The 142139-nt window shown below is 45.4% G+C and overlaps 5 protein-coding genes across 16 annotated transcripts in view; 4 read left to right on the forward strand and 1 right to left on the reverse strand.

Annotated features, from left to right (window-relative positions):
- Positions 1 to 2154: 2154 nt before the first annotated feature.
- Positions 2155 to 39418, reverse strand: SETDB1 (SET domain bifurcated histone lysine methyltransferase 1). Of its 5 annotated transcripts, none has more exons than XM_033923808.1 (22): positions 39342 to 39418; positions 35873 to 36095; positions 33484 to 33647; positions 31408 to 31445; positions 26999 to 27077; positions 24658 to 24852; positions 23794 to 23995; positions 23251 to 23324; positions 21674 to 21864; positions 19774 to 19903; positions 19466 to 19625; positions 18329 to 18484; positions 16865 to 17467; positions 13963 to 14079; positions 12835 to 13004; positions 10614 to 11239; positions 10042 to 10067; positions 6086 to 6218; positions 4642 to 4810; positions 3540 to 3739; positions 3349 to 3437; positions 2155 to 2939 (listed from the first exon to the last, which is right to left on the reverse strand). In XM_033923808.1, exons 2-22 carry the CDS (start codon positions 36082 to 36084, stop codon positions 2822 to 2824), a joined length of 3852 nt encoding a protein of 1283 aa, XP_033779699.1. In that variant the 5' UTR covers positions 36085 to 36095; positions 39342 to 39418; the 3' UTR covers positions 2155 to 2821. The 5 variants fall into 5 exon arrangements, with proteins under 5 accessions (XP_033779699.1, XP_033779697.1, XP_033779698.1 ...); XM_033923806.1 differs by having other exon boundaries at positions 39172 to 39416; XM_033923807.1 differs by lacking the exon at positions 39342 to 39418 and adding an exon at positions 36678 to 39106 and having other exon boundaries at positions 3349 to 3460.
- Positions 39419 to 39593: 175 nt separating this feature from the next.
- ARNT (aryl hydrocarbon receptor nuclear translocator) lies at positions 39594 to 85700 on the forward strand. Of its 5 annotated transcripts, none has more exons than XM_033923810.1 (22): positions 39594 to 39754; positions 50164 to 50275; positions 50477 to 50524; positions 52161 to 52205; positions 60013 to 60057; positions 61522 to 61735; positions 66066 to 66279; positions 66965 to 67067; positions 67946 to 68011; positions 68709 to 68794; positions 70958 to 71034; positions 71355 to 71489; positions 72513 to 72587; positions 72769 to 72923; positions 76313 to 76423; positions 77819 to 77888; positions 78601 to 78718; positions 79155 to 79257; positions 80695 to 80842; positions 81593 to 81749; positions 81839 to 81987; positions 83428 to 83517. In XM_033923810.1, exons 1-22 carry the CDS (start codon positions 39733 to 39735, stop codon positions 83515 to 83517), a joined length of 2343 nt encoding a protein of 780 aa, XP_033779701.1. In that variant the 5' UTR covers positions 39594 to 39732. The 5 variants fall into 5 exon arrangements, 4 of the variants coding, with proteins under 4 accessions (XP_033779701.1, XP_033779703.1, XP_033779700.1 ...); XM_033923809.1 differs by having other exon boundaries at positions 39608 to 39763; positions 83428 to 85700; XM_033923811.1 differs by having other exon boundaries at positions 39709 to 39868.
- A 764-nt stretch (positions 85701 to 86464) lies between these two features.
- On the forward strand, positions 86465 to 97063 carry LOC117350800 (cathepsin K-like). The gene is made up of 8 exons (XM_033925423.1): positions 86465 to 86879; positions 89840 to 89961; positions 90078 to 90200; positions 91640 to 91789; positions 93627 to 93845; positions 94131 to 94296; positions 96353 to 96458; positions 96560 to 97063. Exons 1-8 carry the CDS (start codon positions 86729 to 86731, stop codon positions 96657 to 96659), a joined length of 1137 nt encoding a protein of 378 aa, XP_033781314.1. The 5' UTR covers positions 86465 to 86728; the 3' UTR covers positions 96660 to 97063.
- Positions 97064 to 98913: 1850 nt separating this feature from the next.
- Positions 98914 to 119708, forward strand: LOC117350538 (cathepsin K-like). Of its 4 annotated transcripts, none has more exons than XM_033924846.1 (8): positions 98914 to 99064; positions 106826 to 106952; positions 107315 to 107437; positions 107519 to 107671; positions 111251 to 111469; positions 112532 to 112697; positions 115267 to 115372; positions 118217 to 119708. In XM_033924846.1, the coding sequence occupies exons 1-8, from the start codon at positions 98949 to 98951 to the stop codon at positions 118314 to 118316; spliced, it is 1110 nt and encodes a 369-aa protein (XP_033780737.1). In that variant the 5' UTR covers positions 98914 to 98948; the 3' UTR covers positions 118317 to 119708. The 4 variants fall into 4 exon arrangements, with proteins under 4 accessions (XP_033780737.1, XP_033780740.1, XP_033780738.1 ...); XM_033924849.1 differs by lacking the exon at positions 98914 to 99064 and adding an exon at positions 101441 to 101538; XM_033924847.1 differs by lacking the exon at positions 98914 to 99064 and adding an exon at positions 103486 to 103673.
- Positions 119709 to 125603: 5895 nt separating this feature from the next.
- Positions 125604 to 142139, forward strand: part of CTSS (cathepsin S) — a 22264-nt gene continuing 5728 nt past the window's right edge. The window contains exons 1-7 of the mRNA XM_033924494.1: positions 125604 to 125799; positions 132812 to 132932; positions 133291 to 133413; positions 134665 to 134817; positions 140293 to 140517; positions 140743 to 140905; positions 141944 to 142046. Coding sequence (XP_033780385.1) covers positions 132813 to 132932; positions 133291 to 133413; positions 134665 to 134817; positions 140293 to 140517; positions 140743 to 140905; positions 141944 to 142046 — 887 coding nt within the window. The 5' untranslated portion in view covers positions 125604 to 125799; position 132812. The remainder of the gene's footprint in view (positions 125800 to 132811; positions 132933 to 133290; positions 133414 to 134664; positions 134818 to 140292; positions 140518 to 140742; positions 140906 to 141943; positions 142047 to 142139) is intronic.

The following is a 142139-nucleotide window of genomic DNA, read 5'->3' on the forward strand; positions in this document are numbered from 1 at the left end:
ATTGTTCATCATTTTCTCATGTACCTTCTCTGATCGCACTGTTGGCTCTTGAGGATCTCCCACTCTATAGCTGGGAAGAGATTTTGTATATTGTGATTTCACCACTAACCCTCCCACCCATTGGTTTTTAGTCCAGTTCTTTTTTTGATAACATGATCCTACTCGTTACCTGATACTGTGTCAGTACTTGCATTCCCTCCAAATTTCTTTCATTCCAATCTCGTCCAAAAGAACTTTTTTTCCCCCCATTAAACACAAGGCCTGTCATTGGTGTTCATTCTGATTTGAAAGCCAATGCTGTTGGTGAAGAATGTTTTTCTCCTCGGTTCCTCAGGGTGGCGACATGGAGGAGTATGAACCTCCTTCCTGTGCGAGGTCCACCGAAGGAGGAGGATTTCGGAGGAGACAGCAGGCCCTGCATCACTAGAAATTAGATTGAGGAAACTCACACGTGGCGGACAGTCACACTCAACTCAGGACTAGTCATTCTGTAACCCTAATTCTTTGAGTTGGTTCCTTGCCAGGGTGCAGAGAGCACCCATCTCAGTGTATGGCTGTGATTAGCAGAAATGTTTTTCAACTGGACACATAAACTGTTACAGAATCTAGCTACAGCTGTGGTCTGGTGTATTATTTTTTTTAGTAATTCTTGTATCTAAACTGTAAGTCACCCACTCTCTCTGTATACGCTGCAAGAAATTACAATTTAACTAAACTAAACCTTAAGTTTATATACCGCATCATCTCCACGGGAGTGGAGCTCGACACGGTTTACAAAGCTCAAAAATATAGGCAGAGAGAGGCGAAAGATTTACAAGGGCATATATAAAGAGGGGATGTAACGGGAGAAGAGAAGTTATATGTTAGAGAAAAGCCAGGTTTTCCGTTGTTTTCGGAATAGTTGGAGGGAGCCCGGGATAGTGAGATCGTTCCAAAGGCCCGTGATTTTGGAGAGGAGGGATCTTCCCAGTTTTCCTGCGTGGAGGATGCCGTGTAGAGAGGGGAAGGATAGTTTATGTCTGTGGGCTGAGCTGGTGGTAGCAGGCGTCAGGGCGAGGAAGGATAGAGGGATTAGGGGCGGAATTTAACTCGCATTCGATGCACCCAGCTTTGTTTTCTGCGGCTCTTTATTTTTTATACCGTTCTCCCAGAAGAGCTCAGAACGGTTTACATGAATTTATTCAGGTAATCAAGCATTGTTCCGTGTCTGTCCCGGCGGGCTCACAATCGGTCTAATGTACCTGGGGCAATGGGGGGGGGGGGGGAGAGATTAAGTGACTTGCCCAGGGTCACAAGGAGCAGCGGGGGTTTGAACCCACAACCTCTTTAAAAGTCCAAGTTATAATAACAGCAAATGAAACACAAAAGGTCAGGCATTAAGCATCACATTCTTTTAAAGTTTTAGCTTCTTTGAAAATTCAGTTAAATCTGGTGTTACCGGTAATTGTAATCCTGCTGGAAGAGCTCTCCAGGCTTCACCATGTACCAGCTTGGTAAAGAATAGGCCACTCTCTGCTCAAAAATTGCCATACCGCCATCAAGCCCGGGATCCTGTTTCCAACAGTGGCCGTCCCAGGTCCCCGGAGAGATCCCAAAGAGTAAAACAGATTTTAGGCTGCTCATGCAGTGGACTTCCCCAAGCCATCTCAATAATGACCTGTGGTCTTCTCTTTTAGTAAATTATCCAAACCTTTTTTTAAACCCCGCTAAGCTGACTTCACCACATTCTCTGGCAGCGAATTCCAGAATTTAATTGCACATTGTGTGAAGAAATATTTTCTCCAGTCCGTTGAAATCTATGACTTAGCAGCTTCTCTGCATGCCTCCAAGCTGAAGAGCCCTAACTGCATTAGCCTTTCCTCCTAGGGAAGTTGTCCCATCTCTTTTATCATTTTTGTCACCCTTCTCTAATTCTGTTATATCTTTTTTGAGACACAGTATTTGACATAAGGTGCCCAACCAGCAAAGGCTCCTGTTAACTATCTGAAAGGTAGCAGCCAGGCCCTACCCAGAAAAAAATCATACTGTCACCTTCTTCAGATTAGAAGACAGGGCAGAGCAGTGCATGGAACTCAGTACCCTGTTTCTAAAGCTCCTGGTGAGAGACGCGTGTTTAGCCACATTTAATAACACACAGGCTCTGCTAGCAAAGAGTGAGATGCAGGCACAAAATTATGATAAGCTTTATTTTGTTTAAAACAGTGCCAAAAGTGTCCATAGAAGGGGAAATCCACCCCTTAGACCAAAGTCCTCCTTTCTTGCAAATTCAGAGGCCGAGTGGATGCTGAAATCATGGGAAATCACATGGCTAGTCAGTAGCTCCTCCCAACCCCTTCAACAACAAAAAAAAGAGAGCTGAGACACTACTGACCCCCCTGGGAGTTGAGAGTTGGTCATACCATACCACTCAGCTACTGTATATTTTTATAGAAGAACCTGGAGTAAGATCAGCAAAAAAGACAGGGGGGAGGGATCAGCGATGTGTTATAAGGCATTCAATAGCACTCCAGAAATATCCTGCAAGCTTTGGAAGGTGGCTAAACTCCCCCCCCTTACAGTATCACAGTCCCCACTACTGGCCAGGTGCATTCTCCAAAGACTTTAGCTCCTCTTTTACAAAAATAAAATTAAGGAAAACAAAAAAAAAAAGAACAAAAACCCTACACCTATGAAAAAATAAAAGATATCCTTTCTTATTGTCCTTTACAATGGGGCCGTGGAGGCTGCTGCTAGTGTCTGTACAAGCTGCATCTTGCTCTCTCGTTCCTGGCGCTGCCTTCTCGTGAGCTCCACCCTTCTTGGCTCCAAGCCACCACTGGGGTTATAGAAGACGGCCCCGGCACTCTGTCGAACCGCAGCAGCAAAGCAATTCCTTGCCCTCCACGCTGCCCACCTCGTAGTTATAATCCCAGGTGAGCTCCGTGCCTGCTCGGATTCTCCTAAGGGGGAGAAAAAAAAAAAGAGGAACATTTAAATGCAGAAAAAGCACATCTGGAATACAAGTGATGGCTCAAGGATGCTGCAGAGGCGGTGAGACACCCTGTGGTCAGGTTTAGGCTTCACAATTGCAGTGTAGGCTCGTTCCAGCCCCAGAACAGCAGGGCAATGAGGGGAGCAGGTATACAAAAATCATCACAATTTGACGGCTCAAGGGGCCAGATCCCAGCCCTTAAACCCCGCATCCTACAGAGCTAGAAGCATTTGCCAACCTTGCGACGACAAGACGCCATCGCCTGAATACGAAAGGAGGATGAAATTGGCTGTGGTTAGCTTTCATACTTCAGGCATGCTGTACCAGGGAGGGTTTCTCCAAGACCTCTGCCCTCTTTTTCTCCACTAAGCACTTACTTGCTGGCGAAGAAGGCTACCCAAGGGAAGCGAAGGTCATGAGTGTCCACAAACACATTCTGCACAAACAGATTGGGACTGCAGCTGTGCTGTAATTGAAGAGGGAAAAAGCCTTGAGAGCCACATACGAGGGCTGGAAAAGATGCTAGCTAAACAGGAGTGGACAGGTCACAGGGGGAAAAAAAACTTACATTCAGGTAGCGGCCAAGGTTCCCTTCTAGCTTGGCGTCGATAATGTAACAGGACTCCTCGCCGTCATAGAACTGCCGTGTGTTCCTCCGCATCCCACCTTCTCCCGAAGCCATGGCGTTAGACTTGATGGCGATTCCGTGAGTGGATTTCAGAGCAAATCCTCTGGTTGATTTGACGGCCACCTGTCTCTTCACAGGACCTGCCAAAGAACAGCGGCAGTCTGTCTTTCCAAACCAAGACTGAAAATGGAGCACGTGCCCGTTTATCTTCAGATACTGAGAAATTTGTCTTCCTCCTTCCTCCCGTGCTGCCCTGTACTAGGGGGCAGCTGGTGTATTATTACCCTTCCAAGTTTATTCTATGCGTTGTGCAATAAAAAGTAATGGGGGAAACAATCAAGTGTCTAGGTAAAAACTAGAGAAAAATAGGGAGAACTAAAATCTATAATAATAAAATGCTAAGCACGCACTCTTATCCCGTGTTCCCTGAGTCCTGATCTGTCGGGATGTGGCCACAAGAGTGTGCATGCGCGCTTACAAGGATCTTTAGTCCTTCCCGGCAAAAAGTGGAGCGAGCGAGGAAGGGGGAGCGGCGAATGGAGGGTTAAAATCCGCCCCTTCTACCGACTGGACAAGTCGCCACGCTGCGTCTCTTCCCAGGGCTCGGAGGACGCCTCTGAGGGTGGTCGGGGCCCGCGCTGCTCAGTCCATGCGTCTGGCTGGCTCTCCCACCAAAGCCCCCCATGGTGGCTGCTCCTCCCGCATCCGGCTCCGCATCCAAAGCCTCCCCGAAGGCTGGCTCCCATGAAAATGCTACCCTTCCGTTCAAAGCCACAGTGGCAGCCCCCCCAAGAGCCGCGTCGGAAACCCCTCTGACGTCACAACGTCACAGACAAGGCTTCCGACGCCGGTGCGCCTCCGGAGAGAAGCCGCCGCCCCGAACAGCAACACAACATTTTCATGGGAGCCAGCCCTCGGAGAAGCCCAAGAGGGGACAACACCGCGAAAAGCTCCAGCAAGAGAGCCAACCAGACCGCCCAGAGCCAACCAGAGGAACATCCACCAGCTAAATCTGCTTCTTCCTCTATTGAATTGTACCTACCGATGGCACCTGAATTTTTCTTGTCTTCCTCCGCCTCGTCTTCCGACCCTGAGGAGATGGTCTGAATGTCATCGCTGTCGTTGGTTGCGGCCTGGGCTTGGGCCTGGGCGGCTGGCTTGCGGCCGGACTCTGCTTCGCTGTCCGAATTGCTGGACAGTGTCAAGACATCCTGTGAGAAAAGTGGGCAAATGAAAAGGACAAGGCTTCAGCCCACGGTTAAGTTGGATAAACTCAAGAGGTATTAACGTAGAACAAAATCTTTGCCAGAGAAAGGAAAATGCTAAAACCAGAGGACATAATTTGAGGCTGAGAGGTGGGAGACTCAAGAGCAATGTAAGGAAATTCTTCTTTACGGAGAGGGTGGTGGATGCCTGGAATGCGCTCCCGAGAGATGTGGTGGAGAGGAAAACGGTGACGGAGTTCGAAAAAGCGTGGGATGAACAGAGGATCTAGAATCAGAAAATAATAGTAACTATTGAAGAACTAAGGCCAGTACTGGGCAGACTTGCACAGTCTGGGTCTGTATATGGCCATTTGGTGGAGGATGGGCTGGGGAGGGCAGGGATGGTTTATATGGGCTGGAGTGAGCTTTGATGGAGAATTCAGTAGATGGAATCTAAGCACAGTACCGGGGCAGAGCTTTGGGTTCTGGCCCAGAAATAGCCAAGAAGGAAAATTTAAATTAAATCAGTAATTTAAAGAGAAAGTAAGGTTGGGCAGACTGGATGGACCATTCGGGTCTTTATCTGCCGTCATCTACTATGTTATTATGATGTGCCACATTTTTTTCTCTCTCCCTGCTCTCCACTCTATGTCCAACATTTCTCCCTCTCCACCATATGCAGGACTTCCCCCTCTCACCCCTTTCTACCTCTTCTCTCCCCCCCCCCATGTGCAGCATCTTTCTTCCCCTCTCACCCATTCCCATGTGTAGCAACACCCCACCGACTCTCCCACTATGAGACCTGACATACCTCCGAGGTCTCCTAACGCAGCAGAAGTGGCATCGCTCTGAATGGGCTACTCGCGGCCTGCCCCACCAGGGCTTTTCTTTGCTGCGTCACTGACATGGCAGAAGGAAGGCCCTGGCGAGGCAGGGCCGCATAGCAGCCCATTCAGAGCAATGCCACTGCTGACTGTCCAATGCCACCGCTTTAGGGGGCCTTGGTCACTGAATTGGCGAGTCCAATTTACTCGGACAACGAATTGATTTGAATCGATTCTCCAAAGTGAATCGGTGAATTGGGCAGCACTAGTCTGTACCAGTCTAGAGGGACACTATGGCAAAGATGTTCAGAGGTCGCACTAGGCCCATGACATGCCGACCTCTAGTTCTGTGAACAAGGCTCTACCAATCTTGCAGATTAAAACTTCTTCCCTCGCTTTTGAGAGGAAAACCAGACCTCCTGTGAGAGTACAGCACTTAGGGGAAAGTAATACTCACATCAGTGGTGGTCTGTGCAGGTGCCGAGTGTCTCCTCGTCTGGTGCATGCTGGTCTTGCTGGGTGGCCTTCGGATGCCCTCAGGTTTGGACGGGCTTGGGTTATAGCCGTACAGTCGGCCGCTTTCTCCTAAACTGCAAACACAACAAAACTTTTCAGCACAGCTCTCTGGTATCAGAACACACATACAAACAAATAAAAATCCAGGCACCCGGTTTCATTCATCTGCTTTCTAATTGTACTTTTCTTGTTCTGATGCATAAAAGTGCAACAGTAGGAATTTTGCCTACATCTCTGCTGCCGTACTGCGTCTCAGCAGGCCTGAAAAGAAGTTAACCACCTCAAAAATACAGGAATCATCAATATGAAAAGGAATAAGGACATTTTTTAAGTACCTTCTTACTTCTCATTTATAATCTTAATGTATATTTTCTTCAAACCGCTTAGAACCTAACGGATGTAGCGGTATATAAGAAATAAATTACATTACATTACATTTAATTTCCCCCGAATCCCAAATCCGCAACGGCTTTGCTCAAGAGGGGAGAAGAAACATGAAAAAAAGGAGAAATTAGGTTCTTACCTGCTAATTTTCCCTCCAGAATGGCACAAACGAATGGGTTTCTCTCCTCTGCCAGCAGGTGGAGACTGAGAACACACAGAATTCTTAACAGTACAAGTGGGCTGTGCAGTCCCTTAGAGAATCAGTCTGACAAATAGCCAAGCAGAAACTCAAAACTATAGGTTTTGTCCAAATTTATTTCATTTAATTGTATTCCAATGAACAGTGCAAAACAAAGCACAACTGTTGGAGAAGGATCAGATCAGGCAACCAGAACTAACCCCCCCCCCCCCCCACTGACCCCCAAGACCTGAAGAAACTCCTGCGCCTGGGGACGACGAGAACCAATTAGGGAGCAAATCTGCAACTGCAGCTTCTGTACTCAGGCCTCAGGAAGGAACATCCTCCCCACAGCGGTGTCGAACAGAACTCCGAAATACTCCAATCGTTGAGACAGAATCAAATGACTCTTGGAAAGGTTGACCACCCAACTCAACACCACGACATAGGCGCTCTCCTGAAAGGACTTTGCACAAATCAACCAGTCACCTAGAATGAACCAAGATGCTCTCCTTAAACAAGACCTTCACCAGCACCAATACCTTGGTGAAGGTATGCGGGGCTGCGGCCAGACCAAACGGAAGTGCATAGAATGGATAGTGCTTTCCCACCATCACAAAGCGAAGGAATCGCTAATGGGAGTCCTGAATAAGAATATGAAGGTAGGCCTCTGTCATGTTGAGAGATGTCAGAAATTCCCTGGGCTCTACAGCTAAGATCACAGATTCCATGCAAAAATAAGGGACCCGGAGCACTCTGTTCACACATTTCAGATCCAGAATAGGACGAAAAGACCCCTCTTTCGTGGGCGCTGCAAAGTAAATTGAGTACCAACTGGTGCGAATCTCTGAAGGAGGCACAGGAACCACTGTCTTAAGATCTACCAACCACTGAAAAGTCTAACGAAACACCCATTTCTTCCAAGAGGCTTGACAAGAGGAAGAGAGAAAAAGATCTGGCAAGGGATGGTCGAACTCGAGAGCATACCAGTCTCTAATTACCTCCAGGACCCACTGATCTGTGGTGATCCTGGTCCACCCACGGTAAAAAAACACCCATAAGTGGATGTCCACCTGAACCAGGGGAAGGACCCAAGCACCGTCATTGGGCAGGTCGAGCGGAGGAAAGGGAGAAGGGGTCCTGGCCTCCATGGTGAGCACCCAGAAAGGACTGCATCCGCTGGAAGAAATGACCGCGGGAGGAAGCCCCCAGACCCTTGACCAGGTCTATACCGGCTAAACTCCTGAAGACGACCTCAACCCAGACCCCCTCTAGCAGTCTCATTCTGCTGGCAAAGGAGAATAAACCCATCAGTCTGTGCCGGTCTGGAGGGACAATAAAGAAAAGTGATTTATCATACGACAAGAGTTTTAAGGATGCTTTTTAGACTGGCATTAACGTCGGCTCTTAAACTTCCCCTATCTAATGTCCTTCCCGAACTATTCCCCTCTTTCCCTTTTGTCTCTGTTTTGTAGTTCTGTTCGCTTGATTATTTATATACTTTTATGTATTTCCCCTTCGCTTTAATTATGTAAACCACCTAATTAGGTGCTAGATAAAACTTTTTTTAAAAATTCTTTATTCATTTTTAAATCTTACATCAAGTGTACAAATTATAAAACATATGAATTAAATACATCACTTGTATTTCTTACTAGAATAACATCAAAAATATAAATTTATACCCATCCCCTCCACCCTTTCCTTTAACATTTAATCAAAAATATACAAATATAAGTATTATTTTCTATTAAATAAACCTACAGTAACTTTTAAAACACCCCCCTCCACCCATTTGCAAATAAACTTTCAACAGAAAATGGTATCTATTCATTAGAGTGAGATGTCAATGGCCCCCAGATCTTTTTAAATTTATTATAATTCCCATTTTGAATAGCAATTATGCTTTCTATTTTATAAACATATAACTGGAAAGATTGTACAAGGTTGAATTATTGTTTCTGGTGGAATTCAGTATGTCATGTGTTTAAAATGGAAAGAGCGTTGGCAGTTCAAAAAGGTTACTATAATAAATTTAAGGATGTGAGGGGGCCATTTTTAAATTATTATAATGAATAATTTACACTTTTCCCAATTTTTAATTCTTACATGTGGATCGGGGGTGGGGGTGGATTTCTATTAATAATATATATGAATGATAAGATATTACATTCATGTGGTATATTTTTTGTTGTATATGGAAGTGGGAGGGGGTGGGGGTTATATCTTTTTGTTGTATGATATGGTAGATTTTCAAGTGATATTGTATTCTAATTGTTTGATATTTACTGTACACTTGTGAATTATAAAATGAATAAAGAATTAAAAAAAAATAAAATAAATGTGACAACGAATTCCACCAAAAGTTATAATTTAATCTACTGCAGTTTTTCCAATTACTAGTAATATGCTGAATGGCGACTCCTGTCATAATCAATAAGAGTTTATTGTTGTTTGACGAAATCTGACTCTTTGTTCTCATTGACATTCCGAATAAAATCGTGTCGTATGATAGTGCTACCTGATTCCCTAATAAACAATTAGATAAAACTTTTAATAAACTTTAAACTTTGCACCTCCAGCCCACAGTGGGTCAAAGGAAGCACATTAATCTGGTGGATTTTTGGGATTCTTTTAAAATCTGATAAACTATTCACTGCACACATCTTGAAAACAGGGCTGTGGAGTCGGAGTTCTGGGTACCAGAAACTGAGGAATCAAAGTTGAAGGATTTATCTGCCGACTCCACAGTCAGGGCTGTGGAGTCGGAGACAATTTTGGGTACCTGGAGTCGTGGGTACCAGAAACTGAGGAGTCAGAGTCAAAGGATTTATCTGCCGATTCCATAGCCAGGGCTGTGGAGTCGGAGACAATTTTGGGTACTTGGAGTCGGAGTCGTGGGTACCAGAAACTGAGGAGTCGGAGTCAAAGGATTTATCTGCCGATTCCATAGCCAGGGCTGTGGAGTCGGAGACAATTTTGGGTACTTGGAGTCGGAGTCGTGGGTACCAGAAACTGAGGAGTTGGAGTCAAAGGATTTATCTACCGACTCCACAGCCCTGCTTGAAAAGCAGATGCATTTGCTGCCCTCGAAGAGAAAAGAAGCACATCCTCATCCATCCTACTCACTATGGGATGCACCCATGGCCACCGTTTTGTCTTGTAGCAGAAGCAACCTGCAGCAGACTCTCAAGCTAAAAGCCTTTGCCCAAAGAGACATTTCGATGTAGCCTAAGTCCTGCTTTTAAAAAAAGGAGTGCTGGCTCATCGAAAAGCATCCCTGGGCACTTATTTCACTATTGCACACATGGCATATTAAGAAACCCACAACTTACACTGGAAACCTGTTCTCTTCAGAGTCCTGCAAAAGAAAACAGAAAAACTGGTTTCTTTCTTTGCAATTGCTTGACTGGCAGCTTCTGCTCATAGTATAACAAAGAGTGAGTAATGCAGGTAGGGGTTAAGGAGTTACAAGAAAGTAGTGGAGAAGCAGATACACCAAGATCTACACAAAATACGAAGGCTTATTCTAGTTCACAAATGGGCACAAATTAGTGGCACAGAGACTAGATTAAACCTCTTACCCCTAGAGACCCCGGCACTGCTGCTGCCCGTGCTACACCCGGCTTTCATTGCACCTTTCATGAATACCAAATTCTTGAAAAAAGGTTTTATTGAAAATGTGCACACATACACGAGAACTTACGATGGAAAGGCTGTGTATGTAGTTCTTAGAGCAACGTTCTATGAGCCAGAAAAGCTAGGGTTAAATCCCGTTACTTCACCCTCCATTGTTTCAGACACAAGAACTTACTGTAAACCTTTCAGGTTAACAAGGAAACATCTCCTGCTGCTGAATTTAATATGCCTTGAGCTGCTACGAAATCCAAATCCCTTTCCCCGTTACCTTTGCCGAGTCTTCTCTTTTCAGGATCCTAGATTCTGTATCCAAGCCAGCAGTCTCTTTATGTACTAGGCCAGAGGTTACGGGCTTATCAGCCTCTGAGGACTCCCCTCTGCTCAGTCTGATATCGGAGTCTCCCAGTCTTAAGGATGATCTGCTGTCTGAATCGTGTAATGTGTCCGACATGTTGGAGCTCAGCCAGGATGCCACCTTGTTCTTGGAGGTCTCTTCAGAGACAGGTAGCTTACAAGAACCAGTGTCCTCGTGGCTGACCTGTCGGATGATCCCAGAGTCCTTGGAGGTGGTCTCTGACAAGCCGTTCTCTCTCTGACCCCTGGTCTGCCGCCGGGTGGCATAGCTACGCCATACAGAGCTGGTGCTGAAATCCTCATCCTTGCAGAAGTTGTCATCTGAGCTGTCATCGTTGGACTCGTCCTGCTCCTCGCTGCCACTGTTCTCCCTCTCTTCTTCCTTGAGATCTACACCACTGCTGTCTGATGAGCACTTAGCGTCGCTCTCGTAGCCTTCCTTGAAGTTCTCAACACTCTCGATGTGGTCCAGGTTAGCAAAGTACTCATCACCCATCTCCAGACCCTCCTTGTCAGCAAAGTCATCTGTAAGGATTTTCCCTGGAGAAAGAGAAGTACAAGAGAGGAGTGACAGGCTGTGTTCCTGGAAGCTGTGTGGTAGTCTACCACCCTGAACTGTATAGGATTGCTACAAGACACCCCCCCTCCCTGCAGCTTTTAAATCAGGAGACAACTGCCACACACCCAACAGTTAGAACATCTCCCAAGCAATACGAAGTGTTACATATTCAGGACCCACCCTGGAGCAGTGCACAGATAAGCTCTGGAAATTGGTGCCAGAGGATTTGGTAAAAGTGGACAAGTTCCTGGAGGAAAAGTCCATAAACTGCTATTAAGAGAGGCTTGGGGAAAGCCACTAATTATCTCTGGTATCTGCAAGATTCTCAGGACCTGGATTGGTCCCCGCTGCAAACAGAATACCGGGTTTGATGCACCTTGGTCAGTTCTTAAGATTCTTAAGGGGCCCAGAGAAAATTTTATTCACTAGAATGAGAGCCCCTTTGGTTAAGACAGAGAAAAAAAAAAAAAAGGAATCAAGCATCCATCTGCAGAGCCCAATTAATTTATTCCCTTCCTGTCCCAAAGCCATAAATCTACCCACATATGTTCTCTAGATTTCCTTCACCTCTTCATAAACCAAAATCTTCTATGCTTATCGTCTGCTTTCCTGAAATGCTACTCTTTTCGACCCCCTCCTCTCCAAGAAGTTGTTTCATGCCTCCATCAACCTATCTGGGAAGAAACAGCACTTGAATCTATCCCACACGTCAGGACATCTCTAGAACCTGCTGCAAAACACCCTTGGACCATCGCCACTATCTTGCGGCAGTCACCGAGACGACCCCATCATGTCCCTGCAGAGAATCTGTGCAGTTCCTTGCTCTTTTTCATCTCCATGAAGAGTTTATTACTACAAGTCATGATAAAAATCCCTGAAAATCGTGAGGGGTAGAGGAAAACGAGTAATAAGAGCTCTCGCAGAATAAATCTCTTTAATTACCCATCCCTGAAATGAGATGTTTACAACAAGAAGTAAGAGATGTTTACAACGAAATACATACAATGAGTGTCTGAGATGTAAAAAAGTACTTTCTGGGATACAAATTGCAAATGGAAGAGAACCAAGATGGTTTGAATCAAAAGGAAGTATCTAGTCAGAGATTGGAGTGCAGGGGAAACAATTTGGGTGGAATACCTTTACGAATGGGAAGAAGGATGAGTTAATCTAAAATCAAGAGAATTGGGGATTGGGCAAGAATTGGGAATTAGAATTTGTTAAGGAGACGGGTCGTCAGTGATTTTCTGAAGTCGGCGTAAGAAGTGGCCTCGAGAATGGGTTTTACGAGCCATGTGTTCACTTGGGCTGCCTGGAATGATAACATTCTGCCTAGGAACTTCTTGTAAAGACATGTTACTCTCATTGTATGTAACTTGTTGTAAACCACTTTGAACTTATGGTATAGCGGTATATAAGAAATAAAATTATTATTATTATTATTATTATTATTAATTCTAGCGATGTTTATGTCTACAAAGAGACTGCCTAGTGCCACTGCTCTGTAGGACTATCAGGTTAAGAATTTCTTATTAATTCACATTAAAGGGCAAGTCTGGGGGAGGGGAGGGTTTTGTACCTGCATAGATGCAAACAAAGGAGCCTTTGGCGATATCATCCAGACAGCGGATGCCCCAGCCCTTGTTCTGCGTTTTGAAGAGCTGCAGCCGCACTTGCAAGCCGTGCTGGACCAGGCGGTTGGTGCACATGACCTGGTTGCATTTGCACCTCTTGTTACACTCGTAGACTCTAAGAGGGAAGGAGCAGTTCTGGTGTTAATTGAAAAGCATGCTGGCCTTTGAGGGACGCTCATTGCAGGGCTTCATTTGCAGAAACGAGTAGGGGCTGAAAAGCTGGGCCATATGCAAATGGCACTGGGGGAGACATTGTTTATTATGTATATTTTATCTAGAATTTCCCTACAATACTAAGATAGAGCAGATTATAAGTTAAAAAAAAACCAAACCCTTGAAAGTGCCCAACACCAGGAAATCCCACCTTTGCCTAACTGTGCCAAATAATGGGAAACACTGTCCAACCAGTGTGAAGACATTGGCCACTACGCCAGCTCCCCAGCCTTAAGCTTTGAAGGTCCAGCTCTGATTTTTTTTTTTCCCTTTGTTTTTGGAAGGGATGGGGGGATTGGATTTTTTCCCCCCAATATTCTTTATTCATCTTACAAGTACAAGAGAAAATAACAATAATACTTATACAATATCACTTGAATATCTAATCTTATTAATATCACCATTAAAAATAGATATAAATCCCTTTTTCCCAACCCTGTTATTACACATGTGATTACATATAGATATTATTCTCTATTAATCCAACGCATCAATATATAAATAGACTTCCTCCCACCCCCCCAACCCCTGAACAATTATATTAGCTGAGGAAAAATGATAATTTATGATAATTTATTCATTACAATATTCTATTAATGGTCTCCAAACCTCCTGAAAATTATTAAAATTTACTTTCTGCAACGCTAACGTTCTTTCCACCTTATACATGACACAGTGAATTCCACCAAAAACTGTAATTTAATCTATTCCAGTTTTTCCAATTGACTGTAATCTGCTGAATGGCAACTCCTGTCATAATAAGTAATAATTTATTATTATTTGCAGAAATTTGACTTTTTTTTCCTCAGGATTTTCTACGGGTGGGGGGATTGTTCCGCTCCTTTCTCTCCTCCGCTTACCCTGTGGGCAGACATTCGTCCAATCTCTTGTGTTGGAAGCCGGCTGTGTTGCTCATTTGCCCTCCTGGAGTGCAAGCTGTCGCTTGGATTGTCAGCTGGTGGCACGCACATCTGGATCTGCATCAAACCAGAACAAAAGCGCTAATTAATTATTTTACAGGAGGCCAATGAAGTGGAGCAGCGATTACAGCGCAGGTTCTCTACTAGCAGGTCCATGGAAGGGAACTGGAGGAAGGGGGGTGGGGAGGAGTCCTCTCTTCCAAAGAAACGTATTTTGATCTAAAGCTGTTCTCTACTAGGTATCAATCTATGCAGATTAGAGAATGACATGGTGACAAAATTCATCACCGTCCCCGTCCCCGTGGATAACCGTGGGAAATAATCCCATGTCATTTTTTAGTGTCTATTTCAACTAGAGAATGACACGGTGACAAAATTCATCACTGTTCCCGTCCCCGCGGATAACCGCGGGAAACCATCTTCATGTCATTCTTTAAGGAGAGAGGGAAGAATCAGAGTATGAGTGGGTCAGTGGCCACAACCACTGACCCACAAGCTTTGCTTTGAAGAATGCTGGTGTAGAAGGACTGAGGTTGAAACAGACACTACAGAATGACAGTCTCTGGTATCCAGAGCAGATATTGTGATGTCATAATGCCTCATTCCACCAGTGCCTAAGAGCCATTCACATCAGTGATGTCACAATGGCTTCATTATCCTTGGCTCCCATAAGAATCAGAGTATGAATGGCCACAACCACTGACCCACAAGCTTTGCTTTGAAGAATGCTGGTGTAGAAGGACTGAGGTTGAAACAGACACTACAGAATGACAGTCTCTGGTATCCAGAGCAGATATTGTGATGTCATAATGCCTCATTCCACCAGTGATGTCACAATGGCTTCATTATCCTTGGCTCCCATAAGAATCAGAGTATGAATGGCCACAACCACTGACCCGCAAGCTTTGCTTTGAAGAATGCAGGTGTAGAAGGACCGAGGTTGAAATAGGCACTAGAAAATGACATGGGATTATTTCCCGCGGTTATCCACGGGGACGGGAACGGTGATGAATTTGGTCACCATGTCATTCTCTAATTTCAACCTCAGGCTGTTCTACTCCAGCATTCTTCAAAGCAAAGCTTGTGGGTCAGTGGTTGTGGCCATTCATACTCTGATTCTTCCCTCTCTCCTTAAAGAATAACATGAAGATGGTTTCCCGCGGTTATCCGCGGGAACGGGAACGGTGATGAATTTTGACGCTGTGTCATTCTCTAATACAGATCTGCAGGACAGCACATGCATGCAATATTTTCTGAAGGGCACTTGACATTTTCCAGCTCATTCAGAATCAGAGCTGGGATCTGGTGCCATTTTTCCCTTATAGGACCTCCCCTAAATTTTAGTCCCGTCCTTACAGCAGCAGTCTTTGTACAGGGGCCACGTGCAGCAAGGTTCCTTCTGGAATGTGCGGATCCAGTTGTTTGTCCACTCAATGTCGTCGTTGCACAGAAACAGACTCCCTCCATTCTCCTCTCGCTGCTCCCTTGGCAAGGGCTCTGAACATGGCTTCTCCAATATCCAAATCCATTACTGTCACCCTTACCCATGAAAACCAGCCCTACACTATCTTTCCCTTCCTTTGAGGCAGGGGTAGGGAACTCCGGTCCCCGAGAGCCGTATTCCAGTTGGGTTTTCAGGATTTCCCCAATGAATATGCATGAGATCTATTTGCATGCATTGCTTTCAATGCATATTCGTTGGGGAAATCCTGAAAACCCGACTGGAATACGGCTCTCGAGGACCGCAGTTCCCTACCCCTGCTTTAAGGGAATTAAATCTGCTGGGAAGCTCAGTCAATCTTTTGTTTTCAAGTTGATAGAGATCTGAAATGGACTCCCTGACTCTATTCCAGTGGTTCCCAAACCTGTCCTGGGGGACCCCCCAGCCAGTCAGGTTTTCAAGATATCCCTAATGAATATGCAGGAGAGAGATTTGCATATAATGGAAGTGATAGGTATGCAAATCTCTCTCATGCATATTCATTAGGGATATCTTGATAACCTGACTGGCTGGGGGTTCCCCAGGACAGGTTTGGGAACCACTGCTCTATTCGATTGATAAGCCAGTTGCAACTATTTCGCAAAACCCTGAAGACTTTGCTGTTCTTGCAATATTTAAACGGTTTAACGCAGGGATCTCAAAGTCCCTCCTTGAGGGCTGCAATCCAGTCGGGGGTTTCAGGATTTCCCCAATGAATTTGCATTGAAAGCAGTGCATGCACATAAATCTCATTCATATTCATTGGGGAAATCCTGAAAACCCGACTAGATTGCGGCCCTCAAGGAGGGACTTTGAGACCCCTGGTTTAACTACAGGATCAACGAAATTATAATATTATAGCCCTTCTCTCATATTCCGCTTTCTCTGTATGCTAGTCTTAATTATATGTGAACCGAGTCGAGCTCTGTTGGGAAATGACTCGGTATATAAATCGAAGATTAGATTAGATAAGTCCATGAAGCACTGGCTACAGTAACCAATCGTAAGGCACTTATATGCTGTGTTAATAATGGTCTTCACCTTCCAAGGGAGGTTCCTCTTGCTCAGAACATAACTTTTAATTAAGAGTTCATCAAAGTTGGACAACCTGCTCCTAATAGTTTTGCTTCTGTGTGTCAAATGCAGATAGGAAGGTGAAAGAATAATTTATTGAATTTGATATACCGCCTTTGTTGCAGCCCAAATCAAGGTGGCTCATGATAATTCAAATTAAATTAAAATAGAAAACCATTAAAAATAGGACAATAACACACTCACGTCCTGGGACTCCACTCGGCCAGTGAACTGGTGCTTAATATAAAAATACAACCACACCTACCAGCACAGAGGACCCTAACTCACCTGTCCCGGCAGCCATCAGTGCAGTCACAGCCCACCAGGAACTCCCAGCTGGTGTTAATGAAGACTCCCTTGCCGGGGATCCGCTCCTTGCTGTAGGCTACCTGTGGAGGCGGGGTGGTGTCGATCTCATTGACGCAGGACAGAGGCACGTCCTCCCTGTTGAAGGTGATGTCGGGGATGTAATAGAAAGGCTTCTGGGGCTGGAATTTGCGGTCCACCAGCACGTAGGGGTCCAGGCAGAACATCTCCAGGTACAGAAAGTTACATTCTGTCTCAAAGAGGTAACGTTCAATCTCAGGCATGGTGCGTACGCACAGCCCACATGGCGTCTTGTAGATAACATGGAAGCCCATCTTCCGGTTGACACGGCGGCGGGCGGTCATGCGGCGGAAGTCAAACAGGAGTGGGATCAGCAGGGGATTTTTGCCACGGAGCTGGTCGTTCCTCGTGTGTCGTACCCGAGAAAGGCAGGCGTAGTTACACACGTGAGGCAGGTAGAAGAGTTTTTCCGTGGGAGCTCGGTAGGAGGGCTCCACAGGCACCCGGTCTGTCATGCCGTGGTACTGATGGATAGCGCCAGTGACTGCCTGACCCGAGAGGTACCTACAACGCAAAGTCACAAGAAACATGGAAAAAGATGTCTCTTTGGTTCTTGCAGTCTCACAGTAAAGGAAGAATTACGAAGGCAGTGCAGAAAATAGTGGATGATCTGTTCTATTAGATATGGTTATATCAGGGGTGTCCAACCTGTGGCCCGAGGGCCCTGTGCAGCCCCAGTTGAGGGCGATGCAGTGTTTTCCTCTGCTGCCCCCGGGTGTTCACCATCTTACTGGCTCCCTCCTCTGTCTTGCTGCAGCGTTTGTGTGTTTGTGCAGCCCCAGAAAAAGTTTTTTCAGCCAGTGCGGCCCAGGGAAGCCAAAAGGTTGGACACCCCTGATTTATACCAGGGGTGGGCAACCTGCAGCCTGCCACTGAATTTTAAGCAGCCAGCAAGACTATGGGACGTATTCATAGAAAACGCAATTGACCAGAGTTCTGATGTTTTTAAATACTGTACTTAGCTAGCAAATCTTTTCAGAACAGCCAATCGAGCAGTTTGTTTCCATTGGTTTTAGTTATTTAAACACAGGTCTAAGGAACTCCATGCATTTCTGATATTACATAATATTGCAGCTTGCTTGGAACAGTGCTGACATTCACTTGGCCCTCTGTATATAAGCTGCCCACATCTCAGAACTAAATTGTATGTTCCAAATTCGGCTGCAGTTATACCCTGAGGATTGCCCTAAGCAGCTGACAATCTTTTAAAATCACATTTCCTAACAAAGGGCTAGATTCACTAAAGATAGCGACTCTCTGGCCGATTTTCCAACAGTGATTGATTCACTATCAAGTCTGTATGCAAACCCACCGTCTCAATCGCTTAAAAATACCAAAGGAGGAGCCTGCAGTCTCTCGACTTACCTGGGCTGCTGAGCTCCACTGGGTCTTGTGCTGGAAGGAGGCTCGCTGAGCACAGGCGAGACAGGCGACGACTGGCCGGACCCCACTGAGCCTGGACGGAAGGAGGTGCTTTTCTTGGCCACCTGCTTTCTGTACAGAGCCAGCTGATTTTCTGGGCTATTGGAGAGAGAAAAGCGTAGACAGACAAGAGAAGGTTCTGGGTCTCCGTCTCACAGGCAGTACAACATCATGGTTGAGCAGGTGTACTGAAATTCACTCTGCATCCCACTGACTTTGCCTCTAAGTCAGTAAAATCAACGACACTGGATTTCCCCCCTTGCTCTCAAAATGGTGACAGGTTAAGAGAAAGAATCAGGCTGGACTGTAGGAAAATAAATTGATGCAGCAGATAAGGATGGCCTGAGGGTGTTGGAGTGGAGTGTTGGGATGTACCTCACCTGCAAAGCGCAAACTGCTGCATTTTTCCTCCTGTTGGCCAAGGAACCTAAACACCTTTTTTTTTTTTTTTGTAACTTGGGAAGTTTCCTTCAAATGGTTTACACTTTCAGCCCAATCAGAATCAGGGTTGGGGTCTGGCCCCATAAATCTCCATTCACCACTTCCATGCAATCCTTCCCCCCATCTCCAAAACAACTAGGCCAGCCACTTGCAGCAATGCTCTAGGCCAGAAGCCATTCTAGGATTTAAGGGTAAGTTAGATGTACATCTCCTTATGAGTGACATGGGTAAGGGTAAGCTAGATGCACGAGAAGCTTAGAGCGATATGGGGACTAAAACTATGCCAGGGTACACCTGGCGGGGCCAACGCATGTGCAGATCGCCGGACTTGATGGACCTAGGGTCTGTTCCGGAGATGGCGCTTCTTACGTTCTTAAGCCATGTACCGGGTCACCTTTCAAAGCCCTGAAATTATAATTCTTGACACTCTGGACATTAGGGGGGTCACCTGAACAGCCAAGCTGACCCCAAAGCCCTTTTTTTTTTAAATCAGAGAGAGAGAGAGACAAACTGTTTCTCCCTACTCCCTTCCCTTTTAAAGAGAAAAGGTCCATTGTGGCCTGACCAGCCCGTCAATGAATGTCTTAATGGCAGAGAGAAAGCAAAGGCTGATCAATGGGGTAACAAGAAGGCACTTACTCCATATCAATAAGCTGATGAGGAGACAGAGGTGGAGGCGGAGGAAGCGGAGGCGGCGGTGGTGGTGGAGGAATTATTGAATCTGTATTTTTAAACTGGGTACCGGAACTGCTTAAGTCTTGCGTATACTGCACAACGGGTCCTTTGCTCCTCACTGCACCTAAAGGGAAGAGGAGGAGGAGGAGAAAGAAGACACATCATGGAGATGGAGCACCAGGAGTGAAAAGAAGCACGGAAAAAGGCGGCCGCCACTCTTTTCTGAAATGCTGCTGCACCGCACAGCCAGCGGGGCTCCAAGTGGCGCTTACCAACATTGGGGCGGGTTCGTTGTGGCCCCCCTTGTTTCTTCTCCTGGCTGGAGGCGTTGGAGGTCTTCATGCTGAACATCGGCTCCAGCCGCGTGGAGCCGCGGTAAATCCACTCGCACCGCTTGTCATCCTATGATGATTGCCAGGAAAAATCACAAGATACCCGTGTTGGTTACATCCTTATACTCTCTTTGCTCTTTCGCTGGATAGATCACATATGAGAATGTAAACATCCACTTCCCTAACAGACATACACAAAAATCCTGCACTCAGCTCTCCTGGAACCCTCATGCTTTGGTATTTTTAACTCCCCCCCCCACCAGTGACAGTTATCAGCCAAGAGTCATGCTCAAGGGTTCCTTCTGGAACTCTACAATCACAGGCCCTGAAACCAGACAACTTTTCTCATTCCTGCCCATGTATTGTAAATGCTATCCCCACTGCGTGCCTCAAAAATGCCTTACAGTTATCTGTTTGGGTTGGGATGGCAGGGAAGGAGCCCCACATTATTCATCCTTCTAACAAAGCTCGACTGAGTGACCACTTTTCCAACTGGGCCAAGGAGCTACCTCAGTAGCCAAATCCTCAGCTGTAAAGAATGCCTATCATTGTCTGCTGGAAACAGAGAATACTGAAGAGCTAAGTGGCTGCTCATAATTCTTTAGTCTCTGTCTCCATCTGCTGGCTGATGAGCATAATCCATGTGTTCTGGTTAGGATGAAAAGGAAGGAAAGAACTTCTTTACACTAGGGCTGCCACCACCAGTGTATGCCCTCTGACCTCATTTACCCTCTACCATGAACTGGCCATTAAAACAAACAAACCCCAATCACCTTACTTCCTCCTTAACCAACTCTGCCTCTTCCTTCTAATCCACTGGTTCCCTCATACAGTTTACAAACTAGTATAGATCCAAATGGCCTGCAAAAACATAAGTGAATGCAGCTCTCTTTCACTCTGATGGTGGCCAGTACGATACCAATGGCTCTGAAGAGAACAGATATGAAGGCATGCAAAATTACTCCCAGGCCACTGATGGGGTTAGAGGTGAGGGAGGGCAAACTTAGAATTTGAAACTGTTGGATAAAGAAGTAAATGGGGCTGGCTGTCCAAGTAAACCCAAGTTTAGGGCAAATTTGCTTTAGTGCTTTAATGCAATGTGAATGTGTTTGCAACTATTTTGGACAATAAATTCTTGTTTTTCTAGGCTGTGGCAGTTTGCAGTGGTCTTTTGGTCTGCCCTGAGCTCTGCTGTCAGAAGAGCTCAGAGGCAAGATCCAGTCTGACACAGAAATTGTGTGAAAGCATTTTTGAACCAGTTGAATATAGGACTGGGAGTTGTAAACAGTCCCTGGTGTCAGACGTTTGAGTGGACCAGGAGGGACATGGGCCAAAGGAGGCCATTTTGAAATCTATTTTTGAAAGCCCAGTTTTCCCTTTGAACCATGAATGTTACTTTGGGGCTTTTCTGAAAATTGAAGTTCCTGAAGGAATAAAGTACTTTAAGTTGGAACCAATCCAGGTGTGTTTCCACCACCGCTCGGTCAGTGCCGTGTGCTCTGGGCTCTCTCGGCACGGCCTGGTGACACAATGCATGCAGGCAATTCTGTTTTACTTCAGATATGTGCACAAAAAAAAACCCTTTCTGCACACAAATTTGGTTGCTCCCTTCCCCTCCCTACCCTGCCCCTTATTAGCTGTAAATTTTCTACACATAAAATTTGAATACATTTAGTTTTCTGCATGGCACATTATTACACTCATGGTAGAAACCACACAGTCGGACTTCTGTGAGCGGTTCTACTTTTTAGCCTTTTCGTATTGGCCCCCTCCGCACTTTACATGCCACAGCTCATTAAAAACACACACACACACAGACAGATGAATAAAGTTCACATACCAGAAAGAGGATTTTGACGAGGCTGCCATCCACTTCCTCCACCTTGGATTTCCACCAGGTCCCCTCCCACTCGGTTTTAATCAGCTGCCCACTCTTGAGCAAGACCATGGGGCGGTTCGGGTAGGCGGTGATGTACTCCTCAATAAAATCCCGACAGGAAACATCCTCTATGTCCTCCCAAGACTTCCTCACTGCTCAGAACACACACAAACCCACCCCACCGATACACAAAACGTAAGATTTCACAACACAGACAAATTGAAATTGCGTGTTAAATATGTCCCTCCGCTCAGCTAACTAGTGACTTCTATGAAATGAGGCAGGCCCTTTGCAAGCTGACATCATTGTTTCCATGGAGAGGTGACCATGGAAGAATCCCAGAAAAATTAGTGACACAAAGGAAAGGCAGGTAGGGCATAAAAATGTAAGAATAGCCTTACTGGGTCAGACCAATGGTCCATCAAGCCCAGTAGCTCGTTCTCACGGTGGTCAATCCATTAGAACTTGGCCAAAACCCAAGGAGAGGCAATATTCTTAGCTACCGATCCCGGGCACGCAGTGGCTTCCCCCATGTCTGTCTCAATAACAGACTCTCAAAGCAAGAGGGTGCACACTTCATGCTACCTAACACGTCTGTTAGTTTTCAGCACCTTTTTACTGTGTGATTTTTCTGCAGGACAATGACACAGTCCAAGCCCCCCAACTGACCTGTGTTCCAAAAAAGGAGACTAAAAACCCGAGATGAACCACTGTGTCATCCCACTGCTCACAGAGAACAGAATAATTTCCAAGGTGATTCATAGGGGCTAAAAGAACAACCCACGCTCGCTCATTCAGGCTCAAATTACGCCAGCTTCCACAGCACACGTACATTTAGCTGGACAGCAGCGTTCTTGGGGGTTTCAGGTGGGATCGGAAAACACGTATGCATTGTCTTTTCCGATCTATAGGTAACCACGCCATATTAACTGTGCCCATGCAGACATGTAACTTTTTTTAAAATTTAATTTAAAATTTGGCTTATAGTTATTTAGTGGCAGCTCCATGACAGGGATTTGCCTGGAAAGGGTGTGGGTATTCTGTCCTGATGGCATTTTCAAAGGGAAAACAAAAACCTATACAGGTATTGTACTTGCGCTTTGAAAATCAGGTAAAAAATGTACCCTGAAAAATAAATCACACTCTATATACAGCTGTTTTGGGGTTGGGTTTCCGTTTACTGCAGGATCTGGGGGTGCTAATAATGACCACTTATGCGGTACTTTTTCTTCTGCTATTGAACACTTGGGGCCCATGGTCTGACAGCATCCCACTCCCCCCCCCCCCTTTCCGGTACCTAGACTGCACAGAGAGGGGAGAGGAAAAGGGGTCAGCAGTCTTGGTCTCGGGAATCTGAACAGCTACTTCGTGTCTCCCGTGGCCAACGAGGCTCATGCTCTGGGTATAAATAACTTATTTCATTTTAGGCAGCGATGAGAAGGTCAACATGACTTATTTTGTGCTCTCGGAACTCTTCCTGATCCTGAAATTACTTAGCCCTCCCCCCCGGGAAAAGGACAGAAACACAAACCACTCACAGGGCCTGCAGACTGGGTACAGCTCCGACTGAACGACATAGGATGCGTAGCCATCGTCAAAGAAGATCAGGAACCTAAAAAGACAAGCAGGACCTGAAGAGGGTACTCTCAAAGTTACCATCGAGACTAGATTGGTGGGAATACTGTTTACAGAGTATTATAACTTTTTTTTTTTATTTTCTTTAGTCAAGTTTTTGCTATGAGTATGTTTACATATGGAAGTTTTTTTTGTAAACTGCTTAGGTGTTAAGCAGGTGATAAAAAAATAAACAAACCAAGAGCCATCATCGCTAGGAAAAAAAAAGTACAAAAACAGAGCTAAAAAGTACAAGTCTCCCTTCATATTTGTGGGTTTGGCATTCATGAATTTGGTTATTCACAAGAATCCTGCCTCCCAGACTCCTCCATGCCTTACTTGGCCCTTAGAGGGAACATTGCCTAGAAGTCGCACGATTATGGCGGTATAGAAGAATAAAGTTGTTATTATTATTAAATATCAGCCATGAGACACAGCCCAAACAAACAGGATGATAGGTCAGGTACCTCATCTTGTTTTTAACGTTTGGAGGCTCAGCCACAATCCCAGCATAAAGCCACACTTGGTTTCCGTCCTTGTACTTCGCAACCACCCGGCTCCCCACAAACAGCTTCTCTGGAAAGGGGTGATAGTCGTAAGCAATATGATTGCCTGAAAGGAGGCTCTTCCCTTTGTTGTCAAACTTTACTTTGTACTTCTTGCCGGTACCTGGAAAGGGAAATATGCAGCATTAGCAGAAAGCAATTATGTGCAGAGCTGTAGGATGCTTCGTAATCAAGATCCCACAGCTGAAAAGCCAGCATGTAGACCCCTCCCCCACCCCGGTACTGCATGCCGCAAGTACAAGGAGCCAAGTGGAGAGGATTTCCACAAAGCGCTCAACCACAAAAGTGCTTTTCGTGAAACTTCTGTCTCAAAAGAGGTAAAGCAACAGCTTCTGAACTAAATATTGTGTGGGTGGTTTTGTTTTTTTTTACTGTGCATGTGTTTTTGGAACCCACTTTGTATAAAGTGGAATATAAATAAAAACCATAAATATAAAATATCATCACAATAAGGTGATAAACCCAAACATACCTGATAAATTTTAAAACCATTAAGATGGGTGGGAAGGGTGGTAATTTTATGTATTGTAAGACAAATTAGAAAGAATATCAAGTGACGTGTTTAATTGTAGTTTTATTGTTTGTACACTTGATGTAAGATTGAAAATGAATAAAGAATTAAAAAAATAAATAAATAAAACCATTATCTTGCAGATTTAAATGAAACTCAAAGATCAATTACTCTAACTTGTTATACTTTTTTTTTTGGAAGTTAACAGACTGCAGCTGGAAATATAACAAGGCCTTCTCCTAAACCCGACGTACCCATGGACTGAATTGCGATCAGAGTTCCCTTATGCCAAGTCTTGGTCCTTTTCTTTCCCAGAATCCGCATGCCAACCATCAGGTCACCGTCCTTGCTGAGGTCGCCCCCTACAGTCCCAGAGCTCATTTGCTGAGACCCTCCCAAGGAGCTGGTGGGTGAGGAAGGGAGGGAGGAGGCTCGGCCCGGGGGGCCATCTGGTAAAGAACAGCGTACAAGCATAGTCTGTTACAGGGCTTAATATGACACAACTCCCTCTAAAAATCTGTAAAGCACACAAGCTAGCTGAAACAGGATGGTAACTGGAGACAGGCAATTTCTGTTCCTATAAGAAAATGCTTTGTGTGTTCAGTCAGCCTAGCAGAATCGGAGCAATGTTAGAATACGAGGTCTGACAATTAAGTTCTTGAACTCATCCTAGAAAAAGTGCTACATACCTCATTGCTGGATATTACTATGATCACCTTCGAAGTACTCCCCTTGGGAAGCTATGCACCAACACCAGTGCCTACTCCACCCTTCAAAGCAATTCTGGAACTCTTATTCTAGAATGGCCATCAGAGTTGTCGTCGTATTACCCTGATGTCTTCCTTTCAAAATTTTCTTTATCTTTGGGTAAAGCAAAAAGTCATTGGCAGGCCGGATCAGGTGAGTATGGAGGGTGTCCCAATAGTTATTTGTTTTCTGGCTAATAACTCCCTCACAGACAGTGCCGTGTGAGCTGGTGCATTGTCGTGATGGAAGAGCCATGAGTTGGCGAAAAGTTCAGCAGATTGTTTTTGTCTAACTTTTTCACGCAGCCTTTTCAGCACTTCCAAATAGTAAATTTAGTTAACTGTTTGTTCAGTTGGTACAAATTCATAATGAACAATCCCTCGGATATCAAAAAAAAGGTCAGCAACAACGTTTTGGCTCTCAATTTGGACGGGCAGAACTTTTTAGGTCGTGGAGAATTGGCTGACTTCCATTGAGCACTTTTAACGCTTTGTTTCGGGGTGCACCCATGTTTCATCATCAGTGATAACATGGCCCAAAACATCGTCGTCTAGCCTCTCCAAAAGGTCTCGGCAAATTTCGATTCTCCTTTGCTTTTGATCATCGGTGAGCTCCTTCAGGACCATTTTTGCACACACCTTTCTCATGACGAGATTTTCAGTTAAGATTTTCCAGTTTCTCTATCGATGTTTACTTGGTCTTCTAAGCTTCTCACGGTCAGCTGACAACTTTTGACGCACAATTCGACAAATGTTTGAAATGTTTTCATCAGTTCTCCGACACTGGCCTCCCTGAACTTTCTTCATCAGCTTTCTCTCCCCTCAGAAAATTGTTTCAATACATTTGTACACTGCCGTTTTCGTCATGGCATTATCTCCATATACTTGGACTACCATGTCCCTGATTTCACTTCCACTCTTGCCAAGTTTAACAAGAAATCTTATGTATGTTCGTCGATCTGATTCAAGCTCTGACATTCTTGCGACGGCACCCAATACTAAATGCCACTCGGCAAAACACCGTCACATGTCGACACGAACACAGCTGTGAGACACTGATATAGCAAGGGCATGAAACCTTACCGAATTGTTTGTACAGCGCTGCCAATGTAAGCGCACGGAGGCAAGTTCGCAAACTTAAATTGTCAGACCTTGTGTAAATCGGTTCATAGTCAGTGGCGCGCAAGACGCCAGCGTGCTGACAATTCGGCGCAAGACAGAAGCGCGCGGGGGAAAATAATTTTTAAAGAGCTCCGACGGGGGGTTTGGGGTGGCAACCCTCCCACACTTTATTGGTTAGTGTTTGCGCTGCTGTTGGAGGGGGGTTCGGGAGGTTGGAAATCTCCATTATAGTGAAAACGGAACTTTTTCTGATTTTTTTTTTCCGGAAAAAATTCCGTTTTCTCTAATGTGGGGGGTTTCACCCCCCCCCCCAACGGCAGCGCGAACACTAACCAATAAAGTGGGGGGGTTGCCATCCCAAACCCCCAGTCGGAGCTTTTTAAAAATTATTTTTTCCCCCGCACGCTTCTGTCTTGCGCCGAATTGTCGGCGCGCTGGCATCTGGCGCGTGATTATCCTGTCACCATGTAAATCAGCACAGATTCTACTCTGCTCACAAAACAGCTTTTAACATTTAAAACAAACTTAAGTATTTGTTTGGTCTGTTTTTACACACATTATGTCCAGAACCATTAAACACAGAAAACCAAAATAATATTTTCCCTGAATTTATGGACCTAGCCTGAAATAGTTGTGTGTGTTTTCTTATTTGGTTTTTACATTTTTCTGAATTGTCACTGCAGACAAATTCTCTCTTCCAGTTCTGGCTTAGCTCTCTCCTGGGTACCTGATTTTTTTGTGACCGCATCCATAAACTTCTGAACGTCTTGGGCAGATTTCCTCATGGCAGCCATGGCTTCCCGCAGCTGCAAAGAACAAGATAAGAACAGCCGTACCGCGTTAGACCAATGTTTCCAACAGCAGCCAATGCAGGACACAAGTACCTGGCAAAAACCCAAATACTAGCAACATTCCATGCTACGGGTGTCGGGGCAAGCAGTAGCTTCCCCCATGTCTGTTTCAATAGCAGACTATGGACATTCCTCCAGGAATTTGTCCAAACCAGCTATGCTAACCGATGTTACAACATCCTTTGGCAATGAGTTCTAGAGATTAATTAGTGAATATCCCCTGATTTTTGTACTCTTTTTAAAGGGTGAAAACTGTTTCACTCTTACCTGTTCTACACCACTCAGGATTCTGTAGGCACGTGAGATCTCTCAGAGAGATAAAGAGATAATGGTTACTGCGGATGGGCAGACTAGATGGGCCGTTTGGCCTTTATCTGCCATCATGTTTCTCTGTTACTAACTACAACCCCCCCCCCCCAGCTGTCTTTTTTTTTTTTCCCCCCCCTAAGAGGAAGAGCCCTAACCTCTTTAGTCTTTTCTCATAGGAGAGGAGTTCTATCCCCTTTATCAAGTTTTATTTTAGTTCGATGAATTGCTTATTTAGTTTTAGTTAAGCGAGGTACAAAATTGATAAATATAAACATATTTAGACATACAATTTAAAATTTAAAATAATAGGTTAGACAAATAGACTTACAGACCGACTACACAAGGTAAGAGGGAACGGAGAACTACAATTCAGTGTTTTAAAGTACAGAGAACCATGTATGGAGAAAACAATAGGGAGGGAAAGTGCAATCAAAGAAGAAAACTAACAAAGTTTAAACATAAGTTAAAGATTAAAAGCATCTTTAACCCTTTCAGGACCATAAGGATCGTAGGCCAATTTTTGTGGTTTTGACGACATTTTTATGGTAAAAAGGGCTTGCAGATGCCAAAAAATTGATTTTTTTTGTGAAATATCATTATTTTAAAAAAAAAAAAAAAAAAAAATCAAACTTCTGGCTTATGGACAGTGTGGCAAGTGAATCTTCTCGTCAATCTGGCAACGACGCTAATGAATGAATGTCGGAACCAGTTTGTTTACATAAAGGCAGTATCCTATGGAATCCGTACATATCAAATTTAGAACTGTAGACTATCCCAATCAAAATTTATAGGATTTTAAAGTTATGGGACAAATATGTCCCTTGCAGTGTTCCCTCTAAGCGGGCGGGTGTTGTGAGCAAACTTTTTTCACTGTGAGCTAAAAATATCGGGCGCCAGCAAGTTATGAGCCAAATAAATATGTTGCTTTCTACCACAGAACTTCCTTACGTTTGTATGGAATCTATCCCCTTTCAACTTTAGAGAGTGCCCTCTCGTTCTCCCTGCCTTAGCTACTAAGTCTATTCCCTTCAGTACCTTGAATGTTTCTATCATGTCCCCTCTCAATCTCCTCTGCTCAAGGGAGAAGAGGCCCAGTTTCTCTAATCTTTCGCTGTACGGCAACTCCTCCAGCCCCTTAACCATTTTAGTTGCTCTTCTCTGGATCCTTTCGAGTAGTACCGTGTCCTTCTTAAAGTACCAGTGCTGGACGCAGTACTCCAGGTGAGGGCGTACCATGGCCCGGTACAGCAGCATGATAACCTTCTCTGTCTCTTCAGTCCAGCATCTGCCCCTTCCATTCACTGTCTGTCTTTCCCTGCCATCTCTCCTCCTGCCCCCCCCCCACCCTCCAATTTGGTCTAGCATCCATCATCTTCCTTCTGTTCCCCTCATGGTCTGGCATCTCTATCCTTCCCTCCCCCCTGTGGTTTTTAGCATATCTCTCTTCTCATTTCCTCCACTCAGATCTGATCATTCTCTGCTCTCTTCCCTTTTCTTCTCTGGTCTTCCTTCTCTATTTTCTGCCTCCATCTAAATTAAATTCTTTCTTACTATTTAGTCCCGTTTCCCTCTTTTCACTGTGTCTACACACAGCTTGTCACCCCTTTCCCTCACCCCTCCATTATCTTACTATTTTCTTCCCCCTTTATTTATCTCCTCCTTCCATCCAGTATGTGTTCTTTCCCCACTTCCATTCAGCATCTGCTCTCCCCTCTCAACTGACATCCATCTGCCTTCTGCTCTCTCTCCCTTCTTCTCACTTCCATCATCTGTCCCCTTCTCTCTCTCTCTCATCTCCTCCATTCCATCATCTGCCCCTTCTCTCTCTCCCCCCCCCAACTTCCATCATCTGCCCCCCTTCCCCTCACCTTTGTGGGTCACTTTCTTTCCCCTGAGGGTGGCTCATGTCACAGGGGAAGCTTTGGCCGAGCAGAACCGCTTGATTGACAGTGGAACTTACTTGATTGATGTCGATGCTGGGGCCCGTTGCCGTTTGAAGGAAAAAAAAAAAGGTGGAAAAAAGGAACCTGTAAGGCGAGAGGAAGGGAAACCTCCAGGATAGCTGCTTTTTGCCCTCCTTCAGCGGCCCAAGAGTTCAGACCAGCAGCGGCAGCTCTGTATGCTTTTAACTTCGGCACAGAGCTGCCCCTAATCAATAGTTTAGCGCGGTTTCATGAGGCAGCCTCGGGGCCTTTGATAGCCGGCCCGCTTCGATGATGCGATGTGGGCCGGCCTAGCAAAGGCCCCGAGGCTGCCTTATGAAACCGCGCTAAACTATTGATTAGGGGCAGCTCTGTGCCGAAGTTAAAAACATACAGAGCTGCCGCTGCTGGTCTGGAGGTGCGGAGACAAGGCAGGAGGCAAACGCGGTGGAAGGCAGGAGTCCCGGCGAAGGCAGGAGTCCCGGCACAGCGACTGCAACAGGAAGTTGCAAGTCAGCTGACGCCGGCCTTTCGTTGCGGCGGGGACCGAATCCTTCGCGGACCGGCAAGATTTTGTTTGCGGACCGGCGGTTGAAGAACTGTGCTCTACAATGTGTGCGCTGTGACGAGAAACTTGTGCGCTGCCAGGTAATATTTTGTGCGCAAGCGCACACCAGCGCACCTTAGCGGGAACACTGGTCCCTTGGTCCTGAAAGGGTTAAAAAGAAAACTCTTTAAGTTACTCTAAAACGACTCAAGCCATTTTCCTCTCAAATGCTGAGGCATGGCGTTCCAAAGCTGCGGAGCCATCACCGAAAACATATCATGTCGTCAGTGGACCGGAGAGAACGTGAAGTGCTATAAGGGACAAGTAATTTATCAATTAATTGAGGTTCATTAGTGGAAAGTGTTTTGAATGCTAAAAGTAAAATTTTAAAGGTAATACGATGGTTAATTGGGAGCCAGTGAGATTTAATCAGAAAAGGTGTTATACGATCACATTTTTTACCGTTATGGATGAGTTTAACGGCAGTATTCTGAATTACTTGAAGGCGCTTTTTTCTTTTTGTGTAATACTTAGTAATAAAGACTTACAGTAGTCGAGTTTTGCAATAAAAGAATGGATTCATATATTTTGCAATTTTTAGCTCCAGAAACTTAGAAATTGAGCGAATCATTCGCAGTCTAAAAAAGCAGGATTGGGTTGCGCTTCTTTGAGCCTTAATTCCACTATATCTTTTTGGAGATTCGGCATCCTGAACTGTGCACAATATTCAAGGCCAGGATGCACCATAGAGCGATACAGAGGCTTAATATGCTGCTTCTTATATAAACAACCCTTTCCTAATCATTCCTAGCATCCTGGTTTGCTTTTTTTTTGCCACAGCCACACACTGGGAAGATTTCAGCATAGCATCTACAATGACACCCAGATCTTTTCCTTGGGTGCTAACTCCTAAGGTGGATCCTAGCATAAGGGAACTATGATTTGGATTATTCTTCCCAATGTGCATTACTTATATTTATAAAAGTACACTTCCCCCTCCGTATTTGCGGGTTCCGTATCTACGGTTTCAATTATTTGCGATTTTCTGCCAAAAAATCATTCATTTTTTGGGCTATTAAGCCTTGTGAGCCCCCCCTTAAGCCTTACCTGGTGGTCTAGCAGGTTTTTGAGCAGGAGCGATCTTCCCACACTCCTGCCCGAAAACCCGCTAGACCACCAGGTAAGGCTTAAGGGGGGGGGCTCGCAGGGCTTAAAATAGCCAGGGGGAAGCAGGGGTTAGGGGCAGAACCGGCCCGAATATTATTCACGGTTTTTTAATATTCACGGGCCGGCTCTGCCCCTAACCACCATGGATACAGAGGGAGAAGTGTACTCTAAAGGTTTTTGTTATACAACATTGCTTAGGCTGGGGGGGGGGGGGCGGTTGGGAACTATATTGAATATCATTTTACATAAAGAAGAAAATCCCTTTATAAACAGATAAAAACTCGATCAAATTCCACCAGGGTGGGAAAAAGGGTAGGATAGGGAGAGCTTTTGAACTCACCAAAGCCTGGTCCTTTGGTGTCTTATTAACACCATCACCTGTGAGAAAATAAAAATATAAAACGCTTAACAGAACTTATTCATCCTATGACACATAGAATTAATTTTGTATTAGAAGCACAGTAACTGCCCCTTCCATGCCTCACACAAGTACAGTGAGTTCACCAGCTCTCCTCCAAGGCCTGTTTCTCCAGGGATTAGGGTTAAGCAGGCCAGAAATATTCATTCTACAGTTCCCCCTCCATATTTGCGGTGATTGGGAATGACCAGACCAGCGAATACGGAAAAACCGCAAATCATTTTCTCATGTTTGTGGTTTTTATCATATTCTCAATGGTTTTAACAGAAAACCACGAATAACATGAGAAAGTTTAAAAGGTTGGGGGAGGAGGCCAGAAACGCTGACTATCTGAAGCTGCCAGAGGACAGATTGCGTTTGCAAAATGCCTACTGTATTTTGGGGGGGGGGGAGGAGCCAGCACACTAAAAATCGCGAATAATCGAAGTCATGATTGCTGAAACCGCGAATAGGGAGAGGGAACTGTATTTATTTTCCTATGTTGGAAATGGGATTTTCTTTCTGCTTCAAACAAGAGTTTTTACAGTTATTTATAATCCGTCTATCCATAAATCTAAGCGGGATATAATAAGCACGTACAAATTCTAAAAACAAAACAGACAAGTACAAAGCAACAGAAAACAGACAATTTTAACTCACAGTTACATGACTAGCACCAAGAGCGCGCTCAAATAAAACCATTTTCACACCCTTTCTAAACTGAGTAGTGTCAACAATGTGAACCCCCCTATTTGAGCTGTAACATATGCAATTAACAAAGGGGAAAAAGACCAGCAAAATTTCAGATTTATCAGTCATTAAGGGTTTAAAACGGTGTCTTTCAAACTGTGTGCCAAGGTATAGTGGTGTGCCCTGAGAAACTCCAGATTTTTACTTTAATTTTATAAATTCCCTTCATAAGTGTGCACTGGAGTAGTTGACATGGTCGTAGTGTACGCAGCAGTCTGTCAATGATATGAGCGTCTGTGTGCGTAAGAATAAAACTGCCCAGATAAGCATCGTTCTTTGACATGATTGGTCCTTGAAAACTAATGGCAAGTAATTTTAGTTTGATTTTTTTATGCAGTAGCTATCCTAACATGCGCAACAAAGCAATCGAGGCTTTGTTACCGTTTGGATCTTATCTACGAACTTGCTTTCTTTTTTTTTTAATTTTAATTTCTGCAAGAGCTGAAAATACGACGGCATATGGTAGATGATGAAATGCATGTTGGCTTGTCAACTATCGAGCCACGTTTTAATTTGCCCTCAAAAAACAAGCACATCATCGCACTGATTAGCAATTCTATTCGATCTACTTTAGTTTCGCCGTTGTTACAATTACCCATACATAGCTTAAAGAACTTCAAATAAATAACTGTCAGATTAAATTTTTGGTTGGTTTTGCAGTTTTATAATTTCAATTATAATGTGCCACGAAAAACATTTGCTCCGTTTAGGGCTCCTTTTACTAAGCTGCGCTAGCGTTTTTTAACACGCACTGCATTACCGCACGGCGAGACACTAACGCCAGCATTGAGCTGGCATTAGTTCTTGGCATGTAGCATGCGCTAAAAAAGCTAGCACAACTTAGTAAAAGGAGCCCTTAGTGTGCCAGAGTTAAAAATGTTTGAGAGACACTGGTTTAAAACATCATAGGATCTTTAACTTGCAAAAAAGGCACAGATAGCCCCGCAATCCAGGAAAGACCTAAGAACATAAGAATTTGCCGCTGCTGGGTCCGACCTGTGGTCCGTCGTGCCCAGCAGACCGCTCCCGCGGTGGCCCCCAGGTCAAAGACCAGTGCCCTGAAACCAGCCCTACCTGCTTATGTTCCGGTTCAACAGGAACCCATCCAACTTTGTCTTAAATCCCTGGAGGATGTTTTCCCCTATAACAAGCTTGAAATCCAAAGAAGCAGGAGAAGCTACTGCCTCTCCCACCCAAAATACATTTACAAAAAAAAAATTAGCTTGTGATCTAAATGAATACACAAAACACAACTCAAGTGCATCCAACCTGAACCAACACTGAGAATGTCATCGTCTTCCTCTTCATCAAAGATTTCTATCACCTCTGTGGTCTTGTGAGCAGGGTCTTCATCCTCCGAACTACTCTCTTTATATTTCAGGCCCAGCTTGTTGTACAGATCTTTCACAAGCATCTCACAGTCATCGACAGCACTGCAAAGAGAGGAGCATTTAGAGGTGTGGCTCTTTATTCTTTTTCCTGTTCAGACTCTGGTTCCCCCCCCCCTTCCTCATTCTCTCCCTGATCATCTCGGGGAATATTTAACCACTGAGAGGGCCATGGTCTCAGAAACCAGGGCTGCAGACTGTGACCCTGACCTAAGGCAAATTCTCACTCAAAGAAACACTTCCAAGTGGCAACAAATGCTACACGCGAGGAACTGCTGCCACCAACACAGGCGAGTACCACATTCACTACATTAGTCATCGGTGTTTCTCAAAAGGAAAAAAAAGTCTTCAGACTGTTCAAAATGCAGCCATCAAACTTATAACAAATGCAAAGTATGATCACAATTTCCTTTTTACAAAAAGCACATTGGCTCCCGATCGCCCATAGAATCTCCTTCAAGATCATATTAACAACATTCAAAACCCAATTATCTAAAGAGCCCCAATTTATACATAAATCTTCTAATTCCTTACACCCTAGCACGTACAGTGTGTTCAATTGACCAACATCTATTGACGGTCCCATCATTATAATATAGGTACACAGACAAAATATTTTTCAGACCTGGAATGCCAAGGGAAAATAAACATAGATCATTTCAAAAGTAACCTAAAATGCTTTCTTTTTAAGGATACCTACAACTGCTAAAATTTCCTTACCTCCTTTTTAACTGACTTTTTTTTCCTTCTTTTTCTCTTCTCATTCCTGTTGTATTTACCTTATTTGTTTCTTTCCTTTTATAAAGATTGTATTTCTCCCTTGTGACCAGTCAGGCTCTGGGCCTGCCATGGTCCCTGTTAAATCAAGGAGAAAGGGTGGCAAGAAGCCCCAAAAGGGGATTTCCAAGGCCAGCTCCCAGTCAGACCAGCTTGATGATGGCACAGACCCAGAAAGGGGGGGGGGAGGGGGACAGGGAAACCCTACCCAGGCACATACAGCAGGCCTAGAAACTGATTTATTGTTGATAATGCAGTGGTGAGAACGAGTAACCCTACCAATAGACAAGTGTAACGCTCATATTTGGAACTCTGGGAATACTTCAGACTGTTTTCTTTTTTTTTTCCTGGAAAATTAATTAAGTGGTAGTAATATCCGACTATTTGTAACTCCTTCTCTATTAATAGTGGACTAACCTACAATAGAAACATATAAATTTTCTTTGTATCTTAAGAAATTATTTCTTGTAATACTGTTATTTTCTTATTTTTTTTAATATATATATCTTTATTCATTTTTAATCATTCCACAAGTGTACAATTTAATATCATACATATTCTTGAAAACATCACTTGTAAGTCTATCAAGAAAAACGACAATTGTATATATATAAACCCATAACCCACCCCCTTCCCATTATTATTAATAGTATACACAATAAAATAAGAACCCTTCTCCCTCCCTATTATTCATGGTGTGTATTTCAATAAAATAACTGGTGTTATTTTCAATATGATTTGTGATCATAAAAAACTGAAATTCAATAAAGAATAAATGACAAAAATTTTTTTATTCAACTTTAACAAATCTGAAAGGAGCTCCAAGGGACACGATGGCTTCGCCGATCCCCTTTCCTGACCTCAAGAAGTTTTAGCCACACTTATTGCTTCTGCCTATAGCCAACTAAAAAGCAAAACCAGCAGTTTAAATGGTCCAATTTAAAAAATTTCCTGTCTTAAAGCAGATGAAAGGTAAACTCTGCGCATTAATACAGCTTTAGATTTTCTAAGAAATTCTGCAAACTACAAAATGTTTACATAACCCTGTATTTGGGTAATAATCTTCCTAACAAGCTGTTTACTAATAAAACAAAACAGATGTCAATTATCATATAAGGAAAAATAATAATAAATTAACATTAATCATTATGATAATTGACAGAATGGGGGGATGGGTGGGTTATGATAATTTAATATATATGTGCATAATTTAATTGATTAATATACATAGGAATTATATTATTCATGTATAGATATGAGATGGGGGTGGGATATAAATCTTTTAGGTATATATTGTTATGGAATTATCAAGTGATAATGTAATATGTTGTGTTCATATTTTAATGTACACTTGATGTATATGTTAAAGTGAATAAAGATTTGGAAAAAAAAAAAAACCCCAAAACAAAACAGATGACCATCCACGGTAGAGTGCATATTCAGATTAAAAGTGCACAGCAGTCCGTTTTGGCAAATGTTTCCGGCCAACCCACCTGGAAGCACTGTCAAATAACTTATCAACGTGGGCCACTTCAGCTTCCTTCTCCTGCACCCAGCTTTCAAGCTTCACCAGCTGGGCTTTCCGCTGCTTGACACACTCGATCTTATCGACTTCCTCATCGATGAATTGCCGCAGCTCCTCCAGGGAAATCCCCAGCTCTTGGACAACTGCTTCTTGAAGCTCCATAAGTTCTTGGGAATCCATTCCTGCCAGGCCTGAAAGAAACCATAAGAAAGTAATAGCTAGGCCACTCTAAAATAAATACTTGATTCGATATGCATATCCCCATTTATTTTCAAGCTCTGAATTCCACTTCTCCATTTTTCCTATTATTTCAGTTATGATGCTCCAAATAACAGCAATAGAAGAAATGTTATTTTTAACCCATGCTTCAAGAGCATCATAATTGGAGTATTTCTAGGAAATCATAAGGAATGCAAATTTTAGTTGCATGCACGAGCCTGCTTCCTGAAATATGCAAACTTCGCTCGTGCATATCTATTGCTGAAAGTATAACCAGAGGGTCTGAATGAGGTTGAGATCACTCATACTCCCTTAAATGCTGTTGGTGATATACATTTATTAACTACTTTTTCATGAAGAGATTCACCAAAGCAGTTTACTGAATAATAATCAAGTATAGTAAAACCTTGGTTTGCGAGCATAATTTTTTCCGAAAACATGTTGGGTGATCCAAAACACGCGTATATGAAAGCGAATTCCCCCACAGGAAATAATGGAAACTCAAAGTTTTGGGGTTGTGGCACAAATCGTCTAATACAAAATACTTTACGTACTTGTAATTGCAAGACTTTGCTTGATTAGAAGAGTCACTACACGCCTGCAGCGTCGGAGACAGAAGAACGTGTATACTGTATGTAGTGGTATTGCATGACTTTGCTGGGTGAGAACAGTCATTACACTCCCGCAGTGTCAGAAGAACGTGTATACTGTATGATGTGACGCGTGTATACTGTATGAAGTGGTATTGCAGGCCTTTGCTGGGTGAGAAGTCACTACACGCCCGCAGTGTCTGAAGAACATTTATACTGCATGATGTGACGCATGTATACTTATGTAGTGGTATTGCACGACTTTGCTTTGTGAGAAGTCACTACACGCCCGCAGGGTCGGAGAAGAACGTGCATATTGTATGATGTGATGCGTGTATACTGTATGTAGTGGTATTGCATGACTTTGCTGGGTGAGAAGTCACTACATGCCCGCAGGGTTGGAGACAGAACGTGTATATTGTATGATTTGACATGTGTATGCTGTATGTAGTGGTATTGCACGACTTTGCTGGGTGACAAGTCATTACATGCCCTCAGCGTCAGAGAAGAACGTGTATATTGTATGTAGTGGTATCGCATGACTTTGCTGGGGGAGAGCAGTCACTACACGCCTGCAGTGTCAGAAGAATGTGTATACTGTATGATTTGACTCATGTATACTGTATATAGTGGTATTGCACGACTTTGCTGCATGAGAACAGTCACTACACGCCCGCAGTGTCGGAGAAGAACGTGTATACTGTATGATGTGACGCGTGTATACTGTATGTAGTGGTATGGCATGACTTTGCTGGGGGAGAACAGTCACTACACGCCTGCAGTGTCGGAGAAGAACGTGTATACTGTATGATGTGACGCGTGTATACTATATGTAGTGGTATGGCATGACTTTGCTGGGGGAGAGCAGTCACTACACCCGCAGGGTCGGAGACACAAAAACGTGTATACTGTATGATTTGACGCATGTATACTGTATGTAGTGGTATTGCACGACTTTGCTGTGTGAGAACAGTCACTACACGCCTGCAGTGTCAGAGAAGAACGTGTATACTGTATGATGTGACGCGTGTATACTGTATGTAGTGGTATGGCATGACTTTGCTGGGGGAGAACAGTCACTACACGCCTGCAGTGTCGGAGAAGAACGTGTATACTGTATGATGTGACGCGTGTATACTATATGTAGTGGTATGGCATGACTTTGCTTGGGGAGAGCAGTCACTACACCCGCAGGGTCGGAGACACAAAAACGTGTATACTGTATGATTTGACGCATGTATACTGTATGTAGTGGTATTGCACAACTTTGCTGCGTGAGAACAGTCACTACACGCCCGCAGTGTCGGAGAAGAACGTGTATACTGTATGATGTGGCGCGTGTATACTGTATGTAGTGGTATGTCATGACTTTGCTGGGGGAGAGCAGTCACTACACCTGCAGGGTTGGAGACACAAAAACATGTATACTGTATGATGTGACGCGTGTATAATGTATGATTTGACATGTGTATGCTGTATGTAGTGGTATTGCACGACTTTGCTGGTGAAGAGCAGTCACTACACGCCCGCAGTGTCGGAGAAGAATGTGTATACTGTATGATGTGACGCGTGTATACTGTATGTAGTGGTATGGCATGACTTTGCTGGGGGAGAACAGTCACTACACGCCTGCAGTGTCGGAGAAGAACGTGTATACTGTATGATGTGATGCGTGTATACTGTATGTAGTGGTATGGCATGACTTTGCTGGGGGAGAACAGTCACTACACGCCTGCAGTGTCGGAGGAGAACGTGTATACTGTATGATGTGATGCGTGTATACTGTATGTAGTGGTATGGCATGACTTTGCTGGGGGAGAGCAGTCACTACACCCGCAGGGTCTGAGACACAAAAACATGTATAATGTATGATGTGACGTGTGTATACTGTATGTAGTGGTATGGCATGACTTTGCTGGGTGAGAAGTCACTACATGCCCGCAGGGTTGGAGACAGAACGTGTATATTGTATGATTTGACGCGTGTATTGCTGTATGTAGTGGTATTGCACGACTTTGCTGGGTGACAAGTCATTACATGCCCTCAGCGTCAGAGAAGAATGTGTATATTGTATGTAGTGGTATGGCACGACTTTGCTGGTGGAGAGCAGTCACTACCCTCTTGCAGCGTGAAAGACGGGACCCATCGGCTGGGTGGTGATGTGTGGACATCTTGTATGCACTCGTAGTGCAAGAGCAAAACGGAATGCAAGGTCTTCCTCTACTCTCGGTGTGTTTCTCGCCCTCCTCCCCCGTCCTAAGAACGCCCGAGCAGCCCCTTCTTCAACGGTGGGGGTGGGGGAGCTGGGCGGGGCGACGGCCCCGCGAGACCTTTCGGGAGCACTAGGCGGCCTTAGGCGAAGCCGAGCGTGGGGGGGGGGGGAGGGGAGGGGGAACGGGCGCTCGCGGGCTTCGACAGCGCAGAGCGGCCTAAACACGCCCCCACGCCCCCTCCTCACCAAGGTGGGCCGTGGCGGCCATGAAGCCGGGGGGAGGAGGACGCGGCCCGGTCCCTCGGCGGCCAAGATGGCAGCTGGCAGGAAACTCCTCCCCCCCAAACAGAGCGCGCGCCAAAGCCCCCTGCCGAGGGGGGGTGGGGGCGAGGCGCCGCGCGCGCGCCGCTAAGCACCTCCGACGGCCACCGCTCTCGCTCCGCCGCCTATATCGTCGCGCCAGGCGCGGCGTGCTCCGGTAGGATATGACGTCAGGGCGGCCGCTTACATCCGGGGGAGAGGAGGGGGGGGGGTCAGGCTTCGGGCGCGCTGCCTGCCGGGGCTTGTAGTTCCTAGCCTTCGCCGAGACGGAACCTCCCCTCTCGCGCACGACGCGGCCTTGGACGGGCAGCCAATGGGTGGCGGGCGGAAGTAGCTCAGCAGCAGGTTGCGTTGCTCGCTCGCGCGCGCGCGCGCGCTAGGCGGGGAGGGGAGGAGTTTGCGCGAGCTGCCATCTTGGCCGCAGGGAAGACCGGGATCGGGCCCGGGGCCTGGCCTCCTCCTGCCGCTGCTGGAGCGCTCGGGGGAATGGCGGCCACGGCGAATGCCGGTGAGGAAGGTCAGGGCGGGGCGCCGGGCCTCTTGTTTCCCTCGTGGGCGACGGTTCCTGCCCTCTAGAGCTTACCGTCCGCGGCGCTTTCTGGGGATAAGGACGGAACGAGGGGTGAGACACTGACCCGACCAGATGGCCTCTGGCATTGCTTCAGAGTATCAGACGATAAAAAGGGGGAACCAGGACTCAGCTGTCAAACAAATTTCGGTTAAAATCGCACAAATATAAAAAGAAATAAAATGGGGCAGGCTTAGCATGTCCTTTGTAACAAAGCCTTAGGTGTTTTATTACAAAGGACGTGATATGCCAGCCACATTGGGGCGTATCATGTCCTTTGTAACAAAGCCTTAGGTGTTTTATTACAAAGGACGTGATATGCCAGCCACATTGGGGCGTATCATGTCCTTTGTAACAAAGCCTTAGGTGTTTTATTACAAAGGACGTGATATGCCAGCCACATTGGGGCGTATCATGTCCTTTGTAACAAAGCCTTAGGTGTTTTATCGCAAAGGACGCGATAGGCCGGCCGCATTGGGGCGTATCGTGTCCTTTGTAACAAAGCCTTAGGTGTTTTATTACAAAGGACGTGATATGCCAGCCACATTGGGGCGTATCATGTCCTTTGTAACAAAGCCTTAGGTGTTTTATCGCAAAGGACGCGATATGCCGGCCGCATTGGGGCGTATCGTGTCCTTTGTAACAAAGCCTTAGGTATTTTATTACAAAGGACGTGATATGCCAGCCACATTGGGGCATATCGTGTCCTTTGTAACAAAGCCTTAGGTGTTTTATTGCAAAGGACGCCATATGCCGGCAGCATTGGGGCGTATGGTGTCCTTTGTAACAAAGCCTTAGGTATTTTATTACAAAGGACGTGATATGCCAGCCACATTGGGGCATATCGTGTCCTTTGTAACAAAGCCTTAGGTGTTTTATTACAAAGGACGTGATATGCCAGCCACATTGGGGCGTATCATGTCCTTTGTAACAAAGCCTTAGGTGTTTTATCGCAAAGGACGCGATAGGCCGGCCGCATTGGGGCGTATCGTGTCCTTTGTAACAAAGCCTTAGGTATTTTATTACAAAGGACGTGATATGCCAGCCACATTGGGGCATATCGTGTCCTTTGTAACAAAGCCTTAGGTGTTTTATCGCAAAGGACGCGATAGGCCGGCCGCATTGGGGCGTATCGTGTCCTTTGTAACAAAGCCTTAGGTATTTTATTACAAAGGACGTGATATGCCAGCCACATTGGGGCATATCGTGTCCTTTGTAACAAAGCCTTAGGTGTTTTATTACAAAGGACGTGATATGCCAGCCACATTGGGGCGTATCATGTCCTTTGTAACAAAGCCTTAGGTGTTTTATCGCAAAGGACGCGATATGCCGGCCGCATTGGGGCGTATCGTGTCCTTTGTAACAAAGCCTTAGGTATTTTATTACAAAGGACGTGATATGCCAGCCACATTGGGGCATATCGTGTCCTTTGTAACAAAGCCTTAGGTGTTTTATTACAAAGGACGTGATATGCCAGCCACATTGGGGCGTATCATGTCCTTTGTAACAAAGCCTTAGGTGTTTTATCGCAAAGGACGCGATAGGCCGGCCGCATTGGGGCGTATCGTGTCCTTTGTAACAAAGCCTTAGGTATTTTATTACAAAGGACGTGATATGCCAGCCACATTGGGGCATATCGTGTCCTTTGTAACAAAGCCTTAGGTGTTTTATCGCAAAGGACGCGATAGGCCGGCCGCATTGGGGCGTATCGTGTCCTTTGTAACAAAGCCTTAGGTATTTTATTACAAAGGACGTGATATGCCAGCCACATTGGGGCATATCGTGTCCTTTGTAACAAAGCCTTAGGTGTTTTATTACAAAGGACGTGATATGCCAGCCACATTGGGGCGTATCATGTCCTTTGTAACAAAGCCTTAGGTGTTTTATCGCAAAGGACGCGATAGGCCGGCCGCATTGGGGCGTATCGTGTCCTTTGTAACAAAGCCTTAGGTATTTTATTACAAAGGACGTGATATGCCAGCCACATTGGGGCATATCGTGTCCTTTGTAACAAAGCCTTAGGTGTTTTATCGCAAAGGACGCGATAGGCCGGCCGCATTGGGGCGTATCGTGTCCTTTGTAACAAAGCCTTAGGTATTTTATTACAAAGGACGTGATATGCCAGCCACATTGGGGCATATCGTGTCCTTTGTAACAAAGCCTTAGGTGTTTTATTACAAAGGACGTGATATGCCAGCCACATTGGGGCGTATCATGTCCTTTGTAACAAAGCCTTAGGTGTTTTATCGCAAAGGACGCGATATGCCGGCCGCATTGGGGCGTATCGTGTCCTTTGTAACAAAGCCTTAGGTATTTTATTACAAAGGACGTGATATGCCAGCCACATTGGGGCATATCGTGTCCTTTGTAACAAAGCCTTAGGTGTTTTATTACAAAGGACGTGATATGCCAGCCACATTGGGGCATATCGTGTCCTTTGTAACAAAGCCTTAGGTGTTTTATTACAAAGGACGTGATATGCCAGCCACATTGGGGCATATCGTGTCCTTTGTAACAAAGCCTTAGGTGTTTTATCGCAAAGGACGCGATAGGCCGGCCGCATTGGGGCGTATCGTGTCCTTTGTAACAAAGCCTTAGGTATTTTATTACAAAGGACGTGATATGCCAGCCACATTGGGGCATATCGTGTCCTTTGTAACAAAGCCTTAGGTGTTTTATTACAAAGGACGTGATATGCCAGCCACATTGGGGCGTATCATGTCCTTTGTAACAAAGCCTTAGGTGTTTTATCGCAAAGGACGCGATATGCCGGCCGCATTGGGGCGTATCGTGTCCTTTGTAACAAAGCCTTAGGTATTTTATTACAAAGGACGTGATATGCCAGCCACATTGGGGCATATCGTGTCCTTTGTAACAAAGCCTTAGGTGTTTTATTACAAAGGACGTGATATGCCAGCCACATTGGGGCATATCGTGTCCTTTGTAACAAAGCCTTAGGTGTTTTATTACAAAGGACGTGATATGCCAGCCACATTGGGGCATATCGTGTCCTTTGTAACAAAGCCTTAGGTATTTTATTACAAAGGACGTGATATGCCAGCCACATTGGGGCATATCGTGTCCTTTGTAACAAAGCCTTAGGTGTTTTATTACAAAGGACGTGATATGCCAGCCACATTGGGGCATATCGTGTCCTTTGTAACAAAGCCTTAGGTGTTTTATTGCAAAGGACGCTATATGCTGGCCACATTGGGGCGTATCGTGTCCTTTGTAACAAAGCCTTAGGTATTTTATTACAAAGGACGTGATATGCCAGCCACATTGGGGCATATCGTGTCCTTTGTAACAAAGCCTTTGGTGTTTTATTACAAAGGACGTGGAATGCCGGCCGCATTGGGGCGTATCATGTCCTTTGTAACAAAGCCTTAGGTGTTTTATTACAAAGGACGTGATATGCCAGCCACATTGGGGCATATCGTGTCCTTTGTAACAAAGCCTTAGGTGTTTTATCGCAAAGGACGCGATAGGCCGGCCGCATTGGGTCGTATCGTGTCCTTTGTAACAAAGCCTTAGGTGTTTTATTACAAAGGACGTGATAAGCCGGCTGCATTGGGCGTATCGTGTCCTTTGTAACAAAGCCATAGGTGTTTTATTACAAAGGACGTGATATGCCAGCCACATTGGGGCATATCGTGTCCTTTGTAACAAAGCCTTAGGTGTTTTATTACAAAGGACGTGGAATGCCGGCCGCATTGGGGCGTATCATGTCCTTTGTAACAAAGCCTTAGGTGTTTTATTACAAAGGACGTGATATGCCAGCCACATTGGGGCATATCGTGTCCTTTGTAACAAACCTTAGGTGTTTTATCGCAAAGGACGCGATAGGCCGGCCGCATTGGGGCATATCGTGTCCTTTGTAACAAAGCCTTAGGTGTTTTATTACAAAGGACGCGATATGCCGGCCACATTGGGGCGTATCGTGTCCTTTGTAACAAAGCCTTAGGTATTTTATTACAAAGGACGTGATATGCCAGCCACATTGGGGCATATCGTGTCCTTTGTAACAAAGCCTTAGGTGTTTTATTACAAAGGACGTGGAATGCCGGCCGCATTGGGGCATATCATGTCCTTTGTAACAAAGCCATAGGTATTTTATTACAAAGGACGTGATATGCCAGCCACATTGGGGCATATCGTGTCCTTTGTAACAAAGCCTTAGGTGTTTTATCGCAAAGGACGCGATATGCCGGCCACATTGGGGTGTATCGTGTCCTTTGTAACAATGCCTTAGGTGTTTTATTACAAAGGACGCGATATGCCGGCCGCATTGGGGCATATCGTGTCCTTTGTAACAAAGCCTTAGGTGTTTTATTACAAAGGACGTGATATGCCTGTTGCTATTTATATAGTTGTGCGATTTTAACTGAAATTTGTTTGGCACCTTAAATAAACGTATTCGTCCACACAGTGGTTATTCCCTTAAGAGTCCCTTGTCAGCGTTCAGCCCCCTCTGTGTGTCTGTCATAATTAGACTGTAAGCTCTTCTGAGCAGGAACCATCTCTTGCATGTCCAATGTGCGCTTGGTAGTGCTATAGAAAGAATAAATTGTTGAGGTGGGGGGGTGGTGCAGTGCAAGCGAAGGGAGTATGCAGGGTGGGAGAGACAGGGCAGTGAGGGGACATTAGTGTAGGGAGAGGATAGGGATGTTTGGGTTAAGGTCTAATGGAGTTATAGCAAAAGTTTGGAGACATGGTCTCAACTAGCTCTAGAGCAGTGGTCTCCAACTCCAACCCTTTGCAGGGCCACATTTTGGATTTGTCGGTACTTGGAGGGCCTCAGAAAAAAATAGTTAATGTCTTATTAAAGAAATGACAATTTTGCATGAGCTAAAACTCTTTAGTTTCTAAATCTTTCCTTTTGGCTAAGTCTTAATAATAATATTGTCATTTATAGCTAAAGAGACATACGATCAAGAAACGGTTTTATTTTACTTTTGGGATTATGATAAACATACCGAGGGCTTCAAAATAGGACCTGGCGGGCCGCGGGTTTAAGACCACTGATGTAGAGTTAGGGGCCCCTTTATTTTGGGCCCCTTTGTATTAGAGAATGACACGGTGACAAAATTCATCACCGTTCCCGTCCCCGCGGATAACCGCGGGAAATAATCCCATGTCATTTTCTAGTGTCTATTTCAGCCTCAGTCCTTCTACACCAGCATTCTTCAAAGCAAAGCTTGTAGGTCAGTGGTTGTGGCCATTCATACTCTGATTCTTCCCTCTCTCCTTAAAGAATGACATGAAGACCATTTCCCGCGGTTGTCCGTGGGGACGGGAACGGTGATGAATTTTGTCACCGTGCCATTCTCTACTTTGTATCCTTGGAAGATGTCAAATGGGGACCCTCCTTGAAATTGGACCAGTTGACGTGAAATTACCCAGGTTTTTACTGAGCTGAGGCCTGTTAAGTGAAAATCGTGGCCGCTCTATAAGCGAGTCTGACTCCAGTGCTCTCTGTCTTCTGCTCATCCTCTCTCATCTTACCTTCGGGCAGATCCGGGAAACTATCACAGGGCTCATCCATGGAGTCATTGCAGGGTGTACATGCATGTTATTGGGTGCCAAATGTAGGATGGATTGAGTATGCCAGTTAACTCATGCAAAAGATATGGCCACACACTCCATTAAAATGTACAGTAACAAACACATTTGCCGTAAGTATGCATGCAATGCAGAAGAGGAAACGGTGGCTTGTGACACATGCAAAATGCAAGAACTTTTTCATGACATCCAGGGCAGCATTGAAAGGCTAGTGGAGAGAAACTTGTGCTGGCTTTCCAGATTTAACTGCCAGTTTGTCGGCTTTGGCAACCAGCAGAAAGCTCTTGTAAGTTTCAAAGGCAGATGTGCGGTAACGATCTTGCACGCGTTTTTTCGTTAAAACTTGTACACTGCCTTGAGTGAATTCCCTTTAAAAAGGCACTATCTCGGTGATCAGCATCTGTTGTGCTGATTTTACTTGTACATTTCTCCCTTGGTATTCGCAGGGGATAGGGGCAGAGCTGGACTGCAAATTGAGAAAAACCACGAATATCTTCTCATCCGGCTCCGACCCACCCCCGCCTCCCTCCCTCCTTTCCCCCGGCACCCCGGCCTTACCTGGTGGTCTAACAGGCTTTCAGGGCAGGAGTGATCTTCCTACGCTCCTGTCCCTTATAGATCGCCAATAGGAAATGACAGCCGTGAGTTCCCGTAGTCTCTCGAAACGACGGGAGCTCATGGCAGCTATTTCCTATTGGCGATCTACACGGGGCAGGAGCATAGGAAGATCGCTCCTGCCCCAAAAGCCTGCTAGACCACCAGGTAAGGCTGGGATGCCGGGAGGAAGGCTGGAGAGAGGTGGGAACTATGGGGTTTTTCCATCCCCCCCAAAAAAGAATCGCGAATATGTGAAACCGCGAGTGTCGAAACCGCGAATGCGGAGGGGGAAGTGTATTCTGCTGACTGCATTTGTACCCCAACCACCCATGTACAGTCCTTCGATAATTTTTGTTAATTGCATCGAACCTCGTGGTCTATTGTGGTATACAAATCATGGGCTCCTTTTACGAAGCCGCATTAGCGGTTTAATGCGTGTAATAGCGCCCGCTAAACCACCGGCCGCGCTAGACGCTAACGCCAGCATTGAGCTGGCATTAGTTCTAGCCGCGTAGCGTGGGTTTAGCGCGCGCTAGAAAGCTGCGTGCACTAAAACCGCTAACGCGGCTTCGTTAAAAGGAGCCCAAAACGTTACGTTAAATAAATCCTAATTAAATAATTAAATAAATACTTCAGGGCATGTTCTGCGCCTAGTTATTAGCCTCGCGAACATTTCCTGCCCATAAATTTTTGCGAAGCTTGTATTTCTTTGCAGAAAACAAAACACCAGTTCTGCCGCGCTCACTTTTGCTTTAAAGCAAAACTTTTGTGGCACACTTTCCCACCCTCCCACCCCACTAATTTGCAAGTTTTTCCATGCATAAAATCTGCATATATTTAGCTTTCTCCGTGGAATGGTATTGCACTTATGATAGAACCTTCTGTGTTACGATGGTGTATTTGGGGATGGGAGGGAGAATGTGGCGGCTCCTTTTTAGTCTTGTTTAGGGTGTGGAGGTCTTAGGTTTGTTTCTTTTAGTTTCTCGTTTTGTTTATGACATGTTCTTCCTTTCGGGGCAGTGCCCTGTTGCTCAAGCATTGCAGCTTGTTAATGACAAAGGGGAAAACAATGAAATCTGGGGATATTTCTCTGTTCGCATAATTAAAAATGGCACGCAATGATCTGGTAAATGTTCTACACGAGTGCAACGCCGTACTCTCTTCATCGGGGAAGGCTTTATGAAGTCAATGCTTATTTCTCGGGTGTGAGCGGTGATAATCTTCATTTCCCTGTTCCAGGGGCCTCTCTGTGGCTACTGCCTGTTTTCATGTTTATACCGCGTTTCATCTCATTGTGTGTGCGTGTTGCAATCACAACAAGGAAAAGTTTTGTCCGAGGGCAAGAAGTGCGCAAGAGGCAGTGGATTTTTCTTGTGAGCTCATTATTTCGGTGTGTGTGGTCTTTGTGATGAGGCATGTGGGGACAGACTCAATCTGTATACTTTGGAGGAGAGGCGGGAGAGGGGGGATATGATGGAGACGTTTAAATTCCTATGTAATGTAAATGCGCACGAGTCGAGTTTCTTTCATTTGAAAGGAAACTCTGAAAGGAGAGGGCATAGGATGAAGTTAAGAGGCGATAGGCTCCGGAGTAAGCTAAGGAAATACTTTTTTACAGAAAGGGTGATAGATGCGTAGAACAGTCTTTCGGAAGGGGTGGTGGAGATGGAGACTGTGTCTGAATTCAAGAGGGCCTGGGATAGGCACGTGGGATCTCTCGGAAAGAGATAATCTAAGCGGTTCTACAATCAGGTACTCAAGCATTTTTCCCCTGTCTGTCCCGGTGGGCTCACAATCTATCTAACGTACCTGGGGCTATGGAGGATTAAGTGACTTGCCCAGGGTCACAAGGAGCAGCGTGGGGTTTGAACCCACAACTCCAGGGTGCTGAGGCTGTAGCTTCAACCACTGCACCACACACTCCTCCTCTGCGGATGGGCAGACTGGATGGGCCATTTGGCCTTTATCTGCCATCATGTTTCTCTGTTTCTATCTGGGATAGGCACGTGGGATCTCTCGGAGAGGGAAAGAGATAATGATTACTGCGGATGGGCAGACTGGATGGGCCATTTGGCCTTTATCTGCCGTCATGTTTCTCTGTTTCTATCTGGGATAGGCATGTGGGATCTCTCGGAGAGAGAAAGAGATAATGGTTACTGCGGATGGGCAGACTGGATGGGCGCTGTCATGTTTCTATGTCCAAGAGCCCCTAAAATTAAATTTTTCTCTTATTTTAAAGGAAAATACTGTACATAAGTGTCACTAATGCTCAGTTAGTGGCAAGCACCCCACATCTTGAAGTGTAATTCCGTTCCTTGTTTCTCACAGGGCTAAGCGGTGGCTTTCCACTTTTCTCTGCCTGGATAAAAATGGTAATGGTAATCTTTCTCCTCCCCGAGACCTTAATCTAAGCCTCTAAACCAGGGATCTCAAAGTCCCTCCTTGAGGGCCGCAATCCAGTCGGGTTTTCGGGATTTCCCCAATGAATATGCATTGAAAGCAGTGCGTGCACATAGATCTCATGCATATTCATTGGGGAAATCCTGAAAACCCGACTGGATTGCAGCCCTCAAGGAGGGACTTTGAGACCCCTGGTTTAACTACAGGATCAACGAAATTATAATATTATAGCCCTTCTCTCATGCTCCGCTTTCTCCGTATGCTAGTGTTAATTATATGTGAACCGAGTCGAGCTCTGTTGGGAAATGACTCGGTATATAAATCGAAGATTAGATTAGATAAGTCCATGAAGCACTGGCTACAGTAACCAATCGTAAGGCACTTATGTGCTGTGTTAATAATGGTCTTCAAGGAGGGACTTTGAGACCCCTACTTCTAAACCCTGCTACGCTAGATAGCTTGACTTGGTCTTGTGGTTATCAAAAATCCTTTCTCCAGTTTGCCCTTATTTTGCAGTCTGCTTCATGGCTTGTCCCCTAGTCCTTGTAGCTAACATCCAATTTCAGAGCCCCCTACAGTTTTTATTTCTGCGAGCGAACTGTGCAGAAGCGCTTCTGATCTGCTCTGCTTCTTTTTCTCTTCATACCTTCGCAAGAGTCTCCAGAGTGGATGTGACGGCTCGGTCTGACGCCCGCCTTTGGGGCCTCGGTGTCGCAGGCAGGCTCTTCCGTCCCACCCTAGATGTTGCCATTGCTTTGGTACGTCACCTATCATTGTGACTCCGGAATGGAAGATTAGGTTCTTACCTTTGGTAATCTTTCTGTTAATTCCCGATGGAGTCAATACGGCCCACCCTCTATCTACTCTGCTTCTCTGTATCACCCACATTTTTCTGCCTTGGTTGTTTATCCTTTCAGGCCCGAGTATCTTCCAACCAGCAGACGGGCCCTGTGGGGAATCGTTCTGTATATGTGACTACATATCTTTGCCGCTGGCTTTGTTCCAGTTCAGTGCTCTTTCCACACAACAGGCTGGTTCCGTGTTGTTGCCATTCTCTTGTCTGTTTTTCGTGTTACCTGTTTATGAATTACATTACATTAGAGATTTCTATTCTGCCATTGCCTTGCGGTTCAAGGCGGATTACAAAAGAATTACAAGAAACGTTTTGCAGGGAAGATATCTGGTAATTTCTAGAGGAGATAAAGTAGATGAGGTTGCTTTGGGGAATCGGGAAGGTATTGGGAAGTGGGAAGGAGCAAGTGGTATTAATTGCAGAACAGAATGCTGTTATGTGGTAGGTAAGTTCCCCACGTTCCAGTGATATTCATTTAGGGGACTCTGTGTTCCTTGGCTAAGTGGGACGTACGCAGGTAGGGCTGGTCTCAGGGCAATGGTCTTTGACCTAGGGGCCGCCGCGGGAGCGGACTGCTGGGCATGATGGACCACTGGTCTGACCCAGCAGCGCCAATTCTTATGTAAGAGCAGAGGAATATTGTACTGTGGCTTCTTATATGTTCTGTTTCATCACCGAATTGTTCAGTCCTCTTACTTTGCGAACCACCTAGAACTCTTTGGGTGTTGACAGTATAGAAAAATAAAGTTATTATTATTATTAAAACACTTATTGTATTGACCTTTTGTAACACCTTTTATTCTCTCCCCTCCTCAAGAGCTGTTTCTAAATTGACCGTTAAATCTTATCGGGGCCTTGACACTCAAAAACGTGTTGACAGTTAATGCTTGCATCTCTTGGAGGAACACAAGGGAATTATGGTTGTTTTTCTTTGTAGAAATGGCATCGGATATTCCGTCGCTGGGCACTGCAGTTGCCTCTGGGAATCCTGGAGCTGGTGGGCAGGCTGGAGGAACCCTGATCCAGAGACCAAACAAGAGGCGGCCAGAGTAAGTCCAGCTCAGCATATACATAGGACTTTTAGGCTCCATGCGGAGAATTGTAGAGGATTTTCCAGGTTATGATCTGAGCATTAAGGGTGTTATTTAGACTGGCGTGTTGCTTCCTTTGGTGCAAAATTGGTATGTCAATTTTAGCCTGGACACTCGGTGGTATCGGTTCATTTACTTGGGATCTCTTTCAATTCACAGGCTTGACTTTGACGATGACGATGATGAGGGGAATAGTAAATTTCTGCGGTAAGTTACTGCACGTGAAGCACGTTCTACTCCCACTTCATACCGAGCCACTGGAATCGATTGCCCCCACAGATTAGATCCCTTAAAGGACTCCTCAACTTTAGGAAAGCAATAAAAACACACCTGTTCACCCAACTCCCTCGCCCACGAGCGATAGATTACAAAGAAATGTCTGTTGATACAGGATCCTTGGTATGTGTTGTGTTAGGATAAAAACTTGTATTGAAAAATCTTGCACTGTAACTATGACATATTTAACCTGTAAACTGTATATTATGAATATTGCTATTAGATCCCCAGTATGTGTCAAGTTAGGATAACAACTTGTACCGGAAAAAAAACTTGTACTGTAGCTATGGCAAATTGTAACCTGTTAACTGTATTTCCAGTGCAATAGGTGAGACATTCTAGGCAGACGGGTTATATCCCTATAGCCGCATGCTGCAGAAAGAATCCATCCCGGATTTTTCACTCTGCCTCAGCTGTACTTCACTGGGTTCTCTAGCTCCACCTGCAGTTCTTCCTTCCGCACGCATGGCTTATGTTTATTAAAAACTTTATATACCGCATAACAGCCTGAAAAGGATCCAAGCGGGAGTGTTTGTTCTGTTCTCCCCATGTTATTATTTTATTCAGTGTAATTTTGTCCCTTTTTCAGGAATTCTGCTGTTTGGAGCGATTTCACAGATCTGCCTGCTTGAGAACACACAGACTTTGGTCTGTAGCTGACAGGCCGATCCCCCTGGGGGCCCGTTAGCCAACCTGCATAGTTTTCTCTGGAGTTCAGGGCAGGGAAGAATTTGTATATATGTTACTGTCGAGTTACTTCTTGAGCAGAACAGTTTGTTTAAGCCTGTTGCTGCAGATGCCTCTATTTCACATGTACTGGGTGACTCTTGGTGCTTGGGTACTTACTGTAGTTGGAGCTAGAGAACCCAGTGAAGTACAGCAGAGGCAGAGTGAAAAATCCAGAGTGGATTCCTTCTGCAGCATGTGGCTATGGGGATATAATCCATCTATCTAGAATGTCTCACTTATCCACTGGAAAAGAGCTTACCAGGGTAAGCACATAATCTCTTTATTATTCATGTTAACCTTTGGGGAGGAAGGGATAGGAAACAAATGAATTAAATAAATACCACATAAGACAAAAAGGGAGGGTTACATTTCTTTCTTTCGTTCAGTAAGTGTTCACAGCATTAGTTTCAAGTTAATATTTGTACCAAAGGAAAATGTACTGGTTTCCCTTGACGGAACACAGGATTTGAATTGGCCAGTGCAGGAATGACCTCTATCAATCCAGCACAAATTTTTCCGTGATTACCAATCTCTGTTCTTAATCTGTCTCTTACCCACTTTATTTTTTTTAAGAGTCTGGGAAAAATGCATTCTCAGCTTTAATGCATTCTCAGCTTTTAAGGATGTCTTGAGGATTTCCTAGGCTGTAATTTTAGCTAGCTGGCGTCATTCAGTAGCATCGGGACCAATTTGTTCCTGGGCTACATTTACCCACACAGTCCTAGTCACTGTACATTGGGGAGGAGGGGGAGTGATCCAGCTTTATCGGTAGTGGCCAGTTTTCTTTATGATTTCATGGTATTTTCTGTTTGCTTTTTTGTCGTTTCTTCTACTCCAGGTGTGAAGACGACCAACTGCCCAACGATAAGGAGAGATTTGCCAGGTAAAGATTTCTGGTGTGGCTGATGCCCCAAAAGCAGCTGTCGCGATCAGCTTCCAGTCTGTCTCATGCTCCCAGTACAGCTGCCTACCTTGCACTCCAAGCCCACCAGATCTTGAACCGGTGTGCCTTTTTAAATGATTTTCTCTCACTGACCAAGGGACACCTACAGACTTGCTTGTGTCTTAGAAACATAGAAAGATGACGGCAGAAAAGGGCTATAGCCCATCAAGTCTGTCCACTCTACTGTCCCACCCCATTAAGTCAGAGTGCTGCTCGACCCACGTGGATGTCCCATTTCCATAGCAAAGCAGCAGATGAATCCAGACTAGTGGGTATAGCTCACATCGACCAGCAGGTGGAGATAGAGAACTGATTAACCGTTGGCCTTAAAGCCTGGTGTTCTTTCTGTTGATTCAGTTTTGCTCTATCTCCCAGCAGGGACTGAGCTAGCCCACTAGCTCTTGGATTCTAGCTGCTACCGGAGATTTTGGTGTTCGGTTGGACTGCCTCTGTTGAGACTCAGTCTCTTCAGTAGGACAGGGGTGCCTGGCTGATTGGTGCCGGCTTTAGGAGTTATACCTGGGCCCTCCCAGGTCCCTGCTCCACCCTCCCCTCCGTGTGATTGAGGGGTTCTTGGTCCTGCAGGGGTCTGCTGTCTCCATTCCAGTAAAAAAAAAAAAAAAAAAAAAAACAGTCGACTTCCTGTCTAGTGCTGGGCTTTACAGACGTTGTATTTTGCCTTCAGTACACTTACCAGCTGTATCCTGGCGTCTGAGAGCGCGGGACCAAAGTGGTGAGTGTTTTCCCTGCCTCGGGGCTTGAGTAGCGCGTTCCCGACTGTAGGGGTGGTTGGGGGCGGAGTCGGGAGTCGGCGGCGTTTGCCGCGTGTAAAAAAAAAAAAAAAACAGCCGCGCTGAAAACGCGGCATGGCAGCGGAGGCCGGTCAGAGGTGTTCGCGCTGTGGAGCGCGCAGGACACCGTCGGGCCTTTGCTCGGCCGAGTGTGAGCTGGCTCTGGCTGAAGGGGCTTTGTTGCAGGCGTGTGAAATAGCGATTTCCCGGGTCGCAGAGGCACGGGACACTTCCCCGGCTCGCAAAGGTGAGTCAGAGCGGCGAGGCTCTTCCGGAGCAGGGGGAAGTTCAGCGGCGGTGGGGGAGGCGGGAGCAATGGCGGAAGTCGCGGCCCCGCTCCCCGGCCCGGAGCAGGGCGTTTCGGCGGCCCTTCAGTGGGGTTCTTTTTCGCCGGAATTTGTAATGTTGAGGCACAGGGCATTTTTGTTACAGGGGGCGCAGTCCGCCCCGCCGGTGCCAGTGATCAAGGTGTCCCTTCCGGTGCCCTCAACGTCGGCGGTGGTGCCTGAGGAGACAGGCAAACCTGCTGAGGGCACGGTGGGGTCGCCAGCAAGGGCGCTGAGCGCAAAGAAGCGCAGGCTCGTGGCCGTGGAGGCCGAGGATACTCTGCCTAGATCCCCTTTGTCTCTTCCAGACTCGTTGGAGGAGGGGGAGGTCCTGGATTGGGATGCAGGGGATCCCCCGGGTCAAGAAGGGGATGACCCGGCCGCGCTTAGGTTATTTCATAGGGAAGAATTGTCTTCCTTGATATCAAAGGCTTTACAGGGGCTGAATATTTCTCAGGCTGATACGGTCGTAGCAGGTAATCCCCTGATGGCGGGCACACGGAGACCTCCGAAGTCTTTTCCGGTGCATGAAGCCATGCAGGAGCTGATCTCGGCGCAATGGGATACGCCGGAAGCCAGTTTAAGGGTGGCAAAGGCCATGCGGCTTTTGTATCCGGTTGACCCGGCTGAACTGGATAAGTTTAGATTGCCCCGGGTGGATGCTTTGGTGGCCGCGGTAACCAAACGGACTACCTTACCGGTGGAGGGGGGAGTGACGTTGAAGGATGCGCAGGATAGGAAGATTGAATCTTCCTTAAAGATGTCCTTTGAGGTCGCGGCACTGACCTTACAGGCCGCCATATGCAGTTCTTATGCGGCACGAGCTTGTCTGCAGTGGTCGCAAGTGGTGTCAGATAATTTAACGGAGTCTGGTGGTCCTGTCCATGCGGAGCTGGCAGATTTGGAGTCCGGCTTGGCTTATTTGGCAGACTCTTTATATGATATTGTTAGGGCGTCGGCAAAGCAGATGTCTCTTTCAGTGGTATCGCGCAGATCCCTATGGCTACGGCATTGGGCGGCCGATGCTGCTTCCAAGCTTCGGCTGGTACGGCTCCCGTTTAAAGGAGGTTTCTTGTTTGGAGATGAGTTAGATAAACTGGTGAAAGATTTTGGGGATACCAAAACTCAGCGTTTACCGGAGGATAGGGCTAGGCCCCCGGTAAGGCCCTCAGCAGCGAGACCGCGCTTCAGGGATGTGCGGAGATCCAGGTCTGGTAAGCCTTTCTTCAGATCGGCTGCTGCTGCGTCCTCTGCTTCGAAACCACGGTTTCAGCAGAGGGGGTCCTTTCGTACGACGAGACCCTCGTCGGGGCAGTCCACACGTACCCCAGCCTCTCGCACTCCACAATGACGGGGGCGTGGCTCCCTCCGCCTTTCCCTTAGGGGGCCGGCTTTCGGAGTTCCGGGCGGAGTGGGCCACGATCACGTCAGATCAGTGGGTGTTGGACATTGTCCAAGAAGGGTACAAGTTAGAGTTCGCCTCGCCCGTCGTAGATTCTTTCTTGGTGTCCCCGTGCAATGGGGCGGCCAAGGGAGCCGCGGTCCGGTTGACTCTGCAGGGGCTGCTCGAGCTAGGGGCAGTGGTGCCGGTGCCCCCGGAAGAGGTGGGCACCGGTATATATTCCCTTTACTTCATTGTGCCAAAGAAGGGGGGGTCCTTCAGGCCGGTGCTGGATCTCAAAAGAGTCAACAGATGTCTCAGTATTCGCCATTTCCGGATGGAGACAGTGCGCTCGGTTATTGCGGCTGTGCGACCGGGAGAGTTCCTCACGTCCCTCGACCTCAAGGAGGCATACCTCCACATTCCAATCTGGCCTCCGCATCAGCGGTATCTGCGGTTTGCGATTCTGGGCCAGCATTATCAGTTTCGGGCAATGCCCTTTGGCTTGGCAACGGCACCCCGCACCTTTTCCAAGGTCATGGTGGTGGTAGCCGCCTTCCTCCGCAGGGAAGGGATTCGGGTACACCCTTACCTAGACGACTGGTTAATCCGCGCCTCGTCCAGACAGGAGAGTGCGGCGGTTACTCAGCGAGTGATTTCTCTCCTACAGTCGTTGGGGTGGATTGTCAACTTTCCCAAAAGTTTTCTGTCCCCTTCGCAGTCGTTGGTGCATCTGGGGGTGCAGTTCGACACGGCTCTGGGGAAGGTGTTTCTACCCCGAGACCGGGGGGAGAAATTACAGGCTCAAATTCGCCTTCTTCTCGGGACGGCCAGACCGCGAGCGTGGGATTATGTACAGGTGCTGGGTTCCATGGTGGCGACTCTGGAGGTAGTCCCCTGGGCGCGGCACCACATGAGGCCCTTGCAACAGTCTCTGCTCTCCCGCTGGTCGCCAGCTTCTCTGAACTACAATGTGCGTCTCCCATGGAGTCGTCGAGCAGCTCACAGCATGCAGTGGTGGCTCCACGAGTTGCATCTGTGGAAGGGCATGCCGTTGGCCACGCCGGACTGGATGGTGGTCACCACGGATGCCAGTCTGCAGGGTTGGGGGGCCCAATGCCTGCAGGCGTCAGTGCAGGGGAGGTGGTCCGTCCAGGAGGCCCAGTGGCCCATCAATTTGTTGGAGTTAAAGGCGGTCAGGCTGGCGCTGCTAGCTTTTCAGTCACTACTTCAGGACAAGCCGACCAGAGTCTTTTCGGACAATGTCACGGCGGTCGCCTATGTCAATCGCCAAGGGGGCACCCGGAGTCCGCAGTTAGCAGAAGAGGCAAGAAAGTTGTTTCGATGGGCGGAGAGGCATGTGCCGCTTCTGTCGGCGGCTTTCATTGCAGGTCACGAAAACGTGCAAGCGGACTTTCTCAGCAGAAATCTTCTGGATCCGGGAGAGTGGGAGTTGTCTCCTCGAGCGTTCAGCCAGCTAGTCCGTCGGTGGGGCTTGCCGGAGATGGATCTGATGGCCTCGTCCCGCAATGCGAAGGTGCCTCGGTTCTTCAGCAGACGCAAGACAGAGGGTTCGGAAGGGGTAGACGCGTTAGCTCTCCCATGGCCTCCGAATTCCCTTCTGTATGTATTCCCGCCGTGGCCCATGATAGGGCGAGTGTTACAGCGCATCTCTCGCTTTCGCGGCAGAGTCATCCTGGTGGCTCCGGATTGGCCACGTCGGCCGTGGTACGCAGATCTGATTCAGCTTGCGGTAGGCGAGCGGGTGACGTTCCAGGTAACGCCGGACTTATTGTCTCAGGGGCCCATATGGATAGAAGATCCGGCCCGCTTTGGTCTTACGGCCTGGCTATTGAGCGGTCGAGGCTAAAAAAGAAGGGCTATTCAGAGAGGGTGATCGCCACTCTGCTTAAAGCCAAGAAACTTTCGACGTCAGCCTCCTATGCGAGAGTCTGGAAGATTTTTGAGGCATGGTGCGGTCACCAGGGAGTGGCGCCCTTTAAGGCTTCTCTGCCGGCTATTCTTGCTTTCCTGCAGGAAGGCGTGGAGAAAGGGTTAGCCTACAACTCTTTAAAGGTTCAGGTGGCGGCCATTGCCTGTTACAGGGGCCGGGTGGATCGCTCGGCTCTCGCGTCGCAGCCGGACGTGGTCCGTTTCCTCAAGGGGGTGAACCATATCCGCCCGCCGGTAAAGCGTATTTGTCCAGCGTGGGATCTGAAACTCGTCCTTGGGAAGTTGCAGGGGGCACCTTTTGAGCCCCTATCAGCGGCCACGTTGAAAGATGTCACACTGAAAACAGTTTTTTTGGTGGCCATGGCTTCAGCAAGGCGAGTCTCGGAGTTGCAAGCGCTTTCGTGCAGGGAACCCTTTTTGCGTTTCTCGGAGACTGGGGTGACGGTGCGTACGGTGCCGTCCTTCCTGCCTAAGGTTGTTTCGTCCTTTCATGTGAACCAGAGTCTGTTTCTGCCATCCTTCAGGAAGGAGGATTGGGGGAAGCGTTTTTTGTCGGTACGGCTTCTGGATGTCCGCCGTATGCTTCTCCATTATTTGGAGGTGACGAATGCTTTTCGCCGGTCGGACCATCTCTTTGTCGCGTTCGCGGGTAAAAACAAAGGGATGGCGGCGTCTAAAGCGTCCATTGCGCGTTGGGTCAAGGAAGCTATTGCTTCGGCTTATGTGTTATCAGGGAAGAAGGTTCCGGAGCACCTGCAGGCTCATTCCACTCGGGCTTTAGCTACATCTTGGGCGGAGTCCGGGGGGATGTCATTAGAGGAGATTTGCCGGGCGGCCACTTGGTCGTCAGGGAATACTTTTTCAAAGCATTATCGGTTAGATGTAGCAGCCCGTTCAGAGGCGAGTTTTGGCGCGGCAGTGCTGGCAGAGGCGGCATTGGCGTCCCACCCAGTTTGAGTTTGCTTTGCTACATCCCACTAGTCTGGATTCATCTGCTGCTTTGCTATGGAAGGTAAAATTATGGTCATACCTGTTAATTTTCTTTCCTTTAGAAGCAGCAGATGAATCCAGAGCCCCTCCCCATGGGCACGGACTGTGTGTAGGGTATTTAGGTCATTAGGTTAGCCGGGGCTATGGTTGGTAAGTGTATGATTTCATGACTGAAAAAAAAAAAAAACAAAAAAAAAAAAACGCAAGATACGAAAAACGAGAAAATATCAATGGGATTCAAATGAGAAGGGCACGTTTGTTACTGGAATGGAGTTTGTGGCTGCTCATTCTCCTTCGGGATGCTTGGGCAAAGTGCATAACTGAATCAACAGAAAGAACACCAGGCTTTAAGGCCAACGGTTAATCAGTTCTCTATCTCCACCTGCTGGTCGATGTGAGCTATACCCACTAGTCTGGATTCATCTGCTGCTTCTAAAGGAAAGAAAATTAACAGGTATGACCATAATTTTACCTTATTCTTAAAGTCGAGCACGCTAGTGGCCTTGATCACTTGCACCGGTAGTTTGTTCCAGTGATTCACCACCCTTTCTGTAAAGAAATACTTCCTGGTGTCACCACCAAATCTCCCTCCTCTGAGTTTGAGCGGGTGCCCCCTTGTGACTGAAGGTCCCTTAGGAAAGAATATGTCGTTTTCCACCTCGACATGACCTGTGACGTACTTAAATGTCTCCATCATGTCACCCCTCTCCCTGCGCTCCTCTAGAGAGTAGAGCTGCAGCTTGCCCAGTCTTTCCTCGTATGAGAGACCCTAGTGGCCATTCGCTGGACTGACTCAGCTCGAAGTACATCTTTACGGTAATGTGGCCTCCAGAATTGCACACAGTACTCCAGATGAGGTCTCACCATGGCTCTGTACAGTGGCATTATGACTTCAGGTTTACGGCTGACGAAGCTTCTTTTGATACATCCTTAGGTCTTGAAGCATTTCCAGTGACTCTCCTTCATGCTCCTGAGCCAAGGAAGCTACCACACCACTCTTGTTAAATGACGGACACTCCTAAAAAAAAAAGTTTTATTGAGGAAATTCCCTAGATGTTGCATGCTTTGCTACTTTTCTGTTTCTCTGAACTTTTATGGCCTACGAGTGAGCAATCTGCAGTAACAGTAGATACAAAGATTATCGAGAACGGTCCGCTGTAATCGTATTTCGTGAAAGGCAGTGTCCGTTCCCAAGGAAATAGATTCCAGATCTCAAGTTTTTGGACTCGGGATATTGTTGAGAGGGATCTCATGCGCTGGGATCGCTGGTGACTATTGTATTCCATCTTAATTCTCATCTAAAGCTTGCTGAAGTGAAGCATCTTGGCTGCTTGTGTAGCTGTCCTGTGAGGAGGCTGGGTGTGTGGCCTCCAGGTGCAGCATATCCTGGCACAGGGCTCTAGGGATATACACTTAGGATGCATGCTTGACCAGCTTATTTCTAGCCCACAGATAATAAAACACACCCAATGAGCCAAATACAATAATGATGATCAAATATTTTCATCCAATTAATTCTTAACATTCAAAATCAGTGTATAGATGGTTGATTTTGTCTACCATTAAAAAGCTTCAGAAAATCGAAAGGTTTTCAGCAATTTTGGAACTGGAGAAAATTCCCCATGCATCATAACTCCTGTGGAATAGAATTCCACAAACTTGCACTTGAAACATTAAAATGCGCTCAACTGGTCATCCAATCTAATATATTGAAAGGAAGGCACATCCAGTAGAAGCTTATCTGATAGCATGACGTGCAGGAAATCTATTGGAAAGCCACTTCCTTGTTTCTGAATCCCAATTCTCCCCCCCCCCTCCAGGCATTTATGACTTCTGCTTTACATTTTTTTGCACCGCGGACATATAAAGTGAGGCTTCTGCAGATCTCAGACTGTCCTTTCTAGGTGGGATCTTTATATATGTGATATGGAGGCACTTCCAAAGCTACCGAGTCTCTTTAAGAAAGTGGCAGTCTCTGTTCTTTTGGTTTTCTTGTCTCTCTTTCGTGGCATCTTAAAGAGATCTTCTTTCACACTTTCAGAAGCTATCCCTTGTGCTCTGTGTGCACTCTGCTTCTTGCTTCCTAACTTTCCATGCCACATATCACCTAAGAGCTAATCAACACAGATTGTGACATGTTGCTTTGAAGTCCTGCAGGATCCACCTCGGCGCTAATACGCTTTCTGTTTGCTCTTACCTGCTCTTTTTGTACCTCTATAGAGTAGTGAAAACAAGGCTGGGATTTCCCAAAAAATCTCTTCTAGAGAATTTTTTTTTTTAGCTTAGTTCATTATTTTTACTTCTAGGTCGGATGATGAGCAGAGCTCAGCGGATAAGGAAAGACTTGCCAGGTAGGAGAATGAAGATGAACGCATGGCTTTGCCTTTTTTTGTCTCTTTCAGTCCTCTGTAGCTGCTCTACTTTGTCACCCGCTGCATTTCTGGAATTTAAAGTTTTCCTGTACTGCTAACACCCAGGACCTCCTTAGCCCTCTGTCTTGATCCAGTTTTACCTCTTAGATGTTCAGTTCTGAGATCAAAGCTGTAGAAATCTGGTAGCTGATGTGGCCTGACCTGCTATCACGCTCCACTTTATAGTCCATAAGATGACCACCAGGCTTCAAAGAGTCACACCTGTAGACTCAATTTGGCTGATATGTTAGCAAACACTTGTTTTCTGGCTGTCAGCTTTCTAGTTATTCTTAATCAGCTCATGGCAGACTGTGGGTTTCGTGCCTACGATGTGGTTTGCTGTAGGCTTTCAAGTGAAAGTAAACACAGTAATAGATTATTCTCAGGCTGGCCTCGAGACTACATTACAGCAAGCCACGGTTTAGTTGGGTGAGTTTTTGTTTCTCACTGACTTCTCTCTCAGATTCGGCTACCTTTTAGTCGCCTCCAATAATCCTTGGTGATGGAATTTGTGTTCCTGTCAGTTAACAGCTTCAAGGTGCATAAAACTCGCAACCACTAACGGTGAATACACAACTTGTGTCAGTTTCCTTGGGCCGATCGATCACTTTGTCAACTGATCTGTCTTTTTACATTTTCAACCTTTGTCATCGCACCTTTTGGCATGATCCCACATTAACTTTAATAAAATAAGTTCAATATAAAATCATAACTATTCAAGGCTTATATGGTTGGGATCAGACTGTTTGTGGGGGTGGGGACAGGTCTGAGCTCACGGGGATGGGGACAGATTTTTTTGCTTACCACAGAAGTCAGACTTACTGGCCTGTAATTCCCTACTTCTTCCTTCCACTTTTGTGTAGAGGGACCACATCCGCCCTTCTCCAGAACTCCGATACCACTCCTGACTCTACAGACTCATTGAAAAGGTCAGTCAGCGGAACTTCCAGAACTTCCCTAAGTTCCTTCAGCACCCTCGGAGGTACACCTTCCGGCCCCATCACTTTGTCTACCTTTAATTTAGCTAGCTCCTCACAAACGCAAACCTCTGAAAAATCAATCAGGATCTACCACTCTTCCATCCCTATTCATGTAAATATTTGTATGTGTAATGGAACTTTTCTTCGTGTTGAATGTCTAAAGATATCGCCCTGCTCATCTCGTAAGGATTCTGAATGTGCTGAGCAGAACTGACCTTTTTATTCCCTATAACTTGTGCTCTATCTGTCCTGCATGCTTACGCCCGAGTATGTGAACAGCTTTTCTCACTGCAGAAGCCCCGGCACGGTGAAATGCAGCAGAGTTTTGTGTTTCTACAGGGCAGCGGTCGTTTGCTTCCTCGTTCCTGCTTCAGATTTTCATTTCTTTCTTTAAGGCAGTGTCCGTTTTCTTTTGTACCCTCAGGGAAAATCACAGTGAGATCGAGCGCAGACGAAGGAACAAGATGACGGCGTATATCACAGAGCTGTCGGACATGGTGCCCACGTGCAGCGCCCTGGCCCGGAAGCCCGACAAACTCACAATTCTGCGCATGGCCGTCTCTCACATGAAGTCCCTGAGGGGCACTGGGAACACCTCCACCGATGGCTCGTACAAGCCCTCCTTTCTCACTGATCAGGTTTCTGTTTCCATCTCTTTATATGGTCTCCCGTTTCATATTCTAGTTTTGTATGCAATGAAGGATTTTTCTAAACTATTTTTAATTTTGTAGATGCCAGTTTGGTATTATCAAACCCTGAGGTGCGGTGGGGGCTTGTTTGGCTCCTGCAGCCACTTAGAAATGTCACTACAGTGTGAAGTAAAACGCAAATACCACCTCTTTATTTATTTATTTTTTTTAATTATTATTTATTTATCATTTTCATATTTAAACAATCAAGCATAAACTTGTACAGAAAGTTTGGAGCATGAAATAATAATATTATGAAAATTATTTAAATAAAGAAACAATATATGCTTAAACTTAGCTCCAGTCCCCAATTAATGGATTCCAAGATTTAACTTAACGGAATAAAGAAAAATTAGTGAAGAATACAAAGGCTGATTTGACTGAGATCAAGTTGACTTAATCGCCTCATTATAATTTCTAATATTGGGCTTTTAGATCTTATCTTTTTCCTTCTCCAGTCGTGACAGTGATAGGAAAGTTGTCAATTGAGCAGGCTCAAAAAATACATAGTTTTGAGAAGAGTAACATACTACACATTACAAGGATGACGTAAGTAAAATGTCGCCCCTAGAGCCAGAACCCCAGGTTTCAACAACAAGAATTCTTTCCTATGTTTTTGGATATCCCTGGCCAAATCCGGATACATTTGTACTTTTAAACCTAAAAAAGGACACGTTTCCACCCTCCAAAACTAAGATTTGGAGTTATTAGACTCCAGCTTTACTTTTGAACCGCAGATTAATGAATTAATTTTTTTTTAAAAATTCTTCTTTCAACTGAGACGACAGAGGAGGATACGATTAGTACTAATGGCTAATAGCTTTAGAAATATTGTTCAAATCCTGACACCAATGCTCCTTTATAGGGGCCCAGACGGAGGCATTATGTTTGGATAGCAGTGGTAAATAGATCTGAATTGCAAAGACCCCTGAGGAAGGCTAAACATTGCTGAAACACGGCCCGTGTAGGGTCTGATCATCTTATATGCAGTATCTGTGTTTTTATTCTGTTGGCATTTGTCTGCTTTTTATCATATTATTCAAGACATTAATAAGCTTCAACATTTTAAACTCCTGTAAGTCCAGGATCTGGGTCCACTCTTGACTATTGTAACGCCCTCTATAGTGGTTTAACAGATAAGATGGGCGGGAAACTGCAGTGACTGCAAAATACAAATCGCCAGGCTAATTTTTCGGTCTGGCAGGTTTGAGAAATCGGCTCCTTTGTTGAGGGAACTACACTGGTTACCAGTGAAGCGGAGAATACAATTTAAGATGGCATGTATGAGTTATAAGATTATATATGGCCTTAATTCATTTAGTTGAGTTGCTGGGCTAAATGTTTCTAAATCATTTTGCTTGCTAGAAGTTTGCAAGTTGCATTTTCCATCTGTTTTACATGTACAACTTATGCGTCTGTTTGAGTTCTCTTTTGCACATCAAGGTCCTTAAATCTGGAATAACCTGCCTTACGGATTAAGACAGCTTGACTCATCGCTTTTGTAAAAACGTAACCTTTTTGATGAGGATAATTGATTGCATTATTTTTCAAATTTGTAATTTTCCTGTACAAAGGTTTACTATTTCTGTAAGCCACATAAAATCCTGGTAGAAACTTGTGAGTTATAAGACACATGTAATAGCATAGCATTTTCCATTACCCTGGACTTTCTAAAATCATCTTTCAGCTCACTCAGCTGCATGTCTGTATCAGGGCTTCCTCTGCAGCCTTGCATTTGTGGGTCCTGAATCAGCCACTAGGTGTCACCCCTAAGGAATGGTGATGACTCCCATCCAGCAGCTGACTTTGGGCATTGAACCAGGTGCTCTGTGTGACTGTGCGTGGCATGTCCATCAAACCAGTAGACCAGCTCAGTTTGTTTAAAGCATCTGACCTAAAAACATGATTCTCTGCATCTTGTCAGTAAAGATAAGTTATAACTTGTAAGTAGTTTTTAAACTCGAATAATGCGCTAACGCTTTGCGGAAGAATTCCAGATTTTTATTTATTTATTGGGATTTATTAACTGCCTTTTCACAAAGGGACTTGCCCAAAGCAGGCAGCGAAACCAGCTATCCACTCTACTGATCATGACACCAGACTACAAAACTTTCAGAAAAGAAATAAAAACCCTACTATTCAAGAAATCCGTCAAGACAAACTAACTTCAGTCCCCTGAAGTAACCTGCTCAGCTATTTAACAGAACAGACTCCACAGGATCTCAAAGCAATATGCCTTGTTTAATTTAGGGGGCAAGGCTTACTGCTGAGGCTCCTCTAAAAAAATGTGGGGGGGTGGAGGAAGTGGGGGAGGAACCCCGTTTGAGACTTGTCGGGTTTGACACCCTCGAGGTCGGATGGACCCCCAAACAGGGCCCACCCAAGCTCTGTCCAGCCAAAAACAGGGACTAGAAACCCCCCAAACAAATTCCAACAGCCCTACCAAGGGAGATGGGTACAACTCACTCAACACCTGCTGGAGACTGAAAGAAGACTGAGAGGAATAGGGGAAGGTATCTCTTATGTACTATTCCACAGTTTTATTTTCAGTCTCCATCTGCTGGTCATGATTGGATATATACCCACTCGTAAAGATTAACCTCTACTGATTTGGAGAGTGCTAAAGAAGTCCAGATAACCTCTTATGTAATCCGCCTTGAATCGCAAGGTAATGGCGGAATAAAAGTCACTAATGTAATATAATTAAATCAAAATCAGGTCCTCTTAGGTAGTTTCCCTTTCTGTCCCGGCAGGCTCACAATCCAGGTGTGGTACCTGTGGCAACAGAGGGATTAAATGACTTGCCCAGAGTCACAAGTTGCTGGCTGGGATCAAACTCACGACTTTCAGGATGCTGAGGCTGCGGCTCTAATCACTAAGCCACTTCTCTCCCACCTATATCTAATCCCTTATGGATCTGAAAAATGAACTAGCATTTGCTGTCCTCTGATTATAATGCTGTTGGACGTGCTATTTGTTCTGCGTTTGACCATACAGTATTCAGAAAGCAGTAGCACGTATTTTGAAATTCACTGTGGCCTCCATTGGTAGCCATTGTAATCTCGTAATATAAGGAGTTATTCTTTCAAATGGTTTGGCCACATGACTGTATTCTGTACTGTCTGCAATTTCTCATACAATTTATTATTTGTGGGGGATTTATTAACCACCTTTTTCATGAAGAGATTCACCCAAAGCAGTGGTGGAGAGGAAAACGGTGATGGAATTCAAAAATGCGTGGGATAAAAATAGAGGATCTCTAATTAGAAAACGAAGGATGTAAATTAAAGAACTAAGGCCGGTATTGGACAGACCTGCACGGTCATATATATGGGGATTCGGTGTAGGATGGGTTGGGGTGGGCATCAATGGGAACTTCATTAATTTGGAATACGAGGAAGTTACTGGCCAGACTGTACGGTAGATGTCCAGCAAACAACGGGATGGTTGGATAGGCTGGAGTGAGCTTGGACGGCAACGTCAGCATTTGGAACCAGGTGGACTTTACAATCTACGACCCAGAAATATCAAAGAAGAGTATAACTAATGGGAAGACTGGATGGACCGTTCAGGTCTTTCTCTACCGTCATTTACTTTGTTACCTGGCAGATACCTAAAGAGCAGCAACATTTCAGAGCTGAGATTGTGATGTCATAATGCCTCATTCCACCAATGCCTGTGAGCCAACGTCAGCAGTGATGTCACAATGGCCTGATGAGATGGAAACTTCAGCATTTGGAACCTAGGACAATACCAGACTTTACAGTCTACGGCCCAGACATATCAAAGAATAGACAAATTAATCAAATCATGTATTTTTAATGGGTATAACTTATGGGCAGACGGGATGGACCGTTCAGGTCTTTATCTACCGTCATTTACGATGTTACCTGCCAGAAAACCCAAAGAGTAGCAACATTCCAGAGCTGAGATTGTGATGTCATAATGCCTCATTCCATCAATGGCTAAGAGCCAACGTCAGCAGTGATGTCACAATGGCTTGATTAGATGGCAACTTCAACATTTGGAACCTAGGACAATACCAGACTTTACAGTCTACGGCCCAGAAATATCAAAGAAGAGACAAGTTAATCTAGACATGTATTTTTTAATGGATATAACTAATGGGCAGACTGGATGGACCATTCAGGTCTTTATCTGCCATCATTTACTATGTTACACCGAAAGATAGTCGGGTATTCTTAAGTATTTTCCCTATCTGGCCTGGTAGGCTCACAATATATTCCTATCATTTTTTTGTGACCCCTGTCCCTTATAGGAGTTGAAGCATTTGATTCTGGAGGCTGCAGACGGCTTCCTATTCGTCGTGGCCTGCGAGACCGGACGGATAGTGTACGTCTCGGACTCCATGACCCCTGTGCTGAACCTGCCCCAGTCGGAGTGGTTTGGCAGCACGTTGTACGACCAGGTACATTGTGATGATGTGGACAAGCTCCGAGAGCAACTTTCCACGACAGAAAATACCATGACAGGTAACAGAGACAGCTGGGAAAGCAGTGCCTGAGGATTGTGAGTGGCAGGGGGTAGAGGCGGAGGTTTGGTTTAGATCCAAGCATGTCTGTGTCATGCAAGATTTCTATTACAGAAGCCCATCACCAGTAGTGTGCTTAAAAAAAGTGACTGGTCAGTCATATAGTGCTTTTGATGAGCAGATGGGTATGCATGCTTTTCCCCCAGATTGGTCTTGGTAATATTCCAGGTCTGTTCTAGGTGCTGGACACATGTCTTCCCCTTGTGTTCTCACAAGAAAGTTTTTTTGCCAGCTGGGTGACATTAAGAAGTAGCCGGGCGTAGAGTGCAGTGTTTTTAAATACAGTACTGTATTCTGTTATTTATAAATGCAACCCCCAGATGGTCAGTAAAATCAAGTGAATGGGACCCTGTAGCAGTACTTCATAATGCCAGTAGGGGCAGTAGTGGAGCACCATACCTAGGAAGCGGTGGCCAGAGTAAGTTCTGCTCATCCACCATGGAGAAATCGGTGGCTTTTGGATACACCCTGCTTCCCCTGTGCCGTCTGCCATTCCGCTGCTGTTCCTCTGAATGGCCCTCTTACAGCACTAGTTGTCCATGTAGAAATGTGTTTCTTTTTGAGACCAGGAGTTGGGTTATGGATTCTGAGGACATAATGGGTTCAGATGTGGCTTCTTTTGACAGGTCGTATCTTGGATTTGAAGACGGGGACAGTGAAGAAGGAAGGGCAGCAGTCTTCCATGAGGATGTGCATGGGCTCCAGAAGGTCTTTTATATGCAGAATGAGGTGAGGTGGGGGCTTAGCAGAGCACACACTGTATTTTGTCAGTTTTAGGCAGGTGACCTCTCTCATATGTTGTTTTTCTCTCTTCTCCTGAGGAAGAGAATGACACGGAGACATATTTTTCCCCATCCCCCGCAGGAACTCAGTTTCCCTGACCTGTCCCCGGGGGTTTTGTCGCTGTCCCTGCTCTATTCTGTAAGCTCTGTTTAACCACACAAGCCTTGAACATTTATGATTTTTGAGGCTTGTGCAGATGAGGACAGAGCTTGCAGGAATGGGGCAGGAAAAGAACTCGCAGGGCCGGGGGAAAATTTGTCCCTGTGTCATTCTCTATCCTGAGGCAGGCATGAGAGAGGTAGCTCCACATTTAAGCTTAGTTCAGAAAAACCACGCTTTAAATTCGGCTGTAAAACTGTTCTGGAGCTAATGGTTAGTGCAGTGGGCCAGGGAACTGAGTTTGATTCCCCTGTGGTTCCTTGTGATCCTGACAAAACCACCTCACCCTCCATTGCCCCAGGTACAACATTTAAATGTTGTACCTGGGGCAAAGACAGACCTGCATATAGTTATACCACAGAAAGGTGGCATGTCGAATACCCTTACCTCAGGAACTGGTTAAAGATCAGTACTGCAGCAAAAAAAAAAATTCATTGGTGACGGCTCTTGCCCAGAAAATCCCAGTTATGAGTTTGATGCCACAGGTAGCGTCTCTGTAAGAGCTTTTCATATGTGTCTTTGGCAGGATTCCGAGTGGGGATTGAATCGCCACCTACTTGCAACAGTGGCGCTTGGCACTGCCCTACCATATCAAGTTTTTGACGCCACATCATTTGCAGGTGGCTGTTTTGAAGTGCATGTTATTTGTTTTTTCCTTGGCACAGGTGTGGTACTGGCATGGTGGATCCCGGCTCTGTGAACAGACTTAGCTACATGAGGAACAGATACCGGTAAGCCTAATTAGCCGAGTCTTATATGGTCTTTCATCGCATGTTCTGTCTCCTATTTGACTCTTCCTGACCTACTTTCTAAAAGGCCCGACTTTATTTAGTACAGGATGAGGCGGTCGGAGCATATAGCGAGTGATTTCCTTCGCTCGCCGGCACTCCAGCTGCCCTCTCCTGTCTCCCCTGCCTAAAAACCGTATTTGCGGTTTTTCAAAATTCACGGGGGTTGCATGAATTTTGGGGGAGTACTGTAGTTCAAGAGTAAGATGAGCATTTATCAGCCCCAAAGACCTTTGCGTTCTGAAAAATTCTGCTCTGTTAAAGGGCCAGTGTAACTCAGAAATATGTAGAAACTAGTGTGGTGACCTTTTGTTGTGCTGGGGTGAAATTATGGAATTCGCTGGTAGGGCAGTCAAGGAAATGTGCTGACGGAGGAACTTTCAGAAAACTCCTCAAAACACAAAATTGTTCGTTATTGCTCTTTTAGAGGGTCTGACTTGTCCCGAACGAAGATTAGTTTTTAAGTATTATGTACTTGCATATATTGTAAACCGCCTAGAAATTAGAATTTTTTAAAAATAAATAATAAATAACCTAAAAAGAAATGTGTTGGCAATTAGTGCATGTTGAAAAATAAACTGATAAAGCGTGACAATACAGCTGTGATTGTTGGTATAAAAACTTTCTTTTTGCCTTGTAGAAACGGCCTCGGCCCAGTTAAAGAAGGAGAACCCCAGTACGTTGTGGTCCATTGCACGGGTTATATTAAGGCCTGGCCGCCAGCAGGTTAGATCCAGAGCGCTTCTGCTTCTTTTTATATGAAATCTTTTTTTTTAATTGAAAATGATTCATAATTCCACAAATAGTATAGAATAACTACAAATGGTCAGTAACATGAAGCCCCAAACTATCCCCTTCAAAGAAAAAGGGAGAAATAGAAAGGACCCCCCCCCCCAACCAACAACATTGACCCCAGCTCATCCCAAATTAACTAGTACAAGGACATAGAAAACTATACATTACCAATAGGAAAGGAAGCAAAATTGCTTACCTGTAACTGGTGTTCTCCGTAGATAGCAGGGGAACGCAACCACACTTGCCCGCCCACTATCCCCTCGTCTCCTCTTCTATTGCTGGAGACAAAACTGACAGGAGGAAGGGAGGGGGATCGAGGAATAGGGCAATCCTGCACATGCTCAGCAAGCTTAAAGCTTTACTATAGCTAGGGGAGGGCACCGACGCACCAGACTCAGTCAGAGACTTCACCACCCTGTCTCCGGAGAACTAGTAGGAGAGTTGGTGTCTTATACTCTCCATGCTATTGCGTCCTAATCATAAAACACCAAGAGAGCAAGATGATATGGAAATATGAGAGAGAAGAAGAAAGAGAAAGATTGAAAAATAACCAACCACAACCTCAACCACAAAGTCATCCCCATTCATACCTACCAGTCAAACCAGCGAGGTTTCTTGCTGTATACTTCCCCCATGTATGGAAACTTAGAAAGAGTTAGACCATAAGAATTGCCACTGCTGGGTCAGACCCGTGGTCCATCGTGGCCAGCAGTGGCCCTCTGGTCTAAGACCAGCGCCCTAACTGAGACTAGCCCTATCTGCATACGTTCCAGTTCAGCAGGAACATGTCTAACTTTGTCTTGAATCCCGGGAGGGTGTTTTCCCCTATGACAGACTCCGGAAGAGCGTTCCAGTTTTCTACCATTCTCTGGGTGAAGAAGAACTTCCTTACGTTTGTACGGAATCGATCCCCTTTCAATTTTAGAGGGTGCCCTCTCATTCTCCCTAGGAGCCAAGGATTGAATATAAGAGTCTCAAATTTGTAAGAAAAATATCTTCTGTTTGTAAGTTAGGCGAGCGTGTCTTTGTTCTAAACTCATCAATTCATTAAAGCAATAATAGGCTTCTATTGCTTATGAGTGGGGTCGCCATACAACAGATCACAAACAATTGGAAGAATTGGAGTAGACTCAATTGCAGTGTTTGGTGGAATTTATGTCACATTTATAAAATGGAAAGAACAATAGCCATACAAAAAGGGAATTCTAAGAAATTTAAAGAGACCTGGGGCCATTGACAAATTATTGTAATGAATAGATACCATTTTTCCATTATAAGTACAATGCAAATGAGGGGATAGGAAGGAGGGGAGTTCTAATTTTTATCAAAAAGGAAAGAATTTTATATATATATATATATAATTGCACAAGTTATGGGAGGGAGGGGGTTAAATTTTATGATTTAATGTCAAATATGATAGAAATTCAAGTGTTGTATTCAAATTCAAATGTTATTTATTGATACACTTGTTGGAAGATACAAAAATAAATAAAGATTTTAAAATTCATGAAAGCGATTCGGCCAGGCCCAGAATGCAGGAGTGGGTCGATTGCATCCAAACACTAAGACTAATTTTTTACCCCAAACCGCGGCTTTCTGGGACAACATCCTATGACCCCTGATAGGCACACGAAAGGATTCATATTTATCCAAGAGAAGTCCCGCCGTGGACAGTGGAAGGAAATATCCAAAAATATGTTCCAGGTATCTCAAAATAGCCCTCCAAAAAGCTGAGACAAGTCCAAAAAGCAGATTAGAGACTCCAGCCCATCCAGGCCTATAAAGCTGCTGCTCTTTTTATTTGTAAAAGAGACGCGATGGAGCAGAGCTCCAGCTGTCTTTTCGTTCAGCAACAACCAAAACCATCCACAGGGTTTGCGTAAAAGTTCCTTAATATCCAGTCCCAGAAATGTATCCCTTTAAGTAGACGGACACCTACGGATACAAATCAGTGGAGAAAGGAACTGGATGCAAGATAGAAAGGAAGTTCCTTATAGCAAGGAATGGGCTACTTGGTTTGGGGTTATATGAGCTTCCTTTGGGTGGAGGTGACTCTTTCCTTAAACATGCATTCTGTTTCTAACCACTGTTCAGGTGTCACGTTGTCAGAGGATGACCCTGATGCTGGCCAAGGCAACAAGTTCTGTCTGGTGGCCATTGGCAGGTTGCAGGTGAGCAAGGCAGGTTGCCAGTGTGCTTGTTCTTGCTTTTAGGGATGACTTTATGGAGAGCTTTGTTATGTGAATTCGGAGCAAGGGTGGGAGTAGCACAAGGAGATCTGTACTGTTTGGTGTGAATGGCAAGTTACAAGGGGTCGTTTCTGTGCTTGGGATGTAGAATGGTTGATGGGGGGATTTAGATGATCAGCTTGTGATGGATTTGGGGAGAAGGGGGGGCTTATGATCTGTGTTTAAGCATGGGGCAATTGTACTGGGTTATGAATTTTTAATATCTTTCTTCTTTTTTTTTTTTTTGGGGGGGGGGTGATTAGGTCACCAGCTCTCCCAACTGTACAGACATGACCAGCGTGTGCCAACCCATTGAATTCATTTCTCGGCACAACACGGAAGGGTTATTCACCTTTGTGGACCACCGCTGCATTGGCACCGTGGGCTACCAGCCACAGGTCAGCAGGAGCCGCCGTTCTCAACCTTTGGTCTTGCTAATGTATTCACTTATCCCTGTGAAGTGCAGGGGTGACGAGGATCTCTTCCTCGTCCTTCCCTGGAATGCTGTATCAGCTCTAAGCAGTTCCAGCTGACATAATTGTAGCAGGAATGTTTATCTGGCAGCACAAGCAGAAGCCTAAAATCCTGCTGCCCCTGTTTAAAGGGCTTTGTGGGGTTGTGGGTGGTCCTTGCCGAGAGCATCTCTGGTTAGTTTCCAGCTTGGCCCAGCTTTTTGTTTCTCCATCTCTTCTGCCTCTGGCTTTTCTCTGTGATGCAGTGAGACACCTCCCCTTTTTTTGTTTTTCCAACATTACTTTATACAGATCGCGCTGCGTTGTGGGGGGGTTTGGGGGGTTGTAACCCCCCACATTTTACTGAAAACTTCACTTTTTCCCTAAAAAACAGGGAAACAGTTAAGTTTCTAGTATAATGAGGGAGGTTACAACCCCCCAAACCCCCCACAGCGCCGCTGCGATCTGTATTAAGTAAGCTGGGGGGGGTTCCCCAACAAAACCCCCCGTCGGAGCCCCTAAAAACACTCTTTTTCTTCAGCGCGTGCTTCCGTCTTGCGCTCAGTTGTCGGCGCACGCCTTTGTCTTCGGCGGTTTTGTCTCTGAACCTGTGTGGGAATGAGGCTTCCGATCCTTTGAAGGAAGGGGGGAGTGCCTGGGATTCTGCTCCTTTTGGGTTTCCAGTGCAGTTGAAACCCATCTGTTAACGCTCCTCCAGAATAGGTTCTGCAATTATCGTCCTTTAAGCAGAAACTACAGGCTCCTGAACCTGGCCACGTGCTTTTAAGTTCATCCACTAGGTTCTACTGTTGGTCCAGAGATGGCATTCATAGGTCTGGGGGCGGAGGAGTCTCGAGCATCTCTCACTGGCATGGCTGGCTCAGATGAGCAGCTCATTGGGGCTTATCTGTCTCGCTGTACATCATCTTTTCCCTCTACAGTTTTTTATTTTTGCCTTTTTTAAATTAGGAACTTCTGGGGAAAGGCATTGTGGAGTTTTCTCACCCTGAGGATCAACAGCTTTTGAAGGACAGCTTTCAGCAGGTAACTGGATCTGGATTATTAGCATCGCTTGTGCCTCAGCTGCTTCCCTCTTGCCAGGTGGCCTTCCAGCCCTGCTCCCTAGAGAGTGCAAAGTGTGTGATGAGTGGCTGGTGTACAGAGACCTGCTTAAGTCTGCTATCCACAATCCATTCTGACTCTTTTTATTTTGCGTCTGTTCTAGGTGATAAAATTAAAAGGCCAGGTGCTATCTGTTATGTTCCGCTTCCGGTCCAAAAATCGAGGAGAATGGGTGTTGATGCGAACCAGCTCCTTCACCTTCCAGAACCCGTACTCCGATGAGATTGAGTACATCATTTGCACAAACACAGTCGTGAAGTACGTGTCGGAAGGGATCCGGGAGGTTGTTGGTTTGTTTTTTGGCCAGTGCAATCAGTGTTGGCCCTTCTTTCACCTCCTGGAATATTTATTTATTTTACTTTATTTAAATAATTTATATTCGGCATAACCTACAATTCTATGCGGATTACAAATTATTCAGGTACTCGAGCATTATTCCCCAACTGTCCCGGTGGGCTCACACTCTTATCTAATGTACCTGGGGCAATGGGGATTAAGTGACTTGCCCAGGGTCACAAGGAGCAGTGCGGGATTTGAACCCACAACCTCAGGGCGCCAAGGCTGTAGCTCTAACCACGCCACCACACACTCCTAATGAAGTCCCTCCCACCTCCTGGAATATCTAACAAAGATCCTACCCCACCCACTCCAGTGCTGGGTGACCACAAGTGACAGCGCTGCCTCCTTTTGAATGAATTCTAGGGCTGCTCTTGGCAGACTAGAAGACCCATGGCTCAGCTCTTCATTCATATTATTTTAGTTTTCTCGTACTCTGAGATCCACAAATCAAAATCTCCTTCTGATCCCCTCTATTAAAAACTTTTACTACACACGGAAAATAAATTTCTCTGTCTCTGCTCCAATGCTATGGAACTCTTTACCACAACCTCTTCGCGACGAACAACAACTGGATAAATTTAAGATAGGCCTAAAGACTTTTCTATTCCGCGATGCATTTATTTCAGTTTAGTATCTACTTCTCTGTTATTTTCAATTATTTAACCTTCAAAAATTATTTCTGAAAGACTTTTTCCCCACCCAAATGTTTTTTTCCCATACCCTCTTTCTCCCTTTTCTCTTAATGTAACTTTACCCTTCCACAAACCTCTTCCCTCACAATCAAGTTTGTCTTGTTTATGTTTTAATATACACTGTTTGTACTTCTAAATATTAAATATATTAACTCCCCTTTCTTATCTATACTTTTTATTGTAATGTAAACCGGCCAGATATTTATTTGATGGTCGGTATATTAAAACCTAATAAACTTGAAACTTGTTTATAAATTTTAGCAGATATCATTAAAAAGATTTTTATCCTGGTAAAGTGAATTACAGTAAAATCAGAATTGTTTAGAGCAGAGTGCATTCGTACAAGTATATAGGAGAGAGGGTCTGTGTTCTGTTCTGTTCCCAGGCATAAACTTAACTGCAAATACATCTGTGCTCTGTAGTATGTGATTAGAGGTTCAGCCTCCACAGTGGCAGAACTGCTGACAAATCCAAAAAAAACATTCTTTATCGTCCCTTCAGACCGGCACAGACGGTTGGTTTTACGATCATCTACCAGCAGGTGGAGACTGAGAACACACTAAATTCTAACAGTACATGTATGCATTTGGCGCCTTTTTGAGGCCTGGTATTCTGCTCGGGCGGTCGTTCCCTTACATGCGTCCCTACCGCACATCTTGGAGTTTTTGCTTGCCTGGACCTCCCTGAGGGTTCAGGTGGCAGCCTTGATCCTCCTTTAGGGGTCTTTTGCACGGTCAACGGTTGTCGTCTTCTTGATATGATCTATTTCTTGAGAGCAGCAAAGTTGATTCAACCTCCGGCTCACCCTTCGGTTCTAGCTTGGGATCTCAATCTGGTGCTTTCTTTGTTGATTCGTTCTCTGTTTGAGCTCCTTGGCTCCTGCACTCTGAAGGACCTTCAGCTCGGCACGTGTCGGAGTTACAAGTCTTTTCTTGTCGTGGTACCTTCTTGCGAGTCTATGAAGGAGCGTATGGTGCAGCCTGTTCCTTCCTTTCTTCCTAAAGTCGTTTCCCTTTTCATGTGCATCGGACTGTTGCCCTTCCGGTTTTGGGTAGTCGGGAGGGTACTTTAGAGCGGAGGCAGTTGCACAAGTTGGATGTCCACAGAGTCCTCCACATTTACATGAAAAGGACTCAGGAGTTCAGACAGTCAGATCGTCTTTTTTATTCTGATGGGCAGTCGCAAAGGGGAAGGTGCCTCTAAGGCTTCGATCGTGCATTGAATCAAAGACTATCGCTTCGGCTTACCACCTTCAGAAGAAACCAGTTCTGGATTGTCTCAAATCTCGTTCCATTCGGGGTCAGGCGGCTTCCTGGACAGAGTCCTCTCATGTGTCCCCCGGTGGATATCTGTAAGGCTGTAGTTTGGTCTTCTTTGCATTCTTTTGTGTGTCACTACCGGGTGAACGTTCAAGTGCGTCGGGACGGACGCTGTTTTTGGTGAGCTCATTGTTGTTGAAGCCCTTCGGTGGTTCCCCCCGTGATGGGTACTACTTTGGTACGTCCCATCCGTCTGTGCCAGTCTGGAGGGACGCTAAAGAAGGAGAAAAGAGGTCTTAACCTGCTAATTTTCTTTATTTTAGTCCCCCCATGCTGGCCCAGAACCCGCCCAGTGTTTGTGCTTGTTGATGCGAAGAGTTGTTATTTTCTCGGGAATGTGATTTTGCGATTTTTGTTTTTTTTCTGGGGAGTATAATTAGTTGTTTGTGGAGCAGCGACATTTGGTTCGTCTGGTGTAGCTGGTGGACTGTGGGGTCAGTATTGGTTGCCTGTTCCGATCCAACAGTTGTCTTATGTTTTGCACGGTTAACTGATAATAAATAAACAAACAAACCTGAACGTTGACAGAGCTTTTTTTAGTTTGGAGTCCCTACTTGGCTATTCATCAGATTGATTCTATGAAGGACTGCAAAGCCCACTTGCAGTGTTAGAATTCTGTGTGTTCTCAGTCTCCACCTGCTGGCAGAGGAGCATAAACCCATCCGTCTGTGCCGGTGTGAAGGGACTAAAAGAAAGACAGCAGGTAAGACCTAATTCCTCCTTTGGCAGCCAGGCCTAGTGGTTAGAGCAGATGCTTCATTTCCCCCACACACAGAAAAAGCGGTATATCAAGTCCCATCCCCATTACCCTTTATGAGGGCATCTGCCTTCAAAGGCTTTCTCTAGAGCAGTGCTTCTCAAGTTGGTCCTGGAGTACCCCCTTGCCAGTCAGGATTTCAGGATATCCACAATGAATATACATAAACTTTGATTTGCATACACCGCCTCCAATATATGCAAATTTCTTTCATGCATATTCATTGTGGATATCCTGAAAACCTGACTGGCAATGGGGTGCTCCAGGACCGAGTTGAGAAACACTGGTTCCCAACCCTGTCCTGGAGGACCACCAGGCCAGTCGGGTTTTCAGGCTAGCCCTAATAAATATGCATGAGAGAGATCAGCATATAATGGAGGTGCCAGGCATGCAAATCTGCTCCATGCATATTCTGAAAACCCGACTGGCCTGGTGGTCCTCCAGGACAGGGTTGGGAACTTCTGCTCTAGAGCACCATGTACTGTGGTGCTCGAATCCTGTTTTTAGTTTTCTTTTTTAATATTTTGCTTTATGTTCAAGGAACGCCAGCCAGGAGTCTAGCCCTACTCTGCCCAACCCTATGCAAAGGCCTCAGCTGGGCTCCAGCCTCAACCTGCCTGTAGAGATGAGCCCAGGGCAGCTGGCAGCCAGGTGAGACGGCCCACACTGCTATTACAATCCCACCTTGGCAAGGGAGGTAGCTGAGGTTGCCCTAGAAATATTTTGTTTTTTTCAGGTCTAAGTGGTAGGGTTTCCTTTTGGGAAGTGGAAGGTATTAACTTCTAGTGCTTGATTTAGGAGTGGAGAGGAGACACGGATATATTTAAAGATGTTTTTTTTAGCCACCCAGACACATTTAAGGATCCTGTACACTGTCGGTGATTAGCTTGACTTCAAATAGAGACTATGTAGGTGGAAAGATATATAGGAGTCCCCATCGGAACCTTTGGAAGTAGGGGGTGGGGGGCACCAAATGAGTGAATCTTGGGACCACCATCGAAGGCGCTTTCAGCATCTCGCTGGTCGTCTGTCCTGCTAGTACTCGTTTGCACAGCACCCCTGCCCCCACGGAATTATGCTGCCAGGCTTCGTCAAGATTGCCCCAGCCTGGTGGTCTACATTATGAACTAAAATCCCAGCTAGCATGCTTCAGGGTCCTAATGTGTGCTTTGCACTGGAGCAGCCCCAGAGATGTGGTCTATACGTTGATTAGACTTGTAACATATAACATAACATAATTTTATTCTTCTATACCGCCACAATCAGACGATTTCTAGGCAGTTTACACCGAAGAAAGATGGACAATCAGCGAAATAGAAATAGCAAAAGTGCAACACATTTCTTAAGAATAGTCAGAGTAAAATTATTGGAATTAGTATAACTTCTCTGTAGGAAATGAATCTATCAAACAATGCAGTCTTGATTTCTTTTCGAAATGCGCCATAGGTCAACCTGGCTCCATTGATGTAATTACCTAAGCAGGACTGCTGTTTACCTGCTTGAAACATAAAAGTCCTATCCAAAAAGGACCTGTATCTGCAACTGGTGATCTTTGGTTAGGCAAATAAATGACAATTTCTGGTTATCTTTGTAGGGCTGTATAGCACGAAATGAGACAAAAGATAGGTAGGGGCTAATCCATAAACCAACTTGAAGCAAATGCAAGAGAATTTAAATATTACTCGTGCTTGCAACCAGTGCAACAGTCTATAGTAGGGACTAACATGATCGCTTTTCTTCAGCCCATATATCAGACGGACAGCCGTGTTCTGTACTATTCTCAATTTTCTCATAGTTTTTTTTAGATACGCCCAAATAATATTGCAGTAGTCTAATATTGCAGTAGTCCAATATAGATAGAATCAATGACTGCACCAATAGTCAGTTCCCTTTTGCACATTCCGGCATCCATTGATCCTAGAGAGAAGAATTTCAGTGTACCTTCAGCAAGCTGCCTCAGGTTGCTAAGGGTTAGGTATCGGAATCAAGTAACTCACACGCTTTCACCCTCCACCCTCCTCCCTCCCCCCTCATTTTTCTATTCAGGCAGCAAGCAGCGGTGGATCTGGAAGCGCTGCCAGCTAGAGATGTGCTGGGAACCTACAGCCACCCCCAGGTAAAGGAAATGTTCATCTTTTCAATGGTTCATCTCTCAGGTCATGCAGAATGCTTTAGAATGGCCCTAGGAGGCAATGGAACAGTGTGTTCTCAAATTTTTATCCAATATAAACCCATTTTACTAAGTGAAAAGTTGCATGACTAGATGACGATGCAAAACAAAATATCAGCCCCCCCCCCCACCCCCCTCATTTCAGAGCAAGAAGGTAATCTGAATCATTGTGCACTCAGACTGAGTATTTTGCATGGATTCCCGGAAGCAACAGGCTGACTGCTACAATTTGGGAACTGGCGTTTGAAACGGTTGCAAGTGATGCAAAATCTCGGTACGAGGCTGATTTTTGGGGTACCTCCTCTCCACCCCCTTTTTTAGCCAGACTGTACTGTTGACAATTAAGGCCAGGATTCAGTTTAAACATTTAACATTGATCTTAAAAGTGATGAGAACTCATGTCCTGATTAGCCCAGAGCAATTTTTCATTATACGTATTTCATCATCGTGAACCACTTTTCCTTAGGCTGTCTTTTAGACAGGGGAAGTGCTTTATAAATTAGCATGAGTTAAATCCTACTAAAATGATTAGATTTTTTTTTTTGTTTGAACAAACATTTGGCTAAAGAGTGAAATGAACATTGTGCTAAGGAAGATATATGCACATACTCTCCCATCGGCAGATGTTTAAAACGCCGTTCTGTGCCTCTCTCTTAAGGTGCAGTCTGTGTCTGCGGGTGGAGCTGAGCACAGCAAGCTGCTGGAGAAAGGCGAAGCCCTCTTTGGGCAGGACAGAGACCCCCGGTTCACTGATCTGTATAATCGTAACACTGCAGGTGGGTGCCAAGATGTATGCGAGGGGGTGGCTTTTCACTCACTGCCTTTTACTTATAGGAGAAGGGAGGTCTGATGGATGATGCCTTGAAATGGACTGGCTTCACCCTGGTCTTTAGGGGGTGTAATTACGAAATGAGTACTTACTGAAATATCCCCATGACCAGCTGGGTATCCTCAGTATAGGGGGATGGGATTTGATCTATCGCCTTTCTGTGGTTACAGTCAAAATGGTTTACGTGTTATGTACGGGTACTTTTGTTCCTGGGATAATGGAGGGTTGAGTGACTTGCCCACAGTCTCAAGGAGCTGCAGGTCCCCTGGTTCTCAGGCCACTGACCTAACCATTAGGCTACTGTTCTCTTCTAACCCAGGCTTATTGCTCTCCCAGAAATGCTGCCGAACCAGTGACCTAACTAGCTGCTGCTTGATTTACAGATCAGAGTAAGGCCATGCCTTCCGTCCCACTCGCAGCCAGTCAGCAGCTTTTCCCCCAGGGCGCCACGTTCACGCCAACTCCGCGACCCACGGACAGTTTCAGGTGATGCTCCCCTGCCTCTTGTGGTTTGCTTCTTTCTAGATGCATGGCTGGGATGAGACGGATGTATATTGGTGATCTTCAGGGCTGGCCAAGCCATTCGGGATAACTAGGCAGTTTTTTGGGAGGGGGGTGGGGGGGTGGCAGCAAAGATCCCGAGGGCCACACAAATTCACAAAACCAGGAATGCGTCCTTTTAACCTGCAAGAAAAGAGGACATTTTTCAAACTGCTTATTTACCTGCATAAATGACTTTTGGAAACTGCCTTCATTACTTGTGCGATACACGTAGGACGTCCACTAACCCAGGAGAAAAAATGTCCATTTTCAAAGCTGCCAGATGTCTTGTCTTTTAGTTTTGAAAATGACCTAGGAATAAGTTTTGCTCTTAAGGACATCTATCTTTTTTGGCCATTTTCAAAAATAAAAACGCCCCCATGAAAAATGCACAAAAGCAAGTTTTGTAGATGTACCCAACTACCTTGTCTGATCAAGGGAGAGGAATCCCCATCAGCTGAACCGATTTCGGAGATTCCTGCCGGCTCAGCTGATGGGGACCCCCCCCCCCCTGCCAGGATCAGCTGAGTCGAGGAGCCCTACATCCATCCCCCCGACTTCCCCCAACATTTCTGGCCACCCCCCACATCGCCCGACACCACCTGGCATCATGGAACACTCCCCTCCCACCCATTATCCAACACCCCTAACGACATGGAGCACCCCCCCACCCCCGTACCTTCCGCTACAAAACCGGCAAGAGGGAAGCCCACTCCCTCCTGCCTGCAGGGCCGCGTGCTGAGAATGACGGGCCTTCCCCCTCCCAATGCATCTTTGGATGCAGTGGGAGGGGCCTAAGGCCCTGATTGACTCAAAATGGCAATTTTCCCTCTAGGAAAGCTTTGATTATCGCTGCAGTAGTCCAAATTTAAGCCCGCCCGATTCCCACCCATAACACACCTCCCAACATGCCCCTTTGAGCTCTGGACGCACAGCAGCTTAGAAGTGCTGATACACATCTTTAATTATCGGTACAAAGACAGCCATGCTATTAGAACGTCCACGTGCCAACTTAGTCTGGTTTGTGGACATTTTAAAGTTTTGATTATGCCCCTCATTGGCACATAACACATAAAACAAAATGGAATATGGGAAAGCATATTGTCTGGGGAGGGTGCAAATTACAGGCCTGAAATTGAGTGGAGGGTGCAGGAGCATTAAGGCCGAAGGTTTACCTAGGACGCCCAGTACCCTTGCATTGGCCTGCGGACTGTTAGTACGTATCCCACGTGTCCTCTGATGAAACCTGCTAAGACCCTTTAAGAGACGTCTTGCACCCTTTGTAGCAGACAGAGTTTCTGGCTTCTGTGGCCGAAGAGGTAGGTGCTTTGCCAATCCAAGCGTATGCTGTGCTGCCTTCCTCACTTTGGGGTTTTTTTGTAGGAGTGGTGGGATGGTGCCCACAGTGAATATCGTTCAGCAGCCCGCCTCAACCGGCCAAATATTAGCTCGCATCTCGCGGCACTCCACACCCACTCAGGTCACAGGAACCAATTGGACCTCAGGGACACGACCCACGTTCACAACACAGGTATGTGCTGAAGCCAGTGGGGAGAGCAATGCTTTTTTTTTTCCTAAGTGAGTCAGAGTTAAGCTCTGGAATGCGTTGCCAGAGGATGTGGTAAGAGTGGTTAATGTTGCTGGTTTTTTTAAAAAAAAGTTTGGACAAGTTTCTGGAGGAAAAGTCCATAGCCTGCAGTTGAGGCAGACATAGGGGAAGCCACTGCTTGCCCTGGATCGATAGCATGGAATGCTGTTACTATTTGGGCTTTTACCAGTTCCTTGTGACTTGGATTGGTCTCCGTGGGTCAGACCACTGGTCCATTAAACCCAGTAGCCTGTTCTCACGGTGGCCAATCTAGGTCCCTTGTACCTGGCCAAAACCCAAAGAGAAGCAACATTCCATGCTACCGATCCAGGGCAAGCAGTGGCTTCCCCCATGTCTTTCTCAATAACAGACTATGGACTTTTCCTCCAGGAACTTGTCCAAACCTTTAACCAGCTACGCTCTCCGCTCTTACCACAACCTCTAGCAATGCGTTCCAGAGCTTAACTATTCTGAGTGAAAAAATATTTCCTCCTATTGGTTTTAAAAGTATTTCCCTGTAACTCTGAGAATCCCCTAGTCTTTGTAATTTGAGATTACTGGAGCTCGTAATATTCCTGTAGTCTGCAGCTGCCTTTGGTGCATGGCTGTCTTCTGCTTGCTTCTCCTCGTGAGTTTGTGCTGCGATGTTCTGATAACTTGTTAAAATCCTGGTTTTCTGTGGTCTGTTTGTAGCAAGTGACCTCCCAGGCAGCAAAGACTCAGTCGCCTCCTTTCGGCATGGGAAACTTCCAAGCAAACCCTTCCTCCTTCAGCCCCATGTCCGCCCCGGCATCTGCCTCGCCAAATGGACCCACTTATCCCAACCTGAGCAACCGCAGCAGCAGTTTTGGTAAGTGGACTCGCTGTCGTGCTCCTCCCCGCCAGCGGAGGGAAGCAGCGGTTGTGTAACTCCTGCCAAACGAATCTTGTCTTTCTCAGCCACAGATGCCGGGCAGGTGGATGGCCAGTTTCAGGTGCAGGCAGCGGAAGGCGTAGGGGTGTGGCCACAGTGGCAAGGACAACACCATGGGCCACGTTCCGGGGAACCCCATGTGCAGCCTCAGCCCAGCCAGCCTGACGTGTTCCCAGTAAGAGTCTTTGCTACTTTCCACAGCCGTCTTTCGTAATGGATGGACATGTGCTTTTAAATCTTTGGCAGGAGCTCTGTTAATGATTTCAGATTACTGGACCTTTTGGTTCTTAATTGCCCCAAGCCAATAAAAGTCCCTGTCCCCCCTCAAGTTTTGATTTACAACAAGCCAACCAAGAGGTGGGAGCACTGGGATGAAGCTGAAATTTTGCATTATCCCAGGACAAGCAGGCAGGTATTCTCACTAGTGGGTGATGTCATCCGACAGAGCCCCGATACGGACATCTTGCAAGCATGTCTTGCTTGAAGAAACTCAGAAGTTTGGGCAGGAATTACCCCGTAGAGCTAATAAGCAATGCCCTCTTTACTTGACCGGTGCTAGCCTTGGCTGTGTTCTTGGGCCTTTCCCACCTCTCCCTCCCAGATTCTAGTTCTCGCTACTCGTTGGCTCTTCTCAGGACTGAGGAAGATGAGCATAGGACTGTGTTTGGGCCACACACTTGGATTTCCCTTCTCTTCCTGTCTCCAGAAGGGTTGTGCAGGGCACTAGGTTCCCATCTTTGTTGGCCTCTTGCTCTGCTTTGGAGGGGGGGGGAGAATTTTGCCAGCTCCACAAATAAAAATTCTGCACTTTTGTCCTTGTTTCTGTGCTTCAATGTTGCCCAATGTAACATAGGAGTCGTAACCCTCCCCCCACCCCCAATCATATAAACCTGATGGCAGATAGAGGCCAAATGGCCCATCCAGTCTGCCCGTCCACAGTAACCATTATCTCTTCCTCTCCCTATTGGCTAAGGCTCTTAACATTTGCATCTCCTCTTCCTATAGGCTAAGGCTCTTTACACCTGCATTGTGATGTCATAGAACTTTATGATTATAGAAACATGACGGCAGATAAAGGCCAAATGGCCCATCCAGTCTGCCCATCCGCAGTAACCATTATCTCTTCCTCTCCCTATTGCTAAGGCTCTTAACATTTGCATCTCCTCTTCCTATAGGCTAAGGCTCTTTACACCTGCATTGTGATGTCATAGAACTTTATGATTATAGAAACATGACGGCAGATAAAGGCCAAATGGCCCATCCAGTCTGCCCGTCCACAGTAACCATTATCTCTTCCTCTCTCCAAGAGATCCCACATGCCTATCCCACGCTTTCTTGAATTCAGACACAGTCTCTGTCTCCACCACTTCTTCCGGGAGACTGTTCCACGCATCTATCACCCTTTCCGTAAAAAAGTATTTCCTTAGATTCCTCCGGAGCCTATCGTCTCTTAACTTCATCCATTGCTTTAGCTGCTTACAAAGCCTCATCTCTCCCACCGACCGTGGCTGCTTGACAGAAATTGAAACACTGTAAAGCACTTTGAATAAAAGGACATGTGTCACCTTTTGGATGGGCTGAAATGACCCCTTCTTGTTTCCTCTTTGTCTTTCAGGACATGCTGTCCATGCTGGGCGAACAGGGACCCAGCTATAACAGTGAGGAGTTTCCAGATCTGAACATGTTTCCACCCTTTGCGGAGTGACAGAATCCCGGAATAGGAGCTGTACTGTGCTGACTCTGGGGAGAGGCCCCTCCTGCCCTCCCTCGCCCAGCTGCAGTAACTTCTCTGCTTTTTTTTTGCCCTGGGCGGAGACTGGCTTGTCTTTCTCCACACTGCTGCATAGCTTGGACAGAAATCTACAATTTGTTTGCTTTGTATTTTGAATAATGGACAAAGATACAGGCTATGTTCAGAGAGACTCAGGAGATTTGCCAGCGTATGGACATGTGAGAAGCGTGCCAGGGAAGAGAAGATTTCTTCCCCCCCCACCCGTGTCCATTCAGTCAGGACACCTGCCTTTCATGTTCTTTCAATCCTTGCAAATTCTGTGTATTATTCCTGTTCACGATGGGGGGGACAGGAGAGCTCTGTAGGCAGAATCTCTCTGACACATTGTTACACGAGTCGCTCGCTCACTGTGGTTGCAGATTACTAACCGATGATGGTCACTTCAGTCTCAGCATGTGACACTGGGTGCTGGATTTTTTTCTCTCTAAAGCAAGCTCCCCCTTTTTGTAATTCTTACTTAACGTGCCCCTGACCCAGGTGCCTTAGCTCTGTTCACAGGTCTCGATGGTTTCCATTTCCTGCTGCAAAATTGTCTCTGTCTCTCTCTCTCTCTCTCTGTCTGTCTCTGTCTCTCTCTCTTTGTCTGTCTGTCTCTCTCTCTCTCTCTATCTTTCTCTCTCTCTGTCTCTGTCTTTCTCTCTGTCTGTCTCTGTCTGTGTCTGTCTGTCTCTCTCTCTCTGTCTCTGTCTATGGCTGTGCCAGGGCTGGACAGTTGTCTTTTAAGGCCTGGAGCTGGATTCCACTCGGCCAAGACAGTACTGCCACTTTGCATGTGAGAGGAAGGGATTTCAGGCTTCTTGGGGGGGGGGGGGGGGGTCAGAATATCAGGGGAGAACCTGACTCTTGGTGACAGAGATCTATTTTGGCAGCCCTGAATAAGTTGCTGTTGTGATTTTTATGAATCAGCTCAGGTTATGCAGGAGCCGACTAAAAGGGCACAAGAAGTACATGGTTCTTTTGGGGATCTGCAATTTAGACTTCTTGCTGGCCTTTTCCAAATCTGAGCTCGAGATACATTGCATTCAGGTACACTGGGCTCTCTGGAGACTTCCCAGAGGATCTGCTACAGTCTGTTGGTACCTGAGGCAGTGGAGGGGTTAAGTGACTTGGCCAAGGTCACAGCACTTTTGCTCTGCCAGTCTCAGTGAGTACTGTCAAATGGCGACTGCTCCTTTAAGGACACTGGCACACAGCGGTAGTTTCCAGACTTGTTCTCAGCATTTTACAGGTAGCAGTGGGAAGGGACCACTGTACAGGCCTGCAGAAGGATGCCAGGTGAACCACCCAGTGACTTAAACCTACTTCTAGGAAGCTTTTTATACTGCAAAATTCAAGGATTTTTAAAATTTGAAATCACTGATAAATGGGAAAATAGCCATAGCCATTCAGGTTGGGGGATGGTTTTATAAACCAGCTGCCAGCCGTCTGAAAGAGAAATTTTCTCCTGCCTTTGATGGTTGTATAAGCTCTGTGTAAGTAGCACATTTCTTCAAATCTGACCCTGCAGCTAAGCTGCTCTTGAAGTGTCTCCAAATGGGTCAGTTTTTTGCCTCCCTCCTAAGCCAGGCTTTGTGGACTATAATCACAGTCTCTCAGATTTGCTTGATTGTTGCTTTCTGCATATAACAAGAGAGATGGTATACTCCACAACCCCTTCCTGTACGCTTCAACTCCATCACTGTTCGGCAGGGTGACCTTGTATCACTTTCCTAGCGACCTTGGCTAATATTTTTTTTCTAAGCTGCCGTTCACTCCTTCCTACTCTTCTCCCGGCACCACCCCGGGGACTGAGGATTTTCCAAAAATCACTATTTTTTGTATCGGGATGGGGGAGGATGGGTGTGAAAGTGAAGCAGAAGGGCAGGAAATAAGAGAGAGGTTAGGAAGAAAGGCTGACTTTTTGGACTGCGAGCTTTGACTACAATCATGTCACTTGTTTAAATTTTGGAAATAGAAAATGGGGATTTTGGAAGTTGGGGGGGATCTTTATATATACTATGCTGTGTAACAAAGACTTTGTATTGTGATGGAAAGTTGCAAATGAATTTTATGAGGCAGAGGTTTTACAATACAGACGTAATATTTTTTCTTGTAAACGAGTGCGGCGTGTTCTTTGCTTATTATGAGTTTGATGTCTAGTCTGGACACGTTTTGACATCATGCACCTTGTGAACTGAAACGGGGCAGCGTCTGAATCTGGGTTCAGTTGGGTGAACGCACTGCGTTTTGGGGGTACTTGTGTAACGAGGCACGTGTGTGTCTTTAAAAAAATATATATATCAGTACAAATTTCTATTGAAGGTACAGCTGTAACACTACATGTGTCTGTAGGTTATAAATCCCACCCACCCCTCCTCCTTCCCCCGGCCTACGCTGCGTCCCGCTTTTTTCATGCACCCTGGAGGTAAGGACAGCTGAGTCCAGAACCACTTTGATGCATGAGGACAGCCTCCCCCAGCTTATCTTGTAATGTTTCCAAGACCACATCCCGTGCGTTTTCCCTTCTTATTTCAGTTTGGAACCAATGCTGGGACAGTGTAGTGAAAGATCTGTGATCACTTCATCATTGTCCGCGTCTCCATGATATCAGATGGACACGAACGTCACCTACCATCAGCCTACCCTGATGTTTAGAACTTGGGAGGGGGGGGATGTGGGACCTGTGGATCCGCTGCTGGGACACTAGAACTAGAATTGTTAACATTGTACATTTTTTTTTTGTTTGTTTTCTGTCTAAATCAGGGGGGTGTCCAACCTTTTGGCTTCCCTGGGCCGCATTGGCCGAAAAAAATGTTTCTGGGGCCGCACAAATGCGCAAACGTTGCAGCAAGACAAAGGAGGGAGCCGGCAAGACGGTAAACACCCGGGGGCAGCAGAGGAAAACACTGCATCGCCCTCGACCGGGGCCGCACAAAATACTTCACGGGGCCGCAGGTTGGACACCCCTGCTCTAAACTGATCATAGCATTTTGCTAAACTTCAATTTTAAGTGACTGGTTCACAAGTAAGACCAGAAATGGAAAGGGGGAGGGGGAGACTTTCTCATCCCAGTCCCTCAAAAGAATACTTTAAAATGCTTCCACAGATAAGAGTTTCCGTTGGTTATGACCATGTCTAACCGGCCATGATTAAGTGCCACATGCCTGTGGCTGGCCAGACTTTCCACCGGTCTCTGGGACCTCCCCCGACAGTTGCTATAAGAGATTTTGCTCCGGGTGGTTTGCTTTCCTCAACAGCCCGGCTTGGAAAGCAACGAAGTCTCGCCAGCTCTCCAGGTACCGGTTAGGGGGTGGGGGGGGGCAGGATTGTTGAGGTCTTTTTGCAAAAAGTTCAGTAAAACTAATGGATGGTGTTTTGTAAAAGCCTGCTCTAGACAGAGGCTTAATATTGAGTGGGCAGATAAGCAAGCTGATCCTTTTTCACTAAAGAGTGGCTGAAAGTGTAAATCTTTTAACGTCTTTACTTGTGGAAGAATGGACTTTCATACGTGCAAAGATACAGTGTATTCAGGTTGGTTGTACCTTGCAAGTCCATTTTTAACATGCTTCAGTTTGCTGTTGCTTTTTAATCCTATTTCAGAATAGTGAGAGCACGGTTTGTAGTCCATTAGAAAGTGTGCATGCTTGGCCACCACACACATGGCACGGCAGGGAGCCAAAGACCTGGAAGGATGGGGTGAGCAATGCAAGTCTCTCCTTTAACCCTGGAGCAGTTTCAGTGGCGGCATAGAGAACATAAAACTAGCCTTACTGGGTAAGACCAATGGTCCATCAAGCCCAGTACCACGTTCTCACGGTGACCAATCCAGGACCTGTCCAAAACCCAAGGAGTAGCAATATTCCATGCAAGCAGTGGCTTCCCCCATGTCTTCCTCAATAACAGACTATGGACTTTTCCTCCAGGAACTTGCCCAAACCTTTCTTAAAACCAGCTACACGCGTTCCAGAGCCCAACTTGAGTGGAAAAAAAATGTCCTCCTATTGGTTTTCAAAGTATTTCCCTGCAACCTCATCGAGTGTCCCCCTAGTCTTTGTAATTCTTGACGGAGTGAAAAATCGATCCACTTGTACCTGTTCTACTCCACTCAGGATTTTGTAGACTTCAAGTGGCTGACCATGCTGCCGGTATTCCCTATTTCCTCCCGCCCCACAGGCGGGAAGAGAGGCGAGCTAATAAAAACGCACCACTGTGCCCTTCTTGTTGTTAGCAGTTTCAAAAATTCCCTGTCACGAGTGAGTGGAGGCTTTGCAAACGTGGGTTGAGTATTCAGATGGCTGGGACTTTGCAGAACGAAGCCGTATCCTAGCAATAGCTCTAGAAACCCTGGGGGTTCCCGTAGTCCTTCTGCCTGCCAATAAAAACGACCAACTTCCCTGAAATGCAGTAGTATCTCAGTAGAGATCTCATAGCCTCTGTCATCTCGTCATAGGAGAACATGGTTTACGGTTTTGCCAATTATTGGCTTTCCTTGTCCTTTAGTTAACTTTTTGTGAACAGGATCGAACCCCATAGTCGGGATGACTCGGTGTGCAAGACTAGGGATTGGATTGGATTTATATCCCGCTTTTGGACAAAGTGGGTTCCAAAAACACATACATAGTAAAACCCACAAAAACGCACACATTACAAATGCATATACGTGCAAGCACCGTCTTGTCCTACCATAAAATACCCATCAAAAAAACAAACCACCCCTCTCTCACGTACAATATCTTTATGTTCATTTAAGATTTGATCTACCGCTCCTGCATTTTACTGACCTAAGCTGTTTACAGTGTATCAAACTAAAATGAAATTAGGTACTTGAGAAAAACGACCCTATCTGTCCTGAAGGCTCACAATCTAACAATAAGTAATAACAACATATAATACATTTCCAAGATCAAAAATCAAAGAAATAGAAATAATAAAAGAAGATTTTAAAAAATTTTTGAGAGAGAGAAAAGTCTCTGAAGCGGCCTGATAGCAAACAGTCGTATTTTAGTGCAGGTCCCGGCACGGCACACTTTACAATACTTACTCTCATGCCACAATTATTCACCCCTGTCTCTTTATAGCGTTTGTACCCTCAAGTTGTAAAACTTAACATTGTCTTCTCTTAGCACCCATATTTCATCTGACAAAACAGGTGACGTTTCAGCTGACGTTTAAATGAAGTGAGATTCCCTTGCTGGCGTACGGAACCCAGGAGTTTATTCAAGTTTCAAGTTTATTTACATTTGATGGATCGCTTATTACAATATCTAAGCGATGTACAATTTAAAAACCAACAGATTTTGGTAATACATTTAATATGGTGGGACAAGACATTAGACAGAGGATTTGGACTTACATGAATGAGTAGGTAAGAGAGGAAAAAGTTACAATTGTAATATTTAGTGAAATTACATAAAACGGGAAGCACATTGGGTAAGAATGGAATAGGTATATAAAAAATTTTTTAGTTGATTATTATAAGAATGCAGTTCCACTCTGCTGGGCCCGCGCAGGAAAATGTCGCAGCCCTCACGGCTTGCAGCCGCAACTCCTTTCTAGATGGTATCGCCAAATCATCGTTACCAGCAGAACAGTAACTTTAAGAGTGAAGTCTGGTGTGCGATTACCTCTGGCAGGTACCGCGCTGGCAATCCATGTACTGCGAAATAGGTTAGCAAGAACAATTTATACCTCACTCCCTACTCGGTATCACGATCTAAACTGCCATCCTATTGCACTGAATTAAATGGGTTGCGATCTGAGGGCGGGTCCCACTCACCCTGTGCCTAGCTGAACAGAACGAGGAGCTAAGATTTAGAAACATAGAAGATGACGGCAGATAAGGGCCATAGCCCATCAAGTCTGCCCACTCTACTGACCCACCCCCAAGTCTACTATCCTAGGGATCCCACTCCTGGTGACAGGTTCCCTTGGCTTAACCCTCTAAGGGATCCCACATGGGCATCCCATTTGCTCTTAAATTCTTGCACGCTGTTTGCCTCGATCACCTGCACCGGGAGCTCGTTCCAAGGATCAACCACTCTCTCGGTGAAGAAATATTTCCTGGTGTCGCCATGAAATTTCCCGCCCCTGAGTTTGAGCAGATGCCCTCTTGTGGCTGAGGGTCCTTTGAGAAAGAGAATCTCTTCTTCCATCTCGATACAGCCGGTAATATACTTAAACGTCTCGATCATGTCACCGTACAGGCTGAGCGTCAATCTGCCAGTCCAGTTTATTCTTTGCAATCTCCTTTCCACAGACAAGATGCTGTGGTTCTGCTTGCTCCTGCTGCTGCCTGTGGCGCTGGGAGAGCCCGAAGAGAGCTTGGATTCACAGTGGGAGCTTTGGAAGAAAACCCACCTTAAACAGTATCACGGCAAGGTAACCGTCGGTGCTGTGAAATTAAGGTGTAGCTAGCGTATTCACCCGCTAACCACTTGTAGCGAGATGGGTTCCCGGGATGCGTATGACCTGCTCTCATTTCTCCGTGTGCACAGGTGAGCGAGCTGACGAGACGGCTGATCTGGGAGAAAAACCTGAGGTACATCACTGCCCACAACTTGGAGTTTTCTCTGGGGAAGCACACCTATGAACTAGCCATGAACCACCTGGGAGACATGGTAAGCAACCGAGCTCTGGGCTGCTCCTGGTTGCGGGAGATGTTGCGAGGAAGTTCTGGTGTTAGGACGGAGTCTGGAGTCGGTATTCGGCATTTGCTGTATGACCTTGAGCAGTGGTCTCAAACTCACGGCCCACCAGGGCCTATTTTGAGGCACTTGGTATGTTTATCATAATCACAAAAGTAAAATAAAAGAGTTTCTTGCTCATATGTCTCTTTAACTATAAATGACAATATTATTATTAAGACTTAGCCAAAAGGAAAGATTTATAAACTATACAGAGTTTTACCTCATGCAAAATTGTCATTTCTTTAATAAGACATTAACTAATTTTTCTGAGGCCCTTCAAGTACCTACAAATCCAAAATGTGGCCCTGCAAAGGGTTGGAGTTGGAGACCACTGGCTTAACTGTATCCATGACATCCTGTTCGTCTTTGGGAAGCCGAGCTGAGATTGTGATGTCATAATGCCTCATTCCACCAATAAGAGCCAGCCTCATCAGTGATGTCACAATGGCTTGATTGTCCTGTTCTCCCCTCTGCCCTCCAACCCAGCCAGAAGATTAACTGTTCCCCTTAACTCAGTGGTCTCAAACTCGTGGCCCGCCAGGTACTATTTTGAGGCCCTCGGTATGTTTATCATCATCACAAAAGTAAAATAAAAGAGTTTCTTGCTCATATGTCTCTTTAACTATAAATGACAATATTATTATTAAGACTTAGCCAAAAGGAAAGATTTATAAACTATACAGAGTTTTTACCTCATGCAAAATTGTCATTTCTTTAATAAGACATTAACTATTTTTTCTGAGGCCTTCCAAGTACCGACAAATCCCAAAATGTGGCCCTGCAAAGAGTTTGAGACCACTGACCTTGAGCAAACAACTTAACCTCTCTGAGGGGCTGAGACTTGTCCTGGGAACTTTCTTAAGTGGCTAGACAATGGAGCAAGGACGAATCGCTGCCAACACACCACAAGGCTACTAATGGGTCATGCAGAGACTGAGGGATCCTTCCGGATACACAAGTCCCAGAAAGAATCAAGCCTAGTTCCCCTTTACTCTCTGGTAGCTGAAGATTTGGCCTTAGAATCAAGGTTTCAAGTTGGCTTGGGCAGTGCTGTGTGTGCTGATGTCACAGTACCTTGACTTCTCTGGTATTACAGAATGACATGGGGACAAATTTGTCCCCGTCCTTGCAGGAACTCAGTTTTTCCATCCCGTCCCCACAAGTTTGAGGCTTGTGCAGATGAGGACGGAGCTTGCAGGAACAGGAAAAGAACTCGCTGGGATGGAAAAATTCCCGCGGAGACAGGGAAAAATTTGTCCCCGTGTCATTCTCTATGTGGTATCTTTTCTGAATCAGAATGTATTCTGAACATATCTTGGCGTTTTTTAAATTTTGGGTTGTTGTTTTTTTCCCCCCCCCCCCCCTCTCAGACAAGTGAGGAAATTTTGGCGACAATGACTGGGCTAAAGGTTCCTGCAATGCACTCCACTAATACCACTTACTTTCCTGACTGGGTGGAGAAGGTACCGGATTATATCGACTATAGGAAAAAGGGCTACGTCACACCTGTGCAGAACCAGGTAACACAATATTCTCTCCTGCCACTAACTCCTGGGTGACCAGTTCCCCCCACCACACACACACATTTGAGTGACCCATTTGGTAGCTTGTTCTTACTCATTCTCTCTGGCTGTTTGGTGGATGGTTCTCCCTATGTTCGAGTGGCCCACTGGTGACCTGTCCTTACTATGACTAATTTGCCCATTGGGTGACCTGTTCTCTCTCTATGGAACATGTGTCAGCCCGATTTTCTCTTATGACGCAGTGGTTAGAACTACAGCCTCAGCACTCTGAGGTTGTGGATTCAGATCCCGCGCTGTTCCTTGTGACCCTGGGCAAGTCACTCGATCCTCCATTGCCCCAGGTGCATTAGATAGAATGTAAGCCCACCGGGACAGACAGGGAAAATGTTCAAGTACCTGATTTTAAAACCGCTTTGATAAACCTTGATAGGGCGGTATATAAAAACTTAAATAAATTAATTAAAAATTCTGCCTTCCTTTCTGAGCAGAAAGAATAAAAACTGGGCTCCAGATCAATATGTTAATTGCAAGATAAGTGTTCTGAAATTTCAGGGATGAATAGAAGGCCAGCAATCCCACCTTCATTAACACTTTGCTGGCTGGCATCCCATTGCGTTCCATGCAGAACAGACACCCCCCCCCCCCCTGAGCACGGGAGGACGGGTGCTGCCTTCCCCACTATTTTACAGTTGTCACCTGAACCAAAATTGCCATTTAATTCTCTCGGGAAAGAATGAGTAGGGTCTCGTCTAACTTTCCTTTGGTTGTGATGGGCCTAAACTCTTGTGATGGAGGAAGACTTTCGTTATTTATTGATTTTTATTTTTATTTTTTTAAATTTATCTCAAGGTATGCTATGTTCAGGTACGGTAGGTATTTCCCTAGCTGTGAAGGGTGAAAATTGGAGCTTTGTCCTTTTGATTTCTCAGCTTGTAGCCCCAGTTCTTGACTTGATCTGGTGTAGATGTGCAGATCTAGAAATGACTCTAGTGTGAAAGACTTGCACCTGTCTTCTTCTGTTCTACCTTCTGATATGGGGTTGTAGGATCAGGTGTCTCCCCCCCCCCCTCATGATTTAAAAACATAAGAATAGCCTTACTGGGTCAGACGTTCAAGTATCTTACGGGCCGCATCGAGGCGGAGGAAGATATCTTCTTTTTCAAGGGTCCCACGACAACAAGAGGGCATCCGTTGAAAATCAGGGGCAGGAAACTACGAGGTGACACCAGGAAATTCTTTTTCACTGAAAGAGTGGTTGATCGTTGGAATAGTCTTCCACTACAGGTGATTGAGGCCAGCAGCGTGCCTGATTTTAAGGCCAAATGGGATCGGCACATGGGATCTATTCACAGGGCAAAGGTAGGGGAGGGACATTAAGGTGGGCAGACTAGATGGGCCGTGGGCCCTTATCTGCCGTCTATTTCTATGTTTCTATGTTTCTATGTAGACCAACAGTCCATTAAGCCCAGTAGCTCGTTCTCACAGTGGCCAATCCAGGTCCCTACCTGGCCAAAACCCAAAGAGTAGCAATATTCCATGCTACCGATCCAGGGCAAGCAGAGGCTTTCTCAATAACAGACTATGGACTTTTCCTCCCTCTGGGAATGCATTCCAGAGCTCAACTATTCTCTGAGTGAAAAAATATTTCCTCCTATTGGTTTTAAAAGTATTTCCCTGTAACTTCATCGAGTGTCCCCTAGTCTTTGTAATTTTTGACGGAGTGAAAATTCAATCCACTTGCACCCGTTCAACTCCACTCAGGATTTTGTAAGCTGCAATCCTATCTCCCCTCAGCCGTAAAGTTTCCAAATGTCCCCCACCTTTGTTTTTTCAGGGGAAGTGTGGCTCTTGCTGGGCGTTCAGTTCCGTGGGGGCCCTAGAAGGGCAGCTCAAGAGGAAGACTGGGAAGCTGGTGCCTCTGAGCCCACAGAATCTGATTGACTGCGACATGGATAACTCTGGCTGCAGTGGGGGCTACATGACCAACGCCTTTGGCTATGTAAGGGACAATAAGGGAATCGATTCGGCTGAGGCTTATCCTTACATTGGACAGGTGAGAAGGAAACCAGCTGCTTCTGCCTTACCTCTCGGATGAATGTACAGAACGACAGAATAAGATACAACAGTCTAGACACATTTTTTTCAGTGTCTGTCTTCCTTCTGAAGTCGCAGGAGGAGCTGCAGCTCATTCTTGGGTTTCACTCTATGTCTTACTCAAATTTCACGCCTATCCTCCAACAAAGGCCTCTCTCTACCTTGTAACCCACAGATTGGGGGGGAGTAGAAGGGCTCATGCTTTTCCTTGACCTCTTTTTTTTTTGCTTTCTCCTCCTGGCAGATTGAAAGCTGTTTGTATAATCCCACTGGGAAAGCAGCCACGTGCATGGGCTTCAAGGAGATCCCACCAGGAAACGAGAAGGCCCTGAAAAGGGCTGTGGCCAGGGTAGGACCTGTGGCCATTGGCATCGACGCTAGTCTTCCCTCATTCCATTTTTACAGCAAAGGTAAGAAGGCCTTGTCTTCCAGAGAGCATCTTCATCCTTCCTGGGCTCCAGCGGCACCTGGGAGAAATGCGAAAGGGAAAAAGATTGGGACAAGATAGGACAGAGTGAGGTCATGCACTTTCTGAAGAATAAAACATTTGAATATTGTTTTCTTTTCCTCTTATAAGAGAAATAAGTTTCAAGTTTATTTCAGTTGATTTCTTTAGCACTCTCCAGATCAGTAGAGGTTAATCTTTACGAATGGGTATATATCCAATCATGACCAGCAGGTGGAGACTGAAAACAAAACTGTGGAATAGTAATATATTCCCTTCTCTATTCTCATCAGTCTTCTTTCAGTCTCCAGCAGGTGTTGAGTGATCTGTACCCATCTCCCTTGGCAGGGCTGTTGGAATTTGTTTAGGGGGTTTCTAGTCCCTGTTTTTGGCCGGACAGAGCTTGGTTGAACAAATGTTTCAATTACACCTAGGTCAGGGGTAGGCAGTTCCGATCCTCGAGAGCCAGAGCCAGGTCAGATTTTCAGGATATCCACAATCAATAGGCATGAGATAGATTTGCATCTCAAGGAGGCAGTGCATGCAAATCCATCTCGTACATATTCATGATGGAGATCTTGAAAAACCTGGCCTGGCTCTGGCTCTCGAGGACCGGAATTTCCTACCCCTGACCTAGGGCTTCTATTCTTAGGCGTTCATTTTCTAGCTAATTGAGGATACAAACACAATTGGTGTTTTCATACTATAGGTACTGTATTGCCCTGTCTCTTTTCTGGTGGAATCAAGTATGTGCCGTTCTGTCACTTAAGAGTCAGTGTGGAAAAGACGCACAAAGTGAGCAGAGGGGTGGGAAGGAAGTATAGCAGAGTCTCGCCTATCCAATATACCTCGGTCATTGATGCGCTTGGGATTCGCTTTCTCTTTCCTGGTATCGCATGTAGTGAAGTCAGCAGTATTAGGCGAGGATCTTGGACACATGAAGTTTTAAACTTTTGGTCTATTTCACCTTTCCACTTTTTTCTGTTTTTACCTGATCTTTCGATTATCCAACAACCTATCGGTCCTGTTTGTGTTAGATAATTGAGTCTCTGCTGTACTATTTCTACAGTGTTACATAAGAATAGCCTTACTGGGTCAGACTTATGGTTCCATCGAGCCCAGTAGCCCGTCCTCATACTGGCCCATCCAGGTCACTAGTACCTGGCAAAACCCCCAAGAGTAGCAACATTCCATGCTACCGAACCAGGGCAAACAGTTAGGGTTAATTCTAACCCTAACCCCCATGGCTGTCTCAAAAACAGACTATGGACTTTTCCTCCAGGAATTTACCCAAACCTTTTTTTAACCCTTTATTTGGCGTTGTTGTTCAACAGCAACATGTGGCTTCTATGGCACTTGTGGGAGATCTGCATCGCCAAATACCTGTTCGATATCAAGTTACATAAAGCAGATGTTTCACCATCTGCCAATTAAAGGGTTAAAACCAGCTACGTTAACTGCCCTTACCACAACTTCAGGCAACACGTCCCAGAGCTTAACTATTCTCTGAGTGAAAAAATATTTCCTCCTGTTGGTCTTCAAAGTATTTCCCTGTAACTTCATTGAATGTCCCCTTAGTCTTTATAATTTTTGACAGAGTGAAAAATCGATCCACTTGTACCCGTTCTACTCCACTCAGGATTTTGTAGACTTCAATCCTATCTCCCCTCAGCTGTCGCTTTTCCACGCTGAAGAACCCTAACCTCTTTAGTCTTTCCTCATACGAGGAGGTCCATCCCTTTTATCATCTTGGTTGCTTTCCTTTGAACCTTTTCTAGTTCCGTTATATCTGAGGTAAGGCGACCAGAATTTATCTGATAAATGCTTATCAGTCAAAAAGATAAAAACTCTTCCCAGCATAAATCCCACTGCTGCCACCAACTCATTCTGAGCTGGAACTCCACTATGCTCAGGCATCAAAGCCTGGGATTGTTCAGCTACCCAGAGAGCCGTATATTTAGACTAAGAACTCTTTAATATATCACCGAGAGCTGCGTTTTAATCATGCCTCCTCCCTCTAGGTGTGTATTATGACAGCGACTGTAACAGAGAAGATATTAACCATGCGGTCCTCGTCGTGGGATATGGCAAAAGGATGGGAATAAAACACTGGATTGTCAAGAACAGGTACTGCAGAAATGCTAATTAATGCATTTGTTTTTCTGGAATAAAAGATTCTCCCTTCCTCTCATTACTGGCTAACTATTTTCATCTTTTCCTTCCTAAAGCTGGGGCGAATCCTGGGGCAACAAAGGCTACGTGCTGATGGCCAGAAACAAGGATAACGCCTGCGGTATTGCCAACCTGGCCAGTTTCCCCCTGATGTGAGGGGAACCCTAGCACCCCTTCTGCCTGCCCTGGAAGGACAGCAGTTAAGTGTCACTGGCTTGGCTTCCGGTTCCCGCTGTTACCTTGGCCACATCCAAAGGCCGATATCGCATCCTTCCTTTTGCTGTTGCCGTCCAAGAACTGTTCCGTGGGGAACCTTGCTCATTTCCTCTTTCAGCGTGTTTGCTTGAAAATAATAAAAACATGTGCCATTAGCGTTGGGACTTGAATAGAAATGGTTTAAAACTTATATCGTTTCTTTCTATGTGGCTAACAAAATAAACGTGACATTAAAAATTTAGAAAACAAGAATCACCTTTAGCATATAATGCTTTTTAAGAGTTGCCAGCCATGTACCAAGCAGTGTGTGTCAAAAACATATGTAATTCCATCTTTTTTTTCAAACTGACCATTAAATGTGCTTTTAAATGCTTTTCAAAAGATAAGCTGATTGGATTTACAGAACTTCTTAGGTAAAAAGTTCCATAGTTGTGGTCCCATAGTTTTTTCCTCAGTTCAATTAAGCTAATTATATGGAAAGATGTGACATTTAATCATTTTTTATTCTTTGAACAATGATAAATCTTTAAGGTAGGAGCATCAGTGTCATTTCAACAGCAAAGGTGTACAGCTCTAGGGTGGGGCTAGTTCAGCTCCCTGCTTTTAAAGCCAGATGGTCAGATCCCCCCCTGAACAAACTTGGCTGCGGCCCAGCCATGAGTGAGTTTCACTGGTTGGTTCGCAGGAATGACTGAGCAAAGACGTCTCGTCATCTTCTTAAAAAGTATCCTTTGCTGAGAAAACAGCCCAAGCTTTGCAAGCAGGTTTCACTCTGCAGTATCTTGCTGTAAGAAGAAGGACCACAATTTTTTATGTCCATATTAAACACAACTTTCAAAACAAATAGGAAAAAAAAAATCTTATTTCTTTCAGCATGCAAAATGTTATAGACAAAACAGGCATGTCCCACCTGTAATAGTATTTCAGACAAGGGAGAACAAATAAAGCTGAGCCTGGCCTGATTGTGACACCTCTATGCATGTATGAACCTGCAGGTCTTGGGGTTTTTTTTTTTTGGGGGGGGGGGGCTGGGATGAAAGAGAGAAACACCAGGACGGTAAAGATAATTTGGCTTATCCAGTCTGCCCATTCATAGCTTCTTAAATTCGGATACCAGTTTGTCTACTCTCCACCAGGAGGCTGTTCCATTAATGTTCATACGGGCGACTATCGATGCGTTTTTAAGGAGGGAACGAAAAGCAGATGTTGGGAAAGTGAACGAAGGCATCGCTAGAATTTAAAAGCCTATCGATAAATTCCGGCTGACCGGAGCCTCTAATTTTAAGGGTAATTAACGTGACCTTGTACGCGATCCGTTACCCCAATGGTAACCCAATGCGGCTACTCTTACGTTCTTACGTCATTTCATGTTGACCAAGAAAAAGGTTTTGATGAAGAAGAGTTATACGACATCCCGCCCTTCGTCACCAGACCACCCCCCCCCCCCCCCCCGTGCGGCTGCTAAGATCAGCTGGGCTTTGAGTGGTTCGGGGTTCCAGTTCCAGAAATGTATAAAGACGATGATGTAAGAACATTAGACAAAGACAAGTTTATGCTGAATCAGAACGTACGCAGGTAGGGCTAGTCTCAGTTAGGGCGCTGGTCTTTGACCAGAGGGCTGCCGCGTGAGCGGACCACCGGTCTGACCCAGAAGCGGCAATTCTTATGTTCTAAGACTGGAAGTCCCCTTTAAAGGCTGGCTCTGAACACAGACGTTCACACATCTCGTACGAAGAGAGACTGAACAAATTGCAGCTCTACACGCTGAAGGAACGCAGGGAGAGGGGGGGACATGATTGAGACGTTTAAATACATCACAGGTCGTGTCAAGATGGAAGATGAAATCTTCCTACTCGAGTGACCCTCGGCCACAAGAGGGCATCCGCTCAAACTCAAAGGAGGGAAATTTAAGGGTGACACCAGGAAGCATTTCTTCACGGAAAGAGTGGTGGGTCACCGGAACAAGCTTCCGGAGCAGGTGGCCAAGGCCACCAGCGTGCTTGGCTTTAAGAATAAATGGGACATCTACGTGGGATCCCTACAGAGGCCTAGTAAGGGGGTGGGTCAGTAGAGTGGGCAGACTTGGTGGGCTATAGCCCTTTTCTGCCGTCATGTTTCTATGTGGGTGCCCTCAGTTCAGCAGTAGGATCATGTGAAAGTCACGAGTGCTTAACTTGGGGGAAACAGCGCATGGCCTTCCTCCCTCCCACCACTCCTGCACATCTGGAAATGGTTAATAGCAGAGAGTTGCCAGAGCCACCGTGGGTTGTGCTATGCATGCCTTTAAAAAGCACAGATTCAAGACAAAAGTTGGACAAGCTCTTGCTGAACCGGAACGTACGCAGGTAGGGCTAATTCTCAGGGCGCTGGCTTTGACCTAAGGGCCGGCCGCTGGGCACGACGGACCACCGGTCTGACCCAGCAGCGGCAGTTCTTATGTTCTTATCCCTCACATGGTTATTGCAGGGAGAAAGCTGAAAAACATGTCACCGTGGGGGGTTCCTGCAAAGTTCACGATGGGCCGCAACTCGGAGCAGTGCATTGAACCGACTGCAGCCATTTTAAGAGGTGGCAAAGGAAGGGAATACAATATTTATCAGATTTACAACTGAAGGGGGAGTAGCATGCTTTTTTCTGCTCGCTGTTTCCAACCCCTTCTTGTCAGAGGAGGTGGATTGCAGTTGGCCTTAAATGCATTTGTGGGTTCTCCAAGGTAGAGAATGACACAAGGATAGGTTTTTCCCTGCCCCGACCCCATGAGTGCCTTCCTCCTGCAACAGTATAACCCTCCTTCACAATGAGTTGTAAGTTTTCCCTCTGAAATTGTACAACCTCCTCCACTCCTTCCTCACTATGTTCAATATTCGCGGGGATTAGGGGCAGAGCCGGCCCGTGAATAGGGAAAATCGCGAATAAATTTTTGGGCCGGCTCTGACCCACCCCTGCCTTCCCCCTGCGTCCCTGACCTTACCTGATGGTCTAGCGACGACACGGGGCAAGAGCGATCTTCCCGTGAGACCATGGGAACTCGCAGCACAGCTCTGCACGGGGCAGGAGCGTAGGAAGATCGCTCCTGCTCTCCATCGCCATTAGACCACCAGGTAAGGTCTGGGGGATGTCCGGGGCAGCGTTTCTCAATTAAAAATCAAGGCCAAAAAAAAAAAATTACAAATAACCGAATTCGCGATTGGGGAAACCGTGAATCGGGAGGGAGGGGGGCTGTAATCTCTTTCCCCGTGCTGCTACACGGGCCTCTTATCCTGCAAATGGCCTTGAAACCTGTACTGGAAAAGTGTGATTAAGAAATCCCGATTCGCTATTATCGGGCTGCTTCTGGTTTTCACCAAACTTTGCTTTGAGTGAAATTGTTCAGGTGCACACGATGAGATAGTGACAAAGATGGCTGGGCATTCGGCATTTAAGCACTCTATGTCATATTTTTTTGGTTTAGCAACCCCAAAAAAGATAGCAATATCTATGTTAAGGGCAAGTTTTGTCCAGTAAGTCCCAAATGTGAGAATCAATGTTAGCAAAACAAATGAAATCCTGTTCAATCAACTGTGTGTGTTTACCATGACATCAAATTTTGCAGACTCAGCTTGATGACCTCATCATGGACTTGCCGATAGGCCATCACTGCTACTCGATCATATCTCACTCCATTGGACCCCTGAGGAAGGTGTTTCACCGAAACACGGCCCGTGTTGGGTCCATGGAATTCAATTCGTGGATAGTGTTTTTCAGCCTTTTTCTGAAGAAATACTAAGGTTTTTACATTTTTTTTGGTCTTGTTTGGTTCACCGTTTCTCCTGTGGAAACTTGGGTCACCTTTTGTTTTCGCTTTTGCTGGTCCCAACATAAAAAAAACCACGGGCCTAGAATTCCACACACACGCACCCCTTCTCTTATCGTAAACCACTTAGACATTTTATGATAGGCAGGATATAAAATCCTAATACATCTTGGAAACAGCAAAAACCTAGTGCACTGTTTTCCAACCTTTTTACACCTATGGACCGGCAGAAATAAAAGAATTATTCTGTGGACCGGCGGTTGAAGAACACTGGGCTAAGTCGTGGGCCAGACCCCTCCCATCTCTAACCAATCTCCACCCCAGACCCCGCCCCATAATAGTACTAATTGCACCTTGTAATAGTACTAATTGCACCTTGCACGTCCTGTGCTTCATCTGGAAGCCTTCCCTCTGACGTTGCAACGTCAGAGAGAAGGCTTCCGGTGCAGGCGCAGGACGCCCGTAGGAGCCACTGCCCGTGGCTTTGTGCACTGAATCAGTTAGGAAGAGGGAGCTGGCTCGAAGATAATGCCGCATCGATCGCACCGTGGACCGGCGGTTGAAGAACACTGTTTTGGGCCTGATGCACGTGCTGGCCCTGTGGACCGGCAGGAAATTTCTGTGGACCGGCACTGGTCCATGGACCGGTGGTTGAAGAACACTGGTTTAGTGAATATGCCTCTCTCTATGCATGTGGCATCTCCTGTATCCCGGAAAAGGATAAAGTTCAGCAAGATTGTGAATGCGTGTTGTAAGTTTAACCGGTTTCTTAGAAGATGGAGGCCAGCATACTATGCAGAAGAAAGAAAGTGCTAGGATTAGTTTAACGTTTCCCACTACACTTGACTTGCTGAGCAAGCAAGTTAAGTGTTTTCAGACAGGAAGCAAAGTGCAAAACAGCTCGGTACGAAGTAGTAGCACGAAAACAGGAAAGGAAAAGGCAAAGACATCTGCTCACGGGGGTAATCGGGGTAGCGGGCGTAGATCAGGGCAGTAACTGCAGACAGCCCAAGTAGGAGAAGGCAGGTGAGACCTCTTTTCGGTTACAGCCCCTCGAATCTGGAACTTACTTCCCATCTACCTACATTTTGCAGTTCTGGTTCAGGCTTTATGCATGTTTATGTAAATGTAATTTGAGGAGGCTACAACTTATCCAGAAGACGGCAGCTAAATTGATATTTAGCCTGTCATCCCAAAGGAGCCCAGAACGGATTACAGGAGTACATTCATAGTATGGGTAGGACAAATTTTAGTGAAGACATAGACTTTACAGCATGGACAAGGGTTTAGATTACAGCAATTACAGTCTAGACATAACATGCAGACTTACAAATACAGACTTAGTGGCCATAGGGTGGTTTAAATTGCGGCATTTTCAGTGTCTATAGACTAGGACGTGAAGTAGCTTTTCTTTGCAGGTGGGTGCATCTTTGTTGTCAGAGAATGTGGTAGTAATTCAGGTTATATTTGCGGTGGCGTGTGAGTTTTAGCGAGATTCCGTGTGGTATATTGGGTGGTGTCTTTGGGATCCCATCTGTCCGGGGTGTAGACGTGGGTCTTCAAGGAGCCACCCCCACCCCACCCACACTTGCTGACATGGCAGGGTCAGGGGCTGTTAAATATTTATGAGATTCATTTTGTGGCTCAGGAACTGGTTTGGGTTTACCAATAAACCGAGCTGTGGCTATGTACCCACAAAGCGAGTTGTGTCGCCATTAATATATTCTTACGATGCTTTGTAAACTTTGGGTTGCCATCTTGGCCAGACAGTATTTGCTATCTTATACCCTACTATGTGGTTGGATCTGCAGGTTGTAGATTCCAACCCACACTGTTCCTCGTGACCCTGGGCAGGTCACCAGATTCCCCATTACCCCAAGTACATTCCCAGGACAGACAGGAAAAAATGCTTCAGTATCTGAATAAATTCATGTAAACCGTTCTGAGCTCCCCTGGGAGAATGGTAGAGAAAGTTGAATGAATAGATAAATAAGAGGATGTGAAAACCAGAGGGCTTTGGGCTTGGGTATGTGGTTGTCAGAGGGCTCATAACGATGGGCTGGAGGAGGTAAGAGGACCAGAAATGAAGGAGAGAGGAGAACAGGGGAAAGTGGGAGCATCTCGCAAGTCGTCCAAAGTAAAAAAAAAAACAGCTTAAGATACATTTTCGAAAAATACGTCCCAACTTTTTTTTTCCTTTCGAAAATCGTCTAATTCTACGTCTTGCCGATCTGATCGTCCAAGTCGCTAAATCATCCATCTTTATACCACATTTTCGTCCGACTTTTCATCCAAGTCCAAAATGCCTAGAACAAGCCCTGTTGGACGTGGGAGGGGTCGGCAAAGTGATGGACTGCACACCTAGACGTAGCACCTAAATAGTGGGGTACCTTACAGGGCACTGCTGAGAACTTCACATAAAGGGTGCCATGTCTTCTCCTCTCTACAGCTCCCTTATAGGTGACGGTGAGCTCCCCAAACCACCTCCAGAATCCCTAGACCCGGAGAAAGTGGGAGCAAGAAGGGACAGATTGGGTTTGAAAAACTGTCTTTTGTGGACATATTTGAGAATGGCCAAATAAGATAGATGTCTACATAGGTCATTAAAAAAAAACAAAAAAACCCAAGATAGACTCAAAAAGAAATAAAGCGTCTTCAAATAATTCAAAACTTGGCAATAAAACTCATCTCAAACGCAAGAAACAAATTTCACAAATGCTCCAGAGAATTTTCTTCTGCGTGCCACAGAATCGGCCCCTGAGCACCATCGGAAATTGAGGGAAGGGGGTGGGGTGGATTGTGACATACCTCTGGAAAACAAGCCTGCTAATTCCTAAAATAAGGATATGAACTTGGTTGGAGGGAGGGGGGTGAACCTGGTCGCTGCAGACTGGAAGCAGCTCGGGGGGTGAGGGGGGATCCAGTCCTGCCCCTTTGGCACTGGGATGCTGTGATGGCTGATGACGCTCTGGCTTGTCGGGAAATCACATGAAAGTTGGAGTCCTGAGAGTTCAGCAGCCGAGATCTTCCGGCTCAGCCTGGCTGGAAAGACTTCCCCCCCAAGAGGCGGCAGAAAGGGCTTAGCCGGCGGAGCAGCCCTCGGTCCTGGGACTCTGCAAGAAGCCAGCAAGAGGCGAAAGGCTCCCTGCCCTGCCAGTCAGGTACCAGTCTGGGGAGGGGAGTGGTTCCCTTGCAGGCAAGGAAAACTGATGTTTTCCAGTCTGCAAGAGCCGGGGCGGGACTGGAGTAAAGTTTCTGCACATTCACAGCGCTTAAATGTGTTTCATGTCTGAAAACTGAAACCTGGCTTTTCACTAAAATGTAATTCTATCCCCCTTATTCTCTTCTATATATAAGTTCATGTAAACCTTTTTTTTTTTTCCTTCTCTTCCTATATTTTAAGTTCTTGTAAACCGTGCCGAGCTCTACAACATCCGTGGAGATGATGCGGTATATAAACTTAAGGTTTAGTTTAGTTTAGTTTAGTCTGTCTGTCCAAGTTAGATTGTAAGCTCTTCCGAGAAGGGACCGTCTATAAATGTCAAAATGTACAGCACTGCATACACCTTTCAGTGCAATATAAGTGATAAGTTTGCTGCCCCTATGCTCATCCCAAATTGTGTCTGTGATCCTGAGTGTTACGCTGTGTGGCATTGTGTTACCAGTCTGAAATGAGCCACCGAGACTGTCGGTTGATGTGGTAAAAAAAAGCAGATTTGTAAATAAAAAAAATACCCCAGCCTGAAACGGGAAGCGGGTCATTGCCAGGAATCCCCCCCTCTGGTTTTCCGGTAAACTGCGGGAAGGGGAGGAATCCAAGTATTGCTCGAACTTTTCCAAAAGTCATAGATCAGAAGTGTAGACCGGGAACCCCAGTACCTATGGGGGTGGGGTGGGGGAGGGGGGGATGCTGGAAAGTTCTCAGCCCAACCAAGAAGGGAATGACGTGGAGCCATGACACTTACCAGTTATTCCACAGATTCACCCTTAAGGTTCGACACACCTGGCACATCGTGTCTGAAATTTTTGTAAGCCTTCCAACCCAAAATACGGCGCTCTGATGTCTGATCACGGGGAATATTGCTTCCGCTGCTGTAATCACCTCCGAGTCGCTCGAAAATTGTCGCCCTTTCAAACTCTTTTTAAGGTCCGGAAACAGAAAACGGAGCAAAATCTGGTGCGTAGGGTGGATGGTCTATTCATTGAAACCCCAACTGCGTCAAAACCCCCTCGTAGTGGGTGAGATTTGGTGCCCTCATGGGGTGAACCTGTATTAGGCTGTTTATTTAATCTTTTTGTGTGCTGTCAAAATAGCCCTGGGTTCTGGGGCAAGAGGCAAGACATGGTAACGGCAGTATCAGAGCAGGCTCAGCCTATGGACCAGGTGAAGCCCTGGCCCTAGTCCAAGGTGGCAGTGATAAAGGGCCAGTCTGGTCTACCTTCAAACTTCTAGATGGACATATGCCGGACTGGGATTTTGGCACCCTTTATCATCGGTGTCTTGAGCCAGGGTCTCACATGGTCCAGTAGGGGGGGGGGGGAGACTTGAAGAGAGAGAGATACTGGATCACAGGCCGGGGGGGGGGGGGGGGGGGGAAAGGAGAAAGATACATATTGCAAGGGGGGGGGCTCCAGTGCAAAATTTGGCTCAGGATAGTACAGTCCCTTCAGCTAGCCCTGAATATCATAGTAATTGAGGGCAGATAATGACCCATAGGGTCCATCCACTGTGTTGTTACAGCCTTTTGTGTCCTGTTTACAGTGTGGAGATCATTTTGTTTTGCTTTGAATCCTAGCGGCAGGACTTCACAGAGGTGGCCATGAGTCACAGATCTCGAACTCTGCCAACTCCAGCCCTCTCTGGGCTAATAGCTAGAACCTCGGGAAGAGGAAAAAGAAGCCCAAACCAAGCTCTCGGGTGTCTCCTGAAGTCCGAGCAGGGTTCATTGCAGTCTCCTACTGGTAACTTTGGGGTTAATATTCAAAGGCAGGGCCACTAAATAAAGATAAACATTCATTTAATTTTAGGACTGTCATCGGTGGGTTCTTTCATCCAGATAGTGGCAGAATGTCGCTGCTCTCTGCCTAAATTTTAGCCGTGCCATTGGTTGACTTTGGTCCCTTTGCAATAGAAACATTTTGGTCAGACATCCATTTCTCCATCCACAATCTATTTATTTGGTACAGTTTGAATGACTTTTTCTTTGTTCAGGGTGGTATACAATTTTTTCTATCACCTACTTAAGATTTTAAAGGGTTTGAGGCTTGTGCAGATGAGGACGGAGCTTAGGCATTGGTGGAACGAGGCATTATGACATCACAATTGAACTCTAGAATGTTGCTACTTAGGATTTTCAAGTGTTTGAGGCTTGTGCAGATGAGGACGGAGCTTAGGCATTGGTGGAACGAGGCATTATGACATCACAAGCTGAGCTCTAGAATGTTGCTACTTAGGATTCGAAAGGGTTTGAGGCTTGTGCAGATGAGGACGGAGCTTAGGCATTGGTGGAATGAGGCATTATGACATCACAATTGAACTCTAGAATGTTGCTACTTAGGATTCGAAAGGGTTTGAGGCTTGTGCAGATGAGGACGGAGCTTAGGCATTGGTGGAATGAGGCATTATGACATCACAATCTGAGCCCTAGAATGTTGCTGCTTAGGATTTGAAAGGGTTTGAGGCTTGGGCAGATGAGGACGGAGTTTGCAGGAATGGGGCAGGGACAGGAAAAAAACTCATCGGGATGGGAAAATGATTTCTCGCGGGTGACGGGGAAAAATTTGTCCCCATGTCATTCTCTAGCTCTAGAGACTGAGGATATATCACAGGATAGTTTTGATTTAATAGTGTTCTTGGAAAAATCAGATTCAGAGATTGTGACCCGTGCAACCCTTCTTGTAACCGTTGTTTTTCCACAAGATGATAGAGATCATATTATGAAATTGTATTTTTGCCATGTGCAGGATGCCCTCCTGCCCGATGCAATGTGAAGGGATATTGTTTTCTACCTGTGTTATCAGAGTATTTTATTTTTACATTTGCTTGGGTCCCAGTGTCTCTCTTCTGCTTTTCTATTGTCCAGAACCCTGGACGTCTTTTAACCCTAGGCATATAGGTTCAAACATTTACCTTAGCTCTAGACTGATATGAGAGCTTACACCTGGGCATACATAAGTGGCTCGTGTTCTATACAGGAAGGTAGCTACCCACATTCCCTTACAGAATAGGCACCTTATAGGCGCACTGCTATAGAATTACCCCCTCCCCCACCTGTAGTAAGACTTATTCCTGTCTTTTTCGTTCCACATCCAGGATGTGCTGGTTCAGTGCTCTAGTCCTGCTGTTGCCTGCTGTTCTGGCATACCCGGACCCGGAGAAAAGCCTGGACCCCCAGTGGCAACAATGGAAAAAAAGCTACAACAAACAATACAACAGCGAGGTAAGAGAGAGTTACAAGCAGAGAGGATCTTCTGAGTCATAAAAAAAGGGACCCCCCAAAGAGTAGCGACATTCCACGCTACTGATCCAGGGCAAGCAGCGGCTTCCCCCCGCGTCTTTCTCAATAACGAGACATAAGAACATAAGAACTGCCATCCCCGGATCAGACCCATGGTCCATCGAGTCCGGCGATCCGCACACGCGGAGGCCCAGTCAGGTGTGGCAATGAAGTTATTCCAAGATCTGAACTCTCCAGAGTAATGTTCCGTTCAGTGGTCAGAAAACGCATGTTCGCCGGAGTTATCGCCATATTTCGGCAGCTTGCAGGCCAGGCTTAATAGTCTTCTTTCTCCGTTCGCATAGGGGGACGAGCTGCAGCGGCGACTCATCTGGGAGAAAAACCTGAAGTACATCGGCCTCCATAACCTGGAGTTCTCTCTGGGAAAGCACACCTATGAACTCGGCATGAACCACCTGGGAGACATGGTGAGCATCCAGCCCCGCCCACCCCCTCCAGCAGCAGATAACATGAAGTTTGGGCTAACATCGATCTCCTTCCTTTCTTAGACCAGTGAGGAGGTTGTAGAAACCATGACAGGGTTAAAAGTTCCACCGAGGAGGAGCCTCTCCAATGTCACTGACCCCGATGACGGGGAAGACCAAGCTCCAGACTCCGTTGATTACAGAAAGAAGGGCTACGTCACCCCTGTGCGCAATCAGGTAAGGGAGAAAGCCGAGACCGACATACTGGACTCCAGGACTGCCCCGACTACTAGCCACACCGAAGGCAGGCGTTACCAGGAGTCTGTAGGCCAGGTCTGGATGGTGTTTATAGACCGGTTGGGGGGGGGGGGGAGGTTAGGGTTACTAGACGTCCGGATTTCCACGGACATGTCGGGGGGTCCTGATGGCTTTTCAAAACCCGGCGGATACCTATCCCTATTTTAACATTTTATTGTAAACCGGCTAGATACCAGTTGATGGTCGGTATATTAAAAATTAATAAACTTGAAACTTAAATACAGTATATTGAATTTCTTCCCCTTCTCCCATTTTGTCTCCTGTATAATGTCTCATGTTTTTATCCTTAAATATTTTACTGTACAGCACCTGGATTTACTTAGATAGCCGCTCTATCAAAAACCTAATAAACTTAAGTTGAAGTTAAGATCTAAGCGGTTTACAATAAAAATTGGGTGAGGGGATTAAAGACACAAACTAAAAAAAAACAACAACACAACAAACCCCAGAATAAAAACAAACAAGACTGGAAACATAAAGGACAAGGCAAAGGGTAACATTACAAAAACAAAGTTTATAGGATAATATGATCTAAGAACATAAGAACATAAGAAGCGCCATCTCCGGATCAGACCTTCGGTCCATCAAGTCCGGCGATCCGCACACGCGGAGGCCCTGCCAGGTATACACCTGGTTTATTTTATAGCCAACCATACTTTATATGCCTCTCTCAAGGAGATATGCATCTAGTTTGCTTTTGAAGCCTAGGACTGTCGATTCTGCAATAATCTCCCCTGGGAGAGTATTCCAGATGCCAACCACTCTCTGTGTGAAGCAGAACTTTCTGACATTAGTCCTGAACTTGTCCCCCCTTAGCTTCATTTCATGTCCTCTTGTCCGTGTCAAATTGGACAATGTAAATAATCTTCTCTGCTCTATTTTGTCGATTCCTTTCAGTATTTTGAAGGTCTCGATCATATCCCCACGCAGTCTCCTTTTCTCAAGGGAGAACAATCCCAGTGTTTTAAGTCGATCCTCATATACCAGTTTCTCCATACCCTTCACTAGTTTGGTTGCTCGTCTCTGCACCCTCTCCAGCAGTTTTATATCCTTCTTTAGGTAGGGAGACCAATGTTGGACGCAGTATTCCAAGTGGGGTCTGACCATTGCCCTATAAAGCGGCATTATAACTTTCTCCGATCTACTCGAGATTCCTTTCTTTATCATGCCCAACATTCTATTTGCCTTCTTTGCCGCTGCCGCGCATTGTGCTGACGGCTTCAGGGTCCTATCTATCAGTACACCCAGATCCCTTTCTTGTACACTTTTTCCCAGACTTGCACCTGACATTCTGTACTCGTATTCCTTATTCTTACTGCCTAAATGCATTACCTTGCATTTCTCCACGTTGAACTTCATCTGCCATTTCTCCGCCCATTTTTCTAACCGACACAAATCGCTCTGGAGTTCCTCACTATCCTCCTGCGATCTGATTGCCCGGCAGAGTTTTGTGTCATCTGCAAACTTGATGATCTCACTGGATGTTTATTAGAGGCCGTCATATTAGAGGCCTGTGAAAAATAAAAGGCCTTTAATTGAGCTTTACAAAGGTATAAGGCAGGGATGCACAAGGCTTTCAGGATTTCCCCAGTGAATATGCATGAGATCAATATGCATGCGATGGAAGCAGTGCAGGCAAATAGGATCTCATGCAAATTCACGGGGGGGGGGGGAAATCCTGAAAACTCGACTGGATTCGGCCTTCGAGGGCCGGAGTTGTGCACCCTAAGGGGAAGGAATTCCAAAGAGTGGGAGCTATTACTCAGACCTCACCAATTCAAGTTTTTAAGATTTCCACAGCGAATATGCATGAGATCTATTTGCATACAACGGAGGGCGTGCGTGCAAATCATCTCTTGTAAGGTCACTGGAGCAGGGGTCTCAAAGTCCCTCCTTGAGGGCCGCAATCCAGTCGGATTTTCAGGCTTTCCCCAATGAATATGCATGAGATCTATTTGCATACAATGGAGGGCGTGCCTGCAAATCATCTCTTGCAAGGTCACTGGAGCAGGATTTCCCCAATGAATATGCATGAGATCTATTTGCATACAATGGAGAACGTGCGTGCAAATCATCTCTTGCAGGGTCACTGGAGCAGGATTTCCCCAATGAATATGCATGAGATCTATGTGCATGCACTGCTTTCAATGCATATTCATTGGGGAAATCCTGCTCCAGTGACCTTGCAAGAGATGATTTGCATGTACGCCCTCCATTGTATGCAAATAGATCTCATGCATATTCATTGGGGAAATCCTGAAAACACGACTGGATTGCGGCCCTCAAGGAGGGACTTTGAGATCCCTGCACTGGAGAAATCCTGTAAACCCGACCAGATTGAAGCTTTTGAGGACTGAGGTTGGACAGCTCCTAGGTTAATGTGCTCACTGTTTGGGCTAACAATGACACGTCTCAGTCTCTGAGAGTCATTTATAAATTTTGCTGCTTCTCCTTTTCACTTCTGTATTGATGTGAAAAAAACCCAACAAGCTCTGTATCACTTCCACCTTCCCAATCATGGGGTGCAGAACTGCAGATTCCATCAAAACTAGAAGCTGACTCTTAAGAAGTCGGGAGCGAGATAAACAAACCCGACCTTGCAGGTAAAAGATGGGAGGAAGAAACCGTAAACTGGCTAAAAGAAGGCGGGAACCAGGCCGGGCGTGGCAGAGAGGAGAGAAAACCTGAAGGTTTCTTTTCTTAACTGTGCAAGTACACATGCAGGAGGCTAAGAGAAGGAGCATCAGGCCCCCCCCAGTAGGCTGTCCTGGGGGCAATTTCCTCGGGCTGGTGGCGTTTCTGTTGCTAGTGGCTGATACGGATGGCAGAACCACTCGCCACAACCGTTAGGACTCCGTATCTTCCTTTCTCAAAGCCCCTCATGCATGCTCAGTTTGTGCAAGAGTTAAGCATGCTCAGGGAGGCTCAGAGTTGGCTCCTAGGTGCATGCCACCGACTTCCAGGTTAGTACAGCAGCTGGGCAGAGAATGTCTTTGGCTGGTGGGGTTTCAGCATCCCCGCCAGCAAAGGTGGTATTTTGAATGCCCAGGAGGTAGGGAGGGAATACATTGCCCCCTCAGTCCACCTTTGGGCATCCCCACAAAAAAAAAAAAAAAAAAAAAAAAATTGGAGGGCTGGCTAAACGCCTTGGGGCAGAGGTTTTGGTCAAAGCACGCCAAAATATTTTTGAGTGTGGTTTAAGGTTAGCGTTTACTGGTTCTCCTCATCCCACGTCTTATTGCCATCAGCATTTACCTCTCAAGCGCCGCAGCCCAGTATTTCTGGCGTGGAAGCACTAGAGATTTATTAACGCAGGTGCTATGAACCAGATTGTCTCATCTGTTCCTGGGCCAGCTGACAATTCTCTTACCAACCGCCCCTTATCACTGTAAGCCAACGCTCTGAACTCATCAGGTTCTTTAGTTTTGTTTTCTTATTTTCCCTTCCGTTGTTTTTTTTTGTGTTTTTTTTTTTTTTTGGGGGGGGGGGTTCTGCTAGGGTGCTTGTGGATCCTGCTGGGCATTCAGTTCCGTAGGAGCCCTGGAGGGTCAGCTGAAGAAGAAAACTGGGAAGCTGGTAAATCTGAGCCCACAGAACCTCGTGGACTGTGTCACCAAGAACGAAGGCTGTGGGGGAGGCTACATGACCAACGCCTTTGAATACGTGAAGGAGAACCTTGGAATCGACTCGGAAAATGCTTATCCTTACATAGGGGAGGTGAGTGTCCACTTCCACACTTTCGAAAGGGTGATACTGCAAGAAGTCACACTAGGCCCTATACGAATAATGAGAAAAGAAATGTGTTTACATAAGAACATAAGAATAGCCTTATTGGATCAGACCAATGGTCCATCTCATGGTGCCCAATCCAGGTCACTAGTACATGGCCAAAACCCAAGATGTAGCAATATTCCATGTTACCAGTCCCCATGTCTTCCCAAAGTCTTTCTGACATGTTTTTTATATCGTGTCAGGCATCAGACTTAAGACTTAGACATCGAGAGTAATCTCTTTTGGTTAGTTGTAATCTGGCGCCCTCTACTGGGCTTCTATTATATACACCCCTGAAGAAGGCTACCTTACCCGAAACACAGACCATGTTGGGGTACAGTTTGTTTAAAAAGGATTATTTATATGCCTGCCTCATTTTATGTACATGATATATGCATTATGTTGATATATGATGTTTTAACAAATTGATTGTCCTCGCAGTAGTTTGACCTTGTGCCTCTTCCCCACTCCTTTCCTAGTTGGGTAAAACATCCCCCTGAAACCAGAATGGGAACAGAGTCCAATTTGCTGGACCCTTTCCCCAATGATCTCAGCTTCAATAGCCAAGGGGGTGTCAGATCTGGGCCCGGTTCTCCGGCCAACGAATAAAAATAAATGGTTGTAGCAGAGATGTTTCTGGGGAAAAATCAAAGTAGGCCTGGAAAAACATTAAGCTGCGATAGCGTTTTTAGCGCACGCAGGATTTTAGCGTGCGCTAAACCCACGCTACGTGGCTAGAACTAACGCCAGCTCAATGCTGGCGTTAAGGTCTAGTGCGCAGGGCAATTCAGCGCACGCTAAAATCGCTTAGTAAAAGGAGCCCTAAGTAGGCCAGCTACTCTATTAAGCTATTATACCTTTTTTCCTCCACATCTCTCTTTACAAGAGCCTCATGCTCCATGAAGCTCAACATTGAAGTAATTCATTATCATCTCATTGGTCATCATTTAAACAGTGTCTTTGTTCACATGGATTTTTTTCACCCATTTTCTATCTTCTCTGACTCAGGATGAAGAATGTCATTATAATCCCGTAGGCAAAGCAGCGAAATGCAAAGGTTACAAGGAGGTCAAAGTGGGCAGCGAGAAAGCCTTGAAGAGCGCTGTTGCTAGAGTAGGACCCATATCTGTGGGCATCGATGCCGGTCTCTCATCATTCATGTCCTACCGCAAAGGTAGGACAGACAGATGTCATAACCCCGAAAAGAGTAGAGTGTATGTTTTAAGAAGAATGGATGATAGATTGGTGTGACTGATCTTCCTGAAGTGGCCCTCTGGCCACCTCTTCGGCTCTTTAGGGCAGACATCATCTTTCTTGGGCTTCTGGCTTTCTCCTAAATGCTTCATCTGGCCTCTTCATTTTTCTTGCAAATCCCTGTTTCTATTTCCTCTGTCTAACACAGAAACGTGATGGCAGATAAAGGCCAAATGGCCCGTCCAGTCTGCCCGGCTGCAGCATCCACTATTTCTTCCTCTCCCTAAGAGATCCCACTTGCCTGTCCCATGTTTTCATGAATTCAGACATTATTTGTCTCCATAACATGACATCGTACTTCTTAACCACGTAACCATAAGTTCTACGCGGTTTACTAAAGACAATTTAAGGATGACAAAAAGAAATTATTTGACCAAGTATTTTGAGAAAAGATGAGTTTTCAGTTCTGAAATGTTTATAAGAACAGGCTCCAAGCCATAACAATCAAAATTCTCTATCCATGTCCATGAACGTCTACTCCGGAAACTGAAGAACCATGGGGTGGAAGGAGACGTACATAGATGGATCAGAAACTGGTTGGAGGGTAGAAAACAAAGGGTAGGAGTGAAGGGTCACTACTCCGACTGGAGGAGGGTCACGAGTGGTGTCCCGCAGGGCTCGGTGCTCGGGCCGCTGCTATTTAATATCTTCATAAATGATCTAGAAACAGGAACGAAGTGCGAGATAATAAAATTTGCGGATGACACCAAACTATTTAATGGAGCTCGGACTACAGAGGACTGCGAAAAGTTGCAAAGGGACTTGAACAAATTAGAAGAATGGGCGGCGAAATGGCAGATGAAGTTCAACATTGAAAAATGTAAAGTATTACATGTGGGGAGCAGAAACTCGAGGTACAACTATACAATGGGAGGGATGTTATTGAATAAGAGTACCCAGGAAAGGGACTTGGGGGTAATGGTGGACATGACAATGAAGCCGTCGGCGCAGTGTGCAGCGGCCGCTAAGAGAGCGAATAGAATGCTTGCTATAATCAAAAAGGGTATTACAGCCAGAACGAAAGAAGTTATCCTGCCGTTGTATCGGGCGATGGTGCGCCCGCATTTGGAGTACTGCGTCCAATATTGGTCGCCGTATCTTAAGAAGGATATGGCGTTAGTTGAGAGGGTTCAAAGGAGAGCAACACGTCTGATAATAGGTATGGAAAACCTGTCATATTCGGAGAGATTGGAGAAGCTGGGTCTCTTTTCCCTGAAGAAGAGGAGACTTAGAGGGGATATGATAGAGACTTACAAGATCATGAAGGGCATAGAGAGAGTAGAGAGGGACAGATTCTTCGAACTTTCGGAAAATAAGAGAACAAGAGGGCATTCGGAAAAGTTGAAAGGGGACAGATTCAAAACGAATGCTAGGAAGTTCTTCTTTACCCAACGTGTGGTGGACACCTGGAATGCGCTTCCAGAGGACATTATAAGGCAGAGTACGGTACTGGGGTTCAAGAAAGGATTGGACAAATTCCTACTGGAAATGGGGATAGAGGGGTATAGATAGAAGATTACTGCACAGGTCCTGGACCTGTTGGGCCGCCACGTGAGCGGACTGCTGGGCACGATGGACCTCGGGTCTGACCCAGCAGAGGCATTTCTTATGTTCTTATGTTTTTATGTGAAGCCGCTTGGAATGCTAAAGTATGGTCAAGAAATCGCTTGCTTTTACAGCCTCTGCCGGAAGACTATTCCACACATCTACGACCTTTTCTGTAAAAAAGTATTTCCTTAGATTACTCCTGAGCCTATCACTTCTTAACCTCATTCTGTGCCCTCTCACCCTGGAGTTTCCTTTCGATTGAAAGAGACTCACCTCATACGTGTGCGTATGACACATGGGTGTTTAAACGTCTCTATCATATCTCCCCTCTCCCGCCTTTCCTCCAAAGTCTATAGATTGAGATCTTTAAGTCTGTCCCCATATGCCTTATGATGAAGACCACATACCATTTTAGTAGCCTTCCTCTGGACCGACTCCATCCTTTTTATATCTTTTTGAAGGTGTGGCCTCCAGAATTATATACAATCTTCTAAATAAGGTCTCACCAGAGTCTTATACGGGAGCATCAATGCCTCCTTTTCCTACTGGCCATTCCTCTCCCTATGCAATCTAGCATCCTTCTAGCTTTCGTCGTCACCTTTTCAACCTGTCTGTAATATATTGCAGTCACCCCTGCTTATCTGGATAAGCCTCCTCCTTCTCCCTCTCTCTCTCTCTCTCTCTCTCTCTCTCTCAGGTGAGCATGATTCCTTTGTCTACCTACTGTTATTTCCTAAAATATCCAATTATCCACAGAGAACAACCATTACAGGTATGCAACTCTGTTTTATATAGAATGGATGACTGTAAAGAGAATTGGCAGTAGATTGGTCGCATAGAATACGTAAAAGCCCTGCATTAAGGATCTGAATATTGAATCGGTCCTGCAGTTCACTGTTGCACTGGTTCACCACCCTTATTGGCTCCTCCTTCTCTTTCAGGCATCTATTATGACCCAGACTGCGATGAGGCGGATATCAATCACGCAGTTCTTGTTGTTGGATATGGAGTGCAAAAGGGCATGAAGTACTGGATTGTAAAGAACAGGTAGGGAAAAAAGAGTTAGTTGAGATGAGAGATCAATGATTGACAGGGGACAAAGGTAGCAAATTCCGTTCCCTGGACACCATGAAAAGATAAGGCTAGAGGGACCCTTACGAGGACATACAGTTGACTCCCCTGCCTCTAACCAAGCGTATGAAAACTATTTCAGATGCACATGTGGAGGGGCATTTTCAAGAGAACGTCTAAGTCTGAGGTTGGACGTTTTGGACAAGACGTCCACAAACCCAGTAGGAAAAAAGTCTGTTTTCTAAGCTGCCAGTTGTATATCTTTTTTTTTTTTTTTTTCTTAATGGCCCTTAGTAACTCTATTTTTTTGGCCATTTTCAAATATACAGCCAGATGCACAAAAGCCAGCTTTTTGGACATCCAAGCAGCTAGCATGTGGTACCTTGTCTGAACAGTTTGCCATCAGCCGTTCACAGCAGGGGGAATCCCAATCAGCTGATCGGGGATTCCCCTGCCAGGACCAGCTGTACCGGCAGGGAGAACCGCAATTCCATTCTCCCTCATATCGATCCCCCCCAAGCCCCCTTCTACAGAGAGCCGCTGTCCTCCAGCCCTACGCTCCTCTCCCCAACATCCCCCGACAACCCTGGACACCCTTGTACCTTCCGATGAAAAATCAGCAGGAGGGAAGTTTGTCAGTCTTTTGTTTGTGTCATATGTTCATCGACTGAAGGGCGACCAGGATAATGTGTAAACCGCGTAGTTTTATGCGGTATCTAAATTGTTAAATAAGTTCAATTTACTGAATGTACCGCAAATATAAAACAAAAAAGTTAAAATCTAATCAATTTACAGTAAGTATACAATGAGGGAATAAAACAATACAAAACAAACTCTGTTACATTTAAAGGGAAAAACAATAAGGTTAAATTAGAATAAAATTTGCAAAAAAAAATAAAAAATAGGGAAAGGGGAAAAAAAAGGGGGTACCCATAATATAAACCCCCCAGCTGACTCTTCAGAATGACCGGCTTTCCCCTTCCCAGTGCATCTTGGGATGCAGTGGGAGGGGCCTAATCCATGTTGGAGGATGTCCAGGGATGTCAGAGGGTGTCGGGAGGGGTGTCCATGGATGTTAGGGGGATGTAGGGCTGGAGGACAGTGCTCTCTATGGAGGGGGATCGGTGGATGGGAGGGAGGGAGAGAGAAATAGCGGTTCTCCCTGCCGGGTCAGCTAATCCTGGGAAGGGATTCCCCGGCCAGCAGGACTCCAGGAAACTGGCTAGACCTGTTTCAAACATGCATTCAGTTCAAAAAGCTGCCCAAACTGATAAGATGACCACTTGAGGGATTAAGGCATGACCTCCCCCCCCCCACTTACTCTCCAGTAGTCACCGACCTCCTCTCACCACCCAGAGATCTTTTTTTTTTTTTAAACCCCAGCCTGTCTGAACGGCTTGCCATCAGCTGATCACAGCAGGGGAATCCAAATCAGCTGAGCCAACAGGACTCCAGGAAACTGGGTCAGCCGATCGGGATTCTCCTGCCACGATCAGTTGATGGCAAGCCATTCGCACAACTGGGTTTTGGGGTTGTTGTTTTTTTTAAAGATCTCTGGGTGGTGGGAGGAGGTTGGTGACCACTGGGGAGTAATCCCTTAAGCGGACATCTTGTCAGTTTTGGGCACCTTTTTGAACTGAATGCGTGTTTGAAACAGGTCTAGCTCCATTCATCGAAACACAGTCCTGGATGTTTTCTTAAAGGTTTGATTATTCCTGCAGAACACCCAGGTCCTAAGCCCACCCACAAGACACCCCTTTAAGATTTGGATGCACTGGAGACAAAACAACCAGAATGACGTCTGGAAAGTTAGTTTTGAGAATGCTCACTTGGACATTTGGACTTGTATGACGTCCAAGTGCCAGTTTTTGCTTTCTTCTGCACGTCAGTTAATCTTCTATCATCTCCCCAAGTAACCTTCTTGTGTGTGGCTACAGAGCCCAAAGACTGATCTGCAACTCAATGATAACATCCGAGGATTTCTGTGTGTCATACACAGACCCTTCAGTTTGTTGTCGGAGCTGAGACACCTGACTCCTGGTAGCTTTAGTGCTAAGTAGATGCATTTCTTTTAAAAATCAAACACTTGGCAGAGTTTTGGCTTTGTTTCCCTAGAGCAGTAGTTCCCACTACTACTATTAATTATTTCTAGAGCACTACCACACTTGTGGGTTAGTAATAGGAGTTTTGAAGTGTATGCGAAGGCAGTTCAGGAGCCAGTGAAGTTATTTGAGGAGACAGGCAAGGTGCAAGCACATAAATGGGGAAAAACATTAGGGAAGGGATTAAGAGCAAGCATTGGGAGTGTCAGTATTCATCTCAGTGAGCCCGAAAACTATGGGTTAGACACTAATATCTGCCGTTTTCGATAATTTTTAAATGTCACCCCTTCACACCCCCACAGTATTTCTTCTCAGATAGTAAGTCATATGTATACCAAGTTTGGTTGAAATCTCTCCACGCGTTTCAGAGTTATGCTGGAACATATACTGTTTAATGACTGTGTGATATCATTCTCGAAGCTTCACACAATTGGTCAAAGCAGCTCCATCTATGTATCTCTGTGTGTGACCCCCCCCTTCCCACATCCACAGTATTTTTCCCCAGATAGTGATATGTATACCAAGTTTGGTTGAAATCTCTCCACGTGTTTCAGAGTTATGCTGGAACATACATACACACCACACAGAGATACATCCGATTTTATATAGATTCTGTGTGAAATTGGTAACCAGTAATCCTTTTTTGTTATAGATATAATTTAGCATGCATCGAATTTTGCTTCTCACCTTTGCTTCTCTCTGTTGTTTATTGCCTTAGCTGGGGAAAAGACTGGGGCAACAAAGGCTACATTCTGATGGCTAGAGAGAAGAACAATACCTGCGGAATTGCCAACCTAGCCAGCTATCCCCAAATGTGACCTGGGGGTATACGCGGGCTGTCACCCTCGGGGGCTGGTACCTCCACATCTGTGCACGCTGTTGATGAATTCATTGTTCAATGACATGTCTCTTGCTCTGGACTGAAAGTCTTGTTTTCCACAATGTTACTGCGATCCCCCCCCCCCCTTGCAGTGTCGCATAAGAACAGTGAATTCCCAGCTCCCTAAATTTCCATGAAACCTCTACTCCGTTGAGCAGAGCATCTTATATCTGTTGCTCGGCTGTTGGAATGACCGAGCAGACTGAGATTGATGAGGCCCCCCCAGTTCAGAAGTGGAAAATAACAAAGTACGCAGAGAACCAAAGCCTGCTTCAGAAACCTCCAGAAGCAACAAGCAGGTTTAGCAACAATTTAGTAAAGCTTTAGGTTTGGGCAAAATTCCTGGGCTGTGCAAGAGTAGACCTGGGGAAAGGGAATTTAGCCATCTCAAAGGCTGGTACCCTAAAACTCTCATTAGGTGCCTGACCAATCACAGCGTGGCCTAATCTACCGTTCCCAGGAGACCAGAAACCTTTGCTTCGCCTCCCCTCACCGCTGCCCTGCATTAAAATAACCCAGGCCAAAGGAAACGACATTTTATCCATTTCAAACCTCAGACAGTTTATGTTCGTGATGGCACTGTATATTTTTTCTTTGATACGTGGATGTATTCTGCCCAGAATGGCTTGTGGCTGGTTAAATAGCACTTAGCCGACTAAGCAATAATATTCAGCGCAAGATGGCTGCTATTAGCACTTAGCGACATAGCTGGTTGGTGCTAAGATACAGTGGCTGACAGTGGCCAAATTTAGACCCACATAAATATCTGTCTGCTATACCTATAGCAGACAGATATTTATGTGGGTCTAAATTTGGCCACTATCATGTAGCCCAGGGGTGTCCAACCTGTGACCCGAGGGCCGAATGTGGCCCCGGTCGAGGGCGAGGCGGTGTTTTCCTCCGCTGCCCCCGGGTGTTTACCCTCTCGCCGGCTCCCTCCTCTGTCTTGCTGCAGCGTTTGCGCGGCCCCAGAACCATTTTTTTTTCGGCCAATGCGGCCCAGGGAAGCCAAAAGGTTGGACGCCCCCTGACATAGCCAGTCAACTGATAAATATCAATTTAACCAATTATGTCACAACAGCCTTAAAATCCAGGAAATTCGATGCCGTCGCTGAATGTGGAATAGCGTCGAATTTCCATGTTTGCAGCTGACCGCGAGAGTCGGCCTGGCTAACTCTCGTAGTCTAAATATCAGGCCCCTATGTCTTATGTGTGTGGGGTGGTTATTTGTTGTGGGTATAGGATTCACGTGTTGTTTGTACAGTTACCTATCTACGATTGAAGATTGTGTGAGAGCTACACAGTTTTAAATAAATAAGTAACTCAGTGACTTTGGTTTCATGCCGACCTGTACTCATGTTGATAAGATGCTCACCACTGGCCAGAATTTTTTAAATTGGCTTAATCAGGCTTCTGCCTCTATGTCATGTGTTCGGTTTCTTAGTTTCTTGTATAAAACAAGTATATAGATTGTTTGTTCTAAGATGTGGACTCAAACTCCCAGAATGTTTAGCAGCTCCCAGAGGTCTTGGCTGCAGCTTCCGCTGAAGCCCTCCTTCTTCTTCAGCTATGGAAGACCGCAGACTCCATCTTAGTCACAACATGTTGTAGAGTTTGTCTCCCCAATCTGTTTCTACACTTTAGGCTTGCTGGCCTTATGACTTGAGTCTATTAGTAGGAATTCAGCTTGTGAGAGAAGCTAAAGTACATATTAACTCTGCATAGCGACTCTGCAAACATTCCTGGCTTCCCCTAAGTAAAGGATGTGCCAGTAGACTGTATAGACTTTGTGGGGAAGCACTGCTGTAAGATATACAAAATGTAAGTGTTCAAAAGACCTGTACATGGAGTACAGGCTTGGTAATATTTAGGCTACAAGCTCAAAGAGTTAAACTGCTCGACTATCATTCAGGGTATTGACAGGTCAAGACAATCAGTGCTGATAATTGAAAGCGCCATGAAAAAAACAATTTTTAAAAAATCCATTAAAAAATTAATGAGCCAGCGGGTGCCTAACTCGATAGGCGTTTACCACTTCGAGGTAGGTGTCTCATCGAGGTGCCTAACCAGCAAGTTGGTGGATTTGGGGTGGAGTTTGGGTGTGGATCGACAGGAGCTGGTATGTGCCTACCATAGGCGTGCAGTCCAAGAAAACCCTGGCCTAAAGAGCATTGCGCCTACGGATTCAATGTCTACTGGCACCAAGACTGCTTAGGCATCGCTTGGCCCGATTCTATAAATGCCAAATGGCGCCCAGGAATCAGGGAATCAGGGCCAATGTGCTAAGAACAGTGCCGCAAGGAACAACGGTCCCTTCTAGGTGTAATTAAGGAGGAAAGTTATCAAGGTGTGCCACTGTTGAGTTCAGTTATTTTAGCACAAGGCCTCATTGCGTAAAATGGGACCTATGCTGAAATAACCCGATTTAACAGTAGCCCATGTTGATAACTTGCTCTCTAAATGTGTTTTCAAGCTATGGTGTACAGACCATACACTTCACAGACTGAATTTTTCTGATACGTGATAGCCTATGTTTTATATAACACGTGGTAACAGATATACAGAGACTGGGTTTGAATCTGTTGTGGACCTGCGTTTAGATTGATGGTGCAATGTCTTATCTTGAGTTTGTTGGATTATTGTAAGATCCTTTATCTTTCGATCTCTAAATTCGTTGGATTGTTGTAATATCCTTTATCTTTCGATCTCTAAATTCGTTGGATTGTTGTAAGATCCTTTATCTTTCGATCTCTAAGCAAAATATAAAAAGGATGCAGATCATTCAGAATACTGCGGTAAGGCTGATTTTTGGATTGAAACGAACAGGATTATCATTATTAAGCGTTGGTTGACAGTTGAGGCTAGAGTGATTTTTACGTTAGACTGCTTATGTTGTAAGGCTTTGAATGGATTACTGCCTAGTTATCTCTTTGATTCTTTCAAATTTGCTGATAGGAAACCATTGCATAGAGCAGGCCTCTTTGATTTTCCATCAGTGAAGGGAAGTGTCTATAAACGTTTCTTTGGTAAAATGTTGGTTTTTCAGGCAGCTCAAAGGGAAAAAGAAATTGGTATTCATATACCAATTTTTACATCTTATTCAGCCTTTAGAAAAATGTTGAAAAAACATATCTTAGAAAATTGTTGGACATGTACTTTATGATTGATTGTGATCTGCTGCATTGTTAGTAACTCTTGACCTGTAAACCGCACAGAACTGCAAGGTCGCTGAAGTATATAAGAACCAATTCTAATGTAATCCAGGCTTCAGCCCTATCTGCTCTCTGTTTGTGTATCTTTCATAGACATTCAGAGCTCGGTTACATTTAAAAGCACAACAAGCGAAAGGCAGGATTGGTGGCTAAGAAAATTATCTTGGCGGATCGCGCTCTTTCCTATTGGGCTTGGTGTAACCGTTTGCATGCTGTGATGTTGCTTGAGAGGGGTCGGGTGCGTAATTCCTTGCGACAATCTTTTTGCAGAATGCTAGGAATGATTATGAAGAGGGATCACAAACAGATCGGAGAAGGTTATCATGCCACTGTACCGGGCCATGGTTCGCCCCCTACCTGGAATACTGTGTCCAGCACTGGTCGCCGTACATGAAGAAGGACACGGTGCTACTCGAAAGGGTCCAGAGAAGAGCGACTAAAATGGTTAAGGGGCTGGAGGAGTTGCCGTACAGTGAGAGATTAGAGAAACTGGGCCTCTTCTCCCTTGAAAAGAAGAGACAGAGGGGACATGATCGAAACCTTCAAGATAATGAAGGGAATAGACTTGGTAGATAAAGACAGGTTGTTCACCCTCTCCAAGGTAGAGAGAACGAGAGGGAACTCTCCAAAGTTAAAAGGGGATAGATTCCGTACAAACATAAGGAAGTTCTTCTTCACCCAGAGAGTGGTGGAAAACTGGAACGCTCTTCCGGAGGCTGTTATAGGGGAAAACACCCTTCAAGGATTCAAGACAAAGTTAGACAAGTTCCTGCTGAACCAGAACATACGCAGGTAGAGCTAGTCTCAGTTAGGGCGCTGGTCTTTGACCAGTGGGCCGCCGCATGAGCGGACTTCTGGGCACAATCGACCACTGGTCTGACCCAGCAGCGGTAATTCTTACATTCTTATGATCCTTAATACCTTGCCTGTTTAATTTGCCTTGAGCGGTGAGGGGTTGGTGGTCTTTCCCCAGCTTGGTATTTTTTTGTCTGTTATGGTTGCCTTGGTTTAAGTCTTTGTTTGCTGGGGGTTTTTTTTAATTTTTTTTTTTGGGGGGGAGGGAGGTTCTATGCATTGTCTCTTGGGGCTCATCAGAGTCCAGGGCCCTGAATGTCAAGCTTTCACTTTGGTCTTGTTCAGGCCTCCTCAGCTAGGTGGGCTGGGATACTTCCTCTTTCTTTGCTACCATATTGCTGTTTACTCTTTCATTGTGCCTGTAGCATTTTTCGTACGTCATCTCTTGTGCTGGGTTCTTCTGGCAGCTTATTATTCCTTGGTGTATTCTGGTTCGTTGTTGTGAGGGGCAGAGGATCGGGGTGGAGGTGAGCTATAGGGACCAGGAGATAATTGCTGTATAGTTCTTGAACAAATGTATTCATTTTTTGGCTTGTTCAATAAAATTGTTTCAACTTAAAAGCACAACAAACAAATTGTTGGATGGGAAAGGAGGGATATTTATTATCTGCATTGTTAATGATGGAATTTAAGTGCTTATTTTGTTATTAATGTATATATAATTTGTGGCACTTTGTATTAGTTTTGAAAATTAATAAAGATTTAAAAAAAAGCACAACAAACGGATTAGAAATTATAGAAAACACTTCTTTAACGCCCTATTAGTAAATGACGTTGACTTGTGAATGCCGCTCTACATAGCAAAGTTGGGAGGACTTAGGAGAGAAGGCAATACCTTACAATCATCTTCCTCTCTCCCACCAAAATGCATCAGCGGAAGGGAAATTTGAGATGGGGAAAATGGTAGCGTTTTGGGGCGAGGGACTGAAAAGGTGGAACCTCCGCCTTTCGTGGTTTAAGTCCATTTCACGTCGCTCCACAGGGTTTCTTGGGTGTCTCTTCAGCCAGGGATCGTTGGCTGTTCTGAACGAATCGCTCTTCTCTGCTCTAGGACAAAGTCTCACAATGTTTCATCATGTTGGATCAACAGGTGTCCCTCCTTCGGGGACGTGGGGGTGAGGACCTCTGCTTTCACTCATGGCCTCTTCTCCAGCTCCACAGCTGTTAATGAAGCTCAAAGGCAAGTATCACTTCCCATTTTGGGTTAATCAAATCGGGGCCTCCCCCCTCCCATCTCTAGAAATATCCTCGCTGTGGGTTTGATTTCTTGAACCGCTTGCACATCTGGAAATAAGTGTCAGGAGGGGGGCTGCCACAGAGCGTTCTGGGAGCTGTGAACTCCGTTTTCCGAAATTACTCTCCATTACTGTTACGGAATGCATAAAGGCAGAGACAGACGTCCCTTTGGAGGTGAAGGGTAAGGATTGGAGGGGGCTTATCGGATGAACGGAGTTCACGGGGGCGGGGGGGGGGGGAGCATAGAGGGAGATAAATGAAGAGAGGTATTGAGGGGCTGTAGAGTGAATGCACTTGTAGCTCAGTAAGACTTTGAATTGCTTGTGGCCCCCTATGCTCCACCCACATGCCCCCCTCCCTCTTGCAGTTACGCCCTATAATACTCAAGTGCAATTTATGGCGCATAGGGCATGCCACTCTGGACTATTGGCATCAATGATATGCACAAGTAGAACCTACTTCTAGTCATCTGTTTATGGAATTGCCCCAATCTGGGCTTTACAATCTATGTTCTCAGTGCACTGGAGGCCCATTTTTTAAAAAGAACCTCCAAATCCCTAATTCTTTTTTTTTTTTTTTTTGTTTATATAATTTTTATTTTCAAATTTTACATAAAGTGTACAAAATATTAAAATACAATTGATGAATACACAATATCACTTTTGTATCTAATACATCATATTCTAAATATATTTTTATCCCCTCTCCCTCCCCCACCCTTCTATTACTTTTCATTCATACATTACATATTGTATAACATATTATAGCTTATTATGTAAAAATTATTTTCATTATCCCCCCTCCATGTGTGTCATAAAAAAGATATTGAAAAGAAGAAGAAAAATCCTATTATTTATTCATTGCAATATTTTGTCAATGGCCCCCATATTTTTATAAATTTAGTATATGTCCCTCTTTGTATTGCTATTGCTCTTTCCATTTTAAATATATGATATATTGTATTCCACCAAAATGTATTATTTAGGTTATTATAATTCTTCCAATTGTTGGTTATATGCTGAATGGCAACCCCTGTCATGTCAAGTAAAAGCTTGTTATTTTCTGGTGAAATTTGACTTTTTTTTCTCATCATCATTCCAAATAACACTGTATCATATGATATTGCTATATGATTTTCCATCAATTTATTAATTTGTGGCCAAATTGCATTCCAAAAACTTTTAATGTAGGGACAATGATACAGGAAATGATCCAACGTCCCAGGTTCCAGATTACAGTGCCAGCATTTATTGGACTTAGAACTATCTAATTTTTGCAAACGTGTAGGGGTCCAAAAAGCTCTATGTAATAAAAAGAACCAAGTTTGTCTCATAGATGCTGACACTGTACATCTCATTCTCCAAGACCAAATTAGTGGCCATTGAGATGCATTAATTTGATGCTTAATCTCAATGCTCCAAATATCTCTTAGACCATTTTTTGGTTTTTTATTCAAATATCCAGATATTAATTTATACCACAATGCGGCTTGATGCCCTAGGAAGTCTGCTTGAAAACATAAGAACTTTAAACTATATTGATTATTCAATGTTTTCCATTCAGGGAACCCAACCTGAATGGCCTGCTTCAATTGCAACCATTTAAAACTTTGTGTTTTACTAAGACCAAATCTATGTTGCAACTGTGAAAACTCCAGCAGTTTACCTTCTGAAATAACATCGTCTAATTTCAGCAAAGATGGATCATATGTTCCTTGACTACTGACGTCCTCTCGGTTCCTTCATTACTTCAGGGGACAATCACAAATGTACACGGCAGAAATGCAATCAGTCCTACTCTGTGGCGATAAAGAATAATATGATTTCCAAGAAGGGTTATGAGGAGTGGCCGAGGGCAGGGGTGTGGCTTATTTTCTTTTGGACACATTTTCTCTAGAGACAATAAATGGGGTTTCGGAGAGAGAGAGAGGGTGGGAAAGAGATCTGAACTTCCTCCTCTACCTCATGTGACCAACGGCAGGAGTTAAATTTCACCACTTCTGTTTCTTCTCCTGGGGCAGGCAAGTAAGCTTCTCCCAGAGAAGGCATCAGGCAGGTGGAGAACGGGCAGTGACTGGCACCAGACCGACATTTCAGATCCTTTCTCCAGAAAAAAAAGGTATGGACTTATGTTTTAGCTTTGTCTCACTTTTCTAATTTCAGGCATTCTCCAGACTGTCAGAGGTCAGCCTCGGGGGCAGAAGCCATGAGCGGGGTACCAAGTACAGCATTTGCTAATGAAACATTAAATTCAGGGGTAATTCCCAGCTGCACTGCTTCCCCCGGTGCCTTTTATGGGAAAAAAAATATATCTGAGGCATTTTACCAGCTGATAAACCAAGATGTTGGTATCCATCACTGCTGGGGGGCCGCGTGAGCAGCTCTGGTGAGACCCTTTAAGCACTAACTCCTCAGAGGAGATTGCAAGATGGAAGAATGGTTTTCTGGCTGTACTTATTTATTTAGATTTAGTTCACCCTTTTTCAGTAGTTTCTCTAATGTACTGTAGGTATTTTCCTGTCCTCGGAGGTTTCACAATCTAAGTTTGTACCTGAGGCAATAGAGGGTTAAGCGACTCGCCCAAGGTCACAGGGACAGTTCCAAGGACGCGCGATTGAAGTCAAACATTGTGGGGTAGTTCCGCAAAGTATTTCTGTGTATAAAGCAAGTTTTGCACGTGTAAAAGTTGACAAATTGGTATACCCCCCCCCCCCCATCTCTGGTGAAGTGATCTATGACTGGCATTCCTGGTACAGAAGAGGCGTACACGCACACACACACACGGGATAATTTTATAAAAGAGAGAGAATCGAAAATCAACAGACAAAGCCTTCTCTCCTAGTCCAAAACTTCTTCCAGCTCCAAAACAGGAATCGGAGGAATAAAAACCCGGGTATGCGGTTAGAGCACTGCCAGTAGCGGATAAGTGCTGGCGTTGCTTCATACCTGTCAATCTGTCATTATCCAGGGGTGACCCAGAACTGAGTATCCAGGATATAAATATGCAGCAGCCACCGGCCACCATGGACTGTATATACTAGCCCTGTCTTTTATTTTTGGTGGTTCACAGACCTTAAAAGATTCAGCAATCCATTCATTAAAAAATAGTAAATCCATGTTGTGAATGAGAACTACTCTTAAAGCAGCCCAGCTGCAAACAATGCTTAGGGCAGTGTTTTTCAACCTTTTTTTGGGCAAAGGCACACTTGTTTCATGAAAAAAAATCACGAGGCACACCACCATTAGAAAATGTTAAAAAATGTAACTCTGTGCCTATATTGACTATATATAAAGTAATTCACTTGAGTGCCACCGCCGCCATCGGGAACAGGCCGGCGCCAAGTTCTCCCTGCTTCTCTTCCCCGCGGGGCCGACCAACTCTCGCCACCCGTCGTCAATTCTAACGTCGGAGAGGACGTTCTAGGCCAGCCAGGCAGCGATTGGCTGGCCCAGAACGTCCTCTCCGATGTCAGAATTGACGCGAGTGGCGAGAGTTGGCCGGCCCCACAGGGAAAAAGCAGGGAGAACTTGGCGCCGGCCTGTTCCCGATGGCGGCAGTGGCACTCAAGTGGCTAAAGAGCCGCAGTTTGCCGGCCTAGGGACAACACTGGAGGGTGGCCAGCTGTGCACCCCCTTGGGACGTAAACCCGGGGTGGGGCAGACCGCACCCCCCCCACCCTGGTATGCCACTATCTGTACCTCACTCCCTCCCTATGACCAAAAATTCTCCTTTCTTCTATTCCCCGTGTACACAACCATCTCTTTCCCTCCCTTCCTCTCTCCAAAGTCCATGCTTTCTGTGTCCAAACACGGTTGAAAAACACTGGCTTAGGGTATCTAATGCTACATGTTCCTGGAGGAAGAGGGAGCATGAAGATGGGGGGCAGAGACCCTGAAATAAAAGCATGCACTTAGGAAAAAGCCCAACCAGAAGACAAATCAGGAATGTTAGCAGACACCTTAGCGCTTTTGAAGTTCAGAAGGTCAAACGTGGAAAGAGATTTACAATCCAGAAAATGTTTCATCATAGTCAAACTATGATCTTTAAAAAAAAAAATGCATTTTCTTCCTGCTCATAATTAATAGCATCCTATCAGCTAATGAAAAAAAAAAAAGCTTCTAACTTCCTGCCAGTAAAGATCGGCCGCATCATCTGTTGCTGGGTAAGCTAAGGAAAGATTTTTAGGTCAGAAACTCTGCACCACAGATGAGATAAAAAGGTCACACTTGGGGGATCTTGGTTTTCACGCCGTTGGTGACGGTGCACGTTACCCACCACATCACAGCTGCCCCCGGTGCCAATTTGAGGGGGAAACACAAGAACAGGCAGATGTGTCTGCTTTAGGTCAAACTATTTAAACATAGGGAAATAATGGCACGGTCGTGGTTCAAGTTTTTATTAAAATTTGATGCATTCGCTGAGCAATACTACTAAGCGAGTTAGAATTAAAATCAGGGGGGGGGAAGACGAAGAAAGCAAGAAGATTTTTCCATGTTAAAAAAAAAAAAATTAAGAAAAATATTGACTACACTATAAATAAACGGGCAAACATGACGCGAAGACATTTAAGGTGAAAAACGAAAGGAATTAGCAAGCGGAAAATCAAGGAAAAGAAGAAGACTCCCGAGCGTCAGGACAAAGAACGATCGCTTAAGGAAGACTCTAAAAATTGAGAAAGAGAATCTAAGCTTTAAAGGACGAAAGCGTCCTTAAATAAGTGGCTTTTGAGGAGGCCCTTGAATCGATCGAGATTTTTTTCTTCATCGCGAATAAGCGCCGGTAGGGTGTTCCAGAGCTTGGGGTTGGGGGGGGGGGGGGCGACCACAGAGAAGATGTCGTGCCATTCGATGCCGATTATTCTTAAGGATGGTATCGTCAGTAGGCCAAGATTAGTAGATCTCGGGGCACAAGGAGGTTCGTAAGGAATGAGGTACTTTTCTATGAATTGGGGGGGGGGGGGATTTAGATTGTAAAGTTTTGAAGGTCAGTAGTGAAATTTTATAAGAGATCCTGTGTTTTACGGGCAGCCAACACACTTTATATAGTAAAGGGGTCACATGGTCAAAAAAGTACAGTTGTAGCCCAGGGCAAGAGAGGTTTAAGAAATCTCACCATTTGTAGGAGATAAGATGCATCTAATCTAATCTTCCATTTGTGAGTTGCACATACCTATACAGATTCATCTGGGTTTACCCCCCTTGCATGCAAAGACTTGTAGTTCTGATATCCTTTTGCATGCCCTAGGAGCAAGACTACAAGATCCTGCATGCAGTGAGGATAAACCCAGGACTGGATCAAGCCTGACAGGAGAATCTGGCAGCCTTGCCTTTGAGAGGTCTGAGCTGGATTTAAATGTGAGCACTGGTTTGGAAGATTTAGGCTTGAGTAGGGCTGACATCAACTAGGTCTAGCCTCTAGAACACTATTCCACCCCCCAACTCTGCTGTTCAGGAGGCAGCCGAGCCAGTCGGGTTTTCAGGATTGTCACGATGATTGAGACACGGGATAGATTTGTATACACCAGTGTAAGCCTAAAAGTCCTGTATAGTATATGAACAGTGAATGTGCAAAACAGCAATGGAGAGACAGCAGGAAGTGGCAATGAAACCACCGAGGAGGAAATGCCTACTAGATAAATACACGGCCACAGTCCAACCTTTCAGAAACATCCCCAGTTTCAGTTTCTGCCTCAATCCAGGCCAGCCAAACCGACTACTGTTCTGGGTTTCAAGCGCAAGTTGGATTCATACCTTCTTGCAAATCACATCGGGGGATACGGGAAATCCGGGTCTCCAATAAGGAGCACCTAACTGGGCCACCGCGTGTGCGGATCGCCGGACTAGATGGACCTAGATCTGATCCAGCAAAGGCGTTTCTTATGTTCTTATGATTGATCAATTTCTGGGTTTGCTCCCATTGAGTTCTCTAAGAAAATTATAACCACAATGCAATGAGGCAAAACCGTGGTGGTTAACTTCGCAACCCTGTCTGCTTCTGACACTCACCTTTCCTAGGATCTGTGGTCCATGATTCTGTCCATTGAAATCAGCGCTGAAGGTGAATGCCCCATAAGTCTCCATCCCGGAATAGGTAACTTGGCAGCCCTGACTTTGTCAGGGTCAGCAGCAGATGAGGGGAGGATGCCGTGACTGGTTATAAACAATCGAAACCAACAGACAGCAGTGGAGGTTCGAAGAAAAAGATAGGCAATTTTATTCAACAAATCAGTCTTGTGCGGTGGCTCGACTCGCACGTGTTTCGGCCGGTATGGCCTGCTTCAGGAGCCGGGCAGAAGCTAGACTGGTTCGCATGCGTGAGTGTTCTATATTCTGTATGCCTGATGAATTACCTCAAGTCTTCTTGGCCGCTTGTGTTCCTGGATGTCTATTCACCTAACTGGGCATCTTTCTAGGGGCAGCTGAAGACAGCTGTATGCCCCCTCTTCTCCCGGGGGTGGGGGACAACAGTCCAGGTTTCTTTTTCTTCTGGTGCAGCAGTAACCCAATGGAACCCAATGGAGTAACCCAATGGAGTCGTACGCCCAAGTGACAAACTCTTCTTGACAGTGGGAAAGGTAATTGACCCTCAACATGAATGTGAGCGTAAAGATTAAGAAGAGTTTGGCATATGGGCGTACGACTCGTTCCATTGGTTTACTGCTGCACCAGAAGTAAAAGAAACCTGGACTGTTGTCCCCCACCCCCGGGAGAAGAGGGGGCATACAGCTGTCCTCAGCTGCCCCTAGAAAGGTGCCCAGTTAGGTGAATAGACATCCAGGAACACAAGCGGCCAAGAAGACTGTGAGGTAATTCATCAGGCATACAGAATATAGAACACTCACGCATGCGAACCAGTCTAGCTTCTGCCCGGCTCCTGAAGCAGGCCGTACCGACCGAAACACGTGCGAGTCGAGCCACCGCACAAGACTTTGATTTGTTGAATAAAATTGCACGCTTTTTTCTTCAAACCTCCACTGGTTTTTGCTTTGGTTATAAACAGTACCATACTAGTAATTCAGGAGTCTTCCTGAATCAACAGAACTAATCAAGCAGCCTGTTACATTTCTCTTCCCCGGTTAATTTTCTCTGGAAGGCTAGGGAGGGACAAAGGTTTCCTTGAGTTCCTTTGGGTATTCAGTTCAACTGGTGGGATCTTCCATCATGGCCTTTCATTCCCCTCACTTTATATCCACTCCCAACTTCCTTAGCCCAATTATTGCAATGAGAGACCCCGGCGGGGCTTAGGCACCAGGGATTCTTCCAGAACTTGCAATTGTGAGCGTTAAATCTAGCCACTAGGTGTCACCATTGCACAAGCCAAGAACTATTGACCTGGTTCTCCACTTCCAAAGGGCTCAGAGAACTGAACTAGGAATTGAATCAGTGACAGAGGAATGCAGCATCTCCATTGGTTCATGCCACAACATTCTAACAGAGAAGTTGGGGATGTTTCGCGTTGCAGCAAAATTTGTTCCACGGTTGATGACCAACAACCAGAAGAAGAACCACATCATGATCTGTCAGAATCTTCTTGAACAGGCAAATGAAGACGAAACATTTCTTGATAAAGTGACGACCGGTGACGAGACATGAGTCTACGGTTATGACATGGAAACCAAAGCTCAGTCGTCTCAATAGAGAAACAAAACATCGCCAAGACTGAAAAAAGCTCGGCAAGTTCGATTGAACGTCAAAGTGATGTTAACATGTTTTTTTTGACAGTCGTGGCATTATTCACTATGAATTTCTGCCATAAGGAATTACCATCTGAAAGTGTTGAAACGACTCCATGAGAGAATTAGGAGGAAGTGATCCGAACTTTGGAGGGAGCAGTTGTGGTTCCTACATCACGACAACGCGCCTGCTTATGCCGCTGTCAAAATTTATGAATGTTGCACAAAAAGGCTTGATGACAGTTCTTCCCCAGCCACTTTACTCTCCTGACTTGACCCCTGCTGACTTCTTGTTTCCTAAACTTCAATTCGCACTGAAAGGAAAGCGATCCGACACCATTGAAGACATAAAGCAAAATTCGATGCAGCAACTTTTGGCGATTCCTGAAGATGCGTTTAAGGACTGTTTCCAGAAGTTGAAATGACATTGGAAAAAAGTGTATATGTAGGGAAGGGGCGTACTTTGAAGGGGACCCAATTAAATAAGTTGCAAGATTGTTTAATAAATTTTTATGAAATCAGTCCTAGAACTTTTTGAACAGACCTCGTATAATGGCATCAGGACACCCTGATTCTATTATAAATACTAGTAAGACCAGTTTGGGCACTGGTCTTTGACCTGGGGGCTGCCGCGAGAGCGGACTGCTGGCACGATGGACCACTGGTCTGACCCAGCAGCGGCAATTCTTATGTTCTTACAAATCTTCACTGGCACGTCAAAAAGAAGGCACGCCTGCTTATGCCAAGTCAACGGCAGCCATAAGTGGGCATCTCCAGATGCAATGTGTTCTATGAGTGGGTCAGGTTCATTGTTGACGGGTCCATGTTCCGCTCGTGCTCCTTCCACATTAACTCCTTCATAATTGCACAATATGCCACTAATGTTTGAGCTTACACAATAAAGCAATAATAAGGCAGAAGTGCACATAGGTAGAGTCTATTCTGCAGTTACATGCGCCAGGCATGCATAACTGCAAGTGCATCTTATACAGAATGGCCCCTAAAGTCCTCAATGGTAACCTAGTCCTGAGCCAGCTATGCTGGACCTGAAGACAAATGGGATTCTTTGACACTTTTTACTGGACAAATGTAAAAGCAGTGCAAAGGAGCTGGCCCATTGTCATGCAAAGGGACATGGGTTTGGCTCCCATCTCAGGCCATCTACTCCCTGAGTCAGCCAGTGCTGGGGATATTGCCTTGGCAGCTATGATAGGGGAGAGAGGGAAAGGTGTCCCATTCATTATCCAATGGTAACATCCAGAGTCGGGGGCCCATGATTGCGAGGTTCCTGAAAGCACCCAGATGCATAGTCCTGGCCAAAGATTCTCATCACCATGCCAGAAGCTGGGAGGGGATAGCAGATCTGTGCCAGTTCGGCTGGAAGCCCAAATGAGGAACAACAAAACCCTAGTGCAAAGGTATTGTAATAACTGGTAACATCTCTCTTCTTTTGAGCAGAATGAAGGTGTTCATATGTTTGATGCTGGCTTCTGCTGCTACCTCGTGGCAGATAGATCCAAGCTTTGACGAACCCTGGCAGAAGTGGAAGGAAACCCATGACAAAGTGTATTCAGATGAGGTATGTGATCCACAAGTGTGAAACTGCTCCCAAGGCACACATCGTCTGGACACTTTCACTAGGAGTGCACATTTCCACAGAAAAGAAGGAGAAAGTGCAGGATGTTAGCTTGCAGGACCAAAGCAGAACCCCCCCCCCCCCCCCCAGCAATGTGTTAAAATAAACCAGCATGAGGGGTAATCTCACAGTGGAGGACAACAGATGCACTAAAAGGTTGTTTTTATAAAAATAATCCCAGCATATTTGTAATTGCATGGCATTTGTCCGTTTCTGCGACATACATAAGGGCAGGATTATTGCTTTCCCTGCTTCTGTTTTAATAGCTTTTCTGGGGTGGTTTTGCACAATGTGTTTGTAGAATGAAGCCATGATGAGACGCTCGAACTGGGAGAAGAACTTGAACTTTGTGACAATACATAATCTGGAGCAATCTTTAGGAAAGCACTCGTACGAAGTAGAGATGAACCACCTGGCTGATATGGTACGTACATGAAGTCTTCTCTCATCTGAAAACACCAGCTCTCGATAGCTGGATGGAAAGAGAGGGCATCATATCACGAAAACCTTGATTTTTCATGAAAACTGAAAGAGAAACTCGAGAGGTTTCTTTCAGACCATTAATGTTAATGTGAAAACAGATAGAGCGCAGTGAAATTTCTCAAATTCAGACACAGTTTACTCAGTATGAACTTTGCTGCCTTCCGTAGGCATTATTTCTTCATTATTAGAATAAACATTATTTCTATTTTCCATTGGCTTTCCTCCATGTCTCAGCAGGGCTAAGTACAAATAATCAGCAGATTATAGCGAGAAATAGGGAGTTCAACAAAGTGTGACGTCTTCTTTCGTCAACACAGAAACTTAGAAACTGATGGCAGATAAAGACCAGTCTGTTCATCCATACCAACTACTAATCTCTCCAATCCCTTCCTTTCCCTTAGAGCAGCGTTTCTCAACTTCCTCAAGCCAAGTTCCCCCTAAGTCTAACACATATCAACCGAGTAACCCCAACCACCAACCGCCTAAGCTCCGCCCCTGACCTTCCCAAGCTCCGCCCCTGACCTTCCCAAGCTCCGCCCCTGACCTTTCCCCCTACTAATAGCACTGTAATACAATTTTTTCCATTCATTTTTCACACACACACACACACACGCACAATATAATCTTATTAACAATACATAATGGTAACCATAAAATTAAACTACACAAAGCACACTCTATGTAGAGATAATTTTAGGTGTCATTTATATTATGGGTTTTTTCAAAGAGGTCAAGGCAGATGACTTTTAAATATGCAATGTCACCTTAGTAACTGCTACAGAAAAATAGACAAATATAGTGTAAACTATAGACAGCAGATATAAATTCTCATTTCGAGCACTAATTGAAAATAAAATCATTTTCCCTACCTTTGTGGTCTGGGGATTTTATTTTTCTAATCATCCTTTCCCAGTCTCTGGTTGCACTTCTTTCTGTCTGTGCTCTTAACTGTGTTTCCAGGGTCTTCTTATCCATTGACTGTTTTTCTCTTCTTCACTTTCTGCCCTACATCCATCTTTGGCATTAACTTTTAACATTCAACTTTTTTACATTTTTCTGCTTTCTTCCCCTTCCCTTCCTATCTCTCTCTCTCCTTCCTGACGACTTCCAATAAATTTTAAAGAATGCACGCCACAGATACGTGCGTGGTACACTGAGAAAACTAACCATTTTTTTCCCCCCCAATATTAAGACTAGTCAGGAAGTGATTTCACAGCTGACCGGACTGCGGGTTCCTCACCGCCGTAACAGTAGAAAGGTCACCCGCGATGTAAATTCAACTGGCAAGCTGCCTGACTCGGTGGACTGGAGAGAGAAAGGCTGCGTCACAGAAGTGAAGCATCAGGTAAGCAGTCTTGTCGCCCTAATTCCGTGACTTAATGTGATTTGATAGGGAAACACAGGAGAGTCAAATTCACAGTCACAACACTCAGACGCGAAGGAGTGGACAAGTCCAAAAGAGACTGGTGAATTCAAAGTATTTGACAAAATCCTTTATTCCTGCAATACAACATACATCGACTCGACATGTACATGTTTCGGCCCGAATGGCCTGCCTCAGGAGTCTGTAAGAGTCAAAAAAACGCATTCAATGACCAATTCAACAGTTTGCAAATGGTGGCGTTTTTGCAGCGTGAATTATGTGATGTTGAATTGGTCATTGATGTGTTTTTTTGACTCTTACACAGACCTGTGAGACTCCTCAGGCAGGCCATTCGGGCCAAAACATGTACATGTCGAGTCGATGTATGTTGTATTGCAGGAATAAAGGATTTTGTCAAATACTTTGAGTTCACCAGTCTCTTTTGGACTTGTCCACTCTTTCGCTTCTGAGAATTAATTAAATCACACTGGCTCCCTATAACCCACCGAATTACCTTTAAAATATTATTTTTGGTTTACAAAACATTAAGCTTCAATGAACCCCAATTTATTGCAAAAATGATTGTCCCACACAAATCTGCTCGTTCTTTAAGATCCTCTTCATTAAATTTGCTTTCAGTCCCTTCGCTAAGAATCATAGGCACAAGACGCAACGATATATTCTCTGTAAAAGCACCCACACTGTGGAACTCCCTTCCAAATTTTATCAAAAACGAAACAGACCTTGTTGCGTTTAAGAAAATTTTAAAAACATATTTATTCCAGGACGCATTTGACTTGTAAAACATAGTCATTTTAGGTTTCTGTACTCTTCTTTTTTTCATCTTAACCCTTTACTACCCAATGTGTTTTTACCCTTTATGTCAAACTCTAAAAGATAACAAAATTGTAACTTCTCCCCTTTCTTCCCACCCCTTCTTGTTCGTCAATCTTTGTCGGTCTCTTAAGTGATTTTTAGTCAACTAAATGTATGTCTGTCTTTTAATTGATTTTTGTAAACTAAATGTATTACCACACTCTGATGGTTTTTAATTGTACATCGCTTAGGTATTGTGATAAGCGATTCATCAAATAAAGGTAAACTTGAAACTTGAAACTTGATTTGAGTCAACAGAACAGGTGGGTAAGATGAGCCTTCCACAGGGGTGTTAATTATTGTAGGGGCAACTTTCAAATGAAGCATTCACTGCTTTTTTACCTGCAGACTTTACAGTATAATTCAATCCAAATTATGAAAAGGAACTCCATTTAAATAGAAAAGAAAGAAAATTTCTAATACATACCAGGGGTAGGAAATTCCAGTCCTTGAGAGCCGGATCCAGGTCAGGTTTTCAGGACATCCACAATGAATATGTATGAGATGGATTTGCATGCACTGCCTCCTTGAGATGCAAATCTATCTCATGCATATTTATTATGGATATCCTGAAAACCTGACCTGGATCCGGCTCTCAAGGACTGGAATTTCCTACCCCTGATATAGGCCAATGTAGGTTTTAAAACTCTTAGATAAGCCGCGGCTAGTAACATGGAGCAGCTTATCTAAACCTACATCGGCATTTCCTGCGGCCTATACAAAGGGGCGGCCTATACATGGCGAAATACAGCATTTTACAGTTACTTTTTGATTTACCCTCATACTGTATACAGTGAGGCAAAAAAAAAAGCAGCCCCATAGAGTTTTTGCTATTTTGTCAGCAATTGCTTTGAATTTTAACGTAAAATTGTACCGCTTTATTTGTTGTTACTATCTACGTTTATGTGACGAGTGTAATGAGACTTTTTTTGTGTGCGGTGATTTTGGATATTCAAAAATGTTTGCACTGTAAAACCACCATTATTTGAAAACCAAAAATGTTAATGTTTGTTTATTTCTTAACCTCCATTTTCATGAAGATTGTCCTGATTGCCCTTTTCTTTTGCCTGGGGAGTAATGTCGGAGGCCTATCGCAAGCGCCACCCAAAACTGCGAATAATTGCTGAACTCCTAGACGTTCTATAGGTGATGTGGGACAACCTGCCACAGGGTCCAATCACCAAGGCTGTTAAGAACTTCCCAAGACACCTGTGTTAAAGCTGGGGATGGACACGGAGCATTCACACTGACATTGTCGGCTGTGTCGTACAAATGACGTTATTTTACGGTGTTTTAGCTCAAACATTGTTGATGCACAAATATTGCTAGGTAGTTTCAGGTTTATCTAAAATTTGATTGATCACCTAATCTTAAATTCAAGGCGATGCACAATGCGAAAACAACATACACGGGAACAGTACAAATGCCGTAGACATGACTTAAAGGACAGACAGAACCAAAAGGAAGGATGGAATGGAAACACAATAATTGATAGAAAATGAAACAAATTAAAAAAAATAAATAATAAATAAATAAAAAATCTGGAATAGAATTTATTTATTTAATTCAATTTCTATTCCGTCCTCCCGGGGGCTCAGAATGGATTACAATTGGCACTCCCCAAAAATTTCAGGACAAAGGCATTCCTAGAAGAGACAGGAGAGTGAGAAAAGGAGAGAGAGGAGGGGAGGAGAAGGCAAGGAGTCGGAAGCGGGAAGGGGAGGGAGAGAGGAGGAGAGCAGGCTGATCGTTAGCACTGTTCCGGTGAAAGAGATGGGTCTTCGGCATTTTCCGGAAGGTCATCAGCGAGACTTGAGATCCTATCTGGGCGGGCAACTGATTCCAGAGACGGGGGATAAAGTGGCTGAGCCGTTTCCAGTAGGAGGGATCTTCCTGCAGGGATGTTTCTCAGTTTCAGAGCGGAGTGAGCGGCCAGGAAATCAGAAGTCTGAGATAAAGGGTGTAGTCTTCACTTAAGGGAGCTATCAGTCAAAAGCCTCTTTAAAAAGAAAGCATTTTAACTTGCCCTCAAAACTATCTAGAGATGATGCTCTTCCCTTAAGTAGATGGGTAAGGCGTTCCACAGTTGAGGAGCTGTGACTGAAACAATGTATTGTCCGTGTGTGTTAATAGTGACACCAAAATGTCAGTAACCTCAACAGAGCTTAAGATAATGAAATGTTTAATAGTTCAGTGTTCCCCTGTGAATTCGCGGTTCGCAAATCGCGGACTCGCTCCTTCGCGGTTTGCTCCGACCACCTCTTCCTGTAGTAAAGTTGAGCTACACCAATCAGGAGCTGCGTGTCAAAGCAGCTCCTGATTGGTGTAGCCCGACTTTGCTCCAGGAAGAGGCGGTCGGAGCAGACTGCGAGTGATTTTCTTCACCCGCCGGCGTTCCAGCTGCCCTCTCCTGCCCCCTCTGCCTTTTGACAGGCGACAAACCGTGAATTTCAGGGGAGTTCTGTAAAATGTAAGGACCAAATAAGTATACAAAATTTCTCAATGAAATTCAAAGCGGTGGTGGCTGAGAAACTGGAAAAATGCTGCACCTAGTGGCTTAGTAAGAGAGGTGGGCGGACATCTCTGTCGTCGTCCCCATGCCACACTCATGCCCCCCTTCCCCGCCCCTCCATACCTCTTGAATCTTCGCCAGCACAAGCAACTACAGCTGCTCGTGCCGGCCTGTTTCCCTCTGAAATCACTTCCGGGTCACGGGGCCACGAAGTGACGTCAGAAGGAAAGCCAACGCCGATGCAAGAGAACTACAGAGGTGGGAAGGGAGGGCCGCGAGTGTGGTATGGGCGGAGCAGAAGAAGCGGGGGTGGCGCCTCCTACTCTCACTCCGCCACTGACTGCACCTTTCCAGAAACCCTGCTTTATGTGTGGAAATACTTGAAAATCCCCTTTCCCATAATTTTCTGGTGCTTTTCTCTTGAATTTTGTTCTTGGAACCAGAGAAATAATGCTAATTTATTGCTGAGCCTAGAAGAGGCAGCACATTCTGGTTTACTAAAGGTAAATCTTGTCAAACGCACCTGATTGAATTTTTTGATGGGATGACCAGAGAGTTGGATCAAGGACGTATGCCAGATGTAATTCACTTAGATTTCAGCAAAGCCTTTGACACGGTTCCTCATAGTAGGCTCTTGAACAAACCTGAAGGGCTGAAGTTAGGACCCAAAGTGGAGAACTTGATTAGAAACTGATTGACAGACGGACGCAAGAGCATGTTGCTTAATGGAAGTCGCTCGGAGGAAGGAAAGGTGAGTAGTGGAGTCCCTCAGGGTTCGGTGCTGGGCCGATCCTGTTCGATATGTTTGTGGGTGACATTGCTGAAGGGTTAGAGGAAAAGTTTGCCTTTTTGCGGATGATACCAAGATTTGTAACAGAGTAGACATTGAGGAGGTAGTAGAAAACATGAAAAAGGATTTGCAAAAGTTAGAGGAATGGTCTAATATCTGGCAACTAAAATTCAATACAAAGAAATGCAGAGTAATGCATTTGGGTATTAATAATCAGAAGGAGCCATATATGCTGGAAGGGGAGAGGCTGAATGCATGGATGGGGAGAGGGACCTTGGGATGATAGTGTCCAAAGATCTAAAGGCAAAAAACAGTGCGACAAGGCCATGACTGCTGCCAGAAGGATGCTGGGCTTTATAAAGAGAAGAATGGTGAGGCCCCGCTTGGAGTATTGTGTTCAGTTTTGGAGACCGTATCTGGTGAAGGACACAAAAAGGCTTGAAGCGGTCCAGAGGAGGGCAACGAAAATGATAGGAGGTTTGCAACAAAAGACATATGAGGAGAGACTGGAAGCCCTGAATATGTATACCTTAGAGGAAAGGAGGGACAGGGGAGATATGATACTTGAAAGGTATTAACACAGAACAAAATCTTTTCCAGAGAAAGGAAATTGGTAAAACCAGAGGACATAATTTGAGGTTGAGGGATGGGAGACGCAAGAGCAATGTTAGGAAATTCTACTTTACGGAGAGGGTGGTGGATGCCTGGAATGCGTGAGGTGGTGGAGGTGGAGAGGAAAACGGTGACGGAGTTCAAAAAAGCATGGGATGAACACAGAGGATCTAGAATCAAAAAAATAATAATTTTAAATATTGAAGAACTAAGACCACAACTGGGCAGACTTGCACGGTCTGTGTCTGTATATGGCCGTTTGGTTGAAGATGGTCTGGGGAGGGCTTTGATGGCTGGGAGGGTGTAGATGGGCTGGAGTGAGATTTGACGGAGACTTCAGTAGTTGGAACCTAAGAACAGTACCAGGCAGAGCTTTGGATTCTTGTCCAGAAATAGCTAAGAAGAAGAAGAAGGAAAAAACAACAACACCACATGTTTAGATTGAATCAGGTTGGGCAGACTGGATGGACCATTTGGGTTTTTATCTGCCGTCATCTACTATGTTACTATGTTACAGTATTTAGTTCACTTCATGCATTTGCTGTGAAATGTCAATTAATCTGTATGACTTGGGAATTACAAAGACTCCATAGTGAGGGCGAGGCTTTTTGCAAAATGGCTCTTTCTTGCTTTGAGTATTTCATCCTCCATTCTTCTATATTTTCAGGGTAGCTGTGGTTCTTGCTGGGCCTTCAGTGCGGCTGGGGCATTAGAAGGGCAGATGAAACTGACCACCGGGAATCTGGTGTCTCTTAGCCCTCAGAATCTGGTTGACTGCACCACCAAGTACGGCAACAAAGGGTGCAATGGGGGATTCATGACGAGTGCTTTCAAATATGTGATTGACAATCACGGAATTGATTCAGAATCTTCATATCCATACGAAGCCAAGGTTTGTTGCCAGGTTGTTGTTATTATCATTAATGTTCCCATTATCAGAAGTACACTGCTATACTCTGTAATTCGCTGTATGTACAGTTTCTCTTTATTGTAAACCGCCTAGAAGTCGCAAGATTGTTGGCAGTATATAAGAATAAAGTTATTATTATTATTATTATATTCATGAAGTTGGCAGAAAACAAATGCTTTTCTTTCTTACCTGTGCTTGCTCTGCCAGGATGGAATGTGCCGTTACAATCTTGCGGGCAACTCAACCACGTGTTCCAAGTACATAGAGCTCAAACCCACCGAGGAGGCTCTCCAGGAAGCACTCGCCAACGTGGGACCCATATCTGTTGCCCTAGATGCATCCCGTACTTCATTTTTCTTATACAAAAGTGGTGAGTTGTAGGCGACTGTCTTATTTTTCTTCCTCAAAACACATTTGACTTTCTAAAGTGGCTGAGCTTCCAGCAGGCTTGATATTGACTTTGGCAGGCTTTTTATAAAAGTGTGCTGCACATTAAACATTGAGGCATAGGAACAAAATGGACGGCTCTGTCGTGAACCTCTGAAAAAAGACCTGTTTGAGAGCTACATTCCTTAATTGGCTTCTGAAAATGTACTAGGGGCCACGGGTCTCAAAGTCTCTCCTTGAGGGCCGCAATCCAGTCGGGTTTTCAGGATTTCCCCAATGAATATGCATGAGATCTATGTGCATGCACTGTTTTCAATGCATATTCATTGGGGAAATCCTGAAAACCCGACTGGATTGCGGCCCTCAAGGAGGGACTTTGAGATCCCTGACCTAGGGCCGAGTGCTTAACTTCATACTCAAAATGTCAATAAACTGCTAATTTTGGAGCAGGAAAAGTCGGTGGAAACAGGGGTGGATGTAGGGTGGGGACAAAGGAGATTAGCGCTGATTTTCAACGCTAGGTGCACAACCTAGGGCAGTGGTAGGCAATTCCAGTCCTCGAGAGCCGGAGCCAGGTCAGGTTTTCAGGATATCCACAATAAATATGCATGAGTTAGATTTGCATCTCAAGGAGGCAGTGCATGCAAATCCATCTCATACATATTCATTGTGGATATCCTGAAAACCTGACCTGGCTCCGGCTCTCGAGGACCGGAATTGCCTACCCCTGACCTAGGCAAAATTTATAAGCATAACTCGTATTAAATTCCTAAATTAAGATACATTTTCAGTTGATAATTTATGCTCCTACAATAGAGCCCAAATTTAGAAGTGCCTCTTTTTTTTGAATATCAGACATCCTATTTACAGAAGACCAACTACAGAGACAATAATGGGAAGTTTGCTATATTCCTTTTAGCTGTGATCTATTTCTCCGCACAAACTGTTAGCCTTGTCCAAGCCGATTGAATTGTTGACGTCATTCTTTTTTCGCTCTTGGTTTGCATCTGTTCATTCTCAGGTGTGTACGACGACACATCCTGCAGTCAAGAGGTGAATCACGGAGTTCTTGCTGTTGGTTATGGAACCCTCAATGGAAAAGACTTCTGGCTACTGAAAAACAGGTAAGATCCCCTGATCCACATACTGTGACGTCTTCAGTCAACAAACAACGTACAGAATTTTCTTCACATCTAAAATACACGAGGATGTCAGTA

This window comes from Geotrypetes seraphini, chromosome 16, assembly GCF_902459505.1.
Source record: "Geotrypetes seraphini chromosome 16, aGeoSer1.1, whole genome shotgun sequence".
Taxonomy (NCBI): Eukaryota; Metazoa; Chordata; class Amphibia; order Gymnophiona; family Dermophiidae; genus Geotrypetes; species Geotrypetes seraphini.

What these genes read in the sequence shown, in the direction of transcription:
- SETDB1 (XM_033923803.1), bottom strand. Translation starts at nt 36,798, where the DNA reads ATGACTGTTCTCACCCAGCAAAGTCATGCAATACCACTACATACAGTA. An exon ending in GATCGCAATTCAGTCCATGG is followed by an intron (nt 23,996 to 24,657) that starts GTACGTCGGGTT and finishes TTCCCTTTCCAG; the next exon opens with GTACCGGCAAGAAGTACAAA. An exon ending in AACGTTAAAAACAAGATGAG is followed by an intron (nt 23,325 to 23,793) that starts GTACCTGACCTA and finishes TTGTCTTTTTAG; the next exon opens with GTTCCTGATCTTCTTTGACG.
- ARNT (XM_033923809.1), top strand. Translation starts at nt 39,733, where the DNA reads ATGGCGGCCACGGCGAATGCCGGTGAGGAAG. An exon ending in GGCGAATGCCGGTGAGGAAG is followed by an intron (nt 39,764 to 50,163) that starts GTCAGGGCGGGG and finishes TTTTCTTTGTAG; the next exon opens with AAATGGCATCGGATATTCCG. An exon ending in TAAGGCCTGGCCGCCAGCAG is followed by an intron (nt 68,795 to 70,957) that starts GTTAGATCCAGA and finishes ACCACTGTTCAG; the next exon opens with GTGTCACGTTGTCAGAGGAT.
- LOC117350800 (XM_033925423.1), top strand. Translation starts at nt 86,729, where the DNA reads ATGATTAAGTGCCACATGCCTGTGGCTGGCCAGACTTTCCACCGGTCT. An exon ending in TGAACCACCTGGGAGACATG is followed by an intron (nt 90,201 to 91,639) that starts GTAAGCAACCGA and finishes CCCCCCTCTCAG; the next exon opens with ACAAGTGAGGAAATTTTGGC. An exon ending in ATTCCATTTTTACAGCAAAG is followed by an intron (nt 94,297 to 96,352) that starts GTAAGAAGGCCT and finishes TCCTCCCTCTAG; the next exon opens with GTGTGTATTATGACAGCGAC.
- LOC117350538 (XM_033924846.1), top strand. Translation starts at nt 98,949, where the DNA reads ATGGTTAATAGCAGAGAGTTGCCAGAGCCACCGTGGGTTGTGCTATGC. An exon ending in TCACCCCTGTGCGCAATCAG is followed by an intron (nt 107,672 to 111,250) that starts GTAAGGGAGAAA and finishes GGGTTCTGCTAG; the next exon opens with GGTGCTTGTGGATCCTGCTG. An exon ending in CTTATCCTTACATAGGGGAG is followed by an intron (nt 111,470 to 112,531) that starts GTGAGTGTCCAC and finishes TCTCTGACTCAG; the next exon opens with GATGAAGAATGTCATTATAA.